The following is a 144179-nucleotide window of genomic DNA, read 5'->3' on the forward strand; positions in this document are numbered from 1 at the left end:
CGTTGTTGAGAAGAAATACAACAAGAAAACAGGACAGAAGGAGTTCAACCAGGACTTTCAGAATTTGGATGAATGTATGTTAAAGCTCTCAAACCTGGATTTTGCTTTGTTATCGAGTTGTTTCAGTAGCTACACGTGGTTGTTCTCTAAATGTGGAGGGTACGGCCGTATGTGTTGCACCGCTCAAAAACTGTATGTAGGAGCTATAGTGATCCTTCTAATTGTGTCATTGAGTTAAGTACCATTTTTAACAATACCACAAAACCACAATGTCAGTTAAACAGTAAATATGTGGATCATACATCTTTTACATGCTTTGATAAAGTCAGTGAACTTGTTCAGCAGACCGGCCAGTTAAACACAACATTATTCCACTGTCGGTGCCGCCGTCTGTGTATTTCTAGTGGGCCACCAGTCCACAGACAGAACATTCCCTAACATGATCCTGATCCTCTGCCCCCCCCCCCCAGCTGAAGCACAGTCTTTTGACGATGAGTGGCAGCAGGAGGTGTCCAAGGTTCCACCACGTGGCCCAATGTTTCGTCTGGATGAACCCCTGCCCTGTGGTGTTCAGCGCGCAGCCCTCACCGGTTCTGAGCAGGAGCACAGGTCAGTATTACGCTCTCAGACCACATGTGGTATTGAAGACAGGCCAGAATCTGCAGTGCAAGGATCAAATGACAAACAAGTGGGAGACGCTGGTGGCAAATACACACAGTACGCTTTGTTAAGTGTATTGTTGTCATGTTATGATACTGCAGTTCATTTACCATTTCAACTGTGATCATTTTGTATTTCCCACAGTGACCAATCAAAGGGCAAGACCGAGGGTAAAAGCAACATGAAAGGCTCTGGCTCGACAAAGCAGTGAAACAGCTGTTTGTGTGCTTATTAAAGTCTTTCAAGAATCATGCAGTACACTCGGGTGCTCTGTACCCCCTCGCACACACACACACACACACACACACACACACACACCCTGTCATCATATGGACAGAATCAGAAGGCACTGACCCAGATCTTGGAACATATATAAGACTATACGTTTTACATTTCCGCTGCCCATTTTCCAAAGCATGCTAAACAATAGGAATTGAACCCCGCTGTCGATGGCTGCCCCGTTACAGTGAACATTTTCTGCTTTTTCGTGGGTCAAATTGCTCCTTCCATCTGACTGTTAATATGTTGAATCTTAGCACAGCTCACACTTGAGTTCGAAAACATTAAGAGAAAGAATAAAAGAATCTGTAGCGTGTTGGCCGTAGAGCATCCTCTGTATTAATTCTCTTATATGCTTATAGAACATCACAATAAAGTTACAAACCTTAATCTGTCACTACGACCAGGAAACTCAAAGGGTCACTGGTAGTTCTATGGGTGTAGTGGTGGTAGGCATTACTTATTGCACAACACATTAACAGTCTAGGAGCAATTCATTTATATGATTTGGCATCAGATTCATAGAATTGAGTCATGTATGGCATTCGGATGATACCATCTGTTTTTCTCATTGCCATTGTTATAATGCAACAGGGCACACGATTTAGTGACTTATGGACTGTTTCAAATCCACTAATGCACTTAGACAATGTCTAAATTGTCTTTTTGTAATTATTTTGTCTCGTACCTGGTGCTCTAAATATATGTATTTTATCTGCTGTAATCTTTGTAAAAAGAAAAATAATACTTTTCCCTTTTTATATGTTACTTTGGTTTCTCTTGTTTTTCATCTGATGCTTTGTGCTGCGTAGCACGATATCTTGACAAAGTCGGGATTATTCTCAATAATTCTAATTTTGTTATTGTATATTTTTTCAAGCTTTAAAAGTGAGTTGTCAACACAGATCATGGTCTGAAAATAAAAATATAAAGATGAATCTGGTGGGTTTTTTTCTTCTTTTTTCTATCAGTAAGAAACGTAAGAAAGACTTCCAGTGTTTTTCTGTTTTCATTTTGTATTTTAATCGCCCCAAAACAGTTCTGTGTTGAAGTTAGTTTCAATTTAACAACTCTGTATGTAACTGTCGACCTGCAGAGGGTCTATGAGAGTGTGTGTGTGTGTGTGTTTTGTGTGTTCGGTAGTGACCCACAGTACTATTTTTGGATCTAAGAACTTGTCAGTACCTCAGATTGATCTGAGATGTTACACAGCTGCAAGCCCACCAGGCTCCCCTCTCACGTGCCTGTGTATCAGACTTCATTAAGCATTTAGCTTCAGCCTACAGATAGGAAGGCAACGAGGAACGATATATGGCTGAAGAAGGGTCCAAGTGTAACCTGAATCCTCAGTTTCCTGTCTCCTTAGTATGTTAATCTAACATGGAAGGTGAGTCATTCAAGAAAACTTCTCAGGGTGTTCAACAATAGACTGAATACGGGTCAAGCTTATGCCTCTCTGATGTGTCATGTGACAGGAGGGAGCACACTGAAATGGGTCATTCAAGAAAACTGGGAAAGGCACTGATAAATGTATGAATCCTTAAAACGGATTGCACTTTAACAAGTATATTCTTTAAATCCCCAAGGCTGCTATTTTGTTGCCCCACTATATCAACACTGCTGCTTCAATAGGAGTGAAACCAGATACTTCTTTTACAAGATCCTCCAAGGACAAAGAGTGCAGCCGTTACTCAATGCAGGTGACCGACTTTATTGGAAAGATACTTCATTCTCCTGCCTCTGTAAATTTAAAGTCTAACGTCTTCTTCCCTTCGACTTCTTCCAGCATTATGTTTAACTTATTTGTCCGCTGCGGACAAACAAATTAAATGGAAAACTGAACTGTGTCGTAATTGACCTGTATAGTTGAACAAATATACTTTTTTTCTCAACATAAGCAGTAAAAAGGTTTTTATTATTCAATACAAATAAGCTACAAAAGACTTGTGACTATTGAGTCGGCAGTTACAACTCTGCCACCACCTTCTGGTCGTCTTAGAACATGACTTTTCATCTGGAGTATTTACACAGCGTATACAAGAGACATAACTTACTTTAAAAAAAAAAATCATAACCAAATATACAGGATCTTGAGAAATGAAACAGCATCTTGACCAAAACTTGGATCTGAATATGGGAAGAGCTCATATATGGAAATCCATCATCCTTCTCAAAAATGTCACCAGATGTAGAGAGAGTTGGGGTAGTTCATTCAAGGTCTACATGATTCCCTGAGGCGGCCCCTTCCCTGAGATCTTCTTGGAGCACTCCAGCAAAGCGTTGTGGATATCTTTGGCGCAGGAGATCTGAGACTTGATCATGCCGAGGTATTGGGAGTAAGACATGGCCTCTGTCTGCACCGTGTCCGGCTTGGTGGCGGTCGGGACCAGGTTGGGTGAATGTTTGGCGCTGTCGATGCTCTGGGAGAGGCACTCGTACGCCAGCCGCTGCACAGAGGAGACACAACGTGAGTTTGTGTGGTATACAAGTGTGGATACAGTACACCTAGTGTGTGGTACACACAAGGCGGTCACCTGGGCTGAAAAAGCCTCTCAATCAAGACTATGGGACAGGAAAACCTGATTCAGACGACCGTTAATTAAACTCTCCATTATGTCCAATCTTATCTTAATGCAGTAGGCACAGTGTGTTGTGGCTGCAGTGTATACATCACTACATTTTACCTATACTCCTTTAAAGCAATGCTGTATTCTACCAAGTTATATTAATTAAAATGTTTTTGTGAGGTGAGTTGGCAGTGTCTTATAGTGACTCAATCCTCAAATGAATGCGATGTGGCTTTAACAGGCTGGAGCAACATGTCGGTTGTGCGTGTGTATTGTGTTGACGTCTCACCAAACACAGCTCCAGCTGATCGCAGAGGGCATAAAACTCCTCCAGGCTCTTGTCAAAGCGCTGAACAGATGTGTCGCTGCTTTTGCTAAACCAGAGGAAACAAAAAAAAAAATCAGACACATCTTCCTTCAGTGATCATTGTTTTAACGTTAAACGTTTCGCACAAACCAGCCAACTTACATGCCGTTGTCAATCGTGGTGTTATGGGCTAAATTCAGGGATGCAATCTTCATGAGATTCTGAAAGTGAAAAATAAAGCGATATGTTTTTTTTAGGCACATTGCGGCAGATCTTCATGTGTTATGTGAACTCGTTAAACCAACTTTAGCTGCTGTGATCTGATGCTTTTGGGCACACTTACCTGCAGACTCTCTTTCAACTGTGGAATAAGCATCTTGAATTTATGAACTGGATCGAAGTCTTGCTGTTGGTTCAATTGCTGCTGTTGTTGTTGTAATGCAGTAGCCTGTAATCCGGGCTGAGACATCGGCCCGCCAGGCTGCTGCTGCTGCTGCTGCTGCTGAGACGCCATCTTGACCGGCCACTGCGTAGAAGCCGGGAGATGAGTTAAATATCCGGTTTGTCGTTTTTCACAATAAAAGCATTTCTGTAACTATGTTTCAACCTATGAATATGGGTCTACTTGTGCTAGTACACACCGTTAACTATGCCGCTCTCACTAATACTTTGCCTTTATATTGGCATCATGTGTAATTTATTCCAGTTTAGTTTATTTGTTTGTTTGTTTGTTTGTTTATTTAACGTTATACAGTTTATATGTGTTGCATGTTGGAATCATGAATTGTAATTACAATAAAGCTGAGGCGATTACATCCAATCGACTGTATACACTGTACACTATATACTATAGTACACTCAATTCAATAATATGTTTTTTTTGCCTTTTATCAATTATAAATATTCATGACATTGGGGTGGTGCTTTTCCAGTGTGGCCCTACTTTTCATGTAAACAGTTCAATCATATTGTAAAAATGTAAATAAACTATCATTCTAAATTCAGTACTTTGGCTATAAATAGACAATGTGATACTTTTACTGCTGTAACTATTGAGTGCTTTATATTATTACACAATTCGGTGGTTCTACCATTCTTGGACGTTGTGCTTGTTGAAGTTTTTTTTTTCATATAGTATTTCATTTAGTCTTTTGTGGTTTTGAATCGCTTGGCCTGAAGTTGTGCCTTTGCGGTTTTTCTCGGTGGTTTCTTGAAGGCAGCAGCAGCATAAGCGGGGGAGGCCCTGCAGCCGCTCTTCTCACGCAGAAACCCCGTAGTGCAACACAGCAGCGCCATTCGAAACTGCAACAATATCCAAAATGGCAGGAGCTGATGGAGACGACTCTCTCTACCCTATCGCCGTTCTCATTGACGAACTGCGAAATGAGGATGTCCAGGTACGTTAGTAACACTTGAATCGTCCTTTATAATGTTCTGTAAAAACATTTTTACGTGACGTTATTTTAGTCTCGCATCTGATTACCAGCTAACCCTAGCTAACGCTAAGCTAACTAGCACATATGCAAGCTAACGTTCCCGACCAAGGCCTGTCAGATATGTTCTGCCAATATAGTTGATTTGCTGTCATTATTTAAGACGTTAACTTGTAATCGTTTGTGTTTTTCGCCGCGTAGCTCTATCAACAACAATGTTAAAGCTGTGCAATTGACGTCAGTTGGTAACACAAGTTAACTATTGGTTTCATCGTCTAACAGAATGCTAGCTAACAGATTCAAGTTAGCAATCACAACAGCAGGGCGTTCCAGGCCGCAGTGGGTTCACTGTTATTTGCCAGTTTATCAATTAATGTAACCGTAAAGCTATCATTTCGATTCAGATATCTTTAGATGCGCTGATTAACGTTGACGTTACGTTACTTGTTGCGAAGACGCGGACTGTAGCCAAGATTACAACGTTAACCTCAAATGCCTTTTTTTTTACTAATTCCTAACTAGGTTAGCTGGGTACAGTGAAGCCTAACATTAATCGACACCGTTTATTGAACGTGCTTACACTTTATTGTGATGTCTTCTTGCAGTTACGACTGAACAGCATCAAGAAGCTGTCCACTATTGCCTTGGCACTTGGTGTTGAGAGGACTCGCACTGAACTCCTTCCTTTCCTCACAGGTAATAAAGTGAATCTTCTCACCCAGAGAATTATTTTAAGGTTGTCACGTGGAAAAATGCTGAATGTGTTGTACTTTATATCGCTGCTAGCTGTTGAATTAGTCATTGTATTACAACTTCAGACATAAATATACATGTTCACAGATTTGAATGACTCTTCCTCTTCCCTTAGACACTATCTATGACGAAGATGAGGTGCTCTTGGCCTTGGCTGAGCAGCTTGGCAATTTCACTATGTTGGTGGGGGGGCCAGAGTATGTCCACTGTCTCTTGGTAAGTCATCGGAGAAATTTTGCTTGTTTTTATGAGGAATTCAGTTTAGGGTTATGGACATTTCTGAAATCTAAATGTGTTTCTGTGAATAGTTGCACATTAACCCTATCTCGTCTTCTTCCTTCTTGATACACAGCCTCCCCTGGAGAGCCTAGCTACCGTCGAGGAGACCGTCGTCAGAGATAAAGCTGTTGAGTCCCTGCGCAAGATCTCTCAGGAGCATTCTCCAGTTGACCTGGAGGTCCACTTTGAGCCTTTGGTCAAGCGGCTGGCCAGTGGTGACTGGTTCACTTCTCGCACATCTGCCTGTGGTCTCTTTAGCGTCTGCTATCCCCGTGTCTCCAGCACCGTCAAAGCAGAGATCCGCCAGTAAGTAATTTAATACCTGGCGTGATTGTTTTAAGCTTCTCAACATGTTTGTTTATTCGGTGTTCTCTGATGAAATTGTCTGTGGTTATCTCCAGGCATTTTCGCACCTTGTGCTCCGATGACACTCCGATGGTGCGTCGTGCTGCAGCATCTAAACTGGGGGAGTTCGCCAAAGTCCTGGAGCTGGATTACGTAAAAAGTGACATCATTTCCCTCTTCACTGCTTTGGCCTCTGATGAGCAGGTACGAGCAGTTGTCTTCCTTCTCAGTTTAAACTGCTGTTGTACGCTGTGTTCTGCATCCCCCCCACCTGGCTGTGAATCCCAGGAATAGCCAAATTGATCATGTTACCTTTCTCCATCAGGACTCAGTGCGGCTGCTTGCTGTGGAGGCTTGTGTCAGCATTGCCACTCTGCTGCCTCAGGAGGACCTGGAGTCTCTGGTGATGCCAACACTGCGCCAGGCTGCAGAAGATAAATCCTGGAGGGTCCGCTACATGGTGGCTGACAAGTTCTCCGAGGTTAGTAGCAGACTTTCTCTTAACATTTTTCCTCCCGTTACTGGAATCTTGGTTAAATGTAGCATTGGCCAAACATTTCTATTGAGAAACAAGTGCATTGTAGCTCAGTGTTTCCATGACTCTTCCATGATGTTGGATTCAGAGTGAAGCTGTAACAAGTACTTCCAGAGTGCTGGTACTTCTGCATTGGCAAATATAACTTTTTTCGTAATTTACTTTTGCGTGGTTTTGCTCTTGTGCATGTTCTCTTCAGTAATATTATTGCTGAATGGAACATATTAGTTTTTTCATAGAGCAAGAAAGACAAAGGGCATGCACAAGTGTGAGAAACCAAGACATTTACATTAATTTGGTACCAATTGCTTAATCAATAATGTGTGAATTTACATTTGTAGACTCTTATGAATAGAGATGACATGCATTCACTGGTGCACACTGGTCCATTTTATTTCAGATTTTTCTAGGTTAATATCACTATTTTTTTAAATGTTACGGTCAACTTTGTTAAGCCAACTGTTGGGTCCATGACTCTGGGAGGAACGTTGTTTTGTTTTGGGCCAAAAATCACATCTCTGTATTTTCAGGCTGAAAGGCAAAAACGCAGTAAATATGTTTATTTTCTGCCATTATCGGCTAAATGTTCAGTTGTAAATCAAAGCGACATGTGAGATGTCACAGAAACCTTTATTACAACGGATATCATCTGACATGGTTAAACTTAAGTTTGAGACAAATTGAGGACCGCTTTAATTCAACTATATAGTCGTGCAACAATTTGTCAATCAGCATTATTCAACTAAAGTGTTCTTTAATGGATTCATCTTTGTTAATCAGACCTAGCCTAGGTTGCATCCCCTGACAAATATGAACGTGCACACCTGCAGTGTTTTATTCACAAACGGGCACTGTTCACTTGACAAGCTGTCTGCTCTGAGTGCCTCGCTCTCTCTCTCGCATTAGACATGCATCTGTGTTAAACTGAGCTTTGTCTTCACTCACGCTGGAGAAGTTCTACACAGATGTGTGTGACTGAGCTGTTGATACCGCTGTGTGCCGACGTAAAATATGAGACCAGTCATGGCCGATCAGCTGAAAACTGTGCGGTTACAATCGGCAGCCAGTTAATCGGTCCAGCTCTACTCGTAGTGCTGAACCGGGCTGTTGCACTACGTTCAGGACTTTGCTATGTGAGGCTGTAACGGGCTTAATGGCAGATTAATCTGCATGTAAGTAAGCTTCTTGTTGGAGCCAATTTACCAACTCAATTAAATGACTAAACTTTGAGTATCATCATAGTTGGCTGTTGCAAAGCTTTATTACCCACCTTTTATTCTTCATCCTCCACTAAAATTCATCCATGTTTATTTTTTCGATCGATGTTTTCCCCACATGCTTATTCGGCTATTGACTCGTATTGATTTCTCTCCAAATGTAGCTCCAGAAAGCAGTCGGGCCAGAGATCACCAAGAACGATCTGGTCCCGGCCTTCCAGAATCTGTTGAAGGACTGTGAAGCTGAGGTCCGTGCTGCTGCCGCCAACAAAGTCAAAGGTGGGTACACGAACACACGGTAATAAAGCCTTAATACCAGAGACCGTATGAAGGCAAAACAATGTCAAAAACCACGAGCGGATCTCATTTGTACTCGCGGATTTCAACATTGATTTGCCTTCAGAAGAGAGACTCACTGAAAATTGCATGTGTTAAATTGAACAACTTGTTTTCGTGTCTTGTCCAGTCGGTTCCATATGTTTTATTGATGATGTTCTCCTCTTCTTCTTTTCTTTTTAGAGTTCTGTGAGAACCTCCCAGAGGACAGTCGTGAGCAAATCATCATGACTCACATTCTGCCCTGTGTCAAGGTAAGAAGTACACCGTTCTGTCTGCCACACTGTGACGTTTCTCTGCTGCTGCACCTCTCAGTCGAACAAAAAACACTTTGAGCATGGAAAAAGAACTAGAGGCGTATCTTTTTATAGTTGACATGTGGTGTTGTGACGACTCAATTGCTGATGAGCAACCACTCATAAAGATAGGAAACTAAAAGTGTGTACACGAAAAATGTCTATTGCCAGTTGCATAGAATAGTGTGCTCATGGTTAAGTACAGTACAAAAGCTGCTCTGTAAAATGTAATGCACATTTACAACACAGTTATGATTTGTTAGGGTTCATCTTCCAGCTGTGGTAAAACTGTAGTTTCTTTAACGAGCTGTACTTTGCTTTCCTTCACTTCATTTGCTCAGATCTCAGCAGTTGATGCGTGGAATATTTAAACCGGCCAAATCTAACGAAATAACAATCAAAATGCGTGAATAAGATCTCGAGTGAAACAACATATTGCCAAACTATTTAGCAGATATTTCCACAGCGCGACACTCATTAACTGTGTGCTTGCTTTGATGTTCTTGATCAGCGTAGAGTATATCACCCATTCAAGTAGACAGCATTCACATACACAGAAAATTAATTAAATAAAATAAAAAGGAAGGATGATCTGACTATAACCTGTAGAGACGGCAGACATTTAGATATCCAAAGACGGTAATTGGTAAATGGTTATAAAGCCATTTTCTAGTCCTCCGACCACTCAAACTCCACTACATGTCAACATTCACATGTCAGAGGGTGCCAACCTACCTGTCAGGATCTAATGTAATGCACGTTCACACACCGATGGCACAGCCTTCCAGAGCAACTGGGGTTTTTGTCTCGTGCCCACAAACACATCCACAGTAGAGGAGCGAGGGATTCATCAGCCAATTAGTGGACGTCCTGCTCTACCTCCTGAGCATTAAGATGCCCCCTAACAGCACCCTCACCACAAAGGGCTGTTGATGGTAGACAGTAGGTAAGACACGGTGTCTGTGTGCCGGTAGCTGTCTGATTTTGAACACCAGGTGGCACTGTTGATTATGTCCAACACTAGTTCAGTTGTAGTGCTGCTGATTAACAAATCTTATAGAATTGATTTTTTTTTTTTATTCACTAATGGAAGTGGCAGTGAAGTTCCTGGATCTATAATCTATTTCATACAATAAGTACAGATCAGTGTCACAAGGGGTGATTTTGCTGATCCTGTTAACGCATCAAGTTTGAAACAAAGCTGAACAGGGAGCTTAAAAACTGACAGTCAAACAATTCTATATTGGTTTGATCAGTTATCTTTGAAATATGTTAGGACACGGTGCCATGAACATAATAAATATTCCAACGTAAGAGTTAATAATATTCAAATTGTATAGTACACACAAGTGGATTGTAGCTTCCCTCTCTGTAGTGTGTTGTGAATATGACCCACAGCAGTAGTTTTTATGTTTAACTGCATACGTTTTGTCCTAACTGTTTGTCTGTCTGCTCTCTCTGTCTCTCGCCAGGAACTCGTCTCAGACACCAATCAGCATGTGAAGTCCGCCCTGGCCTCCGTCATCATGGGCCTGTCCACCATCCTGGGCAAGGACAACACAATAGAGCACTTACTGCCTCTCTTCTTGGCTCAGCTCAAGGACGAGGTAAAGACAACGCACACTCGTCATGGCCGGGCTCAGTTTCTCTCTGTCATTTTACGCACCTGGCTTTTGAAACCCTTAAGGCGGTGCTTAGTTTGGTAACACTCTCAACAAAAGCTTCATGTGACGCGCCCGCCCTTTACCAACTTCTTTGGCCTTTGGGGATCAGCACGTCTGCGAGAGGGTAAAGCCACTTAGCTGCAGCCACCGGGTGTAGCTGGCTGGTAGGAGGAGACTGGGTGCAGCTGGCAGCCAGACAAGGCCGTACAGTTGGAGGACGGGGTTGCTGTGTCTAGAGGGACGTGTAAACAAACGTTGCAACTAGATACGATATTGCAAGATGGATTTTGATTGTATGTATGTCTAATCTAGGTAGTCAGTGGTTAAAGTACGTCATGCTAGCACATTTTAGTATAGTTCTGTAATTAAATTGGACATATCCTTTCATTAGTGTGTCTGGTTTGCACTTCAGTTATTTTTGTGTCCGTCGGTATGAGACATGCCGTTTTGAAAGAATTTGTTCCCAGAGCTGTTACAGACGCGTATTTGTGGAGCGTTGCGTTATGTGCATTACGTTACAATAGGCTGGATTCTAAAGGAAGAATGTACGTTGACATTCATCAGCTAAAAGAACCGGTTCATCGGGAACAACGGTGGCCCAATGGCCTCCTCTCCTGCGAATACATCTCCATGACCTACATTTGCATATTGAGATTAGACGCGCGTTTGACAGGTTAGACATATATTTATGTGAATGTTTTGGAAGGTGTGCGGCTGTCATTTCTTCCATTGCTTCTTTCCTTCGTCCTATTTAAAGATGGCCCCGTTTCCTCACAGCACAAACGAAAGACTAAGAGTGTCTAATTGGATTTATGTCCTAACTGACAGCGTTGACTTGCACATTTCAATAACTCAAGGTGCCGAGGACAGTTTAACGGGAGTACGGTGGAGGATGTTCTGCAGACGTGCCATTTATTTATTGGCTAAATTATTACAAAGTGTTACTGTTGTATCTCCATTCTTGTATATAAACCTGGGTTACAATGTTCTTGACAAAACTACTTGGAAGTCTGATTTAGTTTACAGTGACTGAAGGAGCTTAGCTGTAGACGATACATTTACACCTGAGATAGAAGCTAGAGTTGTACAATATGATGCTTCAAACACTTGGAGCTGCTAGGAAAGGATGAGGGCCCGTCCTATTAGATTTCACTTTGTTTTGAAAGGCTTGCAATGCCCGCTTTTCATTCAAAGACATCATAATGAAGTGTGCTAATAAAGGAGTTGTAGATTGATAATGTGTTGCAAGATGCGTCAGACTGTAATTGGCAAAAACAACTTTTTGCTGTATGCAGGTTCGTTATCCTATAATTCCTGTAATATAAGGGCTCCCTGAGGTCCATAAAGAGCCTAATTACCTCCTCTTAGACCCATTATTTCTGTTATTCCAGTGGTACTTGGAATGCGGCATTAAATATCAAACTGCTTAGTTGTGCTAAAGTGCGTGCTGCCATGTGCTTATTAACACGTTCCTCTTCATCTTTCTGTCACAGTGCCCCGAGGTGCGTCTCAACATCATCTCCAACCTGGACTGTGTGAACGAGGTGATCGGCATCCGTCAGCTCTCCCAGTCACTGCTGCCAGCCATTGTGGAGCTGGCGGAGGATGCCAAGTGGAGGGTCCGCCTCGCCATCATCGAGTACATGCCTCTGTTGGCAGGACAGCTGGTGAGTCGCGGGGTCTAGGAACACAGAATGTTTTGAAGGTCTTCTAATTAGCACTGAGAAATATTGCCAATATGATTTGACTGTAGACGTCCACGAGAGTAATCTGATTACAATGTGTCCACGTTTTCTCAGGGGGTGGAGTTCTTTGACGAGAAGCTCAACACCCTGTGTATGGCCTGGCTCATTGACCACGGTAAGGCACTTTTAATGGGCAACGTTTTCCGCGGTATTAACAAATTTAACTTGTAAATATAAACCTACTGTTTTGTGGCATGACATAGTACGTGCATTTTACAAGGGGTTGCTTTAACAGAGTTTGGCTATATTCTTTTATTCTATGAATTCAGATTGTTCCAAATATTGTCTGTTTTATTTCTGTTCTTACAACCCAATAACCTCCATAACATCTGCTCATTTTTCATACACACGCAGACAATGTGGCATCAGTACCAATACTGTTCAGATGATGTAGATTTATACCGTTGTTAAAAGAGTTACACATCTAGGACTTCTCTCTAGTTTAAACTATTCTGTGAGACTATCCCCCATATTCACTTCCTGGAAGAGCTGTGTACCCGTAGAGATACACAACACACCCTGCTCAAACTCTGAGTGAAACATTTTCCCAAAAAACAATGTTCAGAGTATCAAGTTTTCTAATTAGAGAGAGACACACATTTGCTATTGAGGACAAAGGGCCGACTGGGTTACATCATTGGAATGCTGTTGGTGTGTGTGTGTGTGTGTTGGTGATGACGGGTTAGGGCTGTGCCACCCTTACATAATCCCCTCCAAAGAAAAACAGGACTAGAGAAATCAGCCCAAAGTCTGTCCCTCACTGACTCTGGTACAAAGGGATCTTGTTGTGACTATTTACTCAATGTGTGTGTGTGTGTGTGTATTAATGTTGCACGGTGTATCGATACTAAAAAGGTACCGCGGTACCCGTAGGTTAAAACGATAGGATTTTGCATATTTTTAGTTATTAAAATAGCGCGCGATCAGAGCGCACTCACTGTTCCGCTTCCTGTCATGCTGCCGGCACGCATTGACTGCAAGTGGGCGGGGCTACCCAGCGCTCACACACGCAACAGGCAGCGCTCACTCACTCACAGCGAGTCATCGCAGGGGAGACATGGCATCAAGTGCAGGAACTTTTGCCGACCGTCCTCGGCTTGTTGGGAAAAAAAAGATGCCAGAAGTGAAATCTGGAAGTACTTTGGCTCCATTGCAGACAGTGAAGGAAAGCCCACTGACTTCTGAGGACCAAGACACGTCAGGCTTTGAACGGAATCACTTTACTTTTGAACTGCGTATAACAAACTGATAAAGTGAACAGAACGCGCTCTCGCACTCGGGACATGTGGATTTCTTCATACTGTCATTCTCATCGTAAGCACGTAACATGCTACTTCCTAGCTCTTCAAAGTAAAAGTACTTCCTGTTTCATGCTATTCACAATAAAAGTAAATCGGGTCATTTAAGCTTCTCACATCTACAGCTTAACAACATAAACAGTGTAACACAAACGTGAACTATATTAATTATGTTATACAATCAAAACAATTCACAACACATACAGAGACCCGTCTGCAAAACTTGTTTCAAAGCCACACAGACCAAGGGAGGCAACACCTCAAACATGGCAAAGCATCTTTCAGACAGACAACCCGAACTTTTCGAAGAGTTCAAAGAACGACAGGTTTTCATTACGTATTTGTGGTATTGTATCGGGTATCGTATTTATGGCGGGTATCGTATCGAAGTCATAATTTTGGTATTATGACAACCCTAGTGTGTGTGTGTGTATGTATGTATGTATATATATATATATATATATATATATATATATATATATATATATATATATATATATACTGTAACACCTCTCACTGTCATACTCTAGTGTATGCCATCCGTGAGGCGGCCACCTGTAACCTGATGAAGCTGGTGGAGAAGTTTGGAGCGGAGTGGGCGCAGAACACCATCGTGCCTAAAGTGCTGGGCATGGCCAACGACCCCAACTACCTCCACAGGATGACGACTCTCTTCTGCATCAATGTGAGTCAACGGCAACGTTTCCCATGAACGTGCTCTCATGTTTGAAGGGCTAAACGTCCCATAAAGGTGGTGTCTAAAGCTGTATTGGTTTTGTTTTTTTGAATGGCTGGTGACCATCTGTATTGTGTCTCAGGCTTTGTCAGAGGCGTGTGGCCAGGACATCACCACCAAGCAGATGCTACCAGTGGTCCTCAAGATGTCCAACGACCAGGTGGCCAACGTACGCTTCAACGTGGCCAAGTCCCTTCAGAAGATCGGCCCCGTCCTCGACAGCAAGTATGTTGTCTTTGTCATCGGGTGTTTTCTCTCCAGAGCGATGGGGGAACGTTTGTTTAATAATTGTCGTCCTCTTTGTCCTGAAGTGCCCTTCAGACAGAAGTGAAGCCGGTGCTGGAGAAGCTCGCCACAGACACAGACATGGATGTCAAGTACTTTGCCCAGGAGGCTATCAGTGGTAAGCGTTTCACTCTTATTATTGTAAACACACTTTAAATGACACCAATCGAATGTATTCATTTATTCTTGTTTTCTCCTTTTCACACAGTTCTGGTCCTCGCATAACCAACCCAACATGGCTTCACCAGACAACCACCCAAGACGGCAACGCAAACACTTTCACAAGATATTTATTGATGTTCAGGAACAACTGGTAAATGTATAGAGAAAGCTGTTAACAATTGTTAAATCCATTTTCCTTTTGTTCACTGTCCAATAGTAGACTATGTTCAGGCCCAGCACAGGCTTCTTGGTTCCCCCTCTTTGCTGTAAATGGGTGCTTTAACAGCGGCAAGGTGTGTTGAACTTGCATTAAGTGATGCATGCTGACTAATGTGCTTCTGTACTAGCTAAGCATCGCTGTCCAGAACCCCTCTTCACATTCCTCCCTTTACGTCCTCTGCAGCTTACCACTCGTCTGTGTTAGCTACCTAGCACACAGCGCTAGGCTAGCTCTCCGTACTGCTGCGCTTCTCTCTCCACGCTAGACACAAACTCGGAGCAGCAGACGGAGCAGCAAGCTGTTTATTTAGCTGAGCTTCCTCCCAAATTCACCCTTTGATAGTCGTCTCCTGCATGAGATGCTGCTGTAGCTCTCCAGAGAACTGATTACTAGGCTCTTTACACCAGACCAAACCTGTTGTTTCCTAAACGGTTCACAGGATTGTTCTATACAAAGCTCTGACAGAGAATTAATGGGGTGTCCATTACTGCATGTAATGTGATGAACTCTCAATGATTGCATGTACTAATCGGTCTCAGACGGTGTCCTTTCCCAACTCTGTGAACCAGACTTAAATGCACAGTTTGTTCTGTACTCTGATTGAATCAGCCAAACCTCGGCCCGCTGTAACGAGACCTTTTCACAGCAGCCATTTAGACGCGTCATAGCCGGGTAAACATAGGTTTTATTGATCAAATTAATTACGCTCTCATTCTATTAAGAGTCACAGTCATTCCAGTGAGCCAGCTTGCCAAATACCAGGGCCCTGGCACACCTTTAAAAAAGCAGCACGGCCATAATTAATGTTATTAATTACACCTGTTTACCCGGCCCTGACGGGTCACAATGGCTGCTGTGAAGAGGGCCCATAGGGACCAGCTACGTCATAATCATCCCTCCTCCAAATCCTCAGAGATGTTGTTGTTGTGCTAGGGTGGGAATCAGTTGTCACTTATGATTTGATGATGATATGTTCTCTGCATTGCTCTTAATCTTTGTGCCAATGACTTTGAGAAGCAGTGGTGTTTTTCTTTTAGTACACCTGGGTAACTAGTCTTCACCTGTCCTGTAAAGAGACGATGCTGTTCTTCTTGAAGGGACACGTAATAATGGCCGTTAACAGGAGGGTAACGCTAACTCGACTCCAGCTATGAGGGGCCGTGGCCCTCTTCCTGTCCTAGAGCCGTCATGCTAAATTCCTCCACTGTAAATGAGATTTAGAAGTAGACGGTCGGCGAATGTAAAGGGCCACCCAAGGATTCTTGCTGACAAATCTCTACACGATGGAGAACTAATGCATGCTTTCATGGAGAACGAGTACCTAAGTGTGCATACTGTTTTATTACGGGGGTGGTTATGGGCCGTTTGAATAAATGTATCTTCTGTGTTGATAAAATAAACTTCTGTCTTTCCCTGAACTTCTCCCGCTGTTCCCTCCTCCCCTCATTTTGTTCTTGAATAAACCTTGATTAATTGACCTGTATCACGAAGACTGCTTTTATTTTGAAATCTCTCCCAACAGTTGGGACGCTGTACTATGTCTTTAAAAATCTGAATAAAGTAACACAAAGGAACCAGTGTAGCCGGCTTTTGTAACTAGTTATTGCTCAAGTACAAGAAGGTCTCTCGTCGCTGTAGTTGTTAATTTGCTACATGATGGACAAGCAAGACTTTTAGTGACATTTTCTTTAGCAAATTACTGTGAATTCTTTTTTATCACATTTGTTTACACATACTAAACTGACTTTTGTTGTGACATACTGTACTATAACAGTAGTCATTTTCATGACCTATTTTATCACCCAGATCTTGTTTGTTTCTATGAAATTCTTATGATTTGCTACGTGACATACGATACAATCACTTTTCTGACGCTATGCTGAATTCTTATGACATTTATGCTACAACATACTATGACTTTTTAATGACATACTCGACTATGAAAACTCAACTTTGTGACATAACATGAAATTTGACATTTTTGTGATGTATTGCACTTTGTATGACATATTTCCTATCCTACTATACTATGACCTTTCTATGAAATGTTTTATGACACTTGACTTTTTATGACATACTTTAATTACTTTTTCATGACATCCTACACTGACCTATTTGACATCTTTTAAAACTATATTATGACACTATGCTTTGACATTTTTAAGACACACTCCACCATTACATTCTTTTGATATGCTTTACTATGACTTCATGACATCTTTTTTTTGACAGATTATGCTATAGCTATTTTTGACTTATTTCTACATACTATATGAATATTTTAAAACTTACTCTGACATACTATAATATGGCTTTTTTTAAAACATACAGTCAGGGCTATAAGTATTTGGACTGTGACACAATTTTTCTAATTTTGCCTCTTTACACGACTCCAATGGACTTTCAGCTTTAATTCAATGGATGTAACGAAAATATCACATTACCCGTTTAGGAATTGCAGCCATTTTTACACCGTCCCCCACATTTTCAGAAGCCCAAAAGTAATTGGTGAAACAAACATAATTGTGACTGTAATCATTATTTGTAATAGTTGTATAGTAGTCAATGACTGCCTGAAGTCTGGCACCCATAAACATCACCAAACGCAGGGTTTCTTTTAACCTGGATGTGCTTTGCGAGGCCTTTATTGTTATTACTGTTTGTGGGTCTTTCCGCCGTCAGCTTGATCTTCAGTAAGTGAAAAGCCTGCTCGCTTGGGTTGACATCAGGTGACTGACTCGGCCATTGAAGAATATCACATTCCTTTACCTTGAGAAGCTCTCGGGTTGTTGTCGCAGTATGTTTTGGGTCGTAATCCATCTGCATTGTGAGGCGCCATCCAATTAAGTAGCATGAGGCTGAATCTGAGTTGATAGTTTTCGCTCGATACATCTCAGAACTCATCCTGCTGCTGCTTCTGTGACATCATCAATAAACTCCAGTGACCCAGTTCCGTTGGCAGCCATACATGCCCATCCAAAGCACTGCCTCCACCATGTTAGACAGATGATGTGCTTTGCTTTCCTTCTCCACACTTTGTTCTCTTCCCGTCATTCTGGTACAAGCTAACCTTGGTTTCATCTGTCCAAAGAATCTGGTTCCAAAACTGGTCGGGCTTTTTCAGATGTTTTCTGGCAAAGTCTAAATCGGGCCTTCAGTGTTCTTCAGTGTTCCCAGAGGTTTGCACCTTGCTGTGAAGCTCCTGTATTTAGATTCATGAAGGCGTCTCTTGATTGTAGACTTTAACAATGGCACTCCTACCTCCTCCAGAGTGTTCTTGACATCAGTAGATGTTATGAAGGGGTTTTCTTCACCAATATACCTATACCATGAAATCTTTATGACACACTATACTTTTACTTTTTATGATTTGTTAATGAGATTTTTATGAGAATACTATGCTATGACTTATTAATGACACACTATACAATGACATTTTTTTTGATAACATACCCTACACTGACATTTTTGTGACATTTTACACTGTGACTTTTATGATGTACTACACTATTCCTGTTTTATGACTATGAAACATGACTTTTTTATGACTTACTTTGGGATGACTTTCATGAGTTTTGTTATGACATTGTACAATGACTTTTTATGAAATACTAATTAATAACTTTTAATTAGGTCTTTATTATATACTATAATATAACATTTTTTATGTTATTGCTAAACGATTTTTTGACGATATTAAATAATGACTTGTTTTTAACTTTTTACGACATATTGTATTATGACATTTTTCACGACACATTTCTATTTCTTATTTATGACATACTATACTTTTACTTTTAGTATAGTACATGATGTACTACACTATCACTTTTTATAACATATTTGTTAAATTTTTACGAAATGTTTCTTGATGTATATGCTATGACTTTTTATGATATACTTTACCATGACTTTTTTTCATAACATACTATGTCATAACATTTTATTAGGATATTTTAATACCATTTATACAATTACCTTTTTAAGACATAGTATTTATGACATAGTATATCATATTTTATGATGTTTTTATAAGATACTACTATATGCTTTTTTTAAATTTATTATATACTATCACATTTTTATGGCATACTAAAGTAAGACTTTAACTTTTTTGGCATTCTATACAATGACAATTTATTGGCATACTATACTTTTATTTCTATATAATTGCAGAAATATTCACCCTCTATGTGTGTCAATAGTCTGCTTTGGTTTGTTGTTATTTGTGTCAGAACAGCTGGAGACTTAGTTTCGTCCCAATCTTTTATGCAAACTGCAGAAGTTCAGTCAAGCTACACGGTGACCATGAGTACAAAACACATTTTAATTGCTGCCAAATGTTCTGGATTTGCTTGAGGTCTTGACCCGGACTCAACCACTCCAGGATTTAACAATGTTTTTTCCATGTAGCTCTGACTTTATGTTTGGGCTCATTTTCATGCTGGGGAATACATTTCCCCAGCCACAGTTGTCTTGCAGACTGCAGCAGGGCTTCCTCGAGCATTTCCCTGTCCTTTACTGCATTGATTTTCTCCTCTATCTTCACAAGATGAATAGGGACTGGTGCCGAGAAGTGTCCCCGAAGCAGGATGATGCCACCACCAGGCTTCATGATGGAGATGATGGGGTTCTGGTGATTTGCTTTCGGCAAAAATGTAGTGTTCATGCAGTGCAAGAAAAGCTCGATTTTGGATGGTGTTGCTGGACAATTGCGTATCAAAAGGCCTAATTATATCCTCTGTGACGTTGTGATATAAAACCTGAAATCCAAGAACGGTAAATACTCTTTGTCTGCTTTGTATAAATATCATTTTAAGCACAAATTGTATCTTCTCAGCCTGTAAATGACTCAAGAAAATGTGGGATTAATTTCACATGTTCCTGGTCTCATGTTTGGTCAGCTCTAACCTGGTCGACTGCTGCTGTAGAGATGAAAGCGCAGTGTCCTTTGGGCTGTTTTGTCCACGGGGAACCATGCAGAGCAGGGCAGGATCTGCAGCTGACACATGCACTGACCCGGACTACTGCTGGGGAGAGCAACACTGCAAAATATGGGCTGGGCTGAGAAAGAATATTTGTCTTTCTCAACCATGTGTAGTTTGAATGTATGAAAAAACAAGTTTACATCTTAGTTTCCAGGGTCTTAAAGCAATATTCACACAGCAAATTGAACTGTACTTTGTTTTGTGCCACACGCACACAACATCAATCTGTTAATTCCAAATGAGCAATCAACAGAGGATTAGGGCAATAAATCACATGGCAGAGATATTTATAAGAATCTCAATTCTCCTTTTTTTAATCTCCTCAAATCTCCCATCACCCCTCCTCTGAGCCATGTGCCCTCCCAATCCTCCACACAGCCCTTTGGCTGTATATACCTCACAGCCAGAGCACATCATGCACAGATACTGTAAAGCACAGATCCGTGCAGCTTGCTGAGTGTCAGCACATTCTGCTCCAGCGAGACCACCTTGAGAGCTATTGTGAAGTAGGAAACAGATAAACGTTATGGAACCTTTGAGACGGACAACCAAACAACACTTTGCCTTTTCGTCACGTATACAGTAGCCTACTACGTCAGAGTTATTTTTTTAAGCTGGTGATCTAGACTCAGGAGGAACATGCCAAAGCTTTGAACTACATTTTTTTTCCGACAACCGAAAATCTTCATTAAGACACGATTACTTGAGGGCGAGAGCTAATCCGCCCCCTTAAATCCACGAGGCAGCAATGAAACAGCAGCAACCTATTTCTTTCTATTTAGATCCTGTTATTTGGGGGGATTTTCAGCAGCCAGAGCCCTTGACAGCGCTGAGAGCCCTGACGTCAATGCAGCTGCCTCCCAGGACTGTGTCATTTATAATGAAAGGAGTCAAGCAAAGCCCCCACACAGCACGCACATGCATGTGCACGAACGCACATGCACGCACGCACGCACAAACGCCCACGCACACACATAGTGAGGTCAGATGCTCTCAAGGTGACAAATGACATCAGCCAGGGCCCACTAATTTCCCTTAAGTCACCTTGTCACTTCAGCTCCCCTTCTTTATTCTGTCATATCTCAGTGAGGCAGCAAAGGTCTATAAACCATATCAAATGTCTCGGGGATCAAATCGGAGCAAACACGAGGATCGCTCGAGTGAGTGACTCTTGGCTTTGCTGTAACATCCGGACCAGAGCCCGGGCACTATGCTGGGTCATCTGTACTGGGATTTTAGACTCTGTCCATCTGCTGGCCACTGTGTACTCAGAGATACAAGACTGCGCTAAACAATGGGGGACAAATACCTATGGGTGCAGTATGACCTTCAACGAGGAGCTGATTTCACATATAAGTAAACACACACCATGCAGAGCTACAGCATTTACGCCTGCCTGTATGCTGCACTAGGCTTTTTCAGTGTAAATGTGTTTTTTTGTCGGTGTGTATTGCATGGCTGGACATCACAGAAAAGACCCATCTCGTTACAAAACTTATTTTTTTTCCCAAACTCTATATTCAAAGCTCGAGCATTTTGTCTCCAAGTGTACTCAATTTGCCTATTTTGTGTGCAGCTCTATTCCTGAACAGGGCTGTGATCTCCTGCTCTAAAAAAGACGCAGTAGGATGTTGTCATCCACCCTCCTTTCGTTGTCACGGCAACCATTGATGTCATTACAGAATACTTTGGCCCGACGAGTGAATGGGCCCCGCTCTGATGTTTTACTGAAAGAAAAAGGGAAGATTACCACCGTCTGTCCTCGTATCAGCTGTCTTTCTCCCCCCCCCCCCCCCGCCCCACCACCCACCCCCCAAGAGTCTGCGACAGACAGCCAGCTGAAGGTCTCCATGGCAGACAATGGCACTGAATACGTGCTATAAATAACTACATTTAACTGGAAAATGCTGCTGTGTTTTAGGGCAATATTCTGCTCTGTGGCACTTTTCAAACATAGAAGCGAAGTGTGTCGACATGTGCCTCGTATCTGGCTTTATCTGGCGTTTCTCTCGCACCAAAGCAGGAGATTTATTTTTAAGAGCTCTCATGGGTGGATCCCAGCACAAAGCCGCCGCCGCCGTCTTGCAGCTCTTTTCACTTTGCATTAAAGGCAACAGATGCAAAACGTGAGGCTACGTCGAGAAATCTGACCGGTGCGAGTGTGACCCTTTTGGATCAGCAGTGCCATGTTGTAAAAAACGTCTGATTCAAAGAGTAGAAGTGAGGACTTGGTTCCTGTGAACAGACTGACACCCCCACCCCCCCCCCCCCCCCCCCCCCCCTCCCCCCTCATACCTACCTCTGGTGATGCATTAGTGGGATTAGCTGTTCTCTGTCTGAGGGGGCTGATTGGATTGACGTGTTCTCTCTACATGATCCTCTCTAACAGGGACAAACCTCTGCTCTGAAACAGGAAGTTATTTTCTAGAAGCATTATTTTTGCTCTGGATGTATTTACAGTCTGCAGTCTGTTCCTCAGGTCAACCAATCAGAGCTCGGCTAGGGACAGCCCCCTCCTTTTACCTGCACTTTACTAACAGAAAAAGAGGCGTTTGAGTTTCATGTAGTTTGATAAATATTGACACGCGATTGCCATTGGAGATGGACTAAATGATGACGTCACATCAGTGACCTAAACCAGCGGTCAGGGCTTAGGGTGCTTATCAGTGAGGATGAATTATTCAGTCCTTCATCCTGCTCGTACACACAGAGTCCAAAGAGTTCTCCACAGGCCAGCTGAGGATCACATCAGGGTGTACAACAGAAAGTATTGGTTTGTTTAGTGATTGATGTGTGTGCGGTTCAGTGTAATTCTTTATATATTTATCACAGGAAGGTGCTTATAAGTCCACATACAGTATTTAAAAGGGGCGTTACAGCTAAATAATAATAAAAAACCTTGTTTGTGCTAGTAGTTTAGTCATAACCATAACTTTTTTTTAAATGACATTTTTTATGACATACAATACTATGACTTTCTGAACGGCATTTTTTAAATGACAAACTAGATTGTTAATTTTAATTTTTTTTTTTTAAAAGACATTTTTATGGAAAAGTCTGATGTTTTTATGGCATACTACACATTTGTAATGATGTTTTTATGACACTTTTTAAAGGAATACTATACTATGACATTTCTAATGGGATGCTAGATTATGGTATTTATTTTTAAATTTTCATGACATACTATACTCATATTTTTTTCATGGCACATCTGTCATCTCTATAGTTGTGACTGGAAATATGCAACACATTGGTGACAGCATTAACCCCGTCAACAAACAATTTTTAGTTGATAATCAAAGTCTAGCTTTAGAAAAATATAAATATGTAAACTATGCAACAGAACCAGTCCTTAAGCTTCTGCTGGATCGTCCGCCTCGGGAGCTTTTAGCTCTGGTATGACTCAACAGTTTATATGAAGCACTTGGTGTGATTCATTTTCCCAGGTCATTAACCAACGCCTACACTATGCAGCCCTGGGGCGCTGTGAGACGGCTGCAGTTTGTAGTTACAGGACAATTGGGTTACGTGGGGAAGACGGCAGAGTGAGTGTGGAAGAAAATACTTAAGTGTCGGCTCTGTAGCCGTGTTTCAGTAACCAGGATGAACACAAAAGCACCATTTGAAAGTATCGTCACAACACACACACACACAAAACTTATGGGACGACACGCAAAAGAACACACCCACATACCAAATATCTTTATGTTCAATAAACCTTTTTTAATCTCAACAGCAAGTTAGCTTATGTGTGGTCAACATCAATGAAGGTAAATATAAAAGTGGATTTCTATTGATAGATTGATGCTTTGTTTTATCAGCAGGAGGTGAAATTATGATACTTGGAAACCCATCCACTAGAATCTTCATGACTTTAGTCTTCAACTGGAGAAATATTGCTATAATACTTTTAAATGGCGTACACTGATTGACCAACAAGAAAAAAAAAAAGCACTGCAGAGAAGCGGACAAAGAAGCTCCAAAACTCCACACGGTGGGTCGTACAGGGAAACTTCTGAGGGACTTTGGTTTTGTACCTTTTGTAAAACCTGGCTCTACTTATTTTCTGAAAAAAAGAAATAAGAGAAGAAATGATAAAAAGGTTTCAACCGGAAATAATAGTGCTATTTAAAATCTTAATTTAGATTGAAAATACGGAAAAGTAAAAAAGGCACACTGAACACTTTTTCACGTTCCACACAAAATTCACCTTCGGTGCACCGAAGATTCACTACACCACTAATTTGTACAAAGAACGCCCGTCGTAAACGGACAAGCGTTTCTCTTTCTTGGATTAAAATCAACAATCAGATAAAGTATTACTGTGTCTGGTCTTTCTCTGAAAGAAATTTGTTTTGTGTCCATTATTGGTGGGGAAGAGAGAGGAGAAAGGTGCTTCCTACAGATTCCGGTTTGTTTCATCTGCCAGGAAACAGCGGCGAGATACAACCCCCCCCCCCCCCCCCCCCCCCCTTTTTTCCCGCCTCCTCCTCTCTCGCTACATCTCTTCTTCCCCTTGTTGTCAAAGTGCTCCAGTAATCAACCTCCACAGATCATCCTGTAGCTGTTCTAGCCTGACCATTGACTAAATGAAAGCAAATCATCATCAAAATATTCACTTAAAAAAAGGCAAAAATCCACCCTGTGACACTCCTACACTAGCATGTGCTGACAAACCTTCTTCCTCACACTCGTACTCGAGCTCCTTCTCTTTCTAAAAAGGGACATTTTCAACATGACCCAGAAACTGGGTGTGAGCTCATTCCCGTCAATAAACTGTGGCAGCATGACCATATAAGCACATCAATCATTTATAAATCTATGGGTTGAACAATTAACGCAAACCACAGGACCTGATTAGCAACATGTCTTGTGGCTGCGGTGCACTCTGGTCTAACAAAGCCATTGTTAGTATCTCTGTCCCTTTGACTGATCCAACGTCAGAGCTAAAGAGGTGCGGATCCTGACATCAAAACTTGATGCGTTGTATGAGAGAATCATACTACTACTAATAATAACAATTAGATTAAAAACTGTGCATTGCCAACAGTGTTACTCTGTTGTAAAGGTAGGTAGACTTCAAATCTTCAGCAATGGATTTCATAATCAACATTATATTTTACGTCTTTTTAAAATGTTTCTAAATAAGCCTAAAATTGATTTCGGACTGTTGGTCAATTTTAGGGTGGATTTTTCCTTTAAGTCTCGCACAGGACTGTAACAACAGTTGGTCCACATTTTCTAGCCATCATTTAAGACCGTCAACTCTAAAGTCTTCCAGTCAAACCACATCTGTACTGTAGAGTCTGATTGTGAGCTCTACAAAGTCCGCTCAGTCCAGTCTACAGACTGAGAGAGACCGTCTTGTTTTGAAGGCTAATCTGACAAACGCTCGAAGAGTTAAACCCAAGATCAGAAAGGTCAGACAGTTTGGCAGATGGTCACAGTCCAATAATCTCTCGTCGTAACATTCTGTTGTTCCGCTTGTTTTTAAACCATCGTCATCTGTCAGAGGAGATGCATCTGTGCGCTTCAAGTAGATTGAACACAGTCAAAGTGCTGTTAAAAAAAAAAGAAGAAAAAAAAAAAAAGATCTCTCATCTTGTTGCGGATTCACCGGTCAGTCAAAGAGCGGTGGTGTGCATGTAGTCAAAATCCAGTGTCAGGTGACCGCTGTTTTGTTGGTCTTCATCTCACCGACGCCGTGAAGTCAGAGAGGAAAAACATTCTTTCATGAAGTCTAATGCAGGAATCGTTAAGGGGCCGTTCCACGATCATAAACATGATTAATAACACAACACAGAGTCATGACTGGAGCACTGAGGATGTAAACCAGAATTATTCTAAAAGCTACGACTGTGCACTGAGGGGGAAAGCACAGTTTGTTATTTTTGAACGGAGACGTCAATACAGTTGTTTGTCTTTTTTTCCCCCGACAAATGTCATAAATGCAGAAAAAGTTGCACTATGAATTGTGCAAACAAACATAATCACACTCAGTCTCCGTCTCCAGGCTTGTCCCTGCACTTCCAGGCCGAGTGAGGGGGAGATTAAGTCCTGGTTACATCATCAGCTCAAGTGATGTCACTGCTGACGACTCAGGTCCCCGGGAACCAATCAGAGTTGGCTGTACAGGTGGGGCTTCCATCCATAACCCCTCAACATTAAGGATTAATATTGCTTCAGTATTGCCACAGAAATAGAATAATATTGTCGGTCTAAAAACACCACAACTTCCTAACCAAACACAGGTTATAACTACGTCAGCCCTCATTTATCAGGCAAACGCATGACCCACAATTCAACTGTTAAACAGACGCGTGGCCGCCTGGCAAGTGTGCGCAATCGGATGGAAACAAAGCAGTTCAGTAGTGTAAGAAAGCCCACACAAAAGCCTGCAGCTACAGAGTTGTGTTGTATATATTATTTTCATTCATCAATTAACTTGGGTAGAGTTTAGCACTGATAAAAGCACAGGCTCAACAAGCGGTGCTTAACTCCCCGATCGGGTGCTTCATGGTTAGGGAATTTGTTAAGGCAAATGACAAACAAAGGTTACCTGTTGTATATGTTAGTGTTAAAACCTCATAAATATCGCCATCACATTAAACACTTGAATTTGAGGTGACATCATTGGTACCATGATAAATGAGGGCCATTTTTCTGTTGTTCAGTTGTTGTTTTTTTATCTACTGAAATGATTAAAAACAAAATCCACAGAAGTGTTTTGAGAACCAGTCTATTGATGTAGATGGTGTCCTATTTTAAATACAAAAACACTGCCAGCCATTGTCCTTATGGTTGCCTGACAGTCTGTCCTAAATTAGTTCACTTCCGAACCCTTTCTTGGTGAAACGCTGCACTCTGGCAGCACCTCCCCAATCTTCACAGGTGTCACAACGTCCATGACAACAGCAGCCTCGCCAAGTTAGTACGGCGAAGCTCACATCGTGCCACACATGGGACCTGTTCCTGCCTCACAGAGCTGATGAGAAACAAGAACAGAGGAGGAGAGGGAGGAAAGGAAGAGGGCTAAGGGAGGATTGCGGTAGAAAGGTTGTCTGAGATTTATCACAACTAAGAAATGAAGTTTGTACAAGTCGTACAGAAATGAACACTTTTCCTTCCCTGTTGCTACGCTTGTGGCCTCCACTTATATCTCCATTCACTCTACTCTTGTTGCTGCGAAGGTTCTCATTGCTTAATACTGCTTTGTATTAACCCCTTCAGCTGGCTTTAGTTGACCAGTACGAAGCCATGCTGGGAGTCCACGGTCTCCATCATCTCGCTGTCCAGGAGAGAGCCCTGCAGGTCAGGCAGGCCCAGGCCGTCCGACTGGCCCGGACCAGCCAAAATCCCGGCCACAGCTCCGGCCTCTCCTGGAGCAGGCGAGGGCAACAGGGCGGGGTCCAGTGAGAACTCATAATGATCTCGGTGGAGACCCTCATTGGAAGGCCCCAAGGCCTGCTGCTCACAGCCTGCAGAGTAGCTGAAGCCCAGGCTGCTGGCGGAGGCTTCATGAGGCAGGGGATGGTGGAGCTGGTGGTGGAGGTGAGATCCAGGAGGCAGGTGTTGGGTGTAGTGGTGGTGGCTCATGTAGGGATCATAAACCAGGCCCTCGCCCGGTTCCATCAAGGGGCTCAGGCTATGGGGGTGGCTGAAGGGAGGCGAGGCCTGAGGACTGCCCTGCTGCTGGGGCTGAGGCTGGTGGGCAGCTGACATGGGGGGGCCCTGAGGGGAACTTTGAGACGCCGCCGGGTCCAGAGCAGGGCCTCCTGTCGGGTAGGATCCTTCAGCTATTTGCATCTGGTTGAAGTACACCGGCAGCCCCATGCCTTGCGACTGCTGCATGTACATCCTCTTCTGGTGCAGTCTGTGGGGAGCGCAGTAGATCCCACTTAGATCAAGACAACACTTTGAATCAACACAGGGACGAACAACAAGCTTGCAGAAAATGTTGGATTCAAAAATGGTAGTTTCTGTCCGGTATAATCGCTGTCAATCTGTTCAGCAATTCAAATAGGCCTGTTTTGCTCATTGACAGTTGGAGAAACAGTCAACCAATCAGAGCTTAGTAGATGGCATTAAGAATGGGGACACCTGCTTCCTACATTGCTAGTTTGCCGCAAAACTACATTCAAGAAAAATAGCAACACAAAAATGGTGAAAAGCATGGATGAGATTGACACAGCGTTACAGAAACAACAACTCTTAAATTGACATGTTTTTTTTTTTATCAATGTGAAAAGCATTGCTACCAACTGCTACCCAAGGGGCAAGTGCTGTGAAACCAAGCTAACGCAGTTAGCAAGTGCCAAACACTGCACTTCTTCAAATGGCCACTTGAGTCAATCCCCATTGACCTCCGTGTTTGAATGCCCAAATATACAGCTGAAATAAACATAATTACAGCGTAGTACAAAAGCGGTTTTGGTGTATACAGCTAATCTCCCCGTTCGTGTGAACTGTACAGGGGATGAATTTTTTTATAACTCACAAAACAAAATGGCATTTCAGTCTGATCAGGCAAGGTAAGCGTAGCTCTGCTCTGACGCTTGCTGTAGTTTCATTCCTAGGTGTTTAAAAAAAGTTCAGCTCTGTCAGTGGAGTGCAATCTATAACCAACTTCAATTATTTGCATTTAAGCAAATTCTTTTTTTGCTCTGAATACAATCTTTCAGCAGTGAAACGTCACCGCAGCTAAATGAACAAAAGATAAAAGCACTGAGAAGGAAATGTGTGGAGCAGACATGTGCAGTGTTATTTACCTGTGCTCCTGCAGCTGGTGCTCTAAACTTCGAGTGTCCTGACAGAAAAGTTGGCAGCTAGCAGGACTGTTTGCTAAGACGTTGGCCTTTGGGGCAGAAGAGAGATTGGGACTGATGACTGTGTTCAGGATAAGTACCATGGTGACAATTCCTGCAAGCCGTTTCATTATTGTTGCATCACGGCAGATCCCATAACCATTTCATTTCCAAATTATATCACTGAATGTTTTTCAAAACAGCCGTTTGGCTTAAGTGTTGAAGGACAGGTGATAGAAGTTGGCGTTAGACTGTACCTGTAGTCTATGAGTGAGGTACTGTGTCTCTAAACTCTGTCTGCGGGACAGCAGAGGCGGCTGCGGCCCACCTTGGTATAAAGCTAGGCCCTCCTGCTGCTTGGACGCCTCGCCCTTCAATCAAAAACATAAAGCATTAGAACACGGGACCTTTATGTTCATGTACACACACATGCACGTGGACACACTTATCCCAGATCCCCTCTCCTGTCGGCTAATAAAGCTGTGTCAGGGTCCGGGTGCTTCATCATGTGGTCTAACTGGATTACCCGTCTCCTGTCCAAATGCCTGTGTGGTGACTGATCAGCCAGATGCCTTTCTCTAAATGGCTTGTACCACAGGGATTACACAGTAGTTAAATGAAATGAAAGCAAATTAAAAGGATGATGGAGCCAGATCATCATAACCAACAAAGAGCGGCGTTATTGCATTAGGAGAGATGGACAAAGGGAAAACAGCAGGATATTGTCTGCTTCCACCATTGATTTGGTGTTTTTTTACAGGAAAGAGTAGACAGTTTTCCTTAAATGGTTCCTCTTGCCGTGTTTCTGTGTGTGCATCATTTAGTGTATGTGTGCCTGTCTTTGTGTGTGTGATTGCAGCTTGGGCCTATTGAGTGCCAGTCACTACTATTGGTAAGTCTGACTGACTGCAACAATGGCTGCATTCACTTTGGCCTAGGCTCCAGGCCGCAGGGGGACGGGAGACAGTAAACAAGCCACAGTTGGCTGCCTCTCTTGGGGTTATACAACAGCCTGGGTGCCTGTTTTCCTTTTTTTTTCTGGGCAACACAGGGTGAGGATAGTAGAGGGACGAAAGCTGACTGATAACGGGCTTGGGAAGAGAAAGAATTTGAATGGGTTTGAGTGAAGAATATATATGTGTGTGTGTGTGTCTGTGTTTTTTCATTAAGACTGACCTCCAGGAGGTTGTGCAAGTGGTGCTGTGGTCCCAGGGGGCCCATGGAGGCCCCTTCCCCGGACCCCATCTGCTCCACCAGCATCTGGACTTTGTTCAGCTCCAGGATGCCTTTGGTCCTCGCCAAGTTCTGGAGGTGCTGCCTAAACGCAACCAGACCTAAGAGCATAATCAAATCCCCACAATACAAAGTCAGTTTGGATTCTTGCAGCTGATCAATAGAATCACCTCTCTCTTCACAATAGGATATCTGCTGCTCAATCCTCTCAGGGATTCAGGCTAAATCCTCACTGACGTCAGCAAACTGGCTGACCGGATAGCACTCCTCATTGCCCCTCCCGACAATGTGGTCGGATGTACGTCATCAGCCACTGTGGGTGTGTGTGTGTGTGTGTGTGTGTGTGTGTGTGTATGCGCACATGTGACAGGTTTTTGTGTGTGTGCGCAACAGCAAGTGGCTCTGATAAGACCCATCCAGTGGTGACGAGCTCTTACTGTGAACGATAGGACCTGACTCACCGTGATGGTGGGAGTTATTTAAAACCAGGAGTCAGCAGTCTGACGCAAAAGGAATCCACTGCATCAACACTCTCAAAAGAGGATTACTGAAAAATAAATAAATAACCACCAATACCAACTGAGAGTGCACAGTGCAGGCTGTCAGTGCTCGGGAAATGACATTTTTAATCTTTAATAATAGTTTCTACTTGGCTTAAGCACAGGTGATTCACAACCAGCAGGTACATAATAAGGTAGCTGTAAAGGAAGATAGAGGTTGTTAAACATTGACGCTTATATTTTGGCTCCTCTTTCTCTCTGATGTGGAGTGAAGACAAATCCTGCCAGCCACAGACTGACATTTTCCTTTCTCAAATCTTTTCATTGATTTTACCACAGACGGAAACTTTGAAGAGAAAGAAAAGCACGACAGAGAATAAGCATTAATAGCGGGAGAGCGAGTGAAAAAGAGAAGGGGAGAGAGAGGGGGAGAGAGAGAGAGAGAGAGAGAGAGAGAGAGAGAGAGAGAGAGAGAGAGAGAGAGAGAAGAAGAGAGAGAGAGAGAGAGAGAGAGAGAGGAGGAGAGGAGAGAGAGAGAGAGAGAGAGAGAGAGAGAGAGAGAGAGAGAGAGAGAGAGGAGAGAGAGAGAGAGAGAGAGAGAGAGAGAGAGAGAGAGAGAGAGAGAGAGAGAGAGAGAGAGAGAGAGAGAGAGAGAGAGAGAGAGAGAGAGAGAGAGAGAAGGGGGAAGAGAGTGAGATATGTGGGCTGAAACCTTCAAAAATATCCGTCCGTGATTCATAACGTGAATCATCACCGTCATAGTCATCGAGACACTGGAGAGGAAAAGAGAAGGGAGGAGAGAGGAAGAAGAGACGGGGGAAAAACAAGTGTGTGAAAGAGAGGGGGAGCTAATGAGAGAGAGGGAATATATATATATATATATATATATACACAGTATGTGTGCGTAGAAAGGTGTGAGGGTGCAGCTGCAGCGGTGGTGTTGCATCGGTGTCATGAGAATCACGGCTCTTCCTCTTGACTGGTGCTCCATGGATCCAAGAGCCTCAGACTTATGCACATTGGCACTTTATAAATCAAAGTCGCTGCAGCTCGTAGGGCTTTAAGAAAACGTATCGGGTCTGGCACCTCATTGAAACTTAGTGTCTATACGGCTGATCGGTGATTTCAAAGCATTTCTCTCAACCTGTCTTGTTCATTTCCACTTTAGACAGTGATTTTTTTTATGTGTCCCAGAATATCTTTCTGCAAAACAGGAAGAGCACATGAGGAAATCTGTGTCTGCTGCATCTGTGTCTGCCTCCTTCAATATGACTGATACTTAACATCTGGACCCATGGCAAACATTTTATCCATCTATTAAAACTGCACATGGTTGCGTTTGACTGGGGTCCCCTAGGACCTCAAACCACTGGTATCTAAAAAAAGCACCAATCAAAACAGCAACAGAAAACACTGATATTAAGTCATTAGGAACAAATCAATTGACAGTCATGAAAAATAAGAATGATGGACTAAAGCACCTGTGAGATATATCAACAAATATACCTCTGGTGTCTGCAGGGACCCCAGTTGCTAGTGTGAGGGTTAAATAAATGAGTTGCTATATATTATATAAGTGTTTCTAATCTCTTAATGTAATGCGTGTGTTCAGTGACGCATGAAGCTAGAGGTGGGAGGAGAACAATGAAGTGAAGAAGGTTTAGGTGGTATTATCGGCAAGAACTTTAATCTACTTTCACCCCTGCACTGTCAATGTAGCCCGAGCGCCTAAAGAGGAGTGAAGAATGGATGGATATAGAGGAAGGAATTGACAAATTAACAATGGTGGTTCTGACCTTGGGTGAGAGAGGTGTCGGAGGCACGGCGTCCTTCTCTGAAGCTGATTGGGGAGCGATTGTGCGCCTCCCTGTGCTGAGAAGTCAGGACAGCCATTGCTGGGTTGGCGGGCCGAGCGCTCATGAAAGGCGTCGGGGTAATGCAGGGGCCGGAGCTGTTGGCCGGTACCACTTCACTGAGGGATGGGGGATCGTCCAACAGGCCGAGGTCACTTTGCATGGAGCCCATGTCGTAGCCCATGTCCGAGTCCATGCTGCCCATGGAGGGGTTGTGGCCTATAGCAAATAATATACCTGGGGGACAAAATGGTTTAGCATTCGACGCATGTGATGGAAACGTGTGCATTTGATCAGGTGGCATCAAACCTTGGTTCGAAGGCCCCGGCTGATTGGTCACCTCAGAGAGGGTGTGTCGCCGCTGGCCAAACCTTGCCGTTTGATAGGCTGAGAGCAGGTGGGGCGGCTCATCCTCCGTGTCGGGCTCCTCGGTCTCGATGCCCTCATCGATCGACGTCTCCATCATGTTGCTGGGCGACGAGGTGGAGGACTTGCGGAGGACAGTGGGGGGGGGCAAGGGGTCCAGCAGACAGCCGTTCACCTAGACGAGGGGCAGTGATAAGAAGGGACAGAAAGACACGATTCAAAATTGACTGAAGAAAACAGCTCCAAGCTAAAGGAATCCAACACCGTTGGTCGAATCGATCTTAAACAAACACGCACAAAGGCCACCGCCATACTGAGAACGAGGGCTCCATTAGTTACTCTCCTCCCTCTGTTGTCTCTCCACTCATCACAGTCGGTCTCATACTGGGAGTGTGTGTGTGTGTGTCTGTTACAGCATGCAGGCCTGTGTGTGTTGGTGTATTGGTGGAGGGTGGGGATAAAGGAATGCAGGGCCAGGAAGTGAGCTTTGACTGAAAGGGCTGTGTGACTGACACACATGGACATAAATTCACACACACGCACACGCACGCACACACACACACACACACACACACACACACACACACACACACACACACACACACACACACACACACACACACACACACACACACACACACACACACACACACACACACACACACACACACACACACACACACACACACACACACACACACACACACACACACACACACACACACACACACACACACACACACACACACACACACAGATAATCTGCATGAGTGGCCACAGTAACCGGAAAGCCTGGTGTTGGTCTAGAAAGAGCAACTTTGCCCAATTCTCCATCTGTTTTCTGTAGTGTGCTGGGATAGGAATGCTGTTACTCAACCGACACACACACACACGACTTTGAGAAATAGACCAAGAGAAGGGGTGGGGGTCGTAAGGGGAAAGTGAGGTTAGAGGATGAAGAAGTGCAGAGAGAAGAAGCTGAATGTAGAGTTAAAAGAAAGCCAAAAACTAAAAAAGAAAAGATAAGCTGTTGGGCTAATGGGTAGGAGGTCACAGCGGCGAGATCGCTCAAGCAACACAGCAGCTTCCTGTCCATGTGTGTTCACTCAGCTTCGCATTAGGTCATATCATCATCACAGGACCGCTTACATAACCAGGCTCCATTTACGCACACTCTGTCTCTGTTCTGCTTACAACACACACACAATTCATGCACATACACACAAAACAATGTACATGTCACTCTTTAATGGAGCCAGGAGAGGAGGTGGGATGGAAAATAAATGTTGAAGAATGATAGTGCATCTATTTGTGTGCGCGCGTGTGTGTGTGTGTGAGGCCGTCAAATCAGACCACTGGTGTCTGTGTTCTGTGATTGTCGGTCAGCTCAACAACAGGCCTGAAGGAAAAGGTTGCTGGTTGGCACAAATAAAAAGAGAAGGAGTGAGAGCACTGTGTGTGTGTGTGTGTGTCTAGAAGCCATGCAGGACAGGCAGCTGTCCTGTCTGATGTGAGTGCTGGCTGAGTTCTTACATAAGAGAACAAGTCAGCTGCTCTCTGGCAGGTTGACAGGGCAACCCAGCGCTCGAAACCTCAAAAGGAGAACACACACGGACACATTTCCGATTCATTGTAAGTGGGAATGCTTCTCAAAGTGTATCACTGTCACGCTCACAGGGATAGTTTTTCTGGACATACTTGCAAGTTGAAAATGACCATAATAACTGCATTATTCGAGAGTTGAGGACAAACGCACGATCAAAAAGCCTCCCTGTAACCTCCGGCTGTGTTCACTGGTATTGGACTTACTTTGGGTGTGTTGACGTCCTCCACCAGGAAATTCTGCTCCAGGAGACATGCAGTCTGGGGGTAGGCGAAGGCATCGGAGGAGGCTTGGGGCACAGCAGGGGAGCGCAACAGACGAACACCCTGTGGAAGCAAACCCACCTGGGCTGAACTACTGTTCGGCTGCAGAGACGGAGAAAACAGAGACTTTGATATTGCTTCAAAAAAAAACCTGCTCCAATTCACGGCCAATACTTAACAACACCCTTGATAATATTGTAATTATGACTAAATCTAGCTGCTGTTAATTTGACTCTGTAAGGAGACAAAAAAAAAAAGACCCTAGATGGTGAAGGAAATGAATTGAGATTGCAAAGTGTTGCTGAGAAACGACAGTGTGCAAAGAAAAGAAAAGAATGAATAATGTAACTGAGGGGCACACATTGAGATCAAGGCACGGCGCAAAACGCTGCGTGGAAGCAGAACCTGGCTGGATAAATAAATGAATGGGCCGTGTCTGTCCGTTTATTTGTTCGCGGGTGCAGGTGTGAATAATACAGCTTTGATCAGGGAGGCGCGGATGGTAATCTCCGCACGCATTATTCAGAACCCCCTCGTCGCCTACTTTGACGACAGTCTGTTCGGCGATGGTGCTGGGCCGTCGCTGGCGAGCGTCAAGTCGCTGGTCAACGGGGAAGCTGCAGCGATGGGCCTTGAGCCGCTCCACCAGCAGGTAGTAGATAGCAGCAAAGTGGTTGTAGCTTTTGTTCTGAAGAGACTGAAGTATGACAGACAACATAAATGGCGGTGACATTGAAGTTATTAGCGAACCACACCTTCCATTGTGGATTACTTACATCTGAAAGCTCTTAAAATATACTGAGAAAATATTTCATTTCACTTTGCCTGTGTGAAATTATTGCAGCAGCTAAAGAGCATAGATAAGAAATACAATACACAGAATGTATTTAAAAATACAGCACGTTGAATGTACTACATTTGTACAATTGTACTACAAATTACAGCCTCTTTGTCACAATGCCACATAAATAAAGTTGGAAGGGGTGGATATATTTTAATATATATATACATACACACACACACACACACACACACACACACAATGTGGTTCAGATCCAACACATTTGAAATGATGTGCTTAATCTACCTTTTATTCATGGCTTATGAATAATCATGGATTATTGCTGCTGCTTTAACAAGCATTTCAATGATGCGGATAACTAATCAGATGGTTTGTGTGTAAAACCTCAATCTGCAAAGTATTTATAGCTGTTACAAAATGTAGGGAAGTAAAATTCACAATATTTGCCCATGAAATATAGCAAAGAAGGTACAATTTGAACTCAACGGTATATGACTGTACTTCTTTCCCCCCACATATGTATCCTTCTTAGATCAGTTATGGATGCATATAGTAAAACCATTATCTTCGTCATAGTCTGAGGCTCTCACCTTTAAACCTCATCCCTTCATGTTGCATAAATAAAGCCGGCTAAATCCTCACCTCTATCGTCTTGTGCTGGTCGATGCCGAGGCTGTGCATCAGGCGAAGGACCTGTTCGCTGTACTCTCCCACACCCGCCTCGCCCTCAGCAGACAGCGGCTGTTGGTACAGGACAGGCCTCTGTACGGGCGCGAACAGGGCCATCCACTTGTGCTCCTTGATCTGGGCCACAGACAGACGCTTTGAAGGGTCCAGTACCAACATCCTGCGGATCAGGTGCTCACAGTCTGCGGCGGGTGGAAGAGAACAATCATAGAGAATGTGAAAAGGTTTTTCATAGCCTGGAGGATCACCACTTTTTGGAGAGGAAGAGGCTGTTTATGTTCGATAACGCAGAGCACTTCTTGTATAAGCTATGATGAAGCAGACTGAGCCATAAAGCATCGTGAACTTGTCAAAGTAGCCCAGGTGAAGTGGGGCAGAAATAACACTTTGGAGCTTAAAATCGGCTGAATTCTTTTCTCTGTTTCCTCTGCCGTCACTCCTAAGCAGCGCATCTACACTCTTTTTCCTTTCCTTCCCTCCTAATGAGAGCTCCTCACCTCTAGTTTGCGGCTAGATGAGTTTGACGTCAGACACAGCTGGGTTCTTAACAGGATTATAGTTCCCCTGGCTGTGCCTCTTTGGCCTGCCTGCCCCCCTGCTGCCTGCACTGCATTCCTGCCCACCACACAGCATCTTTACCCAAATACCCTGCTGCTAAAGCCTTAAAGCAAAACAGGTGTGTTCTCAAAAAATAAGTCCTGCAGTTGTTCATTATTTACTTTATTTAAAACACATACATCTCAATAAAAGTATTTTAGATTAATTATCTCTACCTTGAGTTTTCATTCGGATTGAAAATTAAACTTAAATATTTAAAAAAAAGTGACTGAATCTTTCTTTTTGAAATACATTTTATAACTGAATCATCATACTTTAGATTAGTATAACTTTGGACAATTTAGAGTCACAGCAATAAACTTCACAGGTCAGTCATTTACGGTAAATGTTATTAAACTTTTAGAGATTTTATAAGTCACAAAGTGTTGTCTGTACACATTGAAAACCTGCAGCAGGTCACCTTCCCTTATTCTCCTGATCTATCAATGTCCACAGACATCCTGTCTTCTGTCACAGTGTAAGGAGAGAGAGAGCGGTTCATAACAGAGCTGCAACAATTTGATAAGTTGTCAACTAATAAATAACCGAATTGGTCAAAATAGTCTGATTTCAGCTATTTAATGAATATAAGAATATGTTCTGGTTTCTTTACCCCGTTGTGACAGTACGCTGTATGTCTTTGAGTTGTGGACAAAAGAAGACATTTGAGGATGTCCTCTTAGGCTTTGGGATTTTTCACTATTTTCTGACGGGAAAATAATCAACTGATTAATCATCAAAGAAAATACTTGTTAGTTGTAGCTCTAGTTCATAAGCCCATAGACATGGCTGCCAACATTAACTCCCTGTTCCACATTCTTCCCAGCTGCCCCGCCGATCTACTAACGTCTGCTACATCACATTTTTTCCACCTCGTGCCTGGCGGTTCAGCAGACTAAACTCGATCCCCATTATGTAGGAAACCAGTGTGCTCTTCAATGCACTTTTGCCCCATGCAAGGCATTTTAGCAGATTGGGCAGCTGCTAAGTTACAACACGCTTCAAATACAATACAGTACAATTTGTTTGACCCAGAAGTTGCTCGGGCTCTGCCTGTTGCTACAGCCATGTTTATAGCAACAGTTTGAAGCTGAACACATTTTTCATAGCTATTAACCACCAGGGAAGGTCGGACTATGTAAAAGAGCCTGCAGTGCATAACCGTCTCGCCGGCTTGCCAGCTGATTGATTGACACACTGTTCTTAGAAAGTACATTACACCATCATGACTTAACCACAAAACCTTCCCAGTTAACACTTGCAATGTCCCAGTGGTGTAGAGTTGCACCAAGTCCCCCAATGAAGGAGAACAGCATTGTGTTGCAAGAAGCTGGAGGGCAGAGAGTAGGTGCTGTGGCCGACTAGATTCTTTCAATTTCATTGGCTTTATCAGACACATGAGCTTAAGAATAACAGACTTTAACCAATAAATATAAGATGTAACCATAATGCATGACTGTGACTTTGAACATAACACTAAATATGGACATTTCTAAATGAAATGCAACACAAACTGCAATTCATAGCTTTCAAACATCACCTGATTTCACTTGAATTTAAAAAAAAAAAAACACCCTAATTCTGATGGTGAGGGCTGTGATTGGTTTGGTGCACCGACAGAAAAAAGAAAATGCCACAAGCAGCTGAGCTTCACAAGGCAAAGTGTGTGTGTGTGTTTTATTTTCAAATAGGAGTCAATTGGAGCCGAATAAAATGAAAATAATAACAGAAGGCTATTTTCTTAATTGAATATCTTTGATTTGATTATCTCGTTGGAGAACATCAACGTTGGACTCAGGAGCTTGTGATTACTTTTAATTTCGACACTTTGTAGACCAAATGGTTCTGGATAATATGACTCTAGGCTATTCTGTATGACTGGCTTCCAGGTCTGCGCAATATGCGACAGCAGGGGAGACATAAGACAACATCTACTGCTGTTACTTAGTCAGTAAATTGGGAGTAGACCAAAACGTTTACAGCGCTGAGATGTTCCCTGTGCTAGGCTGTGCTGTGCACCACAGCGTTGGGTCGGTGAGAGGATGAGATGGACTGTTTCTGGAGAAAGAAATCAGCACACTCTGTTCTTCTTGTTCAGGGATTGGGGGCTGGATTGGGGGGTGCGGAGGCGGGCTTGAGTGTCAATCTGGCCACGGAGATGACATTACACTCCTGCATTCCCCTTACTTCCTAATTGTTTCAAGGTCCTGAGCAAATCTGTTCAAGTCTCTCACCACACACCCTGTGGAGAAAGTGCTACAGATGGGACACAGAAGAAAAACAGACAGACAGGAAGTCGTACAACACATAGAGAGCTTGAGACAGACCGACAGACAGACAGTCTACTTAGAGAGACAGACAGGCGAGCTGCTGGAAGGTTTCACTGGCTCTTCCCTAGGTTACATAAACAGTTCCCGCTCTGGAATTAATCCGCTGCCAGCTAGCTAGCACAGCCGCTAACAGCAGGGCTGCTTTGAGACGGTTAGCCGACCTGACTCACTCTGCAGCCTGCGTGCACGCACATACACAGTGACACACATATGCACACATTACAGAGGACAATGACAGTGTCTTCTACTGTATCCCCTTCAAATGAGCGTGATGCTTTCACGCTAATGAAATGCCCCCCCCCCTGACCAATTGCAGTGGACATTCATCAGCACGGTGACTCAAATAGGAAAGCGTGACCTGTTTATCTGAGCAGCAGTGTCACAACAATTTTCATCCGATTTTTGCCTCCATTAGACTAAATACTGTGATAAACTCCGAAACAACCAGCCAAGTTGCAGTTTACATCCATATCTGTCCGGACTCATAATATATGTACTATGTAGTAAAGCCTTTGAAGCAGACACACTTTGAAGTTATCACTTCATTGACATGTATGATCCCAGTGAATACTTTCCAGTGAGAACATGCTGGCTTCACTAAGAGTTTTTTGTATTTACAAAAGAGCACAGAGGACTGATAGAGAGCATTTTGTCATGTTGCAACAACAATTACTTGAAGCTCAATATCAGCAAAATCAATGAACTTGTGGTGGACTACCAGAGGAACAGGAGTCATCCAGTGAGAGGAAGTCATGAGGGCGGACTCACACAAGTAACTCGGGATAAAAAAATAAATAAACTGGGCTGGCAGTAAGATTACAGAGCAGACAGTGTGTGCAACAGGCTCCCAGCCATTGCTCTGTTCTTTGTGGTGGTGGCATCAACACTTGGAGATCAGCAGTCTCAACAAGCGGTTAAGAAAGGCCAGCTAGGTGATCAGTGTGGAGGCAGTGAGGAGGACGACGGACCAAATCAAATCCCTCTTGGATAATCCTTCTCACCCTCTGTACAATGCGCTGTTGCAGATTCGCAACTTGTTGCAGAGAGGAGGATGAAGGACAACATTAAAGCCTGAGAGTTGTTTCTCATCCAAATCAAAGGGCTTAGGCTAGAGGATGTTGTTTGTTGTACAGATTGTGAAATAAATGTAAATATATATTTGAATAGATGAATAAAATTGATTTGACTTTGTTCTTCTTGTTCTGCTATACGTCTATAAAAAGTCAAATTGCCTGTATGTGTTCACATGCTTGGCCAATAAGACCGATTCTGATAGAACACACAGTTGTAGCAATGACAGTAGACAATGATTCAAATACGGCTTTTGAAGCTACAAATTCTAAAACATGGATGCTACACACATATCTTCAACCCAGCGGCACAGAAGATCTATACAATCGCCACCCATTCAGGATCCAATCAAATGTTAAATATGTTCAGAACCTCCCCCTCTGCTCGAGTTATGGAATTGAATAATGGCCAGAAAAGTGTTTTTAGGGAACATTATGTTGTCACAGTGAAGTTGACCTTTTGGATACAAATAAATCACTTTATTGTTTTTCTTCGTGGATATTTGTATGAAATTGTGTCATAATTCGCGTATGAATTTGTGAGTTATGGCTAAAAAGGGTTTTATAATCAGTTCTTCCTTAAATCCTATTTGACATTTGTGCCAGATGTGATGAAATTCCCTCCAGGCGTTCCAGAGATATCGTGTTCACGAGACTAGGACAACATATGGACAACCCCAAAATATAATGCTGTTGCCGTCGTGGAGGCATAAAAAGACTGAAAGTCATCTCACAAATATGTTGCAAGCGTGTACATTTACAGGAATGTGAGGTACGGAGGGGTGGGAGTTGGTGGGCATAGTCGTTCGTCTTATTTTGTGTTCAGTATCCCAGGGAGTCTCTTCTCACCTTCAGTCATGAAGTAGGGGATGCGAAACCTTCCTTCTAGGACTCTTTGTCGAAGTACAGGCAGTGTGGGCCCATCGAAGGGCAACGCACCACACACCAGCACATACAGCACCACTCCCATACTCTGTGAACATGAAAAGATGCACACACGCACAGAGAACAAGGTCAGGGCAGTGGATACATCAATCAGAGGTGTCTGGATTAAATAAGGTTATCAGATTATTGCGTTCACAAACGTATATACTACAAACGCACAGTAAAGTAAATATTGCACACAAGAAGAGATTGACAGAGTTCAATGCATGTGTCCTTGTATTTATTAAAATATATGAAAAATAATGGAGGTACAATGGTCTACTTCATGCAGTCAATCATCTTACCCAGATGTCTAGCTGTGGTCCCTCATACTGTTGGCCCTCAAAGACCTCTGGAGCAGCGTAAGGTGGGCTGCCGCACCATGTGGCCAGAGGCTCCCCAGGCTGGAAGAAGTTGCCGAATCCAAAATCTACACACGGCAAAAACAGCAGGGAGGTGGTGTGGGGGGGGGGTTGGGAGGAAAGGTAAAGATAAACATTCAAGTTTGTTAAACCGCAAAGTCCTTGTACAGGCCCTTTTCTGTTGGGCACATTGTGAATACGTCCAGTGTAGCTGCGGTGATTGATGTGGTTAACTGCAAAAAGAAAACCGAGGTGGGTTATGCCTTGTGACTGAGAGTTGCTCACATGGGGTTTTACATAATGTAATATGTGATCCACATATTTGTAGGCTGAGGAAACAGGTCTTTGTATGAGGTAACCTCCCCAGGAGACATGACATGAGGTCCTCAACGCAGTGCCCTGATTGGCCAGTACACAGACTAAAACTCAGATTTGATTCTTAATAACAACAACAGAGAGAAGTCTGACTTGAATTAGCACAAATACACACAAAATGGTGAGAAGTTCACTTATGCCGTTCATTAAAATCCAACTAAGAGCTGCAGTAATATCTGCCAAATTACGTGCCTGTAATTACTCAGCCAACCCCTCTTTTTGTATTAGCACGTATCATTCTCCCTCCCTCTCATCCCATCTCCCTCTTTCTCAAACCCTCTCCAGTAAATGATCCTTCCCCTCCGCCAAAATGATTAACTGATGAATAAAAAAAAGAAGTGAATCAACAGATCAAGGATAAGAAAAATAATTCCACACTTGACTGTGATGATGTCATGGGAGCTGACAGCTACAGGAGCAGACAATCAGCAGCTCACTTAACCCTCCACCCCCGACCATCCCTCCATAATTCAGAACAGTTGCATAAACATTTTTTTACTGCAAAACAAAAAATTAAGACCTGGCTTACATAATGGGGCTCACGCAGCGTGTGAGAGCAAGCGCTTATAACCAATTCCTTTCCTTTAATCTGTTCTACCTATCATGGTGCTTCACAATTAACAAAGAAAAATCTATACACACAGCTAGCAGCCACACATCATCTCACATGGCTGCAGTTATCAGCTTTAAATTATCAAATCATCTGCAGATATATATATATATTTTTATAATTGTGTAGTTTACAAAATGCTAGAAAAGAGTGACAATTCAATTTCTTGAATTTCCACTTCAAATCTCTCATTTTGTCTGATGAACAAAACCAAAAGATATTCAGCTTACTTACTCAGTGGCCATTTCATTAGGTACACCACGCTAACGCTAAATGATAATGCAGTCGATTACAACAGTTATGACTGTGTGACGGTCATAATGTTTCAATTTTGTTGGAACCGTTTTAGAGAGATGTTGAGTCGAGCTTACGGTTATTTGGGAGTCTGCCGTTGAAGTGCACTTTGTTATACAGAGAAGACTTTGTTATTTAGTCTAACCTCATTGACATAAATGGGATGGACAATATAGTAAAAACACCTGCCAGTTAACACAATACAGAAAAAGGTGCAGGGAATTCTCGTTCACTGGAAAGTACATTTAGGAATTTAGGTTTGACACTGTACGTGAGTGCATGTATTCAATCCATTTAATTGCTGCAGTGCAGTCGGCAGCAGGTGTGGCTGACATAAAGTGGAGGGTAAAGCGGAGCGTCACAGTGGAGGTCGTTACAAGTATGTTTACTGTCTGATGCTGCTGTGAAGGTGAGATGTGAGATGCAGGCAGAGCAGTGCAGTTGGTTTAGCGTCAGAAGCTGTGACCCATTTCATGGAGCTGAATACTGAGCAGACTGGTTGACGTCAAAGGCTTCGGCACGCTGCAGGCGACTAACTGCACTCATAGCTCAACAGGAAGGGTGGGGTGGGGGAGCGTTTTTTGGTGTGTGCGTTGCATACAAAATGATTAGCGTAATATTAGCCTAAACATGTCACACTGCGGCTAACGGCTTATGAACCGGTGTGGGTATGACAAGTGTATGAGTGATGTCATCATGCCGCAGTAAGAGACCAGTATCCAGCAGTCCCAAATGTTACCGTGTCATTTCCAATAAGGTATGAGCACTGATATGGTTATGGGTGCAGCTCAGGATGCACTCCCATCATGCCTTCCCGTCTCTTCACTCGTATGCATCAGGTTCCCTAAACCTCAGCTCTTATGAAGGAGGGCCATTTGACTGATTAACGCGACACTATGTAACTTTTGAAAGAAGAATTTGCTAATTATTTCTCTTACAAATTAATTTCACCTGTAAGCAATGAAACACACTTTTTCAGGAACATACAGTTTTTGATGACAAAACCGTACTTGGTGTCTGGTACGTACTTTACATTGGTGGCTAATTCTAGCAAACTTTAGATGGCTATTCCTGGAGAACAAATGTTACAAGACTCTGCTCTATTTGCCCTTAAACTTATCATAATCACATCGTCGTCACATGATGAATTTTTTTTTTTCTTCTTTTCTGCAGTTTTACAATTTGTAGATATTTGGTTATAATGCCTGCAGCGAGTGCGCAGTATCTTATATGGAATTTTTTCAGATTGTATTTGACCACTTTGCGACACAATCATTAGAAAACGTTCATAGAAAGATAGGGATGACTGTGTAGAGACTTTAAGGACAACCTATACTTTCCCTCGTGGTTTCCATTTGTTTGTGGAAACAAAAACTAAATTAGAAACTGTTTCTCAAACAGATGTCCTTGATCTGGAGATTGTTTGTACTTTCTACACCATCTAATTGAGCATGAAACACCTTCAGGGTTTGGTGCATTTCCAATGACATCACTCTTGAAAATAACTTGAAATTATTATAATCATTAATGAACCTATAATTTCTGCTAACAGTTTGCCGACGTGAGAATGTACGACATAAGGGATGTTGTTTGCAAAAGTGGCTATCCTAAACCCTTTTTGCATTGTTATTTATTTATTTTTTACCATAGAAACAAAACAAATATATATTTTTCTTCTGGGTCACAAAGACATTATTCCCTCCTCTTCTTATCCAGCAACTCACTTTTGTTTTTGTTATTTCTCCTCCTCTCTTTCCATCCCCTTCAATCTGTCAACTGCAACGTAATGGGGCTGTTTGAAGTGAAAACATGAAGGGCACCCCCCCGCTGCCACTTTACCTCTCCTCTGCAGCCACCATGAGCATGACCTTTCTTTGACTGGCTGCCTGGTTAAACCTCATGCAGGCTGACCAGAGGTGGCCTTTAGAAAGCAGGAGGACATCAGTGGACTGCAGGACAAACCCAGGAGCACAGGCGCTCTGTCTGAACACGCATATGCAGACTAGTGCTGACGCGTTTGGCTGGTTAGTCAAGAAACGGAACACTATTAGAAACATTTAAAGATATATATATATATATATATATATATATATATATATATATATATATATATATATATATATATATATATATATATAAAATATAATATAAATCTTTTTTATTTGCTCTCCCACTTATCCCTCCTTCTGTAATAACTGGGTAGTCTTGCAGCAATCTAACAGCACCATACATTTTATTTGTATAAACACAATAAAATCAAATAACTTTCTTTTTCAGGGTGGTGGCTTCATCAAAAATGACAACAGATATTTGAAGCTTCATTTGAAAACCTCGTTAGGAACTTTGAAATAAATAATATATCTTTATTGTGACATTAATTGATGGGGATGAAATGGAAATTTTTTTTAATAAATGTGGTTGTAATATGAGATGCGTTTAGTTAAAATGTGAGCGTTTACTTAAAGAAAGTCGTCCGGGCCTTCGTCACTTGTGTGTGCGCCTGGTCTGAGGCCGTTCTAAATGTATTTGCAAGAAAATAAGAAATAATAAGAAAATATTGATGAATCACAGATTTGCGAGTATAAACCTTCATACGCCAGTTTCAGCACAAATTTGTGTGTTTACTATAACACCTAAAATAATCAACCGATTAATTGATAATGAAAATAATCATCAGATGCAGCTCTAGATGTAAATTATCCCACCCAGCATGAACACTAAAACTATATTTACCTTTCTTTCACAAAGGGTGAATAGAGGATCTTAACTGACATCAATGTTACTGTGAAGAGAGGACTGTCGTTCTTGTGTCCTGCACAGATCTAAACTTCATGTCCCTTTTACCAAACTAGTCAGAGCTTGTTGTGGGTAAGAGAAGTACAGAATGCTCCCGATGTCCTCCCCAGAGACGTCTTCTCTCATCACAAGCCAGGTAATGTTCTGTTCATTGTTTTCCTGCTTCAAATCTAATCTGCCGTCCGGACAATCGGCTGTGAGTCAGACATGTTTATGAAAATAACTGCTGTGGTAATAACAGCTCCAGGTCATCATCTTGGACTCTTCTGAGAAACAGTGGACAGTGTGATGCAGGTGAAACACCCAGTTCTCCATAGTTCTGTCTAATTTGTCCTTTATTCGATTTCACCTTTTCAAACAAAGAAAAGACACTGCCCACACACACTTGTATGAGGGTTAACTATGATGCTCCTCTGTCATTTTACCCCCCATTAAGTAACATCTATCAAACCAATAAACAATGATTTTAATCTCTATTTGGGGTCGACATTAAGGCCTCTGAGGACAAGAGGCCATTCTTGCTATGTCTGGTATCTTTTCTCACCTGTATTTTTATGTCATGTGATCAGCTCACCTTAGATGAATTTTAGCATCATCTCTGACTAAAGTCTTGGATAAACCTCGGCCTCTTTGTCACAGCTGCAGCCCTGCCACCCTGCTATGCACCACTCCTCATCATTCTCCCTTCATCCTCTCACCCGCTACCCTGTTTCCAAAGTAGCCAATACAATTTATCACTTCCTCTCCTCCTCCAATTAAACCCAACCCCCCCCCCCCCCCCCCCCCCCCCCCACACCCACACACACACACACACACACACACACACACACACACACACACACACACACACACACACACACACACACACTCCCTCCCAGCCTCCCCCTCCTCCACTTTAGGAAACAGCAGTAGGGTGACATTCTCACTAGCCGGTTCTAAATGCCAGTTGCTTAATAATCTCACTTTGAAGCCCGTACTACAGACCTCCAGCTTAGTCTCAACTCTCTACCTATAGGTCTCTTCCTCTTTGTGGCCACTATCTTAAATGTTGTTAAAGTAATGGGTTATTGGGTAGGGATGTGTGATCTCCTCTGATCATAAATTGGAAAAGGAGGCACACGCCTTTGGATTCTCGTTGAGATTTCAAGACGTCTGTCCTGGCATCTTGCAGCTAACAGCTATCTCGCAAGCAACCTCCGACCACTTCTCAACACTGTGCAAATGGACCGGGCAGGTAGTTAAGACATTTCTGAGCTACACCGGCACTGAGATCATGGCAGGCGATAGATCAAAACTTAATGATTCTCTGACGACATCTTGCATTTCTCATCCATCAATGAGTTTATGGGTTCCCCTGCACAAAGTTGTTACGGCACCTGCAATCTTGATATTCATGTGGCCATCCAGCAGCAGATTCTCCGCCTTCAGGTCCCTGTGGACGATGTTGCGGTTGTGACAATACTCCACCGCAGACAGGATCTGCCAGAACTTCCTCCTGGCTTCGAGCTCGGTGAGACGGCCGTGCTTTGCCAGGTAGTCTGTAGCCAGAGAGAGAGAGAGAGAGAGAGAGACGGCAACAAAGATAGTGGAGAGAGGTGATTAATCATGTTAGAAGTATATGCAAGTCAAATTATACATTGACTTATATAGCATGACCGTCTGGACCTTTCAAGCATGGTGGAAGTAGTATAGTGTAATGAACAACTCCTGCATTCTTTTCAGGTGTAAAAAGTGTTGGTTGGTGGTTGTGTTGAAAGGATAATTTACTTCTGATGAGGTGCAGGCCTGGTGCCAATAGGAGTTTACAGCTGCCCTACATTACAGCATGCTTTGTAAAGGGATTCATTGCAAGATGAACAATGTAATATTCCTTCAGAAACCCTGTGTGTGTGTGTGTGTGTGTGTGTGTGTGTGTGTGCGTGCGTGCGTGCAGTGGTTGAACTGTGTTGTCATAGCCAAAGGACGAGATTTCTGAGAACTGGTCTTCTGCTACATTTTGTCCACATTAGCACAAGTTCGAACAGGATGTGAGTGGGGTTAGTGGGAGGTAGTAAGTGTATGATTGCAGTGAACACATAGACATACAGAAGCACTTGACAATTAGTGGGAAAAAACAAGATACCAGTCTGAATATCAACCTGGGTTCTCACCAAATAAGAAACAACAAAATCTGTTTATCTGTTTCTCTGCTAAGCACAAGCTTGCAGATCACTGACTTTTCTCTCATTGTCTGCTCTCACACCACCCTTACTGTTTTTCTAACCTTTCACACTCAGCGCTCACTTATCGGCTGACAGATTATTCTACATGATTTTTTGCAGTCCGGTGAACTTTGGGAAGTGTGGTGTTTGTTGCTGTCGGCAGGGTTCCTCTTCACACCTCTGTGTCCAGATAGCTTGCTAACTCTTTATTTCACACTCTGTGGCAAACAAGATAGGACACTCTGGTGTTGGCTTCCCTTCAAGCTGGCATACAGACCACCGACCAAACCTGGCGACAACGCACAACAACCACAACAAACCCAGCCAACAAAACTTTATACACGAGCAAACAGAGTGCAAAATATAAGGAACACAATTATCTGAAGGTAAATCTCATAAAAGAGCATTTTTGTAATCACAAAGCTGAAAGGGACTTGCAGTTTAGTTTGCTCGAGATATTAAAAAACATTTGTTAGAAATATCCTATATCTTTCCCTTTTTTTTTTCTCCACACATTGATTTTGCTTTGATTTCCCCGGTGTGCACACACGTTTATGTAAAGATAAGATTGGCAGCAGAATTTTGAAACCAGGCCTCCGTCAAGATGCACAGAGAAGTCACACTAAGCTAATTTCACAGCCCATTAACATCAAAAAACATTCTGCCGTCAACTTAACACGAGATATTTAAAGTAGAGCAACACATCTCCTGAGGCCAGCGAGTAAACGCCTCATCTTAACAACTCTATATTGTCTCAACTCAGGGTTGACAAAGGGTCATCTGTGTGTTAGGACAAAGACTGTACAATAAAAAATGACTAAAGGCCATAAGCTGCACTATTAAGTCTCATCTGAGGCGGATGATGCTGTTCTGACGTCAACAACTTGGTTGATGAATAGCTAACATCTGACAGAGTGAGAAAACCTGATTAGATAGTGGCTGGCAAATTCCACAGAGGAGGCCATTCAGTGACCAGGACGGCTTTCATGCAACGCTGCTAATCAAAAAACACACTGGGGAAGGGAATGTGTCGAGGAGCTCCAAGTAGGCACCTGTTAGGAGAACGGGACTCTAAAGTAGTAACCGTTCTGGGATCAACACTTTCCTTTTCTTGCTCTCAGTATGATTTACCCAAAGCACTTGTCGCACGGTCAAAATGTGCACAAATGATTCCAGCATAGCCCAATCACAAAATCAAAAAATAGCAAATATTCAATTTTGAGGAGCAAGAACCAGTTCATTTATGCCATTTTGTCTTAACAACTTAACAGATGAATCAATCATCAAAATGGTTGACTAGCCTGATATTTCAGCTCTAGAAAGAATCCTGCCTGGCTGACTAAACACAACAACCAAATGCTGAACAACACAACGCAACTTAAATATGCATGAACAGCAGCACTGTGTTAATACAGCTTGTTCTACAGTTGCACTTGAAAAATCAAACCATTATTGTCTAAGCAATGAAAACGGCACAGCGACACACACACACACACACACACACACACACACACACACACACACACACACACACACACACACACACACACACACACACACACACACACACACACACACACACACACACACACACACACACACACACACACACGAGGGATGAGTAAACCACTGATACAATGTTGGCTAGGGCAAGGACCTCAGCACAGAGAGGCATGCAGAGCAGCATTCTGGGTAAGCGAGCAGAACACGTATGAATCATCGGGGTATTAGGAAACAGCTCAACAACCACTGTGTTCCACTTCTGAGAGCTCGGTGATGACCGAAGTCTCTTAACAGCTGCTCAGGTTTGGAGGGGACAAACAGGCTTGTTGGCTAGACCTCTGGCTGGACTTCAGATAACACCTTGGGGCAGGCATGGGTAGTGAGCGTGCGTGTTCGAGAGGACAAGGGGCAAACACACACACTTACTGTTTCCACATCAGTAACTGATACCCAAACCACTTAAATACAACAGCCATATTAAAGTCACATCTATGTTGGTGGTGATTTAATATCGACCCCCTCTAGGGTTAAATTAGGCTGGAGCCAGCTAGAGGTGAACGCTGCCCTTTCATCCAAGTTATACCCTGCCAAGGATCAGCTGCAGCGTGTGACAGTTTTCTCTTCCATGGCATAAGTATTAATTCAAGAGGTACTCAAATGAAACAAACCCTGTTTGTTTTACCTGAAACTCATGGGTTATTTTGCCCCAAACACAGAATTCTTGTGTTCTTTCCTGTGAAGGTCCCTTTAAGTCTACAGCTGTCCCGTCTTCTGGATTTTCCACCGTGCACGGACAAGGTACTCTCCGGATTATCTGGTGTCAGGATAAACATTTATTTTCGTAGACTTTTACCTCGTTCATACTACCCTAACAAAGAAGCTAGCATGTAAAGTTGAGCTTGTGCGTTGGTATCTACTGCTAGCTGTCAAGGTAAATCATTAGCTACCACGGTTAAAAACATATCAGGGGAACGCTGGTTTAAGGTTAAGGATGTTGTGTAACTCCCTTGCACAGCCGCTTGTGGTTTTACCATCTCAGGTAAGGACCCCCATACCCTCTGCACTGCATGTATTGGAGTAAAGCATGCCCAGCCGTCACTTGCAGACTTGCAGTTGGCGAGACACTGACACTTCAACTTCTGATTCTCGAAAGAATGCGAGTAACAGTCATAAGAGTGACCCTCAACTGTAGTAGACAACTATAGAGTTCTGGTCTTGATCATATCTAATAACCAAACTTCTCTTTCAGATGGACGTCCCCGAGGCAAAATCTGATCAAATCAATTCAGCGGTCCTTGGCATGTAGATTACATTTCCCTGGTTTGCTTTCTTATATTGGATGATTAATGCCAACGCAGCCAATACATTTTCTTTTGGTTTTTAACTCTTTGGCTTTCTTTATACAATATGAGGTGAATGCAGAAGACAACCAGGAAGCTGCAGAGTAACCAGGGAGGTGGTTAAGAAATATAAAAAAAAAAAGAATGAAATGGATAGCTGTAGCTCCGTTTACCTATTTACTTTACATATTCTACTGTAGGACTGATGCTTTGTGCAGACATCTAATCATCTGATTCTTGTAATTGGGTGGATCCTTGAGAGCTGCCATGTAAGACGCTGCATGTCACTCCACTGGAAACATGTGTTGTAGATATTAAAAAAGGGAAGATATCTACTCCCTTCATCACCAGATAAAGAAGACATCAACTTTATCGAGTGGGATTTGGGGAGTCATGGATACATTTATACTGGTCATCAAAGTCAAAGCAGCCACACCTTGGCGGCTAACCGATCTGCAGAAAACTCAATAAATATGATGGATGGTTTATGTTGAAATAGAAGCTGACAGCCTAAGTAAATAAGAATGTGTCTCAAAAAACAGCTTGAGTATTTCTTTGAAGTCAACAGTCTCCCCGTCTCACTCCATTTCCATCAGTCAGACAAGAGATCTGCATGAGCGACTCTACTCACTGCCAGCTATAATACTCCCCTCTCTCCAGCAGTGCTTTCTTAAATATGCATGCCCTACATTTCCCCACCACCTTCCAAATTCAAATGGATGTCCCCTGCTCTCGCCTCTATTCTCTTCTGCCTTCTCTCCCCTCCTGCCTCTGCTCTCCTCTCTGCAACTCCAGATTTATTTGTGGTTGACCCAATTTCCAGGTTTGATCCATACTGCGGTGTTGAGGCAGACTGTGGAGCGGCGGACTGACTGACAGATCGACACAAAGGCACATCAACAAGCTGGCATGGATGCCTCTGCTGTGCCCATTACTGTGCCCACCCACCCCTTTTTGTGAAAATGAACCAGTCACTCTCCTTCTCCTTGTGCCAAACCCAGCTGGGTTTGTCTTTACGGCTGCAGACGCGCACACACACACATATACATACACCACTCCTGCTGCTCCTCCAAAACACCGTTTGGTCTGAAGAGAGAATCGGAGGCTCATCCACTGTCTCACTGATTCCCTGTAACAGGGGGGGCTGCTGAGCATCTTCACATCTTCCGCTATTTGTAACCTATGGCCAGGAGCAGACCTGAGAAATTCAGCCGGTCAGAAAAGCAGAGGCGACTCTCTGGAGGGCGATAGTGGAGGAGGAGGCTGGAGATCTGGCTTGGCAGCTTCGCCATTTCGTCTGAGTGCAACATGACTGGAAAACTTGATCCATCTCCAGAAAGCGTATTTGGAAATCAGAAATGATTGTTACATTTGTGAGACTGAATACTGTAATACTAGTCTAGCGCTGCAGCTAACAGTCGCTGTCTGCCTGGCTTAGTCAAAGCTGCTACTGCTGCTGCAGCGGATGATGACATATAACTGTCTTGCATAACTGCATTACATTGTGCAATCAGGGCAGTTGGGTCTGTGGAATTAGGACACAATGGTTTTATCATAACGTGACAAAATCTATGGATTATGGAAAATTAGGTTTGATTGGATATTTAAAGAAATAGTTTGACATTTGGGGAAATAAACAAAGTCACTTTCTTGCCAAAAGTTAAAGGATGAGCTCAATAAAGCTCTCATAAATATCTGTTAACTATAAAGCCACAGCCATGGAACAGTTGGCTTACTTTAGCAGAAAGACAAAAAAAAAGAATATGCCTACCAGCAACTCTAAAGCTCACTAAGCATGTTTGTAGCATATCTCATTTATCAAATCTGCATTAAAAAAAAAACCCAGTATAGAAATATGTTTTCCTGTGAACAGAGTCAGGCTAGCAGTTTCCCCCTGCTTCCAGTCTTTGTGCTGAGCTAAGCTAGCCTTTCCTGGACGTAGCTTCATATTTATAAGATAATTATGAGTGTGGCAATGATTTTCTCATCTCTGCATGAAAACAAATAAGCATTTCCCCCACAATGTCTTTAAGAGTATACTGTACAATGGAAGGCTAACAGAAGCCGGCAGTTGGTCTAACCACACTTAGCTGAAGTGCCAGTAACACATGCACAGATATAGATGAGTCTTTACCCGTTTTATTTCTGCACTTCCTTCTCATTTTTAAACACACTCTTTTCTCATTCATTGTTTTCTTGCGTCGGCTTCACAGCTCTCTCTGGGTCACAAGCGCAGGAGTTGCTGCTGCTGAGTCAACATCACAAGTGGAACACTGGCCTCAGAATCACAAAGACGCACACACACAGACACAAACAACATGCGCACACACACACTCTTAAGTTTACTTTACTAGAGTTATCCTGTCGGCTACTGTGTCTGGGAGTAAGCTAAGTGCAAACACTCTCAGACTGTCTAATAGGTGAGCCCAATAATCTATGTGGATCGTGATCCACTTGCAGGTTGTCCACGTCAGACAGGTCTATACTTGTGTTATACATTCTTGAAATATTTGAATGTATGGTGTAGTCTGTGTCTGAATTGAAGTAATTTTGGATATATTTAATAAATAATATATTTGCAGTTCACAGGCCATTTCTTGTGGCTCGTGTCCACTGTACTGAGACCGCAGTGTGTACACATTGTACACACTGAGTGTGTATGTTTTGTGAGTGTGAAGTAGTGATAGAGTGCATGCACTGCTATGGCAGACTAAGTTATGTTCTTATCTTCATATAGTATTTCTGCTACGTTCTGACTTTTCCAGCACAAGTGTCTTCATTTGGGCTTAACTCTTCGGCAGTGTGCAAACCACTGTTCAAGATTGTCCACTTAGAAACTTGTATTATGTTTATATGGCAAGCCTGAGCCTAAATCCTTATAGGTTAAGTTTTGACTGTTAAAAACCTGGAAATGATTGTCTATACCGAAGGAATACTTTTTCCCCCTTTATCTGTCCCAAAGGTCCAAAAGAGACACGGTGTGTTTTTCTCTCTGATCTGCTTCCACCCTAACTGCAACATCTGGTCCTTTTTAGTCATTTCAAAATGATTATGACAGATTATGATTATGCCAGGATGAATCATAGATGCTTTGATTATTGTGTGTATTTGGCTTCTATTAGGATGGCTGCCTTTGGACTGCTCACTGTTCATATAGTGAGTTTGAGAATACCGTTTAATGTGATTGTTGCACTTTGGAAAGTAAAGAATAATACGTTTTCATGCCTTCAGCTTGATTTGTGGTGTTCTCCTCTTGACCCAATCTGTTTTAATGCTAAATCAATAAGTTGATTGTCAGGAAAATGATTTGGCAAACATTTAAATAATTGATTTTTAAGTCATTTCTTAAGTAATACTACCAAACATTCCCTTGTTCAAGCTTTGCAATGTGAGGATGTGCTGTTCTAGTAAATTGACTATTGTTGGATTTGTGTGTTGGCTGACCAAAACAAATTGAGACAGGCATTTAAGACCAAACTATTAGTTGATTAATCAAGAGAATTGGCACATCAATTAATAATGAAAATAAACATAAGTTGCAATTGCAGCCCTACATTTTAATAAACATATCTCAATCTTAGCTTACCTAAGTCATTGTGGTGCACAGATACGGAGCGCCTACATATTAGGAGCTTGCTATAATTCCAAATTGTCATTGAAATCAAGGTGTTAAATTCATCTTGAGGTCTCATTTATCTTTTTTTGTTTTGTTATTACAATCAGATTGGCGCAGCATTGCTAAGTTCATGGTCTGCCAAATGTTTTTATTCACTTTGTTGGACTTTGTGTGTATTTTATCAACTCATGTTTTTCCATCAATACTTTGAAACTCGTGAGTTTCTTGACTCCTGTCACATATAATGTTGTTTGTACAGTGCAAATAAAAGTAAAGTAAACTAATAGCTGTACCTATGTACAAATGTGTTTGTGAAATGGTGGCTAAAAAGATGGGTCCTTTTTATTTGCTACTTTTTGGAGATCTGCTCATAAACAGTTTAAGTTAAAAGCAAAACAAAAGTTTAACAGACAGTATTCAGAATGTAATCCAAATGCTCTGTAACTAACCAATGAACATGAAGGAATGACCTCATTGACCGGCATATGGAAAGTAATCTTGCAGAGTAACAAACCGGTGAGCAGAAAGTGATTCTGCACCACATACGGTAATAAATCAATCTTTTTTTTTTCTCTTTGAGGTTCACTCACGGCCTCAGTGATTTACACAAGCAGTGGGTGTCAGCACATTACACACAGCAATCACTGGCAGCACATGACAAGGGCCACATCAGGATCATTCCTTCAATCCTGTGACCTTTGAGACCGAGGCCGGGATAAGTGCAAGAACAATGCAAACTCAATAAAACTTTTCATACTTCCTTGTTTGTCACAAGAGTGCAGATTATTTTTGTGTGCAACTGACAAGGAGAGGACATGTATGAATTGGGTGGGGCAATATGTTAAAAGACACTGAGGTCAGATTGATCTTGTACTTGAAAAGATCACTCACCGAAGATTTCCCCATTCTTGGCATACTCCGTGACTAAGTAAAGCATGTTCTTCGTCTCCATCACCTGAGAGAGGACGAAAAAACAGGGGGCCGGGGGGAGAAAAGAGTGGGAGAGTGAATACACACACAGAAGACAAACTTTTCATTAGCAAGATCACCAGATGATTTAGTTTTACAGTCTCCTGCAACAAGAGAGAATTAGAATAAAAATGGAAAAAGGAAACTGTAACAACAGACACAAATGACCCAAATATTACACAATTGCCCACATGGTGTTCTCTGAGGTTCAACTGCAGAGTCTGGCATCAACAGAGTCATGAGCAAAACAAAATGCATGAATGGTCCAGGGTCTAAAAATGGTGTCCATGTAAGAGAATGGAGGTGGACAGTTGGTGTTGCCGAGTATATCTGAATGGTACTTAAAGCCCTTCAGCCCTCACACGGTGCCGTGTTGTGTAGGAGGAGGAGAACCGATTTAGCAGCAGAAACACTCGGGAGATGAATAGAATTAAATGCGGAGGGGAGAATCAGTTGGAGAGTGGAGGATGAATCAGACACAGCGAGCCAGACATTCACAGTAGAAATCCCACGCTCATTGTTTATGATCAATTTTCCATCTGTTACATTGACCGATTCATGGATTTAAGAAATTATAGCCAGGTTTTTTTTTTGGGTTGTGTAACAAGCACATTTTGTTCTCTCTGTATTGTGGAGCTGGAATACAACTGATTGAACGATACCGAGTACATATACCCAGGCTTACTTAATCAATCAAAAGAAGTAGCATTGTGAGCCAAAACAGCATCCAATCTGGGAAATAAACCTTTTCTCACAGCGGACATTTTGACTTGTCACAGCATGAAAAACACAGGTGTAATAATAGTATCAACGATGGCTCCGTCTCATTCAGTTGTGCCAGTAATCCAGCAGTTACAATAGCAGTGCCCTGGCACACCTAAGTGGAATGCAGCTATTATTCATGTTATTAGTTATGTCCATTTTCAATTCATGGTGGATATCTTTCAAGTGTTTGTTGCTCTTACAGTCAGCTAGATGCTCACTATCTTCATAGGGTGTCTGTCGTGGCTCTGTTAGCAGTCTTAAACTGTTCCTTCATACGTTATATATACAGCTCCGGGAAGGTTTGGCCAAAAATCTGTGAGACACGGCAGATATTTCGGGCAGCATTTCTCCCCCCTCTGGCAGTGAGAGCAATTATCATATAAGAGAAACCGTAGCGATGGAGCAGCAGCTAGGAGTATGGTGCAATATCATTAGAAGTGTCCAAGAACAGTTTTCGGAGTGAATGAATGCTCCAGATAAAAAAAATAAACTTGGCATTCAGGAGGAAGGATTAAAGTCAAACTGGAATGACCGACTTTCAGTTGTATGCCTCCGCCAACCAGTCAGCATGCAGTTTACACCCATGTCTGTCAAAAATGTCATCATTCATCAGCAATTATTTAAGTCATTTTTTTGACAATACGAGCATAACTGCAAGGTTGAAAAAAAAAATGCATTATGTGCATCATGTGCTGTAGTGATGTGCGGGGTCAGGGTTTTGTATTACCTGCACTCACCAAGCCCCTTATGAGAACCCCACCCACGAACCGCCAACATCATAGTAGCACATTTGGGAGGACTGAGATCCTCGGCGCTCTCTAAGATGCTGATCCTGCTGCTGGGAGCAGCTAGAAGCTGTCAGAGAGCTCTCTTTCTCCTCCGCCCACAATGGGAAGATATAGGCTAAATAAACAGTACATTCCAACTAAATTGTAACCTTAGGTCTATACTGTCTTTTTTAGCCTAGTGTTTGGCTCGACTGTGTAGTAAAAATATGTTGTCCACAGCTTCAGCATTGAACCTATTTCGATTTACGTCGAGCTTGGACCAGCTGAGCTGAAAGCGAGCGCACCAGATGCGCTTGTTTCTGGATGCACCACCTCTAGCCAGCATGTGTGTAGCGACGGCCCACCTTTCCCACCATGTAATCACTGTGACCTTAAACTTTGACAACCAACATCTAATCAGTTCATCCTTGAACGCAAGTGGACATTTGTGCCACATTTGAAAAAAAAAAAAGTCCTCCAGGTGTTCCCAAGATATGGGACAGATTACTTCCGTAGAGAAGTATGGACGGACAAACCAGCTTAGGCCGTCACTGCCGCAAAAAAAACCATAAAAATGTGCATGGGAGGACTTGAAGAGAGCGCTCCTGGGGGGCAGCTCACCTGCAGGCATACGTGTGCCAGTGTGGGAAAGTCGCCACAGACACCTGACACCTCAACTTCGATATACTACAAAATACAGAGAGCTTACCCTGGCGGTTATAGACTGAATCAGCATTGTCTAAACTCGTTTGGCAAGGAATGTAACTGACATTCATGTACAGGACTGTCTCAGAAAATTAGAATATTGTGATAATCCCCATACGTGTGATTTAGTTTACTGAACCAAGCTGAGTGTTTTTCAAGGCTCAGGAAACCCTTGCAGGTGTTTCGAGTTAATTAGACGATTCAAGTGATTAGTTGAATACCCTACTAGTATACTTTTTCATGATATTCTAATATTTAGAGATAGGCTATTTGAGTTTTCTTAAGCTGTAAGCCATAATCAGCAATATTAAAAGAATAAAAGGCTTGCAATATTTCAGTTGATTCGTAATGAATCCAGAATGCATGACATTTTTGTTTTTTTAATTGCATTACACAAAATAAAGAACTTTATCACAATATTCTAATTTTCTGAGACAGTCCTGTATATATCATGTATACAGCTTTAAAGTAGTGCTGGGTGTTGTTTTACAGTTTTTTTTATACCAGAGTTAGCTTACACTCTTGATTACATTGAGAAGCAAAAACACGTTTTTCTACAAAACACTTCCATTTCACAAAAGACGCTCTGTTCAAGACGCTCAAAGTTGTAGTCAAAACACAAGCAGCTGCACAATAATCTTGCCAAAACAAAAACAAAAAAAGACTAAAATTTGAATAATTCTCATTTTAATACGGGACTTTCCTTTTAACAAATGAGACAACCAGAATATTACAAGAATAACAGATTTGCAAACCAGATTTCGATGCATGACAGTTGTAAATGATCGGCTGGTACCCAAAAAAGAAGCTTCGCTACCCACCCTTATTTGCAATGTCACATATCAAGCCAATATGATGCCTCAAGCGCTTGTATGAAGTAAGTAGGAGTCCAACAGGATCTTAATACTGCGTTTAAGACCTTGCTGCAGCAGGCCCTGTGGCACTGGCTACACTATAAACACATCCATTTATATTTCATGTCTGCAGCTGCTTAACAGTAAATGCCTTTCCTGTACCATCGATAATCACTACACCACTTCAATACAGCAGATATTATACATCGTATACAGTATTATATCATAAGTATGTTCTGGCATTTCCGTCACAGTAGTTTTGAATAACTGCTATGAGGGAAATACCTGAAGCCAATTCTAGTAAATATACAGTCTGAAGAAATACAAGCTGCACTTTATGCAGTCTGACACTGCCGATGGGAAGGTGTGAAGACCATCTAAAGCAACATTTTCAACTGATCCAGTCTGAATATTAGGTTATGGGAAGAGCAGCTGTAGTCCCAGTGGTGAAACACATGCTGTGTACAGGCTCCACCATTTCAATTCAATACTGTAAATGCATAATTTATAGATCTAAATGTAATTGTTTTAATGGTTTTAACAATGTGAGCAATAACTGTAGCGTGGAGGATGTCGAATTAGGGTCATGATCCGTCCAATATCCTCAATTTATTCAAGCATTTCCTGTAACGTGATTGATATTCACGGGCACTCATTTTGTATTGAAAAGTATTGATAGCTAGAGAGTGGTTTTGTAATTATCACAACAATATCTGGTGGTGATTTTGACTGTTTAAAACCTTGTCTTTGTAGAGGGACTAGAATAAGAGTGAAAAGCTGAACACCCCGAGAGTCAGAGGATGGTGAGATGCAAAAGCGGAACATATGTGAGGCAAATTACTGCAGACTGTGAGCAAAGAGTTCACGCCACACATGACAAACTACAGCGGGGTCCGTCGTTGGGTTCTCTGTGTGTGCGTCTTCATTAGCTAAGGCTTTCCTTTGGGCCAGTTTATGAAATAGAAAGGAAATTACTAATTGACCTGAGCTGATTGGATGGACCGGGCTGTTGGAAATAATGACAAACACCAAAATAACACAGCAGAAAGCTGGAGCAGAGCCACATGGTTGTGTAATGATAATGAACACTCATTTACTTCCCCTAAACAAACTAACAGGACCTCAAAGGCTTATGTAATACAACTGAATCGCCCAAATTGTTGAGGTATTGGCAGTTGGGCTATTTTGTAGCAGACAGGAAGACATCACGGCAACAAAGTGATACAAGTTTATTTTTGAGTCACGTACAAATGTATGAGCTCTTGCCCTCACACAACTGGACATGTATACAACTACATGACAATGCATCACACCATCTCCATAACACAAGTGTAAGTTCCACGATTTTTATGAATTGACCATCTTGGCAGTCTGGTAAGAAACCATGGTGTGCAATGCATTTTGGGATAAGAGAAAGACTATGGGTCCGTCTGAAATCGTACACTAACATACTACATTAACGATGAGTGTGCCATTACCAGACTGTGTAGATCACAACGTCAAAGGTCCAAGCTAATGTTTAACGCAAAGTTAGAATTCCCAGTCAAAGTTTAAGGCAAATTAAAATAATTAAATATTTAAGTGTTATATATGTTTCTACAAGTTATGTATGTGAGCTCCAGTGTTTTTCCTATTAGGGGAACCTCAACGTCACTCACCATCATTTGTAATTATTTCAACGGTTAATTATTTAAAGCATCTGTCTCACAGTCCGCCATTAATGTACAGAACTTTGTCACGTATACAAAATCTATACAGTTGGAACACACTACAGACTCAATTTTACGTTTTAAACTTGCTTTGCTTTGAGTCATCTGCATCAGACTCCCATCAGATTGCAATGTACTCTGGGTAGGAAAAGACCCAAAGGACACTGCTCATGCTGCAGCATTGCTTGTGGTGGTTGATGTATAGCCACCAAAACAAAGCCCTTAAGTTCAATACACAGTAGAAACTATAACATCCTTAAAAAGTTATAGAAGATGTTTTCTAGGCAATTGCTGAAGACTTTCACGTTGGGTTGTTTTAGCTAAGTCATTGTGCAAATAAACACGGATACTGTGTCCCCCAAATTCAATTAAATACTTTTTGAAGGTCCCATAAAGTCAGGGGCACTGACAAGAACTAATAATTTGTTTCTAACAAGCAATGAATCTATTCTAGCCTAAATAAGATGTTTTAAGTCAATAAAAAAGTATAGATCCATATCTGATTATAACATGCCGACTAAAATAGAGCCTTATTGAAGTACAGGTCAGATCTGATGTCCCAGCACAATAATAAAACATTTAAATTAACAAACTTCTGTAACTAACACTTAGTTTTAAGCATACCAGCAGCACCTTCACACAGTGCAAAACACACACACAGATGAACACAGCGCCGAATGTCAGTCAGTCAGTCATTAACTATGCTCTCATATCTTAAACTACCCAGCGGTGGCAGGTTCTGCTAGGCAGCAGTTGTTTGCTAACGCATTAGAAAATGACCTGGATTGGTCTTGTGCTTCAACACCTCGACTGCTAAAGAACCAGGGAAGAAGGTCAAGAAGGAGCAGTGGTGAATTGTGCTGCAGGAAACTGGTTTGCTCACAGATTAGCCAGAGATGCGTGGCTAATTCTAGGTCCCCTCAACAGATGTTACATTACAGATGTTACACTGCAATGTAGTTACATATTACATTATTGCCCCTGCTCTCTCCCCTGCAGGGCCTTCTTTGACCGCTGGCTGTTTTCACAAAGACTGACAAAGATCTTACTCAGACTTCAAAAAGACATCTCCCTTCATCTGTTGCACAAACAATCGTCTTCAGTTGGCCTACTTTTCAATGAATTCCTGGCAAATTAATGATTTTTTTGCAAACTATCTAGTCAAACCCAAGATGGGCTCAGGATCGTTTCTGTTACTGCTCACTATATTTTCAACAGGCTATTGAGCCATAAAATAAGTGACTAATCTCAGCTAAATTAAGACTGGCCTATCACTAAAGCCTGGTCTAAAATATCATTGTGAAACTGGTTATTACCCCAGGACAGTTTAAAAAAGGTGAGGCACAAATCAATCTGAGTGATTTCAGCCTTGTGCAAGAGTCATTATTGCTTTTACTTAATTGTACCATTTGTAAAGTTTGTGTGTGTGTGTGTTGTATACTAACTGGAGTAAATACATAGTATGGCGGCATTCTTCCAACATCACTGCTACATCGACAGCAACAGACTACAAGCAGATGTCACGAGATGGGTCAAAGGAAAAGACCCGAGACAGAAATAAATCTCCTGAAAATCTCTTGATTGACAACAGACCAAAAAACAACAACAAAAACCAAAATCAGATGAAACCATTGATCTTTTTACAGCGTTACAACATGGGGAATAAAAAGTTACAAAAGATAAAACCATTACAGATAAGACAAAAAGTGCACAAGAGCTCAGATAAAACCAGAATGTACTGTAGTCTAAGGCAGCCCCACTAAACAGTCAAAAGATAACAGGTAGTGAAGCTAGAAGCTCACCTGGTACAGCTTGATGATGTGGGGGTGATCCAGCATCTTCATGATCTGAACTTCTCTGTAGATCTTCTCCAGATTGACAGCATCCAGTTGGGTCTTGTCGATGATCTTAATGGCCACCTGCAGAACAATAGAACTCCAATCAGTCAGTTTCGCAATAGAATCATTGCTCGGCCTCATCAGACTTGATGAAAAGAAACGCACTCGCATACACGCTAGTAGAGATAGCAGTTTAATATTCTCCAAGAAGCAAAGGGAGACAGTCTGTTCTCTTCAGAGAACCGCTTTTGAGCCACAAGATAAATACTTAAATACAGCTCGTGCTGAGGACCTTCATCATAAACACTCTTGAAATTTGAGCCAAGATGAAATATCACATAAAAAAAGGGTACAGCAGGCCTCGGATACACAAAAACACCCCACAATCATACGTACATGTGTAAATGGACGCGCTCAAAACTTCAACACTCTTGGCTTTGATTAATGATGTCCGGTGGGTAACGAGGCAATATTAACATCTTTCCTTCAGACGGTCTCATAAACAACATTTCATCAGTGTGATCTGAAGTGTTTCCAAGCGTCTGTGAGCCAAGCTGGAGGAGTAAACAACAGGAGACCCCAGCTCGCCTCTCAGCAATCGCACCGCTGTTAAGATTAAGTTAGAACTCTTACTGAGAGCAAAAATGACACAAAAAAAAGTATCTGGTTCCAGCTTTTTAAATGTAAATATTTGATGATTTTCTGTGATACACTGAATGTCTTTCACTTCTGGACCACTCGGTTGGACAAAACAACCTTTCTGAATAGGTCAACTTGGGCTTTTGGGAATAATTGTTAGTTGCAGCCCTAGGTCAGATAATAAAACAGGATTGATTAATAAATTCATGAGTTTACGGGTTTATTGGTTGCCTAAACCCAACATATAATGTAATACTGTCTGTGACACAGGATTGTCCTCTGGAAACTAGTGACAATGATCTTACTTCAGAATTACCCTGTTGCCTGTATCCGACTGGCTACACTGCGTGTGTTGCAACAAAAGTTGAGCCACGTCCAATGTTTTCCACGAAATGATGCAGTATTTTTGCAGTTGGTATTCCTGCTGTGTTAATGCAGCGGTATAAATAGTCTGAAGACAGCCTCATGTTTGGTTTTAATCTTAAAGTGAAGTCAGACAGCTCAATCCCATTGACATCCAGTTTAACCCTATTTAGCATATTTGTAGTTAGCACTTTCAGATGTGCAGTAATGGGTGTTTCAATACATTGAACACTCCATTATCATCTCCCTACCCACAGTACAAACAGGTATGCAATTTGCCATCACATCATGTGAAGAAATCTAAATCTTTTAATGGCACTCCAGCTACAAGTCGAGACCTCCAGGGTATAACATTTTGAAAATCGCTAGCCTACTGGATTACAGGGTACTTAGCATGAAAAGATCTGAGCCAAGCAACTGATTACATTGTCAACAACAACACACACACACACACACACACACACACACACACACACACACACACACACACACACACACACACACACACACACACACACACACACACACACACACACACACACACACACACACACACACACACACACACAGAGAGAGAGTTCTTGTGTACTCTGCAGGCACAACGTCATTCGAGGACAATGAATTACAGGGGAATTTAGCTTATACATTAAGTAATGAGAGCACAAAGGCTGGACGGGACAATACTGTGACCAGATGATGGATAAAAGTACGACCCACTGAGCTGACAGGACAGGACCCCATGAGAATGAGCCAGCACTATGTGAACCCTCAAGCTGCGGTATGTACATAATGGGATGAATGGGTCTGTATAACACGCAGGAGGCACGAGTAGAACAAGTAGGTTATGCACACAGATACACCTATCTAGGAATATGCACAAAGACACATCAGATCTGTGGTTTCATGAGTCATTAAACCCTGCCTTTCTTCCCACACACGTTCCAGGTTAACATCTCTTTTGCCAAATTCACAAGGCAGATGGCATCACATAAAGTTGATAGCCTGCCTCTCCAGCTGACCGTGGCCACTTAAACACACAGCTTGGCTCCGGCCATGGCCCGCTGCAGTGGCTCTCTCTGTAGTGACCTCTACCAAACCAGTGGCCTAAAAAAAAAAAAAAAACCAGCATCAACATGCATTTTTTCATTCCACCTCAATACCGCACCAGCTGAGGGAGCGGTGCAGCCACTTAGTGAAATCACCTGGTGTCATGTTAGGCTGAAATTAAAACCTGCATTCAACATGGCTGTTAGTGGCACACGGTTGCAGATTACCTGGCTAGACTGACGCTGCGCCACTTCACAGGCTCTAATAACCAGATTAACACCAAAACAGTCTTAAGAGGCATTTTTTCCGACCTAGTTATTCATTTAACATTGATTAAACCAAGGGGCCTCGTCTGGATGATGTAAATCTTTTGTTTTTCTGTGCGGCACGATTGCTCACGTTCAACGACAAACAGTTTGAGGCCCCTTGAGGTCAAAGATCAAAGTGTGCAACTGTGTTTTCCCAGCCCTATTTTTCTATCGCTCCCTCTGTCCTCTTCACACACACACACACACACACACGCACAGACGCACACACTGGACACTCTTTACATGTACTCCCTGTGTCTCCGTCATTACAATGGGAAGGCATGGCACACAGTGGTACTGGCGAAGAAGTGCCTCTCTGTAGAGAGCTGACATAAACCTATCAGACAAACCCAAGCCCTGTTCCTTCTGTGCTCAATGCTTCATCGCCTGAGAGTGTTCAGGGTTTGCGATATCAACCCGTCTCCAAAACTAAGTGAAGACCCCCCCCAGAGCAGTGTCAGTGAATTGCTGTCTGCATGCATGCGTGCAGAACACTTTGCTTTCCAATTACAGAGCTCTGGCCCGGCACATCCTGCTCCTCACAAAGCTCTCGCACTGCTGGCACAAGAAACCACCAAATCAAATCATTATTTGGATTACATAATGGGACCACCGACCCATGCTGCATGCATGCCCCAGATAACAGCGATGTTAACAGCAGCCAGACTTTTTTTTGGGTTGGTACATTGTGGCACAGTCGTGGGTCATTATCAAAAATGAGTGCAGGTGTATAGTGCTGGTCTGGCGCAGGACAGAAAGAGTGCATATTTACAGTTTGAGTTTCCCAGCAGCACTGGTTGGTCAGACCTCTTACCGGCAGTGATGCTGGCTGAGGGGGGGGGGGGGCGTGCAGCGAGACATTGCTCCTGTACCTGCAGGTATTCAAACACACCAGCTGTTGCTCGCACTGGAGCAGCCAAGTGGCCCCGGCGGCAGTTAACAGTTACCTGATCCAAGTTTCTATTAGTGCACGATGTGGACAGCATTTCGGTATCTGCCGTCAATATCTGGGGTGTCAACTAGTGCAATAAAGTTATGTAACTCAGCCGAACAGTAGCCTAAGTTAGCTTTCAGGCTAACCAGTTCACCGACACACACTCACCTCGGTCTTGGTTATTCGGTGTCGAGCCAGCTTCACGACCGCGAAATTGCCCTTTCCTAAAGTGCGCTCGATGTCGTAGAAGCCCACTCGGACGGGACCCCGGCTCAGCGGTTTTTGCACAGTGTCAGCCATGACCATGCTGTTCTTAATGGGACTGGTTGTGGAAGAAGTAGACGGTAGCCAGACGAGCAGGGGACACGCGGGGGGCTCACGCGGGGCTTTTGCTAGAGCAAGCTTACAGATAAAGACGAAAGGAAAACAAACCGCCCACCGCCGCCGCCGCTGCCGCTGCCGCCGCCGCCGCTCGAAGCGTGTCCATTAAAAATAGACAAAGTTGATTTCTGTGTCGCCAATTTGTGGCGACACTCTTCCCCCCGTCAGTGCGGCGATACGAAGCAGGCCATTTGCTGAACCCTGGAGGGCTGTCACACACCACGTTCTCCCAACACAATAGAGCGATAATATTTCAGCTCGAGGCACCTTCCTATCAGCCACAGAGCACGCGAGTTGACTCGCAAAGAGGCATCATGTTCTCCGGTTGACGTGTATTGACGTCAAAGCCATGGGGGTATTTGTACAGGGGGCGGGGCCACGAGGCCGCTCCACACTTCAGTGCCAATTGGTTGCCAGGACAACCAGACCCACCTCTTACGTCAACCGGTAAAATTGCTATTCTGAAATCTGTTTGCTCGCGTGTGCTGCTTGATTGCACGCATCGGTAACTTTGAAGTCCCCCCCCCCCCCCCCCCCCCCTGCAGGTGTTTAATAAGCTTTTTAGTCGGCTGCGAGTGAAAAAATCAAGCTGGGAAAAAAGGGTTGAATTAATTCTAAATCAGCCTGAAACTGCCCATTTTTACTTCCACACAAGTAATGTGCTCTGCAAGAATGAAAGGAAAACAACTATTTAAACAAAATAATATGCAAGTATTGAACGTATAAAAGAAAACTACATTTCACAGCATGTCTACTTCCAGTGATACAATCCAGAAAAATGTGCAACTGCCATTAAAAATCCCATATATTATCATATATAGCATTATATAATGTGACATGGCAGAACCTCATGTGAAACTAGATATTTTATCAGCAACAAAGACACTTTGGTCAGCTACTTAACAGCGCCATCTATTGGAAAACATAGACAATTGAAGCAAGGCTACACATACAGTAGCCTACAGTAAGTTTTGTACTTTAGAAACAGGCATTTTTCATTCACACACATCTAACGTCACACAGAAATGTCTCCATTATTGAATCAGGAATGCGACCACAACATCTTGAAACCAAACTTTATTTGACACCCAAAAGATCATGCCTTGTTTTGAGATTCAGCACATCCACACAAAGCAGCAGCTCATGCAGTGACAGTTTAGCAGTGCATTACTAAGCGGGCAGGGAGAGTAGCGCTCCGAAGGCCTCCGTTGTCACGCATGGACTTCCTGAATGTAAGAGTTCCAGATGTGCTTTTGGCATTTCCTGTCTAACATTCTCGAAGAACACGCTCAGCCTCTCCTTACTGGGCTTGCTACATCTTTCCAAGACACAGACCCAGCAGCCCACTCAGAAATAGCACAGGCATTTGTGTTCAGCATATGTATATCCATGATTATTTTACAGATTTACAAGGTATGCACATGCTTTTGCAAGCAAACACTGTTGACTGAATCCATGACATATTCAAAACTGGTCTCTCCTAAAAAGTCAGAGCAGTGGAAGGGTTGAGTTTCCCACACAGTCAGGTGGAGACGGAGAAAGGCCACAGCTTTGAGGTTTACTCGGGTCAGCAGAGTTCTGTCATCAGTGTTTCCGCATGTACAGTCCTGTTCTCTGACATCACAGTCCAAACAGGAAGCCTTACACTTCAGGATTAGAGAAAGGGTGAGAAAAGTCCCTGAATAGGACACCTCCACCGCTGTAGAGAGACAACAGGATCTTTCTTGTCCTTGTGTCTCATAATATCTAGTGACGTGCTCGGAAAATGTCTGTTTAAGTTTGGATTGTTTACAAGATGAGTAACCTTGCGTGGGTCCTCAGAATTTGCACTATTTCTCAGGGTTAAAAGTGAAATCCAATACGCCAAATATAGCAGCGCTGCTGCACCGCTTACCTGACCTGACTCAGTAATGCTTTTTTGAATTAATTAATGCCTCTTTGAAACCGAAGCCTTTGTGCTGCAGTGAAGTCACATCATTTATCAGAGAGCTTGTTCATGATAATACATATCAATGTTATGGTGCCAACATAAGGTTGGCATTTGTGGTTTTAAGTGAAGTGTCTTAACAACTATTGGATTGGATCCCCTTACCTTAAATACGATGTAATACTTAAAACCAAATATCTGCAAAACTAATGACATTCCCCTCAGTTTTTAGCTTGATAATACACACAACTATGATGGTGAACATGTTTAACATAATGCCTGCAAAAGATCAACATGTTTTCATTAGCCTTTGTGAGCGTGTTAGCATTCTGACATTAGCATTCAACTAAAAGCACTGCTGTTCCTTAGCACAGCCTCACAGAGCTGCTAGCATGGCTGCAGACTTCGGGTCTTGCTATTTATTAAAAGGATTTAAAATATATTATACTTTTTATATAACTCATTGATTACTCTAGAGTCCAAAATACGCCGTGCTCAGATTCACAATTTCATCAACAATTTCAGAACTCTATTGGGGGGGCTCTGGGATGTTCGGGGCCTAAATGTTATCTAACAGGTGACAACACTTTGGGAAACCCTGCTTTAAGCCTTTATATGACGTACAGCGTTTGTTGCTGGATACTCAGGATGCCACACTGAAGATACACACAGGTGATAAGTTATTGGAATATATATAGGTCTAAATCCAGGCCGACACAGCCACGTGTTAAGTAATCCTGCACAACACAAGTAACCAGTAGGGTGTGCAGGAAGAAAAGGATGGAGAACATTGTGTTCCTCTGTCTAGCTGTGTCGTATTCGATAGCTGGTATGAGGCTGACGGACACTCACAGAGATCAGTTAGGCTTCAACAGTGTTATCCATAGATCTCATTTTCCACCCAACCAGCCTGCCGGTTCTGAGCTCTGCAGGTCTCATAGATGTCATTGGTCACAAAGCCGCTCTCCTTGTCCACGCATGACACATTCTCATAATCGTCACACTGGGAGTCCTGGGAAGGAGCACAGGAGTACTTTGTCATGATGCCTGCCGGCATGCTGCTGTCCAGAGCAGTATGAGGCAGTTTGGTAATGTCACTAAAGGCGTAAGGTCCTTGTACGGCATTAGGTGAAGCTGTTTTTGACATCCACGGTTTTGATCTGCTGGGGTAGCTTTCTGTTTCTGTTTTCCTCCTGAATATGGAAGACATAACGTTAACGAGCTCAATGTAATCATCACAACATGTTGCTCATCAGTGAAATTACCTCTTTAAAGGCCACATAAAGTAAGAATTTCCCAGACAAGTTTTGAACAACAAACTTTTCTAAGACCAAAGATACAAGAAGTTTATAAGTCAAATAGGAAATGTGTGCACAGGAAATGTCTCACATTGGCTAAAACTGAGTAAAAATGTATAAAGTTATGCAAAAAAAGACATTATCTCTTAAAAAATGCTTCTTAAAATCTCGTTTTATTACGTTGCATGCAGAAACGTGTTCTTCTTTTACCTCTTAGCATGCTGTTTGTAGCAGAAGAACCCAGCAGCTGCAATCAGCAGCAGCAGCAGAGCCGGAATAGTTGCGTAAAGGATGTAGGAAACATACACGCTGTTGTCTGACAGAGATACTGCAAAGGACAGAATATTACTGGCATATAACTTCCCTTAATATGACTTCAAAACATAGACCTTAATCATTGAATAGTTAGAGCACGTCACGATTCTGTCACTACTTAAAGCATTGGTTTATAGAAGTTTCCCTGAAGACATAAAGGGGTTTAACTCTACGTTTTCTTTTCTTTTCTTACCTGATGACTCAGGTAGTCTTATTTTTATCCTCTCGTCACTTTCTGTAGTTGAGAACACATTTGGCCTTAGAGATGGAACTGGAGCAATCAGAAAACAAATTAACATAATCAGTTGAGTATGAAAAGCAGAACTTTGACACATGGCATCTCACCATTGCAGATTTGTAACTGATTAAAAGAAGCAATAAACAAATACGTCAGAGTATGACTTGGAATATTAAAAGCATAATGTTTTACAAATTACATGTTCTGTGCGTAACCGTTTGAATGTTCTTGTTTGGTGATTCAATCACATGCATCTCTAAGCACATTTAGCTTCGGTAGCCTATTTGAAGTTTTACACAATGCTTGTGAATACATGTGATGTATACATTTTAAATATGTGTTGATTCACTTTTCTAAGATTTTGACTAATTTTTCCTGAAGTTATCAATCCTTAATGTAAACCAACCCACAAACTCTGAAAAAAGACAACCTAGTTCTTTGTGGGCTGACTTGATCAGAAAACATGTGATACAACAAGCTATTAACTCCCTTTTTAATGTCACATGCAGGCTAATCAGAATATCCCCCCCCCCCCCCCCCCCCCGAGGATCTCCACCCATGGCTTAAGAACTACCCTTGCAAAAGTGCATCATATTTTTCTCCCAGGCCATTCAGAGCAGATTGGGTTTTTTAGGGAGAGGGGTCTTAAAGAGACGTATATTAAGACGGACAGTATGAGCAAAATTATGTTTTTTAGCATGTACATTAAAGGCATGTACATGTTCTAATAGAAATGTATGAACCTGGTAATGAGCATGATATGTCCCCTTTAATACATTTTGCCTACCACTGTAGATGTCTTCATGTACACTAAAGTTGACATGTATGTGATTAAAAAGTAGTGATGTGATGGTTTAGTGTGACTTTTCTTGATATACGTATAAACACATCTGCAGTCGCTTGTTATCTATACATCATAGAAACATCATGCACGGACAGAATGTGCGTGGTAGTCAAGTACATGTTGTACCTGCGTGTGCTTTGTTCCCTTTCTCAGTAAATACTGGTTGTTTTTCTGTAAAAGACAGAGAAAAGTAAGTTAATTTAGTCATCCAATCCTTGTAAAAATATGTAATCAATGCTACTTCACTCTGCTAAAATAGGCAAGCATTCGAGAACTGAGACAAACAGGAAGAATCATTACAAATAGAATGTAGAAAATATTCAACAACATAAAATGAGCCCTGACAAATCTTCAGAGGTTTCAAGTGTTTAAAGTAAAACAATATGCTGATAGTTGTTATTTAAAAATGACCACAAACTTTCACACAAATTCTGTGAAGGGTTCTTTCACTGGTTTTAAGTCCCTTAAGAACTCAAGGACTTAAAACCAGTGCAGGCGGTTGACAGTAATGGCCCATTTTTAATTAATTTTTAATTGATTTTTTCGGATTCAGTAACCAAATAAAACCACAAGTGCCAACTGTCAATAATTCCCAGCACTGTGCAGCCAGGTACTAAAGCACAGTTTCTGTGATTTACTGGCTCACCTTCTGGGTATTTGCAGACAAAGTTGTTCTTGGAGTTACAGTTGTCATCGTTCCACTGGAACAGGAAATGACCTTCTTCGTCGGGTGGTGCAGAGGGCTGGTGGTACATAACCACACACCTTTCAACACCACACGATGGCTCATCCCAATGCCAGTTCCTACAGCAAATAAGATGCGAAAGTTTAGATTCGAATTGCATTTCAATTGGACAATTTACATTATTGCATGCACAGTTTTACTTCATATCTGAATTTCTCATTCTTGAATTCTTGCAAAGGACTGCAGACATTCCATTCCTCCCACTCATGCACGATTTAATCCAATAATCTTTTCTAAAATGAGAAAGACCTGAATTTAGCCTTGCTTCCATCCAGCCAATAGTACTGCGAAGGGCAACCTGGGTTTGTGGTCCCTGCCCTGTAGAGCTGTGGGCTGCGGCGGAGCCCGATCCAGAAGTCTCCATCTCCAGCCTGCAGCTGTTGTATGAACATCTCCATCAGTCGCTGCTCGCTTTCCGTTTCAATGCTGAGCAAGTCGCCTCCATCCGACCTGCAGGCCTGCCTGGCATCCTCAAAGGTCAGCCTCCGCCCGCTGTCCTGGATGTAGGACACCTTGTAGCATGGGCGCTCTGTCCCGCGGCGACAGATCCTTTGGCCTGGACACCACAGTCAGCATCAGGGAGATAACACGATGATAATAATAATATATTTGTTTCATTTTCTGAAGAATTCCCATGGCACCCACGTGGCAGAATGACTATAAACAACCTGAAGCGTCCCTGGACAAATCTGAAACCAGAATTAGTTTGCCAAAGTCTTCCCACATGTTCCGGCAATGGTTAACCATATGGTAGATCAATTACAGTGTAAGACCTATATTTTTAAGGGCTTAAAAAAAGATGTGTTTGTTTTTCTAGATTGGTCTTTACAGATTTATAAATATGTGAGTCTGAACACGTCTGAAATGCAGTGGTTTGCTGAGGTCGCACAATTATGGCTTTACACAATGCATCTTGATTGTCTGAAAGGCCCCTGAACCTGCATCATTTACAGGTTTTTTTTTCAAATTACATGACAATTTATAAGCAGACAGGCAATATATTAAAACGGTGGCTCCCATACTTTTGTATTGCTCGTGACTCATCAACACAACATCATATTAGAGTTAAGACATGTGAGCTTATGATGTGAGAAAAGAATAAAAAGTATAAACAAAAATAATGACAACAATCTCAGACATCTTATCTTTGAATAAAATGTTTCTATCATTTCTATCTTTTTACCTTTACAGATAACATACAAATAGAGCCAGTTTAACGATTAGGGCGTCTGTTGTATACTGGTAAAGATTGGGTCTATTAGTAGGGCCATTAATATTATTATAGCCTGTCTAAGCAGCATATATATTGTACTATAGCAATAGAGTTAGTTAGAAAAACTATTCGACACTTTGACGCAAATACCCTGTTGATGTTCATTTCCCACCACGTCACGTGCTGCTGTGTGACTGCAGCCTGTTTATAATTACAGTAACGTCCATACTGGCTGCTTCAGGCTTCTTTATTTACGGTCCTTCTGGTACCAACGTCGTTACCTAAATCCACTAACACGACAATAAAACGTGCCTTAACAAATTCAAAGCCTCGTTCAGCGCTTTATGCAAACTTTTAAAATCTTTTTAAAATATCACGGTACAAACAAACACGTTAAAGTCGCGCCTTAGAATAAAAAAAACATAATATTACATCGTTTCGTCAGAGTTTAAAACGTTCTTTCAGTTTTTCGTTCCTCCGAAGTAAAACTCTTACCATTTATTTTAGACGCGGATCCAGGGTGGAGAAAAACGGCGATAACGGTGCCAAACAGCTTCATTAAATCCATTTTTCTACATGTTCAACCGGTTGTGATGCACAACATGTCCTTAAATAAAGTTGCCTATAAACGTGTTTTAGACTTTAGAGATTTTCAAACCCTGGGATAAACTGAGGATAGAGGCAGTCCAGTCTAAAGTGGGTCGTCTGGTGGAGGCGTGCTTATGGCGTCTGGCTGAAGGGGGAAAAACAAGAGTGAGATAGTCCAAGATTTAGCTACTGCTGTTTTCCCCTCTACATCTAAACTCAAATCACTGAGGTATGCATTCGTGTGTCTGTGTCTTTTACTAGCAAAATCCCATTTCACATATAGTAATGACCTTATAAGGGGATGAATAGAGTTCTTTGTGCTAACACTGTGCATCATGGTCCCTGTATTAAAATAAAGAATGAGGATCTCTCATTCTTTTTCCACAACACACACACACACACACACACACACACACACACACACACACACACACACGCACACACACACACACACACACACACACACACGCATACACACAGTGGTTGAGTGTTGTCTGGGGAATTAAGCAAGAAAGCAGAAACAGAAACAAGACTTCAAAAACTGAACGATGCGTGTTAAAAGTACAACTCGACCTTTCCTTTTCTATGTCTGGTAAACATGCTGGTCTCATGTCATGTGATTCAGTTTGTCCACCACATGTCTGATGTGGCTGTTGGTTAAAACACATCTCACACAAAGCCAGTGTAAGTGTTTGAAAGGAAACTGACTCACTGTGAAAACACCATTTGGAGAGACACAGCAAGGGCAGAAAGTGAGACAGGGACACAGTGAGAGATAAAGAGAGAGAGAGAGAGATTGGAACAGGAAAGCCTGCAGAGGAGGAAGAGGAAAGGACTTTTTTAGAGAACCATACTTCCTGTCCATTGCTTTGGTTTGTTTTTCAGACATTGCAGCTTCAATTCCAGAGCAGTCACATGGATTAAGCTTCAAAAACAATAATAATAATAATAATATTTTTACAATTTAATCCAGCCACATCTTCAGACTGAATTGTCTACCATAAAACTAAATTCTGACGGGTTAAATAGTGGAATATGTTGGAAAGGCAGTTGTTGACAGCAGCACTCCATTGCTGTTTGTATTCATGTTTGTGAGACCCAAACCTGTTCAGGCTAAAGCCGTAGAAGTAAAACTGTGTTTGAATTTAAGGGGTACTTGATCCATTTAGTACTTAGTACTGTCACAATGCCGTCTGTTCATTGAGGAGGAAGCTGTGTCTCTTGCAATCCTCACCGCCGGTGAATCACGAGTCTATCAGACGCAGACAACAATGAGGCATTTGAGCTCTGTCAAATTCTGGCCAGCAGATGACACCAAACTACTGATGAAATGAGGCTGAGCAGCAACTCCCATTCGCTTTTGAAATGAATCTGTTACTGTCCAATGACACCAGTCGTGACAAGTGAAAAGTACATTTACTCAAGTTCTTTACTTTCGTACAATTTTGGGGTAATGGTATTGAATATCTTTGCTTCATGTTTCTTCTATAATATACATCTACTCCACAACATTTCATAGAGAAGTATTGTTCTTTTACTGCAATCCATTTATCTGACAGCTTTGGTTGCTGGTTACTTTTAAGATTTTAAATAAAAAACACAAATGTTAAGCCTTAAAAGTTTTAATTAGTGGTTCCCAATCTTTTTGTCTTGTGGCCTCTTGTTTCCAGTTGTTCCACAAAAAGATATTTCCCCTCCAAACTTCTCAGGTTGTTCTGAAAAAGTAAGATAAGAGAAAAGTCCAGAATATGATAATAATTCTGAGTAGCAGAAACTTTTGTTCTTCTTTCCTCTGCCATTAATAATCTCACGACCTCTCTGTTTGACCCTTTGGAGGGGCCTGACCCCTAGGATGAGAACCACTGGACTGAAATACCCAACTTTATATAAAGTATAGCTACAACAGATGTGAGGGTCCCGGGACACAGGATGTCGTATGTGAGCAGATTGTAAAGCCCTCTTAGGCAAATCTGTGATTTTGGGCTATAGTAAATTGAATTGAATTGAACAGCTAAAATGCTACATATGCATGCATGCATCAGTATTCAAACTATAATATTGGCATACTGTATCTACAAATATATTAGTTGCAATGGACATTGTCCTGCATTAGGAGTATAAGTTTTAATACATTTTGCCAATAATACTTATAATACTTTTACTATAAGATTGAAGCTATTTGAAGCTATTTTAAATGCAGGACTTTCACTTGTAGTGGATTATGTTTACAGTGCTGTGTTGGTACCATCTAAAGGCATTCACTGATTCATATTTCATAACAATGTACTCTTAGACAAAAACTCCTTTTCAACATTGGAGTGTTACAACTGTTTTTAAACACATTTGCTAAGTTGGTTGACATGCTACATTCACACCCTGAGGGTTCATTAGCTACTCTAATGACCGTCTTTAATGTACATGCCCACAGAGTACAGTACTATGTCCTCATAAACTTCCCAGTGTATCCTCTTTCTTCCACAGCTAAATCTGTGTCCTGCCCTGGGCCTTGTTTTCATTGTTTTCTAATGTGATTATATGTCAGTAACCATCATCGCTTTTTTTGTGAAAACCAGAAGATATGTTCACTAAGCCTGGTGTGTCTATCTATAGCCTCCCTACCAAAGATAATGGCCCATTTATGGTCAATTTCTATTTTTTTTTATTGTTGTTAAAAATAGCTTATCTGAAGTAGGAATATTTTCTCAGCACCTAATCCTGACAGCGAACAACCCAAATCCCTAAAATTGGAGATACATGGTTTTCATTGGGGACTGATGACAAGCAATATGCTATAAATGATGTGCTGTTAGCAGTCTACTTGATTATTTCATTTATGGGTTAGTTATGGTTTATGCAGACCAATCGACCTATGGACAGGTGAACATTATTTTCCAGACTTCTCCATCCAAACATTATCTCTGACCCTGCAGTCAGAGCGATTACAGGGGAAAGAAATGGAGAATGTGATGAGAGTTCAGAAGAATGGAAGAGAAGTTGTTTCAAAACAAGTGTCCGAGGAGGTAGATTCCTCTGACGCAGGCGAGGACTCAGAGATTGTAAAAGAGTGACACATCTATGGATAATGTAACGAACGTCTTCTCTCACCATGGGCACTTCAGCAAAAACACAGATGCTCCTGTTCCTTCTATTTCTGAGGAACAATGGGGCTTCTCAGTCGAGCAGCAGCAGTTGTCGCCTGAAGAGACTACCTGTAATGCAAGTCAATGGAGACAATAGAGGAGAGGTTTGACATGCAAGGGAAATTGTTAAAGGTTAATCCTGGTTGGCTGTGGACTTCATTGCTTGTGGCAAGCAGCATCACCTTTCAAGCATTCAAGGTGTTTCATTCTCAAGAAATGTAATCCTTTATTAGACAGTGAATCTCCACACAATGATTTAGGAAATATAACTTCTTTCTTTTGAGAGTCAAGAGTTGATATTTTTGGTTCTGAATAAGTAGATTTGTAAGTTATTTGTAATTCAGTACATTATCACAGTTATCAATTAAAGAAGATTTTGATACAGTATAATCAGAATTTATATAATCATTTTAAATGAATTTAATTCCATTAATTAAATTGCAAGCCGTTGGTCATTACTTTAGCAATACCATGCATGTAGAGTGCTGATCAAGGGAAGTGCCTGCATTTTCTTTTTCCTTAACACAATTTTAAACCTCAACACAACCAGCCAACAACTAACAATCATCTTCAATATTTATTTTTTGATGGAAAGAAACCTGATACAGTAGGTGTTGTTAACCCAAGGGATCTATGTCAAATAACACTGAGAGATTAACCTGCTGGGTTTAGATCTGACAGTGATCCCTGCAGGAGCTGCTGCCGCCCCAACGAGAAGTCACGGTAGAAACGTGGAGAAAGTATGTGTGTGTATGTGAAGGGAGCCATAATTAGTTGAAGGAAGGGCTTGAGAGTCACACCTCTATGGTTTTGAGGCTGTCCAATACTATAAAAGCCACACTGCACAACTTCTTCTTTGACAAGAGACACCAGGTACCAGCAAAGGTAAAACTGTCTCATGGGTCTATATCTAAAATTCATTGATTTTAACTACATCATTTTAGGATAAACATAAACAGTTTCCGCGAAGCGAAACATTTGCAACTTTTTGATACAAAAAATTATAGACGTAAAAAATGGTTCTTTCACCAATTTGTGCCTTTTTCTAAATAACACTTTTTTCCACATCTGCTCTGACTCAGTTGATATTGTTATTTCAGTGTCCTTTTGGTGTTTTTCATTATTGTTGATATTGTTTTTTATTCTTTGTATAATGACAGGATTTATCCATCGAACTGAGCCTCCTCCAGACAGCATGACTCTCTATCTTTGTCTCCCTCTGCTGGTTGTGCTCCTGCCGCCAGCTCTGTGTCTCTACAACTGCTCGTCTGAGTATGAAAGAACCCCAGGTAGGTTAAACTATTACCTTCACTGAGCCAGATGGTTTTGTTTTGTATTAGTATTCTGCAAATATCAGAGCAGACGGTGACTAATACTAATTGTGAAAATGACTTTTTCACAATGCTTTTTGTAATGGACTTTTTCCTCATCTCTGTCACTGCAGCAGTAAAAGAAAAAATATATAAACATGTTGATTGGTAAATAACTTCCAGTATCAAAACATTCACGGTTTCCCCTTTCCCTTCTTTCATAGACAATTCAGACTTGATAGTTGTCTGTGGCGCCAGGACGATCACCCTGGAGATCAACCTGTGCACGGCTCAGTGGGCAGGCTTCAACACCACAGACCTGGCTCTGAACGGGAAGCACAACGCTACGGAGTGCCACGGCTCTATCGACACCAGTGTGGACCCTCCAATCATCCGTTACCAGCTTCCTGTTAACCACAGTCAGGCTAACCCCTGCCGCCAGTCTCTGCAGGTCAGAAGGTGTCTCGTAGAGGATGTAGAATAATGTTGAATTAATGGACACATTGTGCCACTTCTTTTAGGGTTATATGGCAGTATAGAGGAAGGTCATGCAATGATTATTTTGTTGTGTTGTTCAGATTGTGGATGAGGTCCCGGACCCCAAAGGTCCATTCAGCAACTTCTTAAGTATCCAGTCAGTTATCATCACCGGGTTCATTGAAACACCCAAATCTGACCAGGGGTTGATCAGCTACTCCACTGACCTCTACTATCACTTCTCCTGCCGCTACCCGCTGGAGTACCTGATCAACAACACACAGATTACGGCGTGAGTAACTGCCCTTCCTTTAAAATGAGCCTACGTTGTGGAGAAGGGATATTTTTGATATACCCTATCAGAGGTTTTGGCAAGACTGCCACCTTGAAAATACACGTTAGAAATCACAAGTTAGATCTCACATCAACATTGCAACGGTGCCATTTGCTATATATGCTCAATACATGTTTTTTTGTCAGTCAGTAGCAATAACAGAACTATATGCTTATTCTGATTAACTGTAGAAACCATAAATAAACTAAAAATCTTAAATAAAATTAAAAATGTCTTGTTTTCTTTGGTGTTTTTGTCATATACATTCATATAATGATGATTGTTGGATAATATGTTTGCTGATGTCAAATTTCAAGTCTCTATTTGATGGTGTAACGAGACAATATGTTGTGTGCGTGCGTGTGTGTGTGTGTGTGTGTGTGTGCGTGCGTGCGTGCTTCATAACTAGCGTGCACTGGACCCATTGTGACTACCTTATGTCACTGCACCCTATTGCATTTTGTCTGATCAACACTTGAAATACAGTCATTTTCTTTTCCATGATTGTTTAGCTCCTCAGTTTCCGTGGCGACCAGCGATAATAATGGAACCTTCATTGATACTCTGAAGATGAGTGTTTTTAATGTAAGTTGGCATCCAGTTACCTTAGACATACTACACTATAGAGCTGTTTCTATTGACTTATTTTACTCTGATTTCTTATTTCTCCAGGACTCTGACTATGGCTACCCGTTAGTGGTGCCTCCTACAGGACTTGAGCTACGCAGCAGGATCTATGTGGAGGTCAAGGCTGTTAACCTCACAGGAAAGTAAGTAACTAGCAATTGGATGAGTGGAGGTTTATAGTGAATTTGCTTTCTCGGAAAACAAACATTGACATTAAAATGAGCACAGAGTTTTCTTGCAAACAGTAAATCATTGGCCCACTGTCCTCTTTTAAGTTTCCACGTACTGCTGGATCACTGCTATGGCACGCCCACTGCCTACAACATGTCGAACAGTGAGCAGCACAACTTCTTCACAGGGTATGGACGCACACTTCAATAGTATAGCTTCTTACACGGGGGGGGGGGGAAATAATAACTTCCACACATTTTAAAATATAAACTATTTCTAAATAATTCTGCTCTCTATAGCTGTTCAGTGGACCAAAGGACATCTGTGACAAGCAATGGACTTTCAACGGTTGCCGGGTTTAACTTCGAGGCCTTCCGCTTTGTTCTGCACCGCAACCAGGAAAAGTCCAGCATCTATTTGCACTGCATAATGAGACTTTGTGAGCCCAGCAAATGTCAAGACATCCTGTCTGTAAGTTGAGAAGTCAAGAATAAATCGGAGAAAGAAATTGCTAAAGCAGTTTTCAAAGGTATCCCATGCCAATATTTCTCTGGCAGAGATATGTATGATACATATATCACCGTATAACTTACCCATTTAAAAATATAGGAATAGAACATTTCTATCCACAGTGTTAAGCTGTCTGTTCAGTAAGTGACACTGAAATATTTAATAAATCTGATTAATTTAAAAAGTTGCTACTAAAAACATTACTAGAAATGTGTGGATATAAAGTATTTTTGAGGTATTTAATGGTCTTATTAGATAACTGACCCAGATAACTGAATCAGGGACATTGTGGTTCATGGTAGAGTTTTCTATTTTTATGATAAAATAAAATAAATCACTAGTTATTTCTTAACTCATAGAGAAGCCATAATGTTACATCATATAACATAGATCCAACTAAACCCAACTGAATGTGTGTTGTTTATCAGGCCTGTAACAAGAGAAGAAAACGATCTGTGAATGCTTTTGGAGGAGATAGCAGCAAGTCGGCCACTGTTTCAGTTGGACCTCTTTACACTGCTGCCGGAGAAGGTAAGACCCAGCAAAAACACTACTACAGTGAACCATGATAAAAAGTTTACCTTTCCTCTGACTCTCTTTTTGTTATCGTCCCCTTCTAAAGAGAGGCCATATGAATCAGCTTACAGTGAGTATATTTTGATCAAATGTATCATTCTAAATACATTTGAATATCTTAGAAGATCTTGAAAGACAACACAAAAAGCAATCTCAATTAATCTCCCCCTGCGTGCATCAGGTAATGACGTGGCATCAGAGGGGGAAGATGTGAATGTGACGGCCCTCGTCGTGGGGTTGGTGTTCGGCTCGGCTGCTGCTGCTATGCTGGTTCTGGGTGCCTGGTTCGCCCTGAAGAAGTTTTATTGGTCGGGAGGATTACCCCATGCCTTTAACTGACAGATCAATTGGCAAATGATCTTCGCCTGATACCGTATTGTAATTGTATGTTTATTGTGAGAACACAAAATCTGATAATGTTGGGATTTGTCAGTAATACTCAAATATTCTTGTCAGGTGACAATGAATATACACTCGTCTGTGTATACTTGCTGCGTCTGCATTTGTCAGTCGTTTATCGGATATAAAGGAACAGTCACACCTGAACTATGTCTAAAAAAGAAACATTAACTATGTCAGCATTTAAAGAACATTTTAATGTGGAATGTTATCATAGATTTGCTTTTATAATGGCTCGCAAGTATGCAAAGTCTTTTGGGTATCAGGTACAGAATCCCCTTACTTAAAACAGTTATTTACATATAAACACATATATATATTAGCACAATGCACATACTGCATAATCTGCAGTATATAAGTCAGATCTGTTCTGTACATATTCAAAATAAAGTTTGAAATCTGGTTGGCGCAGCACTCTGTGGTTGATATTACATGCACTGTAAACATATACTGACATTTACACTCTTATTCACATGCAGAATGAAAGAAATACAGTACATCTATCAAAAGCAAACACATAGTATTTACAGGCTACTTTCTTTGCTGGTACAATATCAAACAGCAGACCAAATGTATGGACGTGGATACATGTCAAATTATACACTTTAATGGGACCATAGAGCAGTTAATTGGTAGTTTTGTGCAAAAATGTACAATTGTCTCTGTCACTGCACTGAGTGCATAATGTCTTGGATCAGAGCAGAAAGTTTAACTGAGAAATCCTCCTGCAAGGAGGAAGAAGAAGCAGGAGACAGGCTTGAGGGTCCCTGGACCTCCAACTCCTCTGCGAGCCCCTGAAACAGCCTCTCCAGTCGGACCTGAAAAACTTGGCCCTGTAGGGCTGCATTTTGGCAGAACAGCTCCATACTGGCTGTGACTTCAGCCTTACCAGGCCGCACAGTTTCTAGCAGAGCAGCAAGCTCTGCTTTAAGATCCCCAATCCTCTTCTGTACCTCCATCCTCAGCGAACTCACTTCCTGTCCCAACCTGTAACTAATTTCCTGCCAGTGCTCTGACTTAGCTGCCTCTTGCTCACTAGCACTGATCTCTTTCAGATGTTCAATCACCCCGACGGATTTAGTATGGAAGTCGCTAATGAGGACGGCCACCTTGGAGCTGCTGTGCTCCAGTGTTTGGCTCATCCAGTGGAAGGCTTCCTGGTACAGAGCCGGATTGGCCTCTGCCTGGACCTCTGCTGTCTCCAGGCCCTGCAGATAGAGGCTCAGCTGGCCACACAAATCTTTGGTGTTGCTGCTGAGAGAGCTCTGGAGCTGCTGGGTGAGGGGAGCCAAACGCTCCCTCATGCTGGCCAGAGTGGAGCTGAGGTGGGCGGGAGATGGGGACAACCTCTCTTGTAGCTCGGCCAGTTCTTGGCGCAGACGGATACGCAGACGCTCTGACTCCATGTTGAGTTTGCGTTGCATCTCCTCTGCCACAGGGTTTTTGCTGTGATCCTCTGGGTCGTAAAGGTCACTGCTGTCAATGTTGGTCTTGTAGATTCTACTGAGCAAAGAGGCAGAAAAGTACTCTATTAGAACATGTTTTGATATTTGTTCTCTGTAGATAGTTCACGTTGACTTGAGTGTACGGATGCACATTTATTTCTGGTCTTTAACTAGTTTACGGTGCTTAGTTTAGTCAACTTACTCCACATCTTTTTGGGGTTCTGTCTTGTCATGAGCCTGGTTGGCCTTTGAATCATTCCAGGTTACCTCCCTGGTGTAACGGGGGAGTCGGTATGCTGCAGATAAAGAAAAAAACATACATGAAAAAAAAGATATACAAATGCAAAATAAAGGCTATTTGACAGTATTTGAGGAGCAGCGTATACCTGAAGTTGTCAAGAATGACAGGGCGAAGATCACAACTTTTAGATGCATTTTTAATTTTCTGTCTAGGGACAGAAGAAAAGACTTACATAAGTATTTAACATTAGAACAAACAAATGACTGAATACTAAACATTTTAGGATTAACACATTATCTTGAATTCCTTTGACATACATTCCCTTCTCTGTGTAAGAAAGAAGACAAGAAGAAGATCAATATGTGAAGAAGTGGCTAGCCATTACCTGAGGATCAGGGGTCTGTAGAGTGACTTGTCTTCTCATCCGACTTATAGGTGCTTGTTATCAGAGAGCCTGCCCAAACCCTGCCTGTGTCAACAGTCAACACGTGGAGGGTCACACTGATGACGGAACACATATACACACACAGAGCTACACACACACACACACACACACACACACACACACACACACACACACACACACACACACACACACACACACACACACAACAAACAGAATGAGGCGATGCCATAAACGTCCACTGTTAAACCTTCATAAAACTTATCAGCATTCTTGCAGCATTGATTTGAGGGAATTATGTCATGTCAATAAGGATGTGTCACTTTAAGATAGTGTGCCAAAGGGAGAAAGTACTATGAAGAGAAGCATGATAGAATAACAAGAAATACGCTGCCAAAAGATAAGAACACTGTAATAATAATGATATAGAAAGCAGTTGCGCACCCTTATTCCAAAGAAAAAGTAAAAATGAGGAAGAAGTGTATTAGAGCGACCAAAAAAGGTTCAACAAGTTCAAGTTTGTGTGTCCACGGCCAACAAGAAATGTGCCTGGATTCCAGGCTTATTACGTCAAAGACCCAATTTGCCAGGAACTAGAATTATATCAGTATTTACACTGGGGTCACTTGTTTGACCCACACTGCCTGATGTGGCTCTTTAAGCATTATGCAAGATTTGAAGTGGGTTTTTCTGTTTTTGTATGTTTTCAATTGTGTAAGAACTCATTGTATCCAATTCTCATGGAGCCTTGGTTACTAAGGCTTGTTCTGGATGCAATAAACAGTTTACAAATCAATGTTTGTGCCGCAAATCAGAGCGGAGCGGCTCGAAACAGCACAAGTAAACACTGCTGATTATGCAAAACATGTTTTTCTGTGTTCTTTTTTTTTTTTATCAGAAAAACAAGAAAGAAGTCATTTCACAAGACAACTTTAAGTGCATTATTGAGTTTTCATGCTCATATAGACTGTGACATTTCTACATTTTGCATGGAACGGCTTTACCAATGACATTCTGTCCATGATCTCATCAACTTGTAGAGTATTTGTGAGTGCGATGTGACATGGATGTGTAGGTGAAAGTTGAATCCTGTTCAGTTGGGTAAGTTATGAGATGTCACTGTGGGGTCATAGTCCATGGCTACCGTGATGAAAGATGTGGCTTATTCCACTTATCCAAAGTCCAACATTTATTTCAATACAATAACAGAGTGAGTAAGACGTTTTATTGTTGAACAGATAGCAACTGTAACATACTGTATGTGCCCACAGAAAGCCTTGATGTACACACACATGAATAAAGAATTTACGGTTGTAGAAACTATTACCATAACTCTCGATGTATTTAATGACTGCACAGCATAATACAGGGTTAGGTTCCCTGCTTGATTTGAATATGGAGCAAAGGGTAACAATCTCACCAAGGTTATTTCACAGGTATGCAGCGGCTTTCATGAAAAACGAAAAATGTTGTCAAATATGTATTTTTTTAACCAAATAAATGAACATGTTTGTAGCGTATGCGGGTCACTTACATAAATAAATGCCTACATTATGCATTGTGCACGTTATACTGCATATACACTATCAGCTCACAGATAAAACAGACTTTTATTGCTATAAATGACCTTGTGGGTCACACAGACCTTGACAGAAGTCTTATTATCAACACGTAAACACATGAAACAGATGAACAGTTATAATATTCATCATGTGAATAGAAGTTAAGTTGCAGCTGTCTTGCATAAAGTCAGGTACTATGTCAGAGCAGATATCTGAGCCTGATATGTGAATTTCAATGTGAATTCAGCAGCTGCTGTGATGCACATAGTGCTTAGAAGACACCTCTAAAGCAAAGCTATGTTGATGTATCTTGTAAGCCAAATCTTTAATCAGTTTCATGGTAGGATTGAGAACAACAAATGCAGTAATGTGACCCGGCAGCACCAGGCAGCTGTACTCTCTGTTTTCCCTGCTACTTTCCACGGTCACTGTCACCTTACCTCACAGGCCTCATAAATCATTCAGCAGGCCATTGAAAGTTATGCAGACTAACTAGCCCACTACTTACCTCGCAGCTCTGTCTACCAACAGACTGATCAGGTCAAGTGTGCAGGACGACAGCAGACAGGGGAGGCTTATTAAGGGAGTGAGGTTGCTACACCATCTTCATAACTACTTTATTGGCTATGACCGTAACAAGGCACGCAACCAAGCGAATTTTAACAGATCCTGGATAAAAGAATTTAAAATGTCTCCCTGAGTCTGGAAAAGAGCTGGGTTACTTGTGCACCAGCCCCTTACTTCAGCAGGTGGACATGTCAACCATGCTAAGGACATGCAGATGCAAGCGTTTCAGGTGCGTGTGGTGGCTGAATGCTGTGCTTCTCACTCTGGTCCATGGAAACAACTTGAGTCAACAGTTCCAGGAGAGGCCATCCTGCCAGCCAGGTAAGCTATCTTGACCTGGCTTTTTTCCTACATATGTTTAATCACTAATTTGAAAATGTTAACAAATAGTTTCACAAACCTCTTCCGTATACTTTCTCTAGATGGTTTTGGTGACAAGCGACAGACACAGAACACTTACTTTGCCTGTACTTTTTGTATTTGTATTGTGTACGTGTATATATATACATATGTATTTATTTCTGATAGGTTTCTACTGCCCTTTGGGGAACTTCATTCCAGTCCCTTGTCCCAGGGGAACCTATGGGCCAACTTCTGGTGCTATGTCCATTGACAGCTGTCTGAAGTGTCCTCCTCACCACTTCTGTCCTAGACCAGGCCTGTCTGCCTCCCTTCCCTGTGGCCCTGAGGCTCAGCAGCCTCTCTCCGGTCACAACACTTGCGTCTGTCTGGGAGAGGGACAGAGTTTCCAGGTGACAAAGGGTTTTCACATGATAGTACAGTAGGATCAACCCAGTCATTCCTTTTGTGTTCTCTAAAGTGTGTGTTATGTGACCATTTTAATATCAACACAAACAAAGTACACAAGTGGGTACTTTACCAGTCAACCACTTGTGCACTTGTCTTCTAATCTCCTCCTTTATTCTCTTGACTTTCTTTATGTTACTCTTGCATCCTAGGAAACAGTGTGCACACTCATGTGAGAGTAGTTTCCTCACTGAGAGGAAACTTTAGACTTTACAATCTGTTGCTTCAAGCTGAAAGAGCTCTGGATCAAATTCCTTCGCAGTAGGGTCTTGTTTCCTCGTCTGTTGCAGCTTGCACTGGTGATTAGCTGGTGATTAATAAGGAAAATTAGATTTATTTTCTCTGACTGATGCATGGTTGTTTGTGAGAACAAATGTGGAATGAATGAATGGTGGAAGGAAGGAAGGATGGGAGGGAGGAAGGAAGGAAAAACAGATGAGGAGATCAATTAAGGACAGAAGGAAAGAAAGAAGACAGATATGGTTTGATATGCTTTGTCAGTGACTGAATGAATGACCAGATCAGCAAATTAAGTAACAAACTGACCACACTGTGAACTGCATGCAGCATTATACAATACGATGTTTGAACTCTGCTGCCTTTTCTGCAGACCAGTGATGGACAGTGCCACTGCACCATCGGCTACCAACCTACCAACAAAAGACATGCGTGTGTACACAAACTCTACTATGTCTGCAGGGACGGAAGAACTCGTACACAGTATGGAGACTGTCTGGACAGATATCAGTGGTCACTTCACTGCAGGCAGCAGGTCAGACTTTGTGCAGTTGTATCACACACAGATGTAGACCTACACACTAAAGTAGAGCAAAGGTAATTGGCATGTCTTTCACAAAACAACAGGAAACTGATCATCTGATTGACTGATGCTTTAGGGTCTTGACTGTAGACTGTGATCTGTTTACAGAACACACTGAAAAAAAACGAACTCTACATTCATAGACAAGGCTATTGAGTACAACCTAGATGTCTTTGCCCTTTCCTCCATGAACCTGACAATGGTTTATCTAGTAGAGGCTTGTATTAGTCCCACTTAATATGTAACCATTAACTGCTTCCTGTGACTGTCAGTTAGCAAGGCCATGCAGTGTTTATTTTTTGTCACGGCCCTCCATAGCAGCATTTGGCACAAATGACCTTACACCTAGTTACACACTCAAACCGGGCATGAGTTGAGAATGTTGTCACTTTTTATATGATTTCTAAATAATAATAAAAACACTCAAAAAAGCTGGTGCAAGCAGAGAAAAGATAAGTAATATTTGCTTGTTTTCAAAAAGGATTATAGTTGACTAATAAAGCATTTAGTTGATTTTAGCTTTGCACTGGTTACTTTCTTGCAGGTGTGTCAATCTGCAGAGGATTACCGGGGTTATGATGGGGAGCTAGGTCTGTGTGTCTGCAGAGAGCCTCCTGGAAGAGCTGCGTGTGGAGGCCTTTGTAGGAGGAGGCCAGCTACTGAGCTGAAACTCAACTGCCAGCCCAATGGAGACATGGAGCTGGTGTGGAGCTATGAAAGTCAGGTTAGCAAAGGCAGTTTTAAATTTGTATAAACACACACAGCAACATATTAATGCACAAAAGAAAAAGAAATGGGTCAATTAAAAACCCACTGTATCCGAGAAGTGTTCTTTCTGCTTATGATATGCATACAGTATTGCCATTGAAAAAACAAAGAATAGTTAGAGCTACATTACCTGGCAATGTATACAAAACCTTCACACATTGTCGTCTTTATCGTAGGATAAGGAGTAGGAGAAGCATCTCTTTTGTTGCAGTGACCTATAAATGGTAAACAATGTGTGTGTGTGTGTGTGTGTCTGTGTGTGTGTGTGTATATGTGTGTAGGTGACAGGCGTCTCAGGCAGCGTGCTGGAGACGTTTTTGAACTCCCAGGGGACTCCTCTGTGTAACAGTCATCTCAACTCCTCACATGCTGTCTACATTATTCAGACAACAGGTAAAGACACACAAAGTGGCTTTCTGTGAATCTTCTGTCTCTCTATTTGTCTCACACATCTTAAACCGTATTGTCTGATTTGCAGAGGCAGGCTTCCTCGGCCTCCTCAGCGGCCTCCCAAAGGAGCTTCAGCAACTCTTTCCTGTCACCACACAGTGGGACACTCAGAGCTCAGCTGGTTTGTCAAAAGAAAACCTTTTTTTTTGGTTTTTCTTCATTAAAACAAATAATAAGGAATGATCCATGATGAGGGTCCTGTGCTGTCGTTTTTTTCAGGAAGAAATTCTGATGTTCTGTGGGAGGTCACCGAAGTTGAAAATATCAGTGGTGAAGAAATAGAAATGAATTCCAGCAGCAGGAAGAGAAACAAGAGTGATACCAAGGAAGAAGTGAAAGACACAAGTGTAACTGGAGTTCTGAACCCCACAACGTGTCTCCATTTGGGCGACGTTATTCTCTTCACTGTGGATACACGTCTCTTTCCTCAGTACGATCTGTAAGTTAAATGCTGGGAATACATTTTTTGCTGCATTTTTTTACTTACTTTACATTAATACTTCATGTCTTGCAGTGACAACTTATACAACACAAACAGCGATTTCGACTGGGGCGCATTCAGACAGCTAAAAGAAGAGCTGACTCTGTCATGGACTCCTCCCAGCTTCTTTGCGGTGGTCTTTCGCCAGCCTGGTGCATATGTTTTTACACTGAGCAGCAATCAGCACAAACACTTGGTAACTCAATTTGAAATAATATAACTGCTTTTCTGACTGCTTGCTTTGCTGATGCCTAACAACAACATTTTTTCTGTGAGAGATTGAGATGAAAGTGACAGGTGTGAATCAAGTCACTAATTTACCTATGACGTGCAAGGGCGTCCACATGCATTTGATGGTAGAAAACTTAAAACGAACCGAAGAGGAACCTGCAAATCAAACTATTGCTCTGCAGCACCACTAGTGTTCAAACATTTCACAAGACATCTTTAAGTTCGCACAGCTTGGTCAGTTCTTGTTCCTTAGACAGCAAGACATAAACAAAGATCTGCTCTCTTGCTTAAGTCCGTCCACTTATAGTCATAATAAACTATAAGTAATAAAAAGACAAACTCCTTGATTTAGGTCTAACTGAAGCAAATTCTTACATTAATGTGAGTTTACAACACCTGAATAGTGAAAAGAACGGTCAAATTTCCCCTCACTTTCTGCTCTCTAACTTTTCTTACTCAGTACGTGCGGGTGATGCCTGCAGGCGGCCAGTGTTATGAGCCCGGCCCCTTCTTCCCCACCATCCCTCGTCATGTGACCAGGGTGGGAATCAGCAGGAGACGCAACCTGTTACTGAGGCCAGATTGGCTGGTGACCGGAGGACTGCTATTTGGAGCTGTGGTCATACTCTGTCTATGTGTTACACTGCTGGTTAGTGAACATACACAAACACACACACTATCACACGTTCAAAGTATCACTTATTCACTTTCATTCATCCATCCCATATTTAGATCCTGTTCCGTGAATATGGATGGCCTGAGAAGCAGCCAATCAGAGCGTGGTATCGCTTGTTGCAGTTGGCCTACCACATGGACGACTACTCATCAAAAGGTTCAAGGGTGATCTCACTTAGGAAGATTCACCGAAACCATCAAGCTCGAATGACACAAGACTCCATTCAGCCAGGTACAATATTGTGGCTGTGACAACACACACTCACACACACACACACACACACACACACACACACACACACACACACACACACACACACCTACACACACACACACACACACACACACACACACACACGTATGACCTCTCAGCTCATTCATTTGAAAGCTTAAAGGCCAATATGTTACATAACTTACATTCAAACATGATCTGCAACACGTCAATGAATGCCCCTGCAGTGTGCACACATAACACACACACACACACACACACACACACACACACACATACACACATGTACACAAGAAGACTGACACAGTTGAAGACCCTTATGATTTCTTATGTAAAGCTGACAGTGACCCCTGGGCATTGCTCCCACCCAACCAGTTACTGTTGAAAAGGCTCTTGTCACAATCCTGATATCACGTGCAGTGAAATGACGACAGTCCAAATGTCACAGGACTTGGGAAATCCCCTCCAATTACTATTTTGTTACATTTTTATGCAATTGCTGCACGATAAAAGTATTTACCTTGCTACATAGAGTTATCATTTGACTGTTTTACTGTTCAATAGTGTCTTAAAAAGGCATAGGCCATTATTAAAACAAGAACATGTAGCATTTCCTCCCTTTATGCCAGTTCTTTATAAAATGAAAAAAAGGCCAAAAAAGGGCCTTCCAAAATGTCCTTGGGAGAAACAAGTGTCAGCTATTCGCTTGTTAAATGTGAAATGATTTATCAAAGCTTTTGATGTGCATACATAAAGAAAAGCGTGCACCAGAAACTAAACACTAGAGCAGATGTACCAAAACATGCAGGTACGTATGGGTGACGCGGTCTAAGTTCAATGACCTTCAACAGGCAGCACACTGTGCTCACTCTTAAAGGGTCACTTTAAAGGGATGTGTTTTTTATATTCTAATGATCTGTCCCTGTCGTGTTTCACTTTCTTTACAGTCTGTGCAGACACCTTGGAAGAGTTCTGGGATTATGAACACCAGGTGGATCTGGAGGCATTCAGCAGCAACACCTTCTACAGCCTCCTGATCAAACAGAGCCTGTCCGTCACCACACGACTGGGACAGCTCACCACTGAGGCCTGTAGCTCTTAGTTTAAATGCAAAAAAAAAAACATTCAGTATGTGAAAGGATTGACCCTCTTTTTCTCTGATTCATGTTATTCTTTTCTCTGAGCTGTCCTACCTTTCCTGGGACACCAGAAAGTATTCCTCTTTGGACTGTTTTACACATCAAATTATACATTAATATCCTATATTACAAATGGTTTAATGTATAGTTAATGCAGTAGGATGCCCCAGGCTGCAATGGATGTCTAAATAGATGGATAACATCTTACATCATTGAAATACACTTATTTGCTTTCTTGCTGAGCTTTGAATCATTTGCTGGCTGCAGTGTAGGATACAGAGATTGTTGTTACAGCCCTCAGGACAGCTGAGGTGATTAAGATGTAAGTGGAGATGGCACACATCACACCCATGTGTCACCCCACAAAGGTGCATGGTCTTACCAGTGTTAGGTGCGTGCTAGTTGTATTGGGGTGGGGTCGGATGTGTGATCTGATTTCAACGATTTTCTGAAGACGTTTGTGCAGCAGTCCTTTTGTTTTCATATGTGTGTCTCTGTGTATCCAGGTAAAGGAGCTATATCAGGGAGTGCTTGGGAAACTGCAGCTATTCCACCCTCACTTGATCACTGGGGAGAGAATGGGAGACGATTACGAGAGGATGAGGAGGGAGTTGGAGAAGGAGGTGGTGCGACGGAAGACTCTGGCCTCACAGCTGAGGACACTGCTTGACAGTCAGCTGCAGGTTTACATTACATGACATTCACATCTGTACATCCTGTAGAATCCAATTATAAAGATTAGATGGTTGGTTTCTTTCTGAAAAACGAATTATTCTAATAACAAGGACAGTGAAATATCAAGATAAAGAGAAGGTTTTGAAGAGACAACAATCTATCTTGGGCTGCAACGGATGATTATTTTGGTATTAATTGATATGAATGTCCGAAAAGGTGGAAAATGCCCAAGGTGACGCCACCAAATGACTTGATTTTGTAGACCAAAATATGACATTTAGAAGCTGGGGCTAGAAAATGTTTAGCATTTTTGCATGAAACGGGACTAAAATCATTAACCGATTATCAAAATAGTTTCTGATACATTTTCTGTTAACCTATTATCAATAAATCATCTAATTGTATCAGCTGACTTAGTATATTTCATTAGGTGTGACTGTTTTGCTGGTTTCTCCAGGTCCTGAGGCGAGAGCAGCAGGCCCAGCAGAGGGTTCACAGTGTGTTCACAGCTCAGCTCAGAGAGTGCACCAGACTACTGTCCAAGGTTTATAACAACAATCTCCAACAAAAGTAAAGCTTCCAGTTATCCTTTGCAAAGTGACACAAACAACAAGCGCAATGGAGTAAATCCCCTGACATCTTCCATCTGTCGTTTGCCATCTTCAGTTTGATCCAGAGGCTGACCTCCCTGGTGGAGGAGATGGGAGAGCTGGTGTCAGCAGAGTGCCAGCGTCAGGGGGCCTGGGGGTTTCTGGGTGAGGGTACAGGGGCCAAGCTGCTCTGCCCTGACACTGGAACCGTGCTGACCAAGGACCACATCTTTGGTGAGTCCAACTCTCCTGAGTTAGATTACTTAAATATTTGAAATGCTCTATTCTTGAATCTTAGAACGACAGCACCATCTGTTGCTTAAAAATGTGCACTGCAACAACAAAGACAAAAAGAAAGAAATGACACAATTCTATTCTGAAAACATACAGATACACCTACACTTTCCCAGTTTCACTTCACACCCATTCAGGGACACACATCAAGTTTTCACAGTAGTAAAAACATTCACAACTACAACAATTAGTGCATAAAATGTCATATTAGCATTTTAAACAAGGACATTCCAACAGTGGGAGAGTTAGAGGTGCACATAAATGATAAAGACACATCATTGTTTCAAGTTCTTACACTTCAGCAATCCATTTATGAAAAGATCAGCATGAAAAGCTGTCCACACTGCATGTGACTGTCATAATCATGAACAGTTTGATGATCGTTCTTTTCCTGCCTCACTCCAGGCCCTGATGGATCTCTGCGTGTTTGCCGGGCACTTCATTGTGATTCAGTCACAGGCCTCTTCAGGCCAAATGCTCACAGCCATATGCTGCTGAGCAGCGGCCACACCACGGCAGTGCCACCTGATTTCTTCCTCAACCCACAGACCGGCAGAGTTATGCCCATAGCTGGCAACGTGGCCTATGATCCTGCAAGCTCTACTCTAGTCTTCACAACCGACTCATGGACAGGTAACATGAGGGGTGCTTGTGCATTTTTATTTTTGGGGGGGTGGGAAAACTAAATTAAGAAAAGGAAAAAGGCATTCAGCGATGGAAGCAAAATACTGGTGTACTTCTTTTTACATTGTGGATAACTGGCCACATACACATGCTATAACAGTATATTAAAGTGTTTTGTAGTGAGGTTTAGAGGTTTAAGAAGTGCATATATTACAGGAAATTGAATATTGCCACAGCACAATTAATCAAAAATATTAATATCTGTTTTTGAAATTTGATCTTAGATCCGGGGATATCATTTAAAAACAAAATTCCTGTTCTCTGTTTACTTCAAAGTATTAGTAAAAGTGGAAGAAATTAATAACTGAAGTAGATAGTGGTAAAGTAAGTATAGGTGAAAAACTGCATAACACACAAAAAACTCACTGCATGCATTAGTGATCACTCAAATGGATGGCATGACTGTGAAAGAGTTCTCAGGATTGGACGATTTATAATTTTCTATTTATCTGACAAGACATTGACATAAATCATCTCAAGTTACAAATATGTACAAGAAGATAAATAATATGTTAAAGAAACAAATGGGACAGGTTTTGTAAAATCAAATTTTCTGCATCACATCTTTGATCCATTGCTTGTGGGATGGAGGGGTTACATCCTTCCATTTGAATCAAATTAAGCATCTAGTTGATAGAAAGGAGAAGGCAACGACCTTCCTTAAGTTAGCAGAAGATTGGAGTTATCTGGAACAAAGACTATACCTAAAATAGCAACTGTAGGAAAAGGCATAATATTACAGCTATAACTCTTGAAAATTGTATCAAAAGGGGATGACCAGGAGGGGACAATTTTGGGAAAGACCACAACATTCTTTTGCCGCCGTAGTTTGTGGACATTTGAAAAAACTAACCTGTGCTTCTCTCAGGAGACAACAGGAAGTGGGACAGTCCTCTCCTTCCTTTCATTCCTTACCCAACCTCCTGCCATTCAGACCAGCCTCTGCCCAACACTCGGCTCAGAGGCCTCAGACCAGGCCAGAGACTGCAGCTGGGAGTTCCCATGGCGGACCCTGACACAGGGGTCCCAGTGCCCATTCTGGCTGTAACCATCCACCCCCAGACAGGACTAGTCTACCCACTGGGAGGGGTGCACGTCTGTCCCCTCACCCGCCTGCTGCAGCCCATACAGATTGGCTATCCCATGCTAGACTCCAGAACGGGGAATGTTGTGCTCACTGTTGGGGTCAGTTTAGATCCAGCATCAGGTTAGTGCTGCTGGTGAGTCCTCACAACAGCCTGTGTCGAAGTTACCACACCTTCAATGAGTTAACTGTGTTCTGTGTAGGAGCTGTGCTGCCAGTAGGTGGAGTTCTGCTGGCAGAGTCCTTCATCGAACCTCTGAGTGGGCGGCTGGTGAGAGTGGGAGGTGCCAGCATACGGGCTGGGCAACTGCTGCCTAATGCAGGCGGATACCAGGCCCTTCTAGACAGCAAGGTGCTTGACATGCTTTTGACTACATTTCGAAATAAAGACATTGTAGATGTTCACATTTTTATTTCTTCTATGTTGGCCTAAAAATTGAGATTACAATTTTATTTTTCACATTGAAAACAGCAGTTGGCATAATAATTTTACCACAAGGTCTATTTAATCTGGAGGTATTAATGCATATTTTAATAAATGAATAGTATGTATGTGTGTTGTACCATATTATGACACAGATAACAGATTCATTCAGTAGATATTTGACCAAAACAAATGTCTTGAGTGAAAGTAAAACATTTCTCGATTAGGTTCTGGCAGTGATGTTCAAGGTATTGGAGCTCCTGAAGCCACTAACTGATGAGTGGGGATCAGACCAAACCTTGCAGCGCCATCAGGGCAGCGAGAGAGGGAGCGGTCGACAAGATCATCTTGCAGCTGCAGCCAAGGAGCTCCAGCAGGCCTGGGGACGGAGCCTGCACTGCCAGCTGCAGCTGCAGACCAGGTTGGGTATCCTGCTGGACTGGGCCGCAGGTCTCCAGAAGGATGGCGGAACTTTGGGTGAGGAAATGACAGCGAGAGGGTGTAGTCTCCTGTCAGCAGCACAAAGTCACTTTTGGAATTCCTCCTTCTTTTGGTTGGTTTGTTCTCTCCTGCTCCTCCCTTTGTTGCTGTAAATGAGGTGCTTTCTTTTTTCTGTACCTTTTTTACCTACCTGTCCTCTTTTCCTAAAACGTTTGCTTGTGCTTGAAAACAGATTATCCTAGAAGTAGAATATACTTTTTTCTTCTTTTACCTTTTCATGCGAATCTCTGCTTGTCATCAATGCCATAAATCTGCTCATTCATGAGTAGAAAAACATGCCACTTTACATTTGCTTATCTGTTTCTTGTTTACACCTTTTATTGTGATATGTGAATAGAAATGAATTTACTGAAGGCCTGTTCAGGTGCTGTTTTTGAAAGTAAGAGCATTTCATATTTTAGATAAAATACCTTCAAATATACTTTTTTGCTTCTGCCAGATGTCACAGTGTTGTCCTTAAATGCCGTCTGCTACTGAGAACAAAAATAGTTTTATGCATAAAATGACTTATGCTTTTTTCTTCAGCGTTGGAAAGGTTTCATGAGCCTAAGGTGGATGACATTTTTCTTGTCTCAAATAATTTTCACATGGCCTTTAATTTCCAAAGGCAAACACCCTCCACAGAAACTAAGCAGCTATGTGTAACCCATATCCATATTCTAGAATACAGGAGACACAGAACTATTACACCATCAGTACTTCCAAAATGTATTCCATGACCTCAAAAAGACAAACTTAGGCCACACATTTATAGTAATCACATTGCCATGACAGCACATTACCCACAATGCTGAGATCTGCTTTATCTCACAAAAGTGGCAAGTTTAATATAAGTCTCACAGGATTTAAATGATGTAAACATGAATTGCACTGTGGACGCTGTTTATATATATTTTTAGTTGTTTTATCTCCTGACTCCTCAATCGTCGAATTGGCTTAGTACTGAAATATTGTTGATCTGCTCGAGGCCGTTTCCCATCTGCCCTTCATGACAGGCTTATCGTGTTCTCTGCTTGATCATCTGTTTCTTATCTCTGCATCTGATAGTATTTAATATGCTTTGCCAGATGCGCCTTGCAGTCACAACACAATCCTGTTTCATGTACCTCCCTCTGTCTGTATGTATTTTTTGCATTTGCTTTTGTAAGAGGTTGATTGATCTCAGCCAAATAAACACAAAAGTAACACTAATGTAAACTCAAATGAATGTAAAATCTGTAAGTCTTTGCTCTACCGGTTAGAAAAGCATTGACCTACTTCTGACACTGTCTAACTTGCTATAAATATGTTGGCCATAAAGACTTATACATATTTGAGCAGCATTTCATATTTAGTTTCTTCCACTCTAACTCTCTGACTTCTCCTGTGCTGTTCAAACCAGGAGAGATGCCTCTCTTAGGCTCAGATATGTGTGTGCCAGCTCTGCTGGGGATGGAGTACCCTGACCCCATGGGATCTGGTCTGAGTGTGCCTGTGCTGGGTTGTCAGACAGACCTTGTCTCTGGGAGTATAATACCGCTGGCAGGGACCATGGAGGACCCTGACGGAAAAGGTACTGTAAGAAAGAAAACAATTGCACTATCCACCTGACACAGTTAATCCTCTTTTAAATTATTTTTAACAATACAGAATAAAGCAAGTTGTACCCTTTTTCGTGTTGCACTTCACAGGCCTAGTGGCTATCTGTTACGCATCTCAGACTGTTGACCCAGTGACAGGGGTGTTGACCCCAGTGGTTGGAGCCAGGCTGGATGTGTCCAGAAAAAACGTTGTACCAGTCACAGCTTCCTACTGGCTAACGGTGGCCGATCAAACTGATAGGGTGCAGGTGGGGGAAGTCATTCAGAGAGGTGTTTCCATAAAGGAATACACACAAGAAACCTTTCATTTGACCACGCACAACAGTGGTGATGTTTACTTTTTAGCCCAAGGACTTCAGCAGGAGGCAATTTTGTGAACTTGATAAACGTGATTAAAGTCTTTATGTTAAGTGATGTGAAGTTATGTTTATCCTCCAGCATTTCATTCTGCAGCCCATTGAATTCAGTTACATGGCCTTGAGAGAACTCGATGTGCTTCTCTTTGTTGTTGCTATTGTATGCCAGGTGGAGGCGCTGCAGAGAGAGGTTTGTGTACGAAACACTTACTGGCAGCAGCAGAGGCAACGGGAGGAAGATGTTCTCTCTGATCTGGACTCAGCGCTATTCCAGTGTCTCTTCAGAGTTACAGAAACAAAGTCTTATCAGGTCAGCGGTGCAGTTTGCTGGTTTGGTTGTACATATCTTATGTACGTGTCTTTTTGGGTGTCAGTATGCAAATATGTGCCTCCTCTTTTCACAAACCAAGTACAAGTGTGTACTCTGCTGCAGGTCCAGTGGTCAGAGAGGCAGCTGAAGGAAGCAGCCGTGGAGCTGCAGGATTCAGCGCAGACGGAGGCGCAAAGGAGAGCAGCTCAGCGCTCCCACTTGTCTCTGATCTTGCCTCCGCATGTATTACACATCCTCACACGAGGTAAATTGGCTGGCAAGCTGGCACCACGAAGCGCATGAAGGAAATTACACTCATGACCTGCACTGTGGTTATATTTATTGCCTGCCAAAAGAGAGATGCTTCATGCCAGCGTTTCATATTGCGCACTTCAGTTGTATAGTAATTTACATAATTTTTCAATAATTCTTTGGAGTTTGGCAGCATGTCTTTGTGTTCCTCTGTTTTTGTTTAGGTGACGAGCAAGAGTGGGATCGGCAGTGTGTGTGGCACTCGGAGCTTGTGGCGGGCCTTGATAAGGTGGATGTGAGTATGGAGCAGCTGCAACTAGACCAAGAAAAATGGACTGCACAAGGAGGAGACTGGGCTTCCCCCCTCCATGCTATGGTCAGAGTAATGGATTTCTGGTCTTTTTTTTGGCCCTGTGGCTTTATTGGTGACTGACACAATTAGGTCAAATGTTTACTTCCCTCTCACGCCAATGCCAAATACATATAACTTATGTCGCTATAGAGAGCTTTCAAATGTCTAGTGATTGAACTTTGGTGCCAGCCGAGATGCACTCTGTAACAGTGTCATCTATATGTAAATAAGACTTCATGCTTCTTCTCTCTCAAGCCTGTGTTTATTTGTCCTCCAGGACAGAGAGCTGCAACAGAGAGAGTTGTGGGAGCAGTGTTGCTCCAGACTGACAGAGTTGGAAGCTGCTCTTATTGCGCTGCATTTTGTCAGACACCTTTCTCAACTCCGCGCCGACACTGCTCAGGTCAAAACACACAGACACACCACACACATAGCACTGAATACAAAGAAACCTACATATGTGATGCAGGGTGTCTATGGCTCATATGTTTTTAACATCATTAACTCTGTTTATTTAAACCTGAGATGAACCACCAGTGCACATTGTGCTTAATTAGAGTTTTCAAGATGTTTAGACATATTTGTTTTTGTTATCTCTATCTCTATGTTATTCTGAGCTACGCCCCTCTTCCTGTTTGTCTAGGCAGTACTATGTGGGAACTTTTGGTTTAAGGAATATGGTCTGGTCCAGTGCGGTGGACACAGGCCGACTGTGGAGGTCAAGGGTTTACTTCAACAGATGGCTTTGCCTCTGCTGGAGAGACTGAACCAGCTCCTGGAAGACAAACAGCCTGCCGGCTGCAATCAGCACATTTCTGGTACCAGATAGGGGTACTATATGTATTACATGATAAGAGTACTAATACATGACAGCAATCATGTATTTTCCAGAGAAAGAACAAGTCCTCATTGAATAATGGTGTTATTCGGTATCTATACACAATTTCAGCTGTTTTCAGTTTTGATATGTAATCTTTGAAATGACTGTGCTGCAGCTCACATTTCATGGTCTTTGCTCTCCATGTGAGCCTGAAAATCTTTATAGATCTGAAGCCATTATCTACATTTCCCCACACATTCTGTTACTGTGGCCAAAGGATAAGGCTTGTGCTAATCTACATTTTTATTATTGTCAACTAATCCCATGAAAAGACCAAAACCATGCCCAATAATTACTTCATAAAACCTAAATGTTCAATTTTCAAAAAGGCTAATTTATTTCCCCCCCAAAATGGGCCCTGTAGACACAGACCATATAACAAATCACATGAAACAGGATTAAATGGTGCTTTTGTTGGCAACTATTTTCAGTGTATATATTTATATTTCAATACTTTTGATGCTTTAGTGAACATTTACAGCAGGGAACAGGGACGTGTATGTGTGATTGACTCTTTAACTACAGCACCCATGTTTATTGTATTGAAGAAGTATGTCTGCAGTGGGGCTCATTGATGTGTTTTTAATAGTTTTTTGCAAAACAATGAGGCTCTGGCGCAGAATAATTAACCATGTATTTGGCTTTGACTCAATAGACAATACTGTTGATAGGATCAATTAATTGTTGGGATTTGTTGACAATAAAATAAATATCTCTATATATATATGTATATTGGCAGGCTTGTCCTTTTAGTGTGCTTTCTGATGGGTTTCAGGTTTGCCAACAAAGCAGGCGTATGGGTTAGAGATCGCCTCTAGAGTCTGGACAGCCTCTGTGCCTGCAGTGAAAGGTATGTGCTTCTCAAGCCACTCCAGCCTTGTGATGACATGCCTGTCTATGTGTGTAGAGAGAGTGTGTCTACAGAGAATGTGTTGAAGTATTGTGAAGTATGTTCATTGACAAAATGCAGCAGGATAGAGCAGGGAACCAGTCATCAATGTTTGCCAGAGAAAGAAATCAATAGCTCCAGGCGAGTGTTGTTCTTTATTGTCTCTGGAGATGAAAGAGAGTAGAAGGAGGCGAGAGAACAGTGAAGAATCAGATGATTATTATGATTCTGACAAGTGTTGAGAATAAGACATAGCTTGTATACGTACAGTATGGCAGGTACAAAAATCACGAGGGTAAGTTTTACAATGAAAAAACAAATGTACGTTTCTATCAAAACTGTAAAGTAAATGCATTAACTCAAAATAATGCGTCTTGCGTCTGAAGAGAACTAACTTCACAATAGAAAGCCTCACAGCTGCTTGAGGCGATACTTTGATTTCTTTTGTTTCTCCATGAATTGGCTATTTTTTCTCTGGCTAGCTTGTTTGTGTTTCTCAAGGAATCTCTACCCAGTCATTGAGGGAGCCTGTCAGGTTAGCTCAATGCCAGGACGCTGGTCTGCAGGCCAGCTCAGCGCCGACACACAACTCACAGAGGCACACTAATGGCATTCACTCCCAGGGTGAGATATAGGACACATTTTACTATCATTCTTGTTATATTCAGCAGTACAGAATGTAACACCACTGTCACCCGGTGTTATCCTGTGCTGTGCTCTGCCCCAGTGCTGTGTGTGAGCGCTGCAGCATAAAGACTGGAAACATGGGAGAACAGCCAGCCTGGCTCTGTCCCAAAGGCAACTAAATCCAAACAGCACCGTTAAAGCTCACACATGTACACATTATATCTAGATTGTTTAATCAAATGAAGTGTAAAAGTAAAGTGTAAAATAAAATGTAATAAAGTGTAAAAAACGACAAGCTTTGGTTTTACGATTTCTTGGCCGGATGAAGGGACTTCTTTGAATCGCGTCGTAACTGCACTGCCTGTGAAATATTTCTGCACATAACACCCATAAAACTACAATGTGTCGTTTTTACGCTCTGGTTTTAAATGAAGGACATATATCAAGTTGATTTGTGACCTTTAGAGGTGCTGGTAAGTGGTTGTTGTTGTCAAGCAGAGTCAGTCAAGCTGTTCTCCCCCTTTTCCAGTCATTGCGATAAGCTATGCTAACCTTCACAAAATGTGGAACTTTTCCCCCAATGATAATGAGTCATTTTATTCTTGATTTCCTAACAGAGAGCCAGCCGATGAAAGAGTCTGCTCAGCCGACACATAGTATCTCTGTCCCCACAATTCCAGGTTGTTTTTTGTTTTCCATGATGTAAAATAACAGTTAGAAAGTGTGACATGTGGCGTGTCACATTAATGTTATCCATCAATGTTGCTTTTAATTCCTAGAAGAGGAGTGGACCAAGCTGCTGGAGCTCTCTCCTCTGTTCCAGCTGTTAAAGGGGATGGAGCTACAGTTGAGGGGCTGGGCCTGTGGGGCGGGGCTTCCTAGAGGAGAGCCTGCTGGTAGGTCGGACACAGTTTTTATTTTTCTTAAAATATATATTTTTAATAATCATGCATAATGAAAAAGGGTCCCATTATATTATGGTGCCCTTTTGTGAATAGGGCAGATTCAACCCTCACTCCCAAATCCTCAAATATCGACGGTTGACCAGTGACCCTATAGGCGTCTGACATTAATACATTGGGCTATCGGCTAACTCCAATGCTAACCCAAAAATTCCAGATCTTAGTCAGGTGCCCCCTGCAGTTTCGTGGCCATGCTCTCTTACTGCACCTGTGGGGCACATGGGTACGGGAGGGGATCAGAAAGAGCAGTCCTGAGAGAGTTCTAAGTTTAAAAGTGATTCATAATTTTTCTTGGAGCTGTGTGAACAGTTTTCAATGCTTCAGTCTCCAACACGCCTGTTGATGTGGAGAAGAAACACTGTAGAATGACAACTCAGAACATAGTTGACGTGCACATAAGCTCGGCGGTTTCTGTGGTTATTTTGCAACAGTTTGATGCTGGCTGCACCAAATGCAACTTGACAGTACACCACATTACTCCAGTTAGAGACTGCAGATAATACCTGTAGTTTTCAGATGTAAAGAAAATGACAGTGTGATGATAAGCATCATCACGTTAAAGATGAATGTAGCTGTCACAACAATTAACAAAATTACACATATTACCTAAATAATTAACGTTTGTAAATTCATGTTTCTGTTCATGTATTGTGTATTTAGATTTCAGCACTGCCTGCATGTTTTTGTAAGCATCTTATTTTCTTGCTTCCAGAGCCCTAATAAAGCCAAGATGGTACTCATTTTCTCAACCTCAAGTGTTTAGGCATATGCTAGTTCAAATAAAATAGATTCTGGCGTAATTAAATAGCTTTTTTTTATTGCACACTCTAGTGGCCTGATTCTAAGGAAAACAGTGTCAGTCTGTCTTCCCACCACTTTGGTCCAGACTAAAATGTCTCAACCAATATTAGATGACTTGCCATGACATATTGCACATACATTCACGGTCCTCAGAAGATGAAGTCTACTGACTTCGGTGATCCTCTGACTTTTACTCTAATGCCACCACGAGTTTGACATTTGTGGTTTTAAGTGAAATGTCTTGTTTGGATGAAGTTTCATGAAATTTGCTACGAACCTTTATGTTGCCCACTGTATAAATTGAAATATGTTTGAGGATCCAACATTTCATCTAGTGCCATCATCGGGTTCATCATCAAATTGCCGAATATTTTAAGTTCACATCCTGTGAAACTAAGCCAACCCCAGTTGAACTTGTGGTTTACTAGTTTCAACTAGCGAGCATGAAAACACCACACACTTGTGAGAACATGAAGTGATAGCTGCTAGAAATAAGCATGATGAGATTTTTGCAATAAGTCCCTTAGGTTTAATTAGTTGCATGTGTAACATAAAGATATTACCCTCAAGTATTTGTGTATTTTTTGGACCAACAACCAGAAAAACTTAAAAAAGAAAACCAGTCTCCAATGTTAACCTTGTTGTTTTTCGCAAAACAACAGATTTGACAGTTTTGTGATTCATACTGTAGGTTCCTGTGTCTAAGACAGTCATAGCTGCACACTCGAGTAAAGATGTCTCTACATGAATCACTCAGTTGGCATATGCTTATTAAAAAAATGGCAAATTTGGATTTTTTTGTAATTTGTTCTCCCAAGAGTTTGGAGCTATTACTGTACAGTAAGTAATGGCCTGTACTAGTTCACGGCAACCTTCATGTTCTGTGTTTTGTCCAGACAGAGGCAAGAGTTTCATAGATGTCCTCGATGCTCAGTGGGAATGTGAGGGAGAGCTGATCCCTTTGGACCTGTCAGTCCTTAACCCCAGAGAGTTTTTGGTCTACCAGCACGGACTATTCCTGATGCACACATTGCATAATCTAAAACTGGTTGGTGCTGGTTATTTTCAACCTCATTAATTATTCTTAGTTTAATTTGAGCCTCTGTGCAGCCTGAAGTACTCGGGCACCCTCTAACGATCTCTGTATCCCAGTTAAAGACCAAAGGTGGCTTGGCATTTGTGTGAAAGCTCTAGGGCTTTAGACTGACCTTCCTTAAGAGTTAGCTGATTTCATCCCTTAAATCTGATCTTGAAATAACTATTTGAAATACTTTCACTGGTATTCTTGTTGTTGTGTTTTCTTGATGTCATTCCCTGTTACACACGTTCAATAATTGCTTTTTGTTTTTATGGGCTGAGGTTCAGTGAGAATATTGTAATAAAAAAGGCTTGGATTGTTCTCTTTTCCAACAGACTCCGGCCATTTCCCTTCAGATTGCAGCTAGTCTCCCAAACAACAACTACTTCAACAACGCCTTCAGAAATTCCTTCTTTTATCAGGTACATTTTAGCTTTTTTTCCGTGAGAGTGTAATTTGAGATTGTCCTCATGTTGTTCAGTACAATTTCGTGCAATTTGTTAATATTGTGTGTGACATAATAAGATAATGAACTGACTAATAAAGTCCTGAGTGATGCCACTATGACGCAACCAATAAAGTGGACACGCATATTATATGAAACCCCACCAAATATCATAGAGTTGGATGTAAGGAATACTTCCAATACCACAGAATTTTTAAAGACGACATATTGCCTGGTTGTACTTCTATTTGGTTGTGTGCTGGGTGATAAGTGTCTGCAAAGCACTTGTACAAAAACTGTGGTAACACTTTATAATAACAACACGCTATTAAGTATGAGTAAACACTTAGTTCATCATTTGTAAAGCATTGTTCCTACATTAACACTCATTAGTATACAATTCATAACAACAGTTATACATGTTTTATTCTTGATTAATAAGCTTATCTATTATGCGTTTCATGATTGTGTTTTCAATTTCATACTTTATAAATGATGGATTCCCCATTTGTAAATGAAGTATTATATATATTACAAACCAATTATTGAGGAGTTGTAGATGATTAATAATTTATAAAGTGTTAGTAAATGATTAAGAACTTATTTAGATGTACATTATTCATGCATTTATATATAATGATTTAGATATGCACTAATGGTTAGAGACTATGTTAATATATGCTTTATAAATGCATATTAATTCTGCAATTCATGATTAATTCAGGTAGTTACTAGTCATTGGTAAAGTATTTTGTGTGACCTCATCTAAAGTGAGGACTATCAATGCCTTACAAAGCATACATTAAGTATTTTGTGCAACCTACCACTGAATGTCATAATAATGATTGATGAGGATCTTGGAGGATCAAGACTAAAAACAAAAATACTGCAGGGAAAATTGTTAAAGGGGAAAATGAGAGAAAGGTATTAAATACAGCAGAAAGTCAGGAAAAGTGGAACAAACCAGCATCACCTCTATCTGCACTCCGACCAAACTTTCTCAGTACCTTAATATTAAAGGCAAACAGCTCATACAACACCACAACAGCAGCTTGCTGTATCTGTCTGCTGCTGCTACATCTTTATGGAGTCCTCAAGGGGCAATTCAGTGTTGAGTCTCGTAAGTGAAAGACTTTATAGAACAGCCTGTTCAGCCCTGCTGATCTCTGGACACAAAAGACTCCGTTCACCCTCTGCTCACAGGGGAGAGAGGTCAGACGAACAGACCCAACAAATCAGTAAGAAAACTGCAATTCCACAGCCTTCAGGTTTTCTGAATGGGCTCAAGGTTATAAGGTTTGTTTCGCTGTTTAAGATTCCTTTAGAGAGATTCACACTTCCTGAGGAAACCACCTGCACACTGTGGGTAACAATTTCATGCGATGGCATGAAATTAAATGAAAGAGATTACAATATTGGCAGTGTATCACTGATTCATATCTACTGCTTATTTGGATAGTTTTTTTTTTTACAGCCAAAAATCACAAATTTGCCTCAGAGGGCTTTATATCCTCTGTCCCAGGACCCCCGCATCGGAAATCTAGTGGCCATTTGCTGCGTTTCCTCATTTATATATTCCAGTTAATCATAAAACTTTAATGCTAAACTAATCCTTTCATTTCCTTTCAAAAGGGCAAAACATATTGTACAAGGAAATTAATGTGTCCCTGTGCTTTTTTTTAAATCAGTGAATGATGCATGCGTATGTCTTTGTACGGCTGTAATGTCTTACGGTAAATGATTGCTCTGTTGACAGGAGGCAGAGGAGACGCTCTTTGTCCGTCGCCAGAGGCTCCAGTCAGTTGGAGGCTTCTCTCTGCTGCTGCTCCACTGTCTGTCCCATGTCAAGATTAAAGACATGAGCTCTGACTCCAGTCCTGCCTTCCAGAGGCTTTTCTTCAAGGTACAGACAAACACTCAAAGTGTGCATGAATCATTAACGGTTTGGGAAAATTCTGGAGATGTGAGAGAACATTTTGATTTCAAATAAAGCTTAACTTTGTAATTCCCGCTTATCTAGTTTTTTTTTAATGGGTTTACTTTTAATGTGATGTCTTTAGGGACAATTTCATTTTTTTGTTCCGTTTCATTGTATATCACAGATACTGCAGGAATGTCTGGGGGAACTGTTTCAGGCCAGACTAGGTGTGCCCTCCTCTGGACAGGAAGACAATTTGTGTGTCTCACAGGACCAAGAGCCCGCTTCAGGAGTTTTAAAGAGGACTCTTTCAGACTCTCATGCTGCCTCCCTGCTTTACAGGTTTCACAAACCAAGCAGAGTATTGCTGTCTGAAGATGTAAGAACAGAATATTTCATCTAATTATATTCATTTGTTACAGCACTGTGTCATTATGTCATTATTTATTGTTCTTTAGTAGTTGTCAATATTGTGCAAGAGTGGCAGGAAATCATTTGTGAGTCGGAGAGTAACCAGAGCTCTTGCATGTCTCTTGTTGTGTGTCTGATTATGGGAACAGGAAGTTGGGGAACTACAGAGGAAGCACAGAGAAACGTCTCTTCTAACCCATCTTGAACTACTTTTGAGAGAGAAAAGCTCCGTGTGAGGGAAACTCTTCTATTTGAAAGAAGAAAAACACCAAAGTTCTCTATTGCAAGCGGCATGGGAGGAATACACAAAAACTTGTTTCTTAGCCTCAGAGAGACAATGCACTTCGCCTCTGAGGATAATAAAAAAAAATATATATATACAGGCGACAAGACCTTATGGGCAGATGTATAGCTGGGGTGAAACCCTGAATTTGTTCTCCATACGAATTTCTACTGGGGAGCACTCAGTCCAGGACAACACACCGATTCATAGTATTTTATTAATACAGTTTATTAAAATATAATAGATTAAATAATTAACATAGACCAGGGGCCTAAAGTCTCTTAAAGTCTACCAGTGCTTCAAAGCTCTCCACCGACTGCATGACCCGAAGCATGATGGGAAACGCCTGGCTGTTGCCAGATCAGAGAGCTGATTGGCTCTTAGATTTGACAACAAAGAGAATCTGTGTAATTGTAATATTTAATGCTCGATTGTTGTCTATTAGTCTTATGTTGTGCAATGAAGGTTTAGTCTAAAACATATCATATGTGATTGATAATAATAAAGCTTATTTATACAACACATAATGAAATGAGCATCAAAGTGTTTCACAGGCAGACATAAAAAGAGCGAAGGATACGATAGAAAAAGATAAAGATACAATGCAGATATACGCACATTTCCACATAAATATATATTTACAAACATATATGAATAAATCCGAACAAGGTCTGCAAACCACAAGTAGCCTGCAGATTACAGGATGGAACTGTTTCTTTGACTTCCTGTTTATTCACACACACACACACACACACACACACACACACACACACACACACACACACACACACACACACACACACACACACACCTACACACACACACCTACACACACACACACACACACACACACACACACACACACACACACACACACACACACACACACACACACACACACACACACAATCAATTATCTCCTGGAAGATGGAATCAACATCTATTTGTGCCCGGTTACAGGAACCACGTAATGAGCGTGCTGTATACTCTGTGATAAGAACTTGTTTTTCAGATGAGCAGGACACACAATCCACCTCCAGTAATTTCCTATTGTTCCAACATATTGATACATTAACCAGCATAAAGTAAATGTAGCACAATATACAACTACTCATATATCATTATATTATTGTCATAGTGAAGTAAGGTACAGTTTACTTCTAAATTGTTAAAATCATAATGCTAAATAATATATGTCCCACATGAGCCACAGAGAAAAGCAACATTTGGTAGAGTTGTTTATTATTATTTTTTAAAGAAAACGATTCGAAACGATTTCTCCTCATACAAATCATGTTTATTTTGGCTTTCGCCACCACAAGCAGTGTATTAAAATGGCGTTCCTGGGATGTTTTGTAGGCAATAGACAAACACACGTGTACAACCTTTTTGTGTGCACACACACATGCAGGGAGGAGGGGAAGTTCATAATAACAAGAGCTTGACTGAGATTCCCACACGGCTACCACCAATGTTGTCCTCACTATTGGGAATTGACTTTCAAAACGATGAATATGATGAGGAAAATGATTCCAAAGACAAGTGAAAGAACATTCAGGATCTTGGCTGTCCTTGATGCATCCTCAGCTTGAGTTGATTCCCCGAGAGCATTAGCATTTTGTGCCTTTAAAAATAAAGTTTAGGAAGAAAATTAGGTCATCAATTACAATTGAAAAAAATCTGCCATCAAGAGAAAAAGTGATGAAAGTGAATCTGACTGGAATATGAGCATGCCAGTCATCCTTCATCACTACGAAGTACCCTCTTGGCGGCTCAAACTTGAAATTTCACAGATGAGATAGCTTGCTAATTAAAAAATGTACAATGTTGCAAAACACTAAAAGGGATTTGTGTAGTTTTTGATTTTAGGACATCTCTTAGAATACGGAAGTACAAAGCAGCAGATGAAGAAAAAAAAATGATGTTCAGGAAAGGTTACCTACCCGACAGGAGAAGACCCAAGCAGCAATCCCAAGAGGCCAACAACAGCAAAAAGTGTTAAAGATGGACCATCCGACGTAGGATGGAGCCTCATCACGGATCTGGCCTCCTTCCATAGTTGCTCTCTGTAAGCTTTATCAGTCAAAGTCTGGATCCAATGGCTGCTGGTGTTTGAGATCCACAGCCTTTTATCAGTAATGGGTGTGGTTTGGGGGCATACGACTAACAGCTATGTGAGCTGCCCGAGAAGAGAAAAAAAGACACGTATCAGTGTGTGTACTGTTAGTTTAGTTTGCTGTTTGTGGTTAGCCGACAGGTACACAGCAGTACGTGTCCTTTATCTGTGAGCCAAACACACCGCAAACTGTTATTCCCCCACCTGCGAGCGTGGGCTGGTGGTTTCAGATGCCGTCAGCTGTGTTATCACTAGCGGCTCCTACAGACCGTGGGGCTAGTTAAAAGTAGTGAGTGAGGAGTCAGCAGGCAGTCAATAACAGGACAAAACAGGCAATAAATGGTGTTTTGAAAAAGTTTGAGTTACCGCACCCACAAGTTCATTGAGCATGCAGCCATAACAAGGGCAAGGTCAGCTTTGGACAGACACCAAGAAGCACACTCACTCACTTTGTCACATACTCGCTCACAGATCCTCCTTTTGAAGATAATACTCATGATTACAATCATTTATTCAGCTGGATTTTTCTGCAATAATGATGCCACTTGTTTGCTCATGGCAAACAAATGTCGTAGTGATTATCATTCGAGGATGTATGGTCAGTCAATGTCATTCAATAAAATGTCTGTTTCATTCTTGTGCAACTGCTGTCTGACAAATAAATGATCATTTTTCAGTATTTGAGATTTCACTTTTGTCCGCTGTACATTCAATCTCTTAACAAAGTGTTTTTTGTTTTGTGCATTATAGTATGTATTTATTTATATATATATATCTGTATAGCTACACAGCAGCACAATACTGTAATCAATGCTATTTAAGTTCATTCTTTTCTTGATTGAGTATATTTTTCCACTTCCAACTCGTAGATTCACATGGATCTGCTCGAGTACACTACACCAGCCTTCCCCTGAGAGGGCACAGCTGACTGGTTGTGCACCAGGAACAATGGCAATCTCCATTTATCATGTCTCACTTGTAGTGCTAATCAGATGGGCAAGGAAATGTCTGCTCCGCATATGACAGTGGACTTTAAGAGCCAAATGTTCACTTTCAGGGAGTTTGAGTGAGAGAGATGAAGACCTGGTTCACCTGGTTCAAGGTCTTGCTGTTGATTCTGAGAGGGCTCCTTGCTTTCCTTCTTACAATTTGTTGCCTGACTTCAGTACTTTAGAAATAACATTTCACATATAGCCTAAAAAGAGTAACGGACAGGAGGACAAACTGTATGTTGTTTAATCAGAATATCTCATGTATTGTAATAATTTCTGAAGTATCTATGTCTTGAGATTGCAGTAATACAAATATTTTCATTTTATGTTGCATTTATTCAATTTGATCCGCCATCATTTCTTGTTTTTTCTTGCATTTGCTCTTTTACTTTTTGGTTTTACTTTCCTTGTAAAGCACTTTTTAAACTTTGTTAGGAAAAGTGCCATAAATGTCTCCTAAATTTGGCATCATTGATTGAACAAACAGGAACAAAAGGATAAAAGCAAGGAGAAGATGAGTGATCAAAGGAAGGATCATCATGCCTCATTTTTATTGTTCAGCAATTTTTGTTGGACTTACCGTCATTTTCTGTATAAAACCAGATAAAAAAAGATTGTTAAATAAACACTGTGTACAGTCTATGTCCTTTGTACTGGCATGTTCACTTCACTGGCATAACATTTTAAAAACGGTTAGCGTCGCCAAACTAGAAACTAATTTTAACTTTTGGTGCAGTTTTAATGTGGGGTTCATCTTTGGAGATAACATCAGAAGAAAGACTGGAGCCATGAGCCGCTGTTTCGTGGAAAATCAGATAAAGAGAGAAGCAATTAATCAGTGGCAGCATTGTGCTGCCTGCATCTGTCGTCCTCTGCGACGCGACACTATGGCATCCACAGCAGTTGGAGTCTGGCCATAGAAAAAGCCTGTCTGTAGCAGTCACAGAAGTAACTCCATACATTCTGTCCTGCTTCAATCTACACATATTGCAGAGTAGCAGCTGTTTTGCAAAGGCTGACATGAACAATGAAGTTTCAAAGCTCTGTTAATTAATCTGAAACACATTGCATAAGCAGCAGCTGGACATTGAATTCTACACTATTGCAATTTATTTCATTGACAAGATGCTTTTGTGTTCGTGTTCATGTGCTTTCCGTCTGTCTAAGTATTTGGCTGTGATCTCTCTTTGCCTGCCACTGAATATTTCAAAAACAAGATCCAAGTGAATGGCGAGTGAGGATGCTCAGTGTGTTGTTTCACTGGAATGTTTTCATCCTCATTTGCTCTGTGGAAGTGAGGATAAAGAGCTTCACTGTCTGGGGTTGTTGTTGACTGGGACCTAGCTGTGAGCTGAGCACTCTTTGAGGGATGAAGTCATTGCTCCCATCGCTTTGTAGGACACTTCATGAACTCCAGTTGTGCCAAATGATGTTGCCCAATGCTTGTTCTGCACTGTGTGCTTTTTTAGAAGTAACTGGGGTGCAATGTCTTTCCTCATCCAACAGCTGACCACAACTTTAATTGAGGAGGTTTCCTCTAATAACAGCCTTAATCAAATCTGAATGACAGTACAAGTCTTCTAGGTAATGAATCATGTACGTATGTGGTTTGTATCCATAAATATGTTTAGTTTATGCTTTCAAAGAAGTAGAAAAGTCGATTTGCAAATGTACTAAAATATAAAATTTTAACTTACAGTTATACAAATATTAATGTTTGATACTAACTTACTTGATGGCATATGCTAATAATTATACACATTCCTGAGATTAGTAATTTGGCATTCGGACCACATCATCATTTTGTTTTCTTGTTGGTGTCGGTCCAAAACAGTCCAAAACAGTCCAAAAGACCAAAACCAATGTTCCTCCACTGATGGGCCCCTCTGGCTTTTTCCATCACTCATCCTTTGAAGAGTTTGTTGCTTGGAGTGTAAGTAGACACGTTGGTCACCACAGGGAGATAAAGATGCCCAACATTTCACTTGGCTGAGCAGTCACTTCACAGACCCTGTAGCTATGGTGACTTTTAGGAAAAGAATGTTCAACTTAATATTTAACATGCATTGCTTTTTCATCTTTTTCATCTTCTCAATGTGCTTGTATCAATCCTTTTTTTATGTGACAAATATGACCCAAATTGGCCAACTAACCTGGTTTTTATAACAAATGGTAAGAACAGCTCATATTCGGTCCATATTCAATTCTTCATTTGCTCACTGTGTATTTGATTTTTAAGTAATCTCTTACTCTTTCTAAAAGTGTTGGCCACATTAAATGTTCTAAATAAATGCCTCTGAGGATCATAAAAATATATATATATACAGGTGACAAGACCTTATGGGCAGATGTATAGCTGGGGTGAAACCCTGAATTTGTTCTCCATACGAATTTCTACTGGGGAGCACTCAGTCCAGGACAACACACCGATTCATAGTATTTTATTAATACAGTTTATTAAAATATAATAGATTAAATAATTAACATAGACCAGGGGCCTAAAGTCTCTTAAAGTCTACCAGTGCTTCAAAGCTCTCCACCGACTGCATGACCCGAAGCATGATGGGAAACGCCTGGCTGTTGCCAGATCAGAGAGCTGATTGGCTCTTAGATTTGACAACAAAGAGAATCTGTGTAATTGTAATATTTAATGCTCGATTGTTGTCTATTAGTCTTATGTTGTGCAATGAAGGTTTAGTCTAAAACATATCATATGTGATTGATAATAATAAAGCTTGTTTATACAACACATAATGAAATGAGCATCAAAGTGTTTCACAGGCAGACATAAAAAGAGCGAAGGATACGATAGAATGAGATAAAGATACAATGCAGATATACGCACATTTCCACATAAATATATATTTACAAACATACTGTATATGAATAAATCCGAACAAGGTCTGCAAACCACAAGTAGCCTGCAGATTACAGGATGGAACTGTTTCTTTGACTTCCTGTTTATTCACATACACACACACACACACAGACACACACACACACACACACACACACACACACACACACACACACACACACACACACACACACACACACACACACACACAATCAATTATCTCCTGGAAGATGGAATCAACATCTATTTGTGCCCGGTTACAGGAACCACGTAATGAGCGTGCTGTATACTCTGTGATAAGAACTTGTTTTTCAGATGAGCAGGACACACAATCCACCTCCAGTAATTTCCTATTGTTCCAACATATTGATACATTAACCAGCATAAAGTAAATGTAGCACAATATACAACTACTCATATATCATTATATTATTGTCATAGTGAAGTAAGGTACAGTTTACTTCTAAATTGTTAAAATCATAATGCTAAATAATATATGTCCCACATGAGCCACAGAGAAAAGCAACATTTGGTAGAGTTGTTTATTATTATTTTTTAAAGAAAACGATTCGAAACGATTTCTCCTCATACAAATCATGTTTATTTTGGCTTTCGCCACCACAAGCAGTGTATTAAAATGGCGTTCCTGGGATGTTTTGTAGGCAATAGACAAACACACGTGTACAACCTTTTTGTGTGCACACACACATGCAGGGAGGAGGGGAAGTTCATAATAACAAGAGCTTGACTGAGATTCCCACACGGCTACCACCAATGTTGTCCTCACTATTGGGAATTGACTTTCAAAACGATGAATATGATGAGGAAAATGATTCCAAAGACAAGTGAAAGAACATTCAGGATCTTGGCTGTCCTTGATGCATCCTCAGCTTGAGTTGATTCCCCGAGAGCATTAGCATTTTGTGCCTTTAAAAATAAAGTTTAGGAAGAAAATTAGGTCATCAATTACAATTGAAAAAAATCTGCCATCAAGAGAAAAAGTGATGAAAGTGAATCTGACTGGAATATGAGCATGCCAGTCATCCTTCATCACTACGAAGTACCCTCTTGACGGCTCAAACTTGAAATTTCACAGATGAGATAGCTTGCTAATTAAAAAATGTACAATGTTGCAAAACACTAAAAGGGATTTGTGTAGTTTTTGATTTTAGGACATCTCTTAGAATACTACACTTCTACAATTCTACACTATTGCAATTTATTTCATTGACAAGATGCTTTTGTGTTCGTGTTCATGTGCTTTCTGTCTGTCTAAGTATTTGGCTGTGATCTCTCTTTGCCTGCCACTGAATATTTCAAAAACAAGATCCAAGTGAATGGCGAGTGAGGATGCTCAGTGTGTTGTTTCACTGGAATGTTTTCATCCTCATTTGCTCTGTGGAAGTGAGGATAAAGAGCTTCACTGTCTGGGGTTGTTGTTGACTGGGACCTAGCTGTGAGCTGAGCACTCTTTGAGGGATGAAGTCATTGCTCCCATCGCTTTGTAGGACACTTCATGAACTCCAGTTGTGCCAAATGATGTTGCCCAATGCTTGTTCTGCACTGTGTGCTTTTTTAGAAGTAACTGGGGTGCAATGTCTTTCCTCATCCAACAGCTGACCACAACTTTAATTGAGGAGGTTTCCTCTAATAACAGCCTTAATCAAATCTGAATGACAGTACAAGTCTTCTAGGTAATGAATCATGTACGTATGTGGTTTGTATCCATAAATATGTTTAGTTTATGCTTTCAAAGAAGTAGAAAAGTCGATTTGCAAATGTACTAAAATATAAAATTTTAACTTACAGTTATACAAATATTAATGTTTGATACTAACTTACTTGATGGCATATGCTAATAATTATACACATTCCTGAGATTAGTAATTTGGCATTCGGACCACATCATCATTTTGTTTTCTTGTTGGTGTCGGTCCAAAACAGTCCAAAACAGTCCAAAAGACCAAAACCAATGTTCCTCCACTGATGGGCCCCTCTGGCTTTTTCCATCACTCATCCTTTGAAGAGTTTGTTGCTTGGAGTGTAAGTAGACACGTTGGTCACCACAGGGAGATAAAGATGCCCAACATTTCACTTGGCTGAGCAGTCACTTCACAGACCCTGTAGCTATGGTGACTTTTAGGAAAAGAATGTTCAACTTAATATTTAACATGCATTGCTTTTTCATCTTTTTCATCTTCTCAATGTGCTTGTATCAATCCTTTTTTTATGTGACAAATATGACCCAAATTGGCCAACTAACCTGGTTTTTATAACAAATGGTAAGAACAGCTCATATTCGGTCCATATTCAATTCTTCATTTGCTCACTGTGTATTTGATTTTTAAGTAATCTCTTACTCTTTCTAAAAGTGTTGGCCACATTAAATGTTCATTTACCATATAATGAGGAAAAAAGTGTTTGAAAAGTGTGATTTTAGAAAAGTGTTTGCATAGCCGTTTCTTTTTATGTGTCTTTAACCACAAGGAGGCAGTGTTGATCTATTACTGAGAAAAAGGAAGAAGAAAGTTCGAGTGTAGGATGCCCTTAAATAGGAAGATGGTCGGTCACTTTCAAAGCCGGTTCATTAAAGTGAACACACAGATTCGTTGGACACTGTACTGGCCTCACAGCACAGTATGGAAGCACAGATTATATTATGCAGGGAAACAGAGCCCCTGAAACACTTTTCAGTCTCATGAACGAGATATCTAAGACTAATGGCAGCCATACAACTATTTATATTGAGTTTTAAACATATCAGTTGGACAGCTGTGTTGATTTGGATTGAGGGAAAATGTGACCACATAAATTCAAGATGAGAAGTGTTGCCTTCAAGTGCTGTCATGAAGCTCAGATAAACAAAGATGTTATAAGTCACTTCCCTTATGTCTTCTGTGACAAATAATTGGTAAGTGACACATTTTGATGAACAACAACGATATTAATAGTTTTTCTGCATATACAACCTGGTGTAGTCAAAAAACAACTCTACCGATTTCCGCTTTTCTTTCAATATCATCCACTGCGGTACACTCGCATAACGACAGTGAGCGGTTTTAAGTTTAGCTTACAAGTTTACGAGTGGCAGTGAAGGCATCACGTCTCTATGGAAACTCAACGCTGAGACTTGTGACTAAAGTCAGTTTGAAGTAAATGTAGCGTTAGAGAAGAGCTAAACGCTACATATCGTATTCAATAATAAAAGCAGGCTTGAAAGGGCAAAGTACGATGGACAAACTTGAAGACTTAGAGAGTTTTTTGAAGAATGTTGACAAAATAAGTGAGTAATATAGCAGTTAACCGTATAACCGCTATAGCTAACAGATATCTGAATGACGTAGCTAATGTTTCCTGTAACCCTTCAGTTGCAAGGTACAACATAGGACACATGTAGAAATACATAATCAAAGTATTTAAATAATACTTTTTTACAACATAATGCTATATATACATTGAATATGTGAGTTAAGCCTGTAAATAGTACACTATATTGTTAATTAATTTCAGGTGAGCTAGTGAAGGACCTGAAGTCCTCTGATGTCGAAGTCCAGCAAAAAGCAATAGAGACAGCTGATTGCTATATCGCTGCCTTGGATGAGCCCTGCAGGACAAAAGTCAACAAGACTACAATCAACACAAACCCGCCACTTCAGACTTCCTTGGTAAAGACATGCACACAAAGTCACCCAAGTACAGCTGGACTCCTTCTCTCGCTCGCCATCTTTCTCACTCTGTCTCGCTCTCTGTTGCCCACAACCAGCAACTTCTTGTCGCGTTGTCTACCTTGTCATTTCTGGTTATGTGAGAAGGGACAAGGCAATGCACAGTAGTGGAGACTAGGCAGGTTTTTGTTAACATTCTCTTTAATTATTATTTTCCTGTTTTACAGGATCTGCAGAATGAAAATCCAGGTGAGCAGATTATTTGGTAACTTTTATGTGTTTTTAAGTGAGTAGGTCTTCAACTGCCTCTGTTTAGCAGGTTTGTGACTCTCCATATGCTATAGAAGGAAGAGAGATGTGGTACAATGTGTGTCATTCGCAACACCGACAGTGGTTCTCTGGAATTTTAGTTTCACGGGTGACTATGTTTCACGCTATCTGCCACTTGCCTGCTCAGACCGGTTCAGATGCCCCCACCTTTTGTGATATCTTTGTCAATTTAGGTTGGCAGACGTTTCACTGCCTTATCAAACTGTCAGTCTGTCACAGCAAGGAGTGCTCTACTTCGGATTAGAGGAAATTAATGATTGGACATGAGTGATGTGTTTGTGTTGGTTTGTTTGTCTGGAGGCCTCTTACAATTCTTAGTGGAGAGGAGACTTGTAGTACTGACTGTTCAGCCAGCAAGGCCCTACACTGTAGAAATATATCCGACTATGTGGGATCAAATAGCAGCCATCTCTAGGTGAGGATTTAGCACATAAATCACTGAGAAGTCACTGTAGTGATCTTAAAAGCTTGTATTACCTTTTTCCCCCAATATGTCTCTTCTTGTACACTCATCCTTTTTGTCTTGTTTGTTGTTTTTTTGACCAGAGAATTTCATGAAGATTATTGAGAGAGATGCTGAAGACAGGAGCGTAAGGAGGACTGCAAAAGCAAACAAGGCAACCGGTGTGTTATTCTCCGTTCCTTAAAAATGCTGTTGGAGGTGAACACAGCTCTGTTGGTCTACCTTTGTATGCGTTTAAATGTTGTATACCGTTTGTGTCACTGCAGTATTCAAAGACAAGGGAAATAAAGCTTACGCTCAAGAAGACTATGAAACTGCAGTGAAGTATTACAGCGATGGCTTGGCTGAACTGAGGGACATGCAGCCATTGTACACCAACCGAGCACAAGTGAATATCTTTGACTAAGTTCTTAATCTTTCAAAGGTTTTAACACAAAAACAAACATTGTTTTACATAATTTAATCCCACAAATTGATCCCAGAAATCAGGTCTGCTTTTGTGTGCCTATAACTGTGACTTAATCAAACCTGAGTATTGCCAGCTATCTTAATTTGAATATGATTATTTCCATTAAATTAATTCTACAATCAATATTCAAAGACCAAGCATCTTGAAAGTCTCCGCTATGATATATTAGTAAACAAACAATGCTACACTACTAATCACATTCTGTATTTTGTAAGGCCAGGTTTATTTTTGTACTGCCCGTCTAATGTTTGAATCGACTTAGGCCTACATCAAGCTGGGGAAGTACAAGGAGGCCATCAGTGACTGTGAATGGGCCCTGAAGGTAAGGTCCAGCTGGGAACTAAGGTCAGTCAGTTGCTGCCTCATTCGTCATAGTTTCATCAGAGGCACCGCTCTTTGTGAATCTTGTCGTTCAGTGGAGATATGTTTTGTAGGCAAATGGGATGAGTGGTTTTAGTTACGTCACTCAAGCTAAATGCAAGTTTTCAATAATATCATCTTACTTAAGTTTTGGGTGGAAGTATGTCTATAAAGCCACTGTTGATTTTCTGTAATCGCATCACTGTAACACATTTCTGGAGTGGAGGGTTCCTTTGAAGTTCAGACTGAACATTTATTTGTTACTTTGCTAGTGTTGATCATTTTCTCTCTCTCAGTGTAATGAGAGGTGCATGAAGGCTTACCTACACATGGGGAAAGCTTATCAGGCGTTAAAGAAATATAAGGAGGTAAGAATAATTACTGTCATTACATCTTATCACATCTTATCACATCTTATCACAAACAACATAATGAAAGTTGTATGCCTGGAATAGATAGCAAGCATACAAGCTGTCCTAGTCTCACAGCAATCTTCTGTAAAATCAATTTCTTTATCGATATTTCAATCCATTCACAGGAACATAAGCTTGTATTTAATATTGGTAGCTGGTGAAAGTATTTGTGCAATACACCTGTTGTAAAGAGCATCATAGTTTTCTTTTCGCCAAATTCTTGTGCGGAGATACTGTAGTCTTTTGGAGTGACCAGAATAATTTCCATTTCCACAATGAAGCACATTAAATAACCATCGATGAACTAAATTCTTTCCTTTTTTAGTCCAGAAACTGCTTTGAAGAGATTGTGAAAATTGAACCTGTGATGGAGAAGATGGTGAAAGGTAAAGACATTTTTTTCCCCAAGATGTTAGGTTAGAAAAGACTTTAATATATTCAAGTCCTTTTGTGACAACTGCCTTATTTGGCGATGTATTATGTCAAACCATATGGGTTAGACGGGAGCCCATCAAAAGTATATCGGAGACATTGTCGTTGAGTTGGTTGTCAGTCATGTGGTCTCGCTGACTGAAGCTCATTTAATTGCAAGACTTTCATGACAACCGAAAGCTTAATGTCACAATGTGGTTGCCCAGCAAAAAGACACATCCAGTCATTGTAATTGTGCTTCATACAAATACCGTTGAAAATGATTCATCCAGCTATAAACTGAAAAATAGCACTCAATCATGCATTTGTGCACCACTGTACAGTCTCTTTGCTATTGTCATATCAGGTGAAATATTACAGTTCTAATACTTCTAATACCGCCTAAGTAGGCAAAAGATCTGCATGCCTATGCTACTCAGGTGTTGCATGTTTATGGCAATAGACGAGTGGGGTGGTCATCTCAGGATGGCTGTTGCACTATTATGACACTTTCAGCTCTCTCTTTTCTGTAACAGTGAAACTTCAGTTACTGCGAAGGAAATACTTTCTGCTTTCTTGCCTTCTTCTACCGCCTTTGTTTTCTCCATGCAGAATACCTGACCCAGGTTGATTTAGAAGAGGGAAGAGAGAGTCAGGAGATGAATGCAAGGCAAGAGTTTGACAAGGGAGTGGGGAATGTCACAAGAGTGCCTCAGCTGCTGGAGAAGTTGGCGAGGCCTGGCCAGATTCCCTTGTACTACTGTGGAGGACTGGAGATTCTGTCACAAGCAGTTACTGACTGTGAGTGTGTTTGAGAAAATGTTTGCGCAATTATCTTTCTGCTTTAATCTCTCTGTGTCTACATTTACTTAACCTTAACCTGCTTCGCTGGTCTACCTACACAAATATCACTAAAATGGTCAGAAAAAGATCAGCCTTTAGGCTAGGAAGGTTACGGAAGGTTACCAATACAGTACGTAAAGGAATACTTTAGCCCCAAAATGACCATTTATATATCAATTACTCACCCTATGTTATCTTGATATCTTTAAAAAAAACTTTTTATTGCATACCTCCATGGTGATTGAAGAATCCAAAAACTGATAAAAAATGTATGTACAGTATGTATGCTCACTGTTTCCCAATCACAAGCATTTACGCTAAAACAAGCTAAAACAAGCTAAAACAAGCTAAAACAAGCTAAAACAGGCACGCAAACTACACGTCTGTGCGTGTCCGGAAGAGTAAGGTGTCTGCACAAACTTAAAGTGTTTTAAATAGTACGGTTTTGTGAAGATGCATGTGTTTGGGAAGTAGTGAGCGTGTGACTGGATGAGTAAGATTTAGAGTGTACTGCTTGAACGTTTTAAGAGTTTATAAATGGATGTTTTGATATAGTTTTGCTGATTATCCCATTTTCTTTGTTTTTGTATTCTTCGTTCACCGTGGAGGCATGCAAGAAGAGCAAAGTTTTCTTCACAAATGCAAGGTAGCACGGGATAAGTAATTAACATACAAAGGGTCATTTTCGGGGTGAAGTATTCCTTTTAAGAACTCACAGCGAGCATTTTAGGGCATTGTATCAGGTCAAGCAGGGCTGGAAAAACGGATTGTTTCATGTCTAGTTTTACGACAATGGAAGAGAGGGGACACATAACGCTGTCCATCACTGATTTCTCTTCATGCTCCATTTCCTTGTCACAGTGAGCACATTTCCAATAAAGCCACACTGAAAGAGCACAAACTCAGTGCTGCCTGGTGTGATTGGCCACTGTGCAGATGATAGGTACACGTACATAAGACAATGTAACACTAACGGCTGCATGAAAATTGCTGTGCTGAACAAAATTATTTATATTTTGATTCCATAATCAGATCAATAAAAATAAGTTGTCTACTATTTGGCGATACCTGGAGAGAAGTGAAACCTCCAGTGCTGGTATGATTTGATTTGGGATCTGTTTCTAAACTTCTCAGTTATCAGAACTTTACGGTGTATAAATGATGATGTAATTTGGTTGCTGAACTGCTGAGTGGGCTGTTCCGAGCCAGCAGCATTAGCTGTTCCATCAGTTAAGTGATGTTGTAATGAATAATGAACTTTAAGGTATTGTAATAGCTGTTAGTGAAGGGCTGTGTAGGCATTGAAAGTTGTATTTGGTGTCTTTGAGCAGACAAACAGGGGGATTTTTATGGGATGACAGCTAACACTATTACGCCTTCTGGGGCTGTCTTGGGTGCAATTTAATGAAACACCTGTGATAGCAGGTGTCCATTCCAGAACCTCAGTGGCATTGCCTGCACTCATTCCTGTCACATTTAGAGTGTGTAGCTCGTGCCTGTCCGTTGGCTTTGTTGATTTATGACAGGATAGTCAGGGGCCTATAGATGACAGTGGCCCTGGAGCATGCCAGGGGTTATCTAAGCTTATGTATTGTATATTTTATGATCAAGAAAAGAATAACTTATTAAACTTAGTTGAAGTATTGGTCCACACCGAAACTGTTCATCAAAAGTAGCACAAAAAAACAAGAGCCAGCGAATCCCATACTGCAACATGATGAAAGAAATGGCTGCAGGCAACAAATCATGTCAAGCTTTAGCTTAGAACTAGCACAGCACTTGTTGCAAAATGTTTCAGATGAATGAAACCAAACAGGATAAGCAGCAACATGCCCTTACAGAATGGTGATCTTGTGTTTGTGAGAAATTTGTTGTGCACAAGATGTTGCTCAATATTTGTTTACCAAGTCCTCTACTGTATGAAAAGGGCCCATTGTAGACAGGCAGCAGCTGCACCAGGTTGTTCGCCCCTCCTCCGTCAGCCGCTGATCTTTTTGTAAATGTTTTTGACCCAAGAAATGACTTTGAAACTCCACACTTTCGATATAACTCGTTAGCTATTGCCAAAAGGCAGAAATCAGAGCTTTTGTAAAACAACCTAGCAGTACATCAAGGTCAATGGCCCACTCAGGAATATTTATTTTGTTGTATTTCAGCTAAGAAGAATTTTGTTTGAACTTGTATTACTATTTGTAATAATCCACATGCTTTGCACTGGCTGTCCACTGCAGAACGGCAAACATTCTTTACCCAATCACTCTTTTTTCTTCATTTAGATGAAGAAAAATGTTCTGTCAAATTATGTCTGTCTCAGAGGGCCATTCAATTGAAAAGGGCAAAACTTACATAACGCACAACTGAAAGGATTTCAAAAGGGCTGACATTGCCAGCTTTCTCCCCTAAAAGTGTTCCCTCGCTGCCCAGCTCTACTTTCTGTATGCCCAACTCATTATAAGTGGAAAATACACCATTCTTTAACGGTCCTCCTTTTCTTAACATATTTTATATGTTCTTTACTCTTGTGCCCTTGACTGTAAACCAGTGAACAAGGCAAGCAAAACTAAAATTATATGTAATTTTCTGTCTTCTTACACTATCTACTGTTCTTTTTGAACAGGTACAGCCCAGACCCTTTTCAGACTGAACAATGGCTTTAGTATCATCAGCAGCAATGACACGGTGAGAAGGTAAGGAGACCAGAGGGAGAGGTAGCTGTCAGCCCTCAGTGGAGCTTTGACAGATGGACCCAGAGACAGGGGCATACAGACACAATGATGGCCTAAACTAGAGAGATCATTCTCCGTTCCTCTCTCTCTCTCTCTCTCTCTCTCTCGCTGAAATGAACAAAGGTCTTGTGTTTTGTCCCTGAAAGAGGGGGTGTTTTTTTACAAGATACACATTTTGAATCCCTCATGTCAGATCCGTAAGGTTATCATTAACTTGTCTCGCCTAACTAACACTTTCCACGTTGTCCATAGTTAGCACTGTCATTATTCAAGTTAGAACACAGAATGCAACTTAATTGCAGTCTGAACCTCGTGAAAATAGCCAACAAGGATACTGCTGTGAGCCAAAAAATAAGCACTTTCTTTTTTTAACTTTAACGGGTTTTTGACAACGTGGACAAACACTGAAACGTTGAAATTCAAGGTGCACCCCATAGGGCACTGGTGGCCTATAGGTTAGAGAAGAGGAATAGCCATTAGTCCTATTCCCCAGACCATAAGGATAAATCTGGGTGGGGAAGTTACCATTATTCATCATTACCACTACTGAGGTGACCTTGAGTAAGGCCCTCAACCCCAGCTGCTCCAGTAGAGCTGCAGCGTGTGGTTGTAGTGAGCAGTTTCCAGGTGTGAATGTGCAGTTGATGTGAATGTGATCGGGGTGTTCCCGAAACAGAGAGAACTAAATTAACATCTAATAGATATTAAAATAAGAAATCTGGCAATAACTTTCAGCAAGCAAGTAGCAGCACATACACGCTTCTTCAGAGCAGAGACAACAGTGATATGTATTGCAAGCTCCTTAGTGGCCATCACTCACATGCTACCTACATCAAATGTAGATAAATGGAAGGGCAAAGTGCGTTATGACATTCAAGTGTAGTATCAGCACCAATACATACTGTATATATGCTCACAAACCTTTTTTTTTCAAGCATATTGGACTTTTCTTTCTTTCTATAGCTTAACTGAAAGACATTGTCTTCATTCATTAACTTTTGATAGTATTTATATACCTTTGGTATATAAAAACAGGGCCTTGCTGGTGCACTAAGATTGCTTAATATCCAGAGTAAAATGAAATGGCATCTTGGTCTTGTGGATTGCGTGTAATTGCTACCGGTGTCTGGTATAATTAGCAAATATTTTACCATTGGTAAATATTGGACTTGTTTCATATATTACGTTCTGTTATTGTAATTAACATTTTCATTCCACCCTTTGTGTTGTTTTGAGATACATGTTTATTGGCATACTTGCATGTACGTAACACTTTCATTATTTGACAGTGTTATTTCAATTTGATTTGTATTATGTTGATTAGAAGAGAACTATGCTAATACCACTGCATCTTATTTTCTCTGCAGTTGTCTGTTGCAGAAAACAAAGGATCCAGACAGCCAGGAGTTGTGTGCGTCTGCTCTAAAATTATGGAGGGTTATTTGTTGTGGAAACGGTATGTTGTTAATTTGTAGCAATTTGCTCTTATTGAGTTAGCAGGAAAAAGAGAAAAAAGAAAGAATTGGGATACTAATATAATCCTCTATTATTGCATTGTGGCATTACTGCACAGCTGGACAATGTGATATTAAACCTTCTCTTTTGTCAATTTGTATTTGACTTTAAATCACACAAGCTGTGTGGGCTTCCGCACATCAAGTGCTAGTGCCAACTTTGATGCTTTGTTTAAACAGTTTGTGTGTGTGCGCGTTAATTCCATATGAAAAACAAAGCATCTCTTCAGTATCAACACAAGTATAGCAACCTACCATTCACGCCATTGTGTACAGACTAGGTTGTTGTTCTTTGGGAACATAACAGGGAGCTGTGTCTAATGAGCTCATTCTTTGTATATACCATGTTTTCCTTTTGCTTCCAGATGAAAACCAGAAAGTGTTGATGACATTCCCACTCACCAGACAGTCCATTGTGCACTTGATAACATCAGAGCATGTTGCAGTGCAGAAAGAGTGCCTGGCATTACTAAATGTGTACTCACGGATGCCACATGGAAGACTTTTGGCCATTGACAACCTGGATGTGCCAATGTAAGACATTCCTTTTTGTTGCCATTAGGTGTAACTGATGAGATCACATAGCTGGAGTAAAAATACACTTAAGTATGTGGACAGCGATGGTAGGCTCAATGTATGTTCTAATGAATCAAATTACGTATAATACTATTTCCTTTGGCTCCTTAAATCCCTACTGAGTAGCTGAATGACTTTCATTTGCCGTCGTTTTATTGAAGGGAATTAGTGGTCAGCCTCTGGCCATATGTTTGTGATTGTCAGTCTAATTTCCATGTCCAGTTAATGAGATTTCCAATAAATGTTGTATATCATTACTGTAGGACATAGTTTTAACAATTACACTGAGTGGCCTAAGTGATTTCTTATCATTTGTATGTCTGATAATATCTGAGCTGCAGCTAATTGGATTTTCAGAAAATTAGGAAGAATGAATATATTGTACTGATATATTTTTCTTTGTATCCCTCTCTCTTTCTCTTTTTCCCCCCTCTCTTTTTCTTTCTCTTTCTCTATTCTTAATCTGGATCCAAAGGTTAGTGAGGAACCTCATGGCGTGCATCTCAAAGCCAAAGCAGCAGCAGAATACAGCAGCCAACATTCTGGAGAACTTTGCTGCAGAAAACAAGTATTACTGATACACAAACACCAGAGTAGCTCTCCTCACACCCTAGGAAATGATATTTATATGAAATACATATTTTCAGATACTCTGCAGAAGTCAGAATATGACCCACCAGACAGCCTATTATCGACGCTTACCTATATATATTTAAAGTACTTTAAATTCCATCGTCACATCGTGTCAGTAGGGGAAATGGAAAGAGTGGCATCTTTAATAATTAAACATGTGCTATACAAGTGTTAATGTCACTTGAAGGCAAAAGGCCGTTCTCAACCTGTTTTTATCTCTGGCTCCTCATGAAAACAAGACATGGAAGGATAACCCAGGCTCTCCGACACAGCGGGAAATAAGTCGAGGTGTCAAGCAGTGAAATGGGCAGATCAATTTCCCCTGTCTAAAGCTCAAAGAGAGTTACTCAACAAAAATGTGTTATATCCCTGCAGGGGTTTTCTCTTCAGCGCTGAAGCTCTGCAGAATCAATGTTCGGCTTTTAAGGATATCTTAGTATACAAAAATAATACACAACCGTTCCAAATTCCATATTGATTTCAAATCTTACAAAACATTTACAGTATGTACATACATTTTGCACATATGGTTTTATGCATATACATGATGTATAGCATATTTATCTCTGCCAGGTGTAAGCCTGGAGAGAGGTTATGTGTTCGGTCGTGTGTGTAACTGTGTGAGTCTCTGGATCCGTGACTGAGTGAGTGAGCAGCACTTTGTCTTTTCACAGCTAATCACATTCTGCTGCAGCAAACACCATAATATTTTGGGTGCCCAGTTATGGCTGCATGCTCAAGGATCTGTCTGGGTTACGGTGGCTCACACTTTCTCAAAACACCTTTTACTAGCTGTTTTGTACCGCCATTGACTGCCATTGACTCCTCACTCGCCACTACTGGGGATCGCTAGTGATAACCCAGTTGACTGCATCGCTGACCCACAGTCGCTCCTCTGCTGCCAGAGACACAGTGTGGGGAAAGCAGTTTGCACACTGTTATTGTTTTGGACAGAACTACCAGTACACACACACTGCTGTACCTCGCTGCCACTCAGCCGCTGCTAAGCGGGCAGACCGCTTGGTGGATTTAACTTTTGTGTGTTTTTGCATGATTGTATGAATTGTTTTTTACGACAACTTCGAGCCCATGGCTTGTGTAGGGTTACATCGTCGCTTGTTTTTGAGTTTGAATGAAGTCTGTTTGATGACGCTTTACAGCACTGGTTGTACTAACTCGCTCAATACAGCAGTAGTCGTTGCAGGCACACCTGATAGAGTTCTGCCTACTTGAATCATGCTGGGCTGTGAAGAACTTAAACTGAGGGTTCAACTTTACTCACTTCCTCCTCACCCAAGTATCAATATTGTAACAGCATGAGGTTTTACATTTGACTTCTGTTTAATAGCTGAACCATTTTGTATGTTTATACATAAATACCCAGATACATAGTATGTCTATCTTACATTTTCTTACAGATTTTGCATTCAGTTAAGGGACGTGTTGACAGACTCTGTCATTCTGCCATTTACAACATTACTGGTAAGATATGTAGATACAAAGTTTCATATTAATATAAAGTATGCACTGAATAAGTGTGTCTGTGGGCAAATGTGCACACCTGTTTTCTTCCTTTTGTCAGAGAAATATCAGCAAGTCCAATCGGCATGTCCTTGCATCGCTGATATCGGCTATTGGCTGCTTGGCTCGAGATGACGTCATCTGCCACAGTTTTGCTCATGATCCAGAATGTTGGAAGGCTATTCCGGTCGCCATTGTCAGTATCATTACAGACCGGTCTCTTTGCATAGAAATGTACAAACATTTGTTCATTGAGTTGAATTCAGATGCCAGCACCTGGATAAAGAAATACAACACAACAGTTTAGTCTGAATGGCACAATTAGATATTATAGATATAGTCGTTATAGATATTATACAAATGTTAAGCTGATATTTAAACTCACTGTATGCATTTTATTCAGTGTAGAATCTGTTTGCTATCATTGCAGAGGCAGTGCAGTGCATGTGAAGACAAAGAGGTAATTTACCCTCTGCTTGGTTTGATCATCAACCTTTCAGCGATCACCTCTCCAATCATTCAGGTAAGTAAGGTTGTGTATGATAATTACTTTGACTAGGGTGGAGTTTCAGTTAAGCATGGGTATGTTAGGAGTGTAAAAAGAAACTTCCGTCTTAGTTCTTCTTATCTTAATAGTGGGAACTGTACTAACTGATACTGTGTCTTAGATACGGTTGAGCAGAATTATCATTCAGTTTGGGGGGGGGCCCTTGATAGAATTGTATGTTTTGACAGAACATTCACTCCGTGCCACTTTAAAATATTCTGTATTGTAAAACGTATATAAAGCCAAGGGGGAGCATTTGTGTGAACCATGATGTGTGATGCCACCTATTCAGAGGTGAAACGTATGTGAAAATTGGTTCAGCCACGTGTCCCGTCTGGTTTTTGTAGGAGCATGCTGTTTCACTCTGCAACTGCTGCCTGGGCCTGCTGAGGGATAGTGATGGAGGAGTGATAACTGTAAGTGAAAATGACCTATGTACTACACTACAGTATTCAGGAGGGTTTCAAACTCCCAACTCTTCTTATAAGTTGATGCCTTTTCTGTATCACAACTCCCATTTGGTTTTTATGTTTGGCTGTAATACTGTGTGTTGGACCAAGAAAGGTTTGAAAAATGTTAGTACTTATGAAAACGATTCATGAAAACTTTCTCTTGTTTGTTTTCCAAACTTCCATACATCCTGTAAGGCATAAAACCATTCAGGTAACTCAGCGAAAATAAAAGACATTTGTCTTGAGTAACGGGCCTTTTCTGGGGCTTGTAAGCTCACTGGCAATGTGCCCCAAAAGGTGATAACAGCAATACACAATGTTCAGAGGATCCTATATGTGTCATTACAGTTGATTAAAACTCCAGCTCCAGGTGCTGTTGTCTGTGCTAATGGCTGTTACAGCAGTTTCACACTACCTATGCAATGCCCTCAGAGTCCCACGCTTCCACCCATCTGTGTCTTTTCTTTGTTTTATTGCGCTCTCATTGCGTGGCTGGAACTTTTTCTTCATTGTCACCTGCAAACATCCTTTAAAAACAAAAACACAAGATCTATTGTCTATTCTTGTCCTGTCTTTATTTATCTTACATCTTTAAAGCATCATAAAGTTTACACCAAAGCCCTCAAGCCCCAATTATTGCTGCTGGGATGTTTCAACTTTTCTACATTAGCTTTTTTGAGAGGAGGGCATTGTTCAAAATCTCACACTCACATACTATTCATGAGTTTAACGTAAAATTGAGAATGTGGTGCATTCACACAGCACATTTTATGGATTTTGTGTATGCAAGAAATGTTTACTACATTAACAAGAGTTTCTGTGTATGAGACATGAGCTTACTGCATATACTCAACTGCCCCACAATGCATTGCGTGTCTTGAGATCGGCCGTCAGGCTAAAAAGCTGTTAAAACGTCCCTTTATGAAGCGACATTACCATCTCATTGGAGCTGTAGTTTGAGTATGTGGTAGCCCCTTAGCTCTGATTTGGTCTCTACCAACTCCATAGAAAAATATCTTGGTCTTATCTTCCATTTGGTACTGGAAAGGCAGTGTGCAGTGAAAGATAAGAGCATATTCTGTAAAAATGGCTGCCTGCTGCTGCTATCAACGTGGCTGATGAGATCAGCGATACTTAACTGAAAGCTGCAGTGGTTAAATGGGAGGCTTAATTTTTTTAACAAAATGGCATCACTCAAATTAGTAATTTATGTTTTGGGTTTCTTTCTGCTACCTTTCTTTCTACCTCAGCCGTTTCCCCTTGATCCTCTGCTATCCTGTCTATTTCTCTGCTGTGTTTTCCCATCTGTTTTTCTTCTTCTACTTTTCTCTTTCTTCTACTATCTCCACTTCTAATGCCAACATTCTTCTTGTCCTCCAGAGAGCCACAGGCGTGCTGAGCACTGTCCTCCCTCAGTCCCCTGAGGCCGTTCAGCATGTTATTCAGGGGGGTGCGGTCCGGACCATGCGCTTGCTGTTGAAGGTGCATAACTGTACACATAGCCAATTTGAATACATCAACACTTATTTGTATTTGACTTTTGGAATGATATTCTTTTTCTTAAACATCTATAAATGGATTAATTATTCTTCAAACAACCCATGACGACATATATCCTTAAACATTCCCTATCATCATGATCTAAAGATATGATAAAAACATGCTGATGAAAAAACAACTACTTTTATTCGTAGAAAGTACTTAACTGATATTAATATTTCAACTCAAACTGTGTAGGTTTTCTTCGACCAATTCCACTACAGTTCAGCTTTTCTGACCTCCAAGTGTAGACATAAAGTTTGAGTTTTTAAACATGCGTTAAACTTGCTTAATATCATTGTTATTTCTGTGTCTGCCTACCCAGGGAACAGGGCAGACTGCCACCAAGTATGCCATTAAGACTCTGACAGTGTGCACTGCTGCCAGTCACTTGGCGCGGGAGGAGCTGGTGAAGTCTGATAAAAGTGAGACATGATTGACATGTTAGCATTACTTTTACAAACTCTCATTAGTTTATGAATAATATTTTAGGGTTGAACCAATATGCAAACGAAGTGTGTGTGTGTGTGTGTGTGTGTGTGTGTGTGTGTGTGTGTGTGTGTGTGTGTGTGTGTGTGTGTGCAGTGTGCTGTATATCTGTTGACTTTCATGTGTGTATGTTAATACATTTAAAAATGCTATGCCTTGCTTATTCACTATTCATTTTTCACTCTACACAGAACTGTCTATTTTACGTCATTTGCTGGCTTCCAGCTGTGATGAGATGGTGTCAGGAAATGCAGCCCTGTGCTTGGCCCACTGCCTTGAGTTGGAGGGAATTGGCAGCACCCTGCTGGGCACTGATATTGTGCTGCTGCTGCTGCGCCATGCTGCAGGGGACGCTAAGAGGACAGCTGTGCGACAAAATGCAGCAATTGCTCTGGGAAAGCTGTGTCGATCCGAGCCCAGGTACCCACTCACCTCACTCTATAAACCACATGCTGCTGATTACATTCTAGAAACTAGCCTGAAGGAGCATTGACAGACGAGATGAAATGTCTCACTGAAATGAGATAATGCGATGTTATGGCTCTGGTTAAAAGAGTTTGTCACGCATTAGGCAAGTGTATGATTTCTGGCCTAGGCTGGCCTGAAATATATTCAAGTGTTTATTATGTTTTTATTTGCATAAGAAAATCTGTGTATATATATATATATATATATATATATATATATATATATACACTCTCCTGTAAAAATCCACCACTTTGACTACTGCAGTCAGTGTGACTAACTAGCCATAACATTACCACATTTCTCTTAATATTTGCAATTTGTTTTCTGCTGAATCACGATGGATCGGTTGATAGGCAGCAGCAGATTAAGCTATGTCTTGATTGCACCTAATGCTTTAGATTGTGTTTATGCAGTTATTGGTAAATTAGTTTGATTGTTTTATCAAACTTATTCATTTAGTCCATCAACAGTGCTGTCTGTTGGATATATCTTTTCAATGTGCTTTTTTTCCATCAATTGAATATACCTCAGGTGCAACAAAGGGTTATAAACGTCCATCCCATGCAGACCTATAACAGGGTGGCCAGAGCAGCGACCGTTAGCGGGCTATCTCATTCTATTTGTACGGTCGCAGCATAGTTCTGTGTGCCCTTTTCTTTTGTACTCGTGAACTGACCACGGCAAACAGTCCTACTCTCATTTCATGCCTCTGGTCTGAATACTTAAGTCAGTGTGACATTCCAGTTTTTTATTTTTAATCCATTGGCAAAAAATAAGTTTTAATGATTTTAACAAAGGCTGCAACATACATTAACACAATGTGAAAGAAGTGAAGGGGTCTGAATACTTTCTGAATACACTGTATACCCTTTGGCCCTTTGGTATTTGGGCCAGCTCTACTAAACATCTTATGCAAAATACAACTACATATTCCATGTAAGTATTGCACAAAAGCTACAAGTCTGCATAACAAGTTTATAATAGCTCCTATGTTCAGTATTTCTCTTTATTGTTTTTTATTCAGAAGGGGTTTTATTTATACTGCAGTGTACAATTCAACTGTGAACATCTATTATTTCTCTACACAATGATGTTTTGCTGCTGTAGGCCATCTTCCATATAGTGCAGCACCATTCTGATTTTGTGAGTATAATTGTTGTGTTGTACTGTCCTGAATAATGGAAGAAGGCAGCAACAAACATGTCTCTTTGTTTTTAGGAACATTCTTTACTGTACCTTCAGGCTACAAAGCTCTGCTGTGACTGTGTTGAGGATGTGTTCTTTAGTTCACACAAGTGCTGTTTCAATTGAATGCCACCCCACTGGACACACTGTCACTGTGTTTGCTTTTAATAAACTGCTTTCTTCAATTCCAGACATATGAACAAACTTCGAGAACTTCATGGCTTTGAGATCCTGCACTCCTGTTTGAAGCTTATTACATAGACGACGCTACAGCACATTGTATAATCTCCTGTAGTCTGTTTGGGTTTAGAGTTAAAGACCGACATGTGAAGCAAAGAGTAAAAATAAACACCAGTTCTTGAAGTCATTTAATTCCCTTTTCTCTTCTTTAGAATTCTTTTTTAAAACTCTCGTTATTAATTGCTATTCAAATCACTATTTCATTTCTTTGATGTCTTGAGTATATCCAAATATCTATTTTATTAGAATTATATTCTGCTCCTAATTGCTTCATCTACATAAACAAAGGCTATAAACTTTAGCAACCTTATTGTGTGTTGTTATTTTTCATGCAATGTGAATTTATGTGGTGGATTACCATGAATACGTGTGGATGGAGGTCCATGTGCAGTAATGACTGTAGTTGTTGGGTTCTGAAGAACGGATATTGATCAGGCAGCATTAACATTCTGGTGGGGTTTGAAGTGAGACACAGATTAGAGCGTTGTGTCCCTTTGGTTGAAGCCTTTTAATAGGGGCACTCACTCATCCGTCTTGGTCTTGCCATGAAGAATTATGTTAAATGCAAATGATGTAGCATACTGCATGCCTAACAGCTAGTATTCCTTGCAAATCTCAGCCATACCTCTATGTAACCATAATCACAAGCTCTAATATAATCGTGTGTCCTAAAGAGTGATTTTGCTTTGTGTCAGCCTTTGGTATACAGCTCTTATTTTTTAGTTCTTTAGCTGTGTGGTCACTTTGTTTATTTTTGGTTTTTATTTAGAAAAGGTGCAGTTACTGATTTAAAAAAAACAACTTCTTTGTCATCTGCGTTTGGATTCTTCAGGGGGACACACTTTTCCAAATTGGGCTCCTCATCCACACCCACCACCACGCATTTTAAAGACTGTTTACAGTTCGACTAAATCTAGGGTCTGCTAAATTTGCATGTCTTTGAGATATGAGGATTACTTGTATACTCACAGAAAGGGCTGTGAATTGGACTGGAATGTAATGGACTTTTCTTGCTGTGCTCTAACCACTGCACCACAGTGCTGCTCTCACTACTTGCATGTTGAGCCAGGCCACCATGAGAAGGTCAGAGATATAACTCTGTAATGTTTGCACACCCACTGTCCTGCAGATTTGTACTGGGAGAGACAAGTGGAACTGGAATGATTTTTGCTTTCCCCACATGAAAAGGTCTGACAATGTAGAGGTTGTGGTTGGGTGAGTTAGTGTGTGTTTGTGAGTATGTGCAGTTATTCACAAAGCTGGGATTAGAAAGCTCTGCGGAAAAGTATGGCATCGAATTTCTTTGAAACAACAATTACAGCCACCGTGTTATTACATTTTAGGAGGGAAGTAAAAATGCCAAATGGTATTTTTATCCTGCGGCGCCATTGGAATGGCAATTCCATTCTGTTGGTCACTCCACCACTTTTATCCAAACAGAAATAACAATTTTCAATAACAATTCTCCATAAAATGTCCCAAAAATTGCTACACATGGTGGATATTTTGTTTTTTTTAGTAAAATACCTCAACGAATGCCATGACATGTTGCAGATATCTGTTGAGCCCAGCGGGTGAATCCTAAGGGCTTTGATAAACCCCTCCCTTTATATCTAGTACCATTAGAACACTTCATTTATCCAGTAAAATATCTCAACATTTACAGGATGGATTGGCGCACAATGTTGTACAGACATTTATGGTCCTCAGAAGATCACTTTGGTGATCTCCTGACTTTTCCTCTAGTGCCTCCATTAGGTTCACATCAGTGGTTTTGATTAAAATATTAATAATTATTGGATGGATTGCCATTAAATTTAGTACAAACATTCATATCCTTCACAGAATGAATATAACTTCTTAATCGTTTAACTCTTGCATCATCTTCTGGTCAAAATGTTAATGTTACTTTGATTTAGAGCAAATATCTGCAATACTAATGACACTCCTATGAGCCTCAGCTGTACTTTAGTGCAAATTATCTTATGTTCCGATGCTAACAGGCTGAACTACAATTGATACATGTTGACATTGAGCTATACCTACATATTTTATTTTAGTTTAAGCATACAGGTTTAAATAAAAGAGTATTTCGCAGCAACTCACTTTAAGATGTTCGTCATAAAGAATTTCAGGTCCCTACAAAAAACTTCTTGAATCACTGATTTGAAGAGCAGATTTGTCGGTCCGTAAGGTTAGCAACAATCTGTACCAATTTCGATGCAGTTTATCATTATCATAGTTATACCATAAATTAATGTATTAAATTGAGAGGTAAATTATTACTGTTCTCCAGATCTTTTGTATCTGTGGCTACGTAGTATCTGCAGTGAGAAATCTAATCCATGTCTAAATGAACTGCAGAGGACAAAAGCTCCCTGTAAGGGGTGACGCCATCTGAGCATGTCTGCAAACAACTGATACCTTCTACTCGGTTGGATTAAACAGTAAACACTCATTCACTGGGACTTGAGTGATTGTAAACAAGACTGAACAGCAATGAGGAGGTTTTATTGTTTCACACTAGGATTTTTCCTTCTTTCAGGTATGTGCTCATTGTTTGTGTTTATTTGTTTTAGGTGCAGTACAGTATTAACTTAGTTTGGTAGTTTATCTATAAACAGTGACACAAAATGCTGAGGATTTCTTTGGATTCTCTTATTTTCTTTCGCATTAAGATATGAATATACAGAAGAAAATAATATTTGAAAACATTTAAACTTAAAACTTTAACTACTACAACTACTACTACTACTTTGTCATATCAGCATAGAGAAAAACTCAGCGAATACAGCAGTGTTTATATACAGTAATTGTTTGCCTCCCACATTGTCTTCAATCATTTCTTCTATGCTTTCTATCTTGTGTTTTCATCATCTAAATGTATAACAGACGTGATGAGACGTGAAATCACGTACTCAAAGTCATTTAATTAGAAAACTGGCTGACATTAGTGCTACAATAAACTCAACTCAAAACATTTTATATCTTAGCCATTAGCCACACACTAAGGGGTGTCAACATCATTCCATCGACTTTGCATCAGCCACAACAGGGTTCAAATGATTAAAAGTACCCTGTGGAGGTATGAATGTAAACCAGTTTTGCTCGCATTCAATCTGTCAAGGACCATAAAGAAACATTTGCAAAATCCCTGCTATAATTTACATTGTTTATTCTGGGGATGCATGACATTCAAAGTTGTACAGATACACAATAACCAGAACTGCTAACTATTTTTCATCTTATTGTTACTCCTCCTGTCTACGAGCAAACTACCGTGTTTGAACTGTAGCTTTAATGCTTGATGTAGATGCAGACATCTAAAAATACTGTCTAATTAGAGAGCATTCTAACACTCTTTCGAAGTGTTCACAGTCACTGAGGGAGCACAAATTAAGTGAGGGCAAGACTGCTGCCTTCAATCATCAAAACAGTCTTAGAAACACATCCGATTGCTTAAAATTGAGTTAGTAGTTTGTGTAATGACCTGACTCTTAAATATGTTAAATATCAATGTATCTGAGTAAATGTTAATGTTTTAAATGATGTTACATTTTAACATCCACTAATGTGTGTAAACTCTAGAAATATTGTACACGTTGCAGTACAGCAACTATACTGAATACTCATACAATTGTAATGAATCACAATTACATTTTTTGCAACATGATACTTTTAAGAAGGACAGCTTTTGAGGAGGAAATTTAAGTGACGTGTTGTTTTTTTCTTTGTAGTCCGGGCAGAAAAAGGTTACCACACTGAACAAACAAAAGACACAACTGTCACAAAAGATCTGCTTTTGAAAAAGGAAAACACAATTGGTCATGGCACAGACGCAATACCTACAGAGAATACACAACAGCACACTGCAGTGTCAGTGACTGCCAAGTTTCCAGAGGTGGTCTTGTTTGACACCAAACCAATACCATTTTCTCAAATCAACAAGCGATAATTCATCAGCTATGAGGATTCACACTGAATCAGAAATCCCTATTACTTCTAATTATAACGAGGTCATTTTCTCTTCCACACAAGCTGCATTCGAATCAATGATGAATGGCAACTCTGAGCCAGAGGCTCATCCGTTTGCAGAGGCAGTGACGGCCTCTCTTTGGCTTCACACTCTGCTTGATAACAGGAATCAGAGAAACACTGACTCTATTACTCCCACGTCCGCTGACAGAGGGCCGAGAGTTCCAATCCTATCTGCATCTCATTCTCATGTAATTGATAACCTGGCTGTGCTGCGTAATGACAATGATAACAAACGATCTCAAGGGAAGGATGATAAGGGGATTTCAAACCTGGGAAGAAATGAGTATCCGTTCGGTACAGTGCAATCCATCTTCCGAAGCGATACAGCAGAAGATTCAGTGAGTGGAAACACCCTGACGAACTTGTGTCTGACCTGTCAAAAAGATCGAAGAGCGCTGTCCACTGAGGAATCTGTGGCTCTGCCTGCACTGTCACCTGTTGGCTCCTCAGACTCGCTTAGTATAGAGAGGCTTGCTTTAGATTTCAGTCGATTTACAACTTCATTACCCAGTTTACATCGACAGTCAGTGGGAGAACAAGAACATCAGTCAGCCAAACATTACCATAACATTCTGGTTCTGGAGTGAGAGAACAACTGGTTAACAACCTGACCTAGCTAGTTTATCCCGTAATAAAACTGTGAATCATAGTCAAAGTATTTTGAATAACTCCCAAATCAATTTTTTTCTCTCAGGAACGGTTGCATTTCACACACAGCCTCCTGCTGAGATGTCATCAGCAACACAAAAAGACACTAAGAACCAACCGGGGCACACCTATCCCAGTGAAACTTTACTCACCGGGAGACCGATTTCAGCAACCGGAGCGCTTTATCGCTCATCAAAGTCACTCTATACTGTGAGGAAACAAGAGACTCTTAGAAAAAAGATGAGCACCGGGGACTTAGAGTCGAAACTGATATATTTCGGTGAGCATAACAGAAATGCATCCCACAGTCTCTCAGCAAACTTCAAAAATGTATTTGTCCAAAACCAACCTCTGGACGTCAGCAGTGGGTCAGTAAGCAATTCGTCTGACATCATTGAAGCTCCCCACAACATGCAGAAAAGTGTTCTTCCAGAAAGTAGTGATCACAACGCTGCATCACCTCTAACTGCAAGTATGGGGTTGATTGATGCTCACAGCGCAATAGCTTCCTTCAGCCTTAGTAGGCCAAACACTTCTGTTGTCAAAGATCCTGATTCTTACTCTCTGACAGCAAGAGTTGATTCTTTCATCTCTGTGTTGAGGAGCCAAACAGCAGCTAAATCGAGCTCTACGACCAAAGAACCCATATTGACTTTGTTGCTGAAGAATTCTGGCATCAACTTTACATCTGTAACCACAAAGAGCCACCTGATGGATAAGCAGGATTATCAGACATGTAACAGTGTAAACAGCATTGTTAAACAGTATTTTGTTGAACCTTCAGGGCCAGCGAAGGAACCAGTCATGAAAGAACCACAAACTGCAACCTTAACAACAAGAAAGGCAGCTGTGCCTGTGAAGTTGTTTCTTTCCAAATCAAGACAGGACTTTGATGATGACATGTCCACGCCGACTAGAACAACACTATCAAGCAATTAATTCTCAGAGGGACTTACAAAGAGCAGACTTTTAGGAAGTCAGTCAAAAATCACTCAGAAGAGGATGTTTGATGTTAGCAATGATAACCATGTGGCACCAACGTTGCAATCTTTTGTAGAATATAACAGGGATTCAATCAGAGATTCACTGAAAGTCCCCGATCTGAAGCCAGGAAATAAAAATGAACAGGTCGTTGCAGAAGATGAGGACATCAAGACAGAAGACAGGCAGCGCAAAGAAATTAAAGAGCCAAAGAGATACTAAAGTTGCAGAAAGAAGAGGAGAGCAGGGATGTTGGAGATGCTGAAAAGCAGTGTCTTTGATAAAAGAAGCAGCAGAGCCTGGAAGAGAGGAAGCAGCCAGCAAGGAAGACATTAAACGTAACAGAGACATTAGAGAGGACATGACAAATGTTCCCCCCCCTAAAGAACTTAACAGAGACAAAGGACACACTACTACCTGACTTGTCTTCTTGGAGCCCCTGAGAACAAGGGCATTCATCTGGGGAAAAACATTGCACAAATTGTGGAAATGCAAAACAAGCCATTTTCCTTTGAAGTGACAAGCAATCATAGACTACTACAATCAACTCTGAGATCCCAGAGTCAGAAACTATTAGGAATGAGATATTTTCCCAAAGAGCCATACACACAGATTAAACCTTATCCGTCCTGCCACAAGGCAATGCTTACAAAGCACAGAGCTACGTCTTCACTTACTAAAGAAAGCACTCAGAGCAAAGTTGTCGAGGCCATGTTTCCTATGACTGCCTTACCAAAAATGGCCCCAAAACTCTCTCAAGCATTTGGAGTTAGCACTTCAAAATTTAGAGATACATGGAAGCCAACAATTTTCCCGCACAGCTGTGCAACTAAATCAGCTCACCCTGTACTAAAAAGTATAAGTAGGCTGTCACTCACTAAACCACCATTGGCAATCAAAGCAGAGTTCCTGAGAGCACAGCCCCACTTTGCAGTAAATACTCTCAGTGATTCAATTATTTACAGCGTCTCCGATCATAGGCATAAATTTAGCACGTTGGTTTGGAAGACAAATTCACTTTTACAGACTACGAACGAGAGAGGGCAAGCACAACACATTAAACCATGCATCTATATTTGATTCCAGTGCCAAGGACCCGATAACCTCTCACGTGGTTGAAAAAGTAAATACATCTACTTCAGTGAATCCTGCTCCGACCCAGCAGGTGGATTATGACTCGTCTACCAGGCCACCTACAGCCGCGGCCATGTCATCTGTGGCCCACACCTCCATAGTCCAGTCTCAATCTGCCCCTCAGACAAGTCCTCCTTTGACATGACTTCAGGCCAGCCATGCTCATTTAAACTGTCAGAGCAGACAGCCCATTCAGATGCTTTGCATGCCCCTGTTGATGATAACAAGCGGAGATCTGTGCAGACCCTAATGACATCGATGAGGCCTAAAGCAAAGAATGATCAATTTCCTCTCAGCAGCACGTCACCGCTGCCAAATAGCATGCTGTTTGGTGATGACAGTTTACCTGGCCCCTATGGCATGACAGGACTAACAAGATCAGCCTCAGAAAAAGAAATGAGGGCCAACGCTAAAAATGCAAATAGTATCAGTGGCCATGCTGAGTCCTTGTTAGGTACTGCTGAGGAGACAAATCAAACTGAGGACAGAATGCAAAAGATGGTGACCTCGGGAGTAAAACATTCATATGTAGTCACAAAGCAAGAGAGCAAAAATGAAATGAACAGTTCCCTCTTTTACAGAACAAAACATTGGCACCATACTACTAACATTGAAGAATTCAACTCTTTGTCTTTATTACAGACTGAGAAACTGGCAGTAGAAAACACTAATGAGGAGAACCACAATGACCTGTTCAATGTAGAAGGCGCTGATGATGCAAACAACACACTGAAGATAACCCACGAGAACAATCATCTCTCACAGTTAGGAGCTGCAAATGAAACAAGCACTCAGCCCATCGCGTCTGCAAGTCAGACCACCCATAAGATTGAGCAGGAATTAAATGAGGATTTTGTGCCTCCTACAAACAATCGTGCTGTAACTGTGCTTGACACAAATGATCGAACTAGCACCCCTGCACTTGTTGGGTCAGAGAATCTGCACGAAATACCACAAATGCAGGCTAATGATGTGACTATTTCTGATATGGAGCATCATACAGCAACAACTGAAAAGCAACATGATCTGTCCTCAATGCGTGGTGCTCCCCCTGTTCCACACATTCATTTTGGAAGTGACCTTAAGGTCCCCAATATATCTACATAGCAGATTGCTGAATGGATAATGAATGTTCCTTCTGAATGTCCGACCACTAAAACCAATGATTTTGTGTCTCTGGCACCATCTGCTAGTGCCAACGGTCTTCGTGTCTCTACGAAAGCTCAATTGGCGCTGACTACTACTAAGATCGCGCAAGTTGTTATTGAAAGGTCATCAGAGGCTGCACAAGCAGAGATTATGGTACAGTCCAACAGTCATATTGAGCCTTTGTCACTGAGAGAGCCTCTCGCAACTGCCACTACTGGCAAACTCCCCCCTGCTGTGACGAGAAGAAACACAGCAGAAACACAGAGTGTGGAGCAGTCTGAGCATGACATTTTTGTAGAGGCGATCGAACAAAACCAGCATGCCCCCCTTTGGTATGATCACAATAACACATCCTATCAATGACCCGGGACAGAGTTTCCAAGCAGGTCTGTTAAAAGCTGCCCGCAGAGCTGGAAAGGCGCATGACACAACATCTATGGTTAAAAGAGTTGAATGGAAAGGAGGACATCGTTTTGATGAAAACGCACACTCCTGACACAGCTGTACCTGGAAAGGCTACATCACAGCCCATCAACCTCGTCTATGCAATGCTTTCAACAGCCACCGGGACATCTGATCATGACCAAGCCACTGTCGATGACACTACAACAAATAATGTCAAGAGCATGACAGATGAAACTTCAACAAGAACATGGAGAGTACTTGTTGAAACTGATCATTTGGAGAGAAGTGGGGAATTTGACCTGGCTCAGTTTGTAGAGAAAACAACACAAAGGCACTCTCACAGACAGACCTCTAAAGCTCAGGAGGCTGTTGCAACAGAGGTCACTTTATCTGAACCTGAAGCAAATACTACGCAGACCACTGTAAAGACTACTGAGCAGACACTGCTCACTGAAAAAAAAGATAAAAACACAATTAAATAGAGGAGCAGCCAAAGCTGGGATATTTGAGGCACGAAATGCCACCAGGTCAGAGCGGGCTGTGGCTAAAGGAGAAGCTGTAGTACAAGCGTCTGGGAGCAGGCTATTACTGCCAGAGCCCGAGTCTGAGTCAGAGCTGCCAGGGCTCGAAGACGGGAGAAGGACCTCGCCTCATCTGTACCTCTCTGGGTAATCTTATTGTTCTGCTATTATCCGTCAATCATGGGTTAACAAATTAAAGAACTATACTGGTGATTTTGCACGAGTTATTAAGTAATCCATCACAGCGAACTGCTTTATATGTTCCCTGAATTAATATTGTCACATGGTAATGGAGATTTTAGCAGGCACAGTTCTCAAAACGCTTTCTGATTTTCATCCACTCCTAAATCCAGTATTTGGAAGTAAAGGTATTGCCGTCGTGAGTTATGGCAGTGTATCTCAATTTTGGGTGCTAGCACCCCTTGGGGTACTTTACAGTACTGCAGGTTCGAAGTACGTGAGATTTAAAAAAAAATGTTAATGTAAAATGTTAAATATCATTCCTGCATGGTTCCTAAAATAATGATACCATCAATCCAATAAAAATCAAAGGTTTATTTTAGTGTTACTTCCCTTTTTCAACGCAATCATTAACTTCCATAAACTGTCAACTGCTGCAACAAATGCATTTCTTTTTAGGTTAGGGGGTACTTGAAACTAATATTTCAAAAGGGGTACAATATTGAGAAAGTTTTGAGCACTACTGAGCTACTGTGTTGGATGATCAAACCTAGAAAACAAACAATAATCAAACATGCATGTCATGGTCATGTTTTCACCACTCTTGGAACAGCAATGTCGGTGAAACCATAACCTTGGCAATCCCTTGACTTTTGATGCATATCAACATTTTCCCCTGATCTAGCACTTTGGTCTGTGACTAAATACCTGCAAAACTAATGACTTTGTCTAATTATAGTATAGTGTTAAAGTGTAACTTATTTTTTGATATTAGTTATTTACTTCACCCCTGCATTTAATCCATCCTAAGCATTAAGAGCAGTGGGTTGCTTTAAAGCATCCAGGGATCAACTTATGGCAATCAAACAGCCAACCTTGTGACGACCCGTTCTATCTCCTGGGCCACAGCTTACACAGAAGTGCCGCTGTAGAGTGCTAATTAGCAAATGTTAGCATGCTAACACACTAAACTAAGATGTTGAACATGATAAACATTATACCTGCACAACATCAATGTGTTGGCATTGTCACTGTGAGCATGTTAGCTTGCTGACATTTGCATAGCTCAAAGCACTAGTGTGCATATGCACAGAGTACGGCTGTAGACTGTGGAGCATTCTTTACATTGAATGAGATGCTGTTTGGCAGCTAGATGTCAGAGTATCCTTAAATGCACCTTGTTGAAGGAAAGTTTCTTAAAACAATACCTGCTCAACTTTGACAAATGACACAGCATTGAAACCATTCACTGTGACGGATTACGTAGCTCAAGCAAGTTGCAGGTCTCTAATCACGTAATGTGCTGGTATGGTTCTTTAGTTAAGATCTTTGTTAGGTGAATGGACAAACAGTACACACTATTGTTTCTGAACAGTACACAACAGTACACACTAACAGAAGTTTCAGTTGACCTGTGTGGCACTGGGAACTACACAGCAGAGATGAGTCTGAACCTGGGGAGAGGTGTGGAGCCTGGTGATGCTGTGCCTGCCCTGGTAAACCTCACAGTGGTTATCAACCGGATAATCAACAGTTGGATAACCCTTGAGGTCACCTCCTGGTGCCTGTCCCCAACCATCCAGCGTGACCATAATTACTCCACCTGCTGCGTTTTCTCCAGGTACACAGGGAAGTTTTGAAAATAGTAAAAAAAAAGACAGTAACTGGGAATGTATTTTGTTGTTTCACTGTTAAGATAGGAAGGGTTTGCTGTGTTTTCATTTCAAGGTACAAATACTTAGTTCAGGGAAAATAATACAAGGAAAAGTGGCTCAAAGAATTGTCGCATAAAAACTAAATATAGACAAGCAGACACAGGAAATACAGGATGTTCACAGTGGGGAATTTACAGTACATTTCCTGATGTATGAGCAGCCGTCTGGACTGCATTTCACGACAAGTAAGCACTCAGTCTTTCATCCTTGGCTTTTTTTATTTCATATGCTGCCTTATGTTGTGGAAACTGTAGAAAAATATCGTAAAACATATAATAGAGATGCATCCATGAACAATGCGACTTTTCATCGTCTGTAATAGTCTTAACTGAACCTGGCAAGACTGCCATTTATTACAAACGTGTTTACTAGAGAATAAGTGTCATTATAATTCAAACCAGGGACTTGCAAGTTCATTTTTTAGAGCTGAATATTCTCTGCTTAGTAAACAGAAGACTGCTGTAGGTTGATGGTGTTATCTCCCTGAGCCAGCATCACTCATGTCGATAGAAATTCAGTGTGCTCCTGCACACTTAGAGAGGCAGCAAATGCATGTAAAATATGTCAAAAACTGAATAGGCTGGCTGTTTGAATTTTACTGCGTATCTGAACAGAACACTTGTTAGAAAATGTCAACACCTGGGACAAATCTCTTTCATATGTGGAGGTGGAAGGATGAGAAAAACTTCAAACATTCGATGCCATCCTGAAATCCTGAAAGTAAACTAACCATCAGCATACTGGTGAATACATTATAGATAACAATGCTGAATATAACTACAAAACACATTCACATTATGCAGCATGAGTAATGATACTAATCCCACAGCAACATTAAGTGAAAGCTGACCTTTGCCTAATACGATTTCTTTTCTTAAAAGCTTTCATCTCAATTCAATGAAAAGCTGGCAAGCTGTTTTTTCTTCTATTTTCATAGTTATTGATCAATACAAATATAATGGCTTGTGGCAGCTTTATGGAGACTCTTTCCTTCAGGATATTCACATTTTTTTCTATTTTGCTAAGAAATTTCACGATTTATTTCGAGGCAAAAGTGACTGCTGAGGTTATTCTGTGTGTTTGTGTTGGGGCCTCAGGCTAGCGGCAGAGCCAGCGGGGATCATACTGCTGCCCAGTGTCCTGTCAACCAGTGCCAGCTTCACCATCAGTCTCTTCCAAATGATTAATTACTCAGTAGTGTACCTACACTGTGATCTCAGTGTCTGCTTGAGGAACCGCTCTGACTGTGAAAGGGTAAGGCTGCAGTGGGTGCACGGTGTAATGAATGCTAGAGGATGAGAGAATGAGCGGCTCAGAGCGATTTAAATTTAGTGACACGGGGTGTGACACTGTGAAAACAGGGAGACAGACGAGGAGCGAACAGGCCGATGTAAATGGGCTGGGGAGACGAGCAGGAAGGTAGACCAGAGTAAGTGAGCAAAGGGAGAGGAAATTAATACAAGGCTGAATACTATAGAAAAACGAAGAGAGGAAGGAATATTTGCTAGAAAGAGGATAAATAATTTCCATGATTTAGAAGTGGAAAGGAAGAGAGTGGTGTGGTTATAATATCCTGCCATAGGTATATGAAGCACTTTTTAGACCTGACAGCAGTGAGATGTACTGACTGACACTGAGGCTGACAGCCAAAGACACGCTGCCTTAAACATCTATCATGTTATTATGCACTCTGAGGGTCAGATAAGGTCACAGAATACACTTGCAGAGCAGCAAAGGACGAACTGCAGTCTCCTGCTGTTTTGGAAACGAGGTCTCTGATTTAATGGGAAAAAGGGAATCACCTGACAAAGTACACGTTAGAGGGCAGAGGTGAAACAGAGGTTAAACTCTGGAGATTCATTTGGATGTCTGCCTTTGTAGAGCTCTTCTACAGCTCTCTGCAGATTGTTTCTGTAATGTCTCCTCGGGTTTTCTAGTATTGCAAAGTTATCTTTTCTTATTTCTTTTTTCCTCATTCCTCAAAATGGTGTTTCTTTCTTGGCATTTGATGTCAGGCTGCATATTTTTCCTGAAACATTTTTTTTAGATTATATCTCAACTACCTTGTTTGCACTGCGCTAACTCTGAGTGGGCTGTTGCTTTCAACCTTAAATCCTATTTCTAGATGTCTATTTGAAATAATGTTTCTGCCCTTTTCATCCAAATAAAAAATACCACAAAGGAAAACGTTTTTAGACATGTTTATCAGAGAGGTGCACCTGTACTATATAAATGACTATTTCTGAGCATTGTTCCCATTATTTTTGATGATAAACAGGAACACCATCCTTCTTCAAAAGAAATTAATTACCTGTTAGCGATCATTTTTCATACTCACATGTTACACATTTCTCTTGTCTTTTTACAGCAGTGCTTTCAGCAGAAGAGTGCATTTCCCACAGAGGATCCAGAGGCTATTGTTACTCACCTCAGGAATCGCATATCCTTTGGTCCCATGTTGAAAGAAGTGAAGAATTCTACCTTCCCAGAGAATATATGTAATTATTAGCTGGGCCTTAAAACAAAAACAATCAATCTGAGACTTCTGCGACCTGCAAGACAGGATATGAGCAATGACCATGCCATTTATATATAGCATGTGAGAAGATTAGACATATAAGTGTGTGGAAATATACATATATCTCCATGATTTTATAAGGAAAGCTACTCTTGTGCATATGCACATCTTTTCTATCCAGGTGCTAAGTCAAAAAAGTGGATACTTAATTTTTTTCACAAAGACTCACATTACTTGTAGATTTCTCCATTTTAAACACATTTGTATTCCTCTGCGCCTGTGACAAACGTGACTGGAGGCTTTATGTTATCAGGTTGTCCCTCCATCCATCCAGGAATGCATGGAGGGAATTTCCTTAAATTTGGCCCAGACGTCCACTTAAACCCAAAGTTGAACTGATTAGAATTTGGTGGTCAACACATAATTCAACAATTCAAATTATAATTGTGTTAACTGCAACATGACTGGTTGGCGGCAGCATACAACCATGAGGTGGTAATTATATTTTTATTTAGAAAGAGTACAACGTTTGGAGCCCAGAGTTTTGAGTTTTTTTTACGATGCTTTTGCCTTTTGGGTCCAAATGTTACACTCTTTCTGAGTGTAATAATTTCAAAAAGGAAATGGAAGAGTCTA

The 144179-nt window shown here is 41.3% G+C and overlaps 8 protein-coding genes across 11 annotated transcripts in view; 4 read left to right on the forward strand and 4 right to left on the reverse strand.

The window, feature by feature from the left end:
• mlf1 (myeloid leukemia factor 1) overlaps positions 1–1868 on the forward strand; it is a 9215-nt gene extending 7347 nt beyond the window's left edge. The window contains exons 5-7 of the mRNA XM_079165826.1: positions 1–74; positions 471–609; positions 805–1868. The exon at positions 1–74 is cut by the window's left edge and continues 86 nt beyond it. Coding sequence (XP_079021952.1) covers positions 1–74; positions 471–609; positions 805–871 — 280 coding nt within the window. The 3' untranslated portion in view covers positions 872–1868. The remainder of the gene's footprint in view (positions 75–470; positions 610–804) is intronic.
• A 967-nt stretch (positions 1869–2835) lies between these two features.
• Positions 2836–4328, reverse strand: med29 (mediator complex subunit 29). Its single transcript, XM_079165811.1, has 4 exons — positions 4157–4328; positions 3976–4034; positions 3796–3880; positions 2836–3386 (listed from the first exon to the last, which is right to left on the reverse strand). The coding sequence occupies exons 1-4, from the start codon at positions 4325–4327 to the stop codon at positions 3159–3161; spliced, it is 543 nt and encodes a 180-aa protein (XP_079021937.1). The 5' UTR covers position 4328; the 3' UTR covers positions 2836–3158.
• Positions 4329–5078: 750 nt separating this feature from the next.
• ppp2r1bb (protein phosphatase 2, regulatory subunit A, beta b) lies at positions 5079–16594 on the forward strand. Its single transcript, XM_079166166.1, has 15 exons — positions 5079–5210; positions 5852–5942; positions 6115–6215; positions 6352–6584; positions 6680–6827; positions 6949–7104; positions 8540–8654; positions 8895–8965; positions 10480–10614; positions 12165–12338; positions 12471–12531; positions 14245–14399; positions 14533–14675; positions 14762–14853; positions 14944–16594. Exons 1-15 carry the CDS (start codon positions 5133–5135, stop codon positions 14958–14960), a joined length of 1770 nt encoding a protein of 589 aa, XP_079022292.1. The 5' UTR covers positions 5079–5132; the 3' UTR covers positions 14961–16594.
• Positions 16595–26486: 9892 nt separating this feature from the next.
• sik2b (salt-inducible kinase 2b) lies at positions 26487–65819 on the reverse strand. Of its 3 annotated transcripts, XM_079165960.1 has the most exons (15): positions 65304–65819; positions 61809–61925; positions 55129–55192; positions 46954–47115; positions 41446–41570; positions 41066–41189; positions 36175–36401; positions 35275–35427; positions 34674–34832; positions 32808–33039; positions 32442–32735; positions 30089–30246; positions 29170–29283; positions 28877–28962; positions 26487–28005 (listed from the first exon to the last, which is right to left on the reverse strand). In XM_079165960.1, the coding sequence occupies exons 1-15, from the start codon at positions 65439–65441 to the stop codon at positions 27345–27347; spliced, it is 2814 nt and encodes a 937-aa protein (XP_079022086.1). In that variant the 5' UTR covers positions 65442–65819; the 3' UTR covers positions 26487–27344. The 3 variants fall into 3 exon arrangements, with proteins under 3 accessions (XP_079022086.1, XP_079022085.1, XP_079022084.1); XM_079165959.1 differs by having other exon boundaries at positions 26487–27981; positions 32442–33039; XM_079165958.1 differs by having other exon boundaries at positions 32442–33039.
• Positions 65820–66578: 759 nt separating this feature from the next.
• Positions 66579–72713, reverse strand: laynb (layilin b). Its single transcript, XM_079165884.1, has 7 exons — positions 72592–72713; positions 71133–71439; positions 70785–70942; positions 70265–70309; positions 69250–69327; positions 68952–69069; positions 66579–68636 (listed from the first exon to the last, which is right to left on the reverse strand). Exons 1-7 carry the CDS (start codon positions 72662–72664, stop codon positions 68321–68323), a joined length of 1095 nt encoding a protein of 364 aa, XP_079022010.1. The 5' UTR covers positions 72665–72713; the 3' UTR covers positions 66579–68320.
• A 4306-nt stretch (positions 72714–77019) lies between these two features.
• LOC306700587 (zona pellucida-like domain-containing protein 1) lies at positions 77020–80309 on the forward strand (the record flags this gene model as incomplete). Its single annotated transcript, XM_079165646.1, has 10 exons — positions 77020–77113; positions 77359–77585; positions 77713–77903; positions 78458–78530; positions 78618–78715; positions 78848–78931; positions 79043–79214; positions 79682–79784; positions 79876–79899; positions 80011–80309. 10 exons carry the CDS (start codon positions 77020–77022, stop codon positions 80166–80168), a joined length of 1224 nt encoding a protein of 407 aa, XP_079021772.1. The 3' UTR covers positions 80169–80309.
• Positions 80310–80406: 97 nt separating this feature from the next.
• Positions 80407–82113, reverse strand: LOC306700588 (uncharacterized protein). 2 transcript variants are annotated; one of them, XM_079165648.1, is made up of 3 exons: positions 82060–82113; positions 81876–81969; positions 80407–81728 (listed from the first exon to the last, which is right to left on the reverse strand). In XM_079165648.1, exons 1-3 carry the CDS (start codon positions 82106–82108, stop codon positions 80894–80896), a joined length of 978 nt encoding a protein of 325 aa, XP_079021774.1. In that variant the 5' UTR covers positions 82109–82113; the 3' UTR covers positions 80407–80893. The 2 variants fall into 2 exon arrangements, with proteins under 2 accessions (XP_079021774.1, XP_079021773.1); XM_079165647.1 differs by having other exon boundaries at positions 80407–81731.
• A 32528-nt stretch (positions 82114–114641) lies between these two features.
• ttc12 (tetratricopeptide repeat domain 12) lies at positions 114642–130275 on the forward strand (the record flags this gene model as incomplete). The annotated part of the gene is made up of 21 exons (XM_079165890.1): positions 114642–114693; positions 114921–115075; positions 115303–115324; positions 115952–116029; positions 116135–116256; positions 116600–116659; positions 116994–117065; positions 117436–117496; positions 118134–118322; positions 120982–121051; positions 122458–122546; positions 122970–123138; positions 123656–123748; positions 125232–125295; positions 125396–125530; positions 125765–125857; positions 126229–126297; positions 127714–127815; positions 128198–128297; positions 128553–128781; positions 130206–130275. The coding sequence occupies 21 exons, from the start codon at positions 114642–114644 to the stop codon at positions 130273–130275; spliced, it is 2094 nt and encodes a 697-aa protein (XP_079022016.1).
• Positions 130276–144179: the final 13904 nt, after the last annotated feature.

Source organism: Pholis gunnellus (assembly GCF_910591455.1).
Source record: "Pholis gunnellus genome assembly, chromosome: 9".
NCBI classification, from domain to species: domain Eukaryota; kingdom Metazoa; phylum Chordata; class Actinopteri; order Perciformes; family Pholidae; genus Pholis; species Pholis gunnellus.

Bases quoted from the DNA above. Each gene is read 5' to 3' on its own strand.
- med29 (XM_079165811.1), bottom strand. From the start codon at position 4,327: ATGGCGTCTCAGCAGCAGCAGCAGCAGCAGCAGCCTGGCGGGCCGATG. The intron at 3,881-3,975 runs GTAAGTTGGCTG...CCTCTGGTTTAG, and splicing joins ACCACGATTGACAACGGCAT to CAAAAGCAGCGACACATCTG. The intron at 3,387-3,795 runs GTGAGACGTCAA...TCCTCTGTGCAG, and splicing joins ATCAGCTGGAGCTGTGTTTG to CGGCTGGCGTACGAGTGCCT.
- ppp2r1bb (XM_079166166.1), top strand. From the start codon at position 5,133: ATGGCAGGAGCTGATGGAGACGACTCTCTCTACCCTATCGCCGTTCTC. The intron at 5,211-5,851 runs GTACGTTAGTAA...GTCTTCTTGCAG, and splicing joins TGCGAAATGAGGATGTCCAG to TTACGACTGAACAGCATCAA. The intron at 5,943-6,114 runs GTAATAAAGTGA...CTCTTCCCTTAG, and splicing joins ACTCCTTCCTTTCCTCACAG to ACACTATCTATGACGAAGAT.
- sik2b (XM_079165958.1), bottom strand. From the start codon at position 65,441: ATGGTCATGGCTGACACTGTGCAAAAACCGCTGAGCCGGGGTCCCGTC. The intron at 41,571-46,953 runs GTGCCGTAACAA...TGCCGTGTGTAG, and splicing joins CATGAATATCAAGATTGCAG to ATTTTGGATTCGGCAACTTC. The intron at 28,006-28,876 runs GTAAATAACACT...TCTTGATCTAAG, and splicing joins CACCAGCTGCAGGAGCACAG to TGGGATCTACTGCGCTCCCC.
- laynb (XM_079165884.1), bottom strand. From the start codon at position 72,664: ATGGATTTAATGAAGCTGTTTGGCACCGTTATCGCCGTTTTTCTCCAC. The intron at 69,070-69,249 runs GTAAGAAAAGAA...TGTCCTTTGCAG, and splicing joins AAGACTACCTGAGTCATCAG to TATCTCTGTCAGACAACAGC. The intron at 68,637-68,951 runs GTAAAAGAAGAA...TTCCATATTCAG, and splicing joins TACAAACAGCATGCTAAGAG to GAGGAAAACAGAAACAGAAA.
- LOC306700588 (XM_079165647.1), bottom strand. From the start codon at position 82,108: ATGCATCTAAAAGTTGTGATCTTCGCCCTGTCATTCTTGACAACTTCA. The intron at 81,970-82,059 runs GTATACGCTGCT...CTTTATCTGCAG, and splicing joins GTCATTCTTGACAACTTCAG to CATACCGACTCCCCCGTTAC. The intron at 81,732-81,875 runs GTAAGTTGACTA...CTCTTTGCTCAG, and splicing joins GAACCCCAAAAAGATGTGGA to TAGAATCTACAAGACCAACA.